Below are 121,896 nucleotides of genomic sequence, written 5' to 3' on the forward strand. Positions count from 1 at the left end.
ACTGCAGGCGTCATAAATACGGGTCAGTTGCTAAGCATCAGAATTTTGTTATGTGATTGTGGAGACGATGCAATGGTCGTAAGTGTGAAAAACGGTCCTTAGTCACTTCTTTCAGTGCCATTGTCACTTGGACCAGTCACTAATGATGATGGTACATCCAGGATTACCTGCACTTAATTTTCTAACTGGTCCCTGGTTTTGTGCTTCCATAAGGAACGTGGTGATGGACAATCCTTTCCGTATGGCTTTTATCCTTTTATCAAACCAGGATTCACATCCATGGGTACCAGAGGTGGTATTCAAATGGATCGGACGGGTTCTGGAGGACCTGTAGTGAAAATTTTGGCTGCGAAGTGAGCACTCTGAACCAGTAGGAAATTTTTTTTAAAAAAACCCACCACTGGTGGGTACGTGGAAGAGAATCTAGAACAGGGGGTTTAGAGAAAACTGTAGCATCGAGAGATTCTATCCAGATCAGCGTGGAATGGTCTTTTACCTCGGGTTCAGGAATTCTGGGGATAGAAGTCCAGAAGTCATAAAAGGGCCGTGGCTTTCCACATCTCTGCCTTTACATCATGCCCAGATAGAGACATTTTTTTGCTTGAGAAAGCACAGGTATTCCTCAACTTACAACAGTTCCTTTACTCAGGGGGGTCTCCTACCTTGGCAACTTTATGACTTGTGGTCTTCAACACCCAACACTCTTTGGCAAAGAAAAACCAAAAGGACACATATAGACTGGGTGAAACCAGACTCAATAGCAGTAGCTGTGAGAGGGATCTTGGAGTCTTAGTGGACAACCAGCTAAATAGGAGCCAGCACTGTGTAGTAGCAGCCAAAAAAGCCAATGCAATGCTAAGTTGCATTAACAGAGGGATACAATCGAGATCAAGTGAGGTACTGATACCACTCTACAAAGCCTTAGTAAGACCACACCTAGAGTTCTGCAACCAGTTTTGGTCACCACATTATAAAAAAGATGTTGAGACTCTAGAAAAAGTGCAGAGAAGAGCAATCAGGATGATTAGGGGACCGGAGGCTAAAACATATGAAGAATGGTTACAGGCTTGGCTAGTCTAGTAAAGAGAAGGACCATGGGAGACATGATAGCGGTCTTCCAATATTTGAGGGGTTGCCACAGAGAGGAGGAAGGGGTCAAGCGGTTTTCCAAGGCACCTGAAGGCCAGACAAGGAATAATGGATGGAAGGTGAACAAGGAGAGATTCAACCTGGAAATAAGGAGAAACTTTCTGACAGAACAATCAACCCATGGAATAGAAGTTGCCCTCGGAAGTTGTGGGAGCATCATCACTTGAGACTGTCAAGAAGAGATTGGACTGTCATCTGTCAGAAATGGTGTAAGGTCTCCTGCTTGGGCAGGGGGTTGGACCAGATGACCTGTAAGGTCCCTTCCAACTCTGATTATCTGTTATCTGTTAAAGGTTGGAGACCCCTGCCTTAACCGACCAGTCGACGTTCCAACGGCACTGTAAAAAGTGGCTTATGACCATTTTTCACACTTACAATCATTGCGGCATCCCCGTGGTCACCTGATCAGAATTCAGGCACTTGGCAACTGACTCATATTTATGACGGTTTCAGTGTCTTGCAATTGTGTGATTTTCCCCCTTTGGCGACCAGCAAAGTCAAAAGGGTCAAACTCAATTTCATTGAGGGCTGCATCAGGGTTGTTTCTGACCTTGAAGGGGCTGGTGTGTGTGTGTGTGTGTGTGTGTGTGGCCGAGGGCAAGGCCAGATTGGGCCATCTCGACGTCACTCGTGTCGGGAGCATCTGTGGTGGCCAAGGGCTAAGGCGGGACTTCCCCCAGACCCTCCTTCAGTCTCAATAGAATCTCCTTCCTTCCTTTTCTTCTTTTTCCTTCCCTCTTCATTCTTTCAGGATGGGCGTGGCCCTCTCAACATCATTTGTGTTGGGGGGAGGCATCTGTGGTGGCCAAGGGCTAAGGCGGGACTTCCCTGTGACTCTCCCTCACTCTCATTATAACCTTTATTATAATCCTTTCTCATTCTCTCCCTCCCTCCTCCTTTCCTTCCTTCCTTTCTTTCCTCCCTTCCTTCCTCTCTCCCTCCCCTCTCCTTCCCTCCCTGCCTCCTCCTCTTTCCTTTCCTTCCTCCCTTCCTTCCTTCCTCCCTTTCTCTCCCTCCCTGCCTCCTCCCCTTTCCTTTCCTTCCTTCCTTCCTTCCTCCCTTCCTTTCTCTCCCTCCCTGCCTCCTCCCCTTTCCTTTCCTTCCTTCCTTCCTTCCTCCCTTCCTTCCTCTCCCTCCCTTCTCCCTCCCTCGTCCCTGCCTGCCTCCTTCCCTTTCCTTCCTTGCTCTCTCCCTTCCCTCCCTCCCTCCCTGCCTGCCTCCTTCCCCTTCTTTCCTCTCTTTTCTTCTTTTCCCTTCCTGCTTCCTTCTCCTTTCTTCTCCCTTCCCCTCTTTCCTTATTTTTCCTCCCTTGCTCTCTTCCCATCTTCTCTTCCTTCTCTTTGTCTTTCCTCTTTCCCTTTCTCCTTTCCTGTCCCTTCTTGCAGGCTCAAATGCAGATGGGGAAACACCTGTTTTGTTCCTAGTTTATTTTGCAAGCCCTCTGCCAGCAAAAACGGAGTTCGGAGGGGGGCCCTCCCGAGCTCCATTTTCGCTGGCAGAGGCACCGCGGGTCGATGTTTCGTTGTTCCCAGGACGTCTCCATGGGCCAGATCTAAACACCCCTGAGCAAAGTCAAGCCAGATTCACTTTAGCCACCAGGTGAATGACTTAACATCTGCCGTGCCATAATATGGGACCAAATTCACCTCACGACGGTTTTGCTCAGCAACAGAAATTTGCGGTCGTAAGTCAAAGACTACCTGTGTTCACAAACTCTGGGGTCAGTAGAACACAAGGAGGACAACCGGTTCATCCTCTCTCCCAAATTAACAGCCAAGTCCTGGAACTGAACGCATCCTCAATGAGAGATGAATTATGGAGACCTCAGATTATTTAATGGCGTGATGTGATACGGACGCTCTGGGACCTCCCTTAGATGGCTTTGGAAGCCAGACCAGAGGACGACCCACGACAAACCATTTGAGCAACCCCATCTCGTGAACCCAGCAGATTTTAGACTTTAGTAGACCACCGAAAATATACTTTTTGAGGCACTAAAGACCAAAGATTTTTTTTACCTGGGTGAACATTAATCTCTGGGACCAGATTTGGAGACGGTTGCGTGATGGTGCCGTGAAACCCTTACAAAACGGGGTGGCAGAGAGGGGGAAACAGCTGCTGTGGGGTTATATGTTTTCTTTGGCCAGGATCTGGGATCTAATCGGTCTGGGCCGAGTGGCTTGCTTTATAGTTTTATCGGTTCCCCCCCTCAAGAGAGAATGGGAGGAGGAGACAAACAGGGGAGGTGGGAGAATGAGGAAAGGAAGAGGAAAAATAAATTAAGACACCTTGTCAAAAGATGACCGGATCTGCCTCCGTTCCCAGGCAGAGGCCTGCATGTTCTCTTTCGCCCACTACATGCAAGCTGACATGTGTGACGATAACTATTTGGTGTGGGCCGAGATCTAAGCCATGGGGGTTTTTTTTTTGACGAGGGCAGCAGAGAGAAATGGCAAGCAGAAAGTTCATTCAAGAAGGGAGGGAGGAAGGACAGCTCGGTGTCTTGGGTACGGCCGAACAAGTAAAATTGCGATCCCCAGATCAGATCCATGGAAAAAGTGCTCAAGGAGGGCAGTGGTCCCTGACATAGAAGACCTTGGCCAGGATTCCCCCAGAAGGCGCTTAATTTATGCAGCTGGCTTTTAAAGACTGACCTAAATTTAACCATGTTTGTGCCTGCCTCCCCCTGACTCACCGGAATTCTCTCCCCGAAGGAGGGCAGTCAATCAAAGCAGAACATTTGAGCAGATGCTAATGTGAATGTTGCTTCTTGATCCCACTTGTATGGAAGTGGGGAGAGAGACAGAGAGAGAGAGAGAGAGAGAGAGAGGCAGAGAGACAGAGGGAAAGAGAGAGAGACAGAAGGAAAGAGAGAGAGACGGAAGGAAAGAGAGAGAGACAGAAGGAAAGAGAGAGAGATAGAGGGAAAGAGAGAGAAGGGAAAAGAGGGAAAGAGAAAGAGAGAGACAGAGTGAGAGGAGAGGGAACGAGAGAAGGAAAAAAAGGGAAAGAAAAAGAGACGAGGTGGTTGGAGGCAGAGAGACAAAAGGAAAGAGAGATAGAGATACATAAACAGAGAGACAGAGGAAAAGAGAGAGAAGGGAAGAGAGGGAAAGAGAAAGAGAGAGACAGATAGAGTGAGAGGAGAGGGAAAGAGAGCGAAAGAGAGAAGGAAAGAAAGGGAAAGAAAAAGAGAAGAGGTGGTTGAGGTGGAAAGGAATCCCCGACAGCTTTTACATGTAGCCCTTGACTTACAACGATTCATTTAGTTCCCAAAGTTACAACGGCATGCTCTTCCCATGGACACGTGATCCAAATTCAGACGCTTGGCAACTGACTCATAACTTAGGATGGTTGCAATTTTCCCTGGGTCCTGCGATCCCCTTTTGTGACCTGCTGACAAAGCACTGGGGAAGCCCAGTTTGTTTAACAACCGGGTTCCTAAATTTTAACAACGGCCTCCATTCCTTTCACAGATATGGCGAGAAAAGTCATAGATTGGGGGCACAACCTCGCTTCACCAATTTCTCACTGAGCAACCTAAACGTTGGGCTCCATTGTGTGGCTGTTAAGTCAAGGACTACTGTATATATATATATACACATTTCTCCATATCTATATTTTTGTTTTGGAAAATGAGCCCTTTAAAAAAAGGGGGGAGGAGCATCCGGAGGTTCCTTTGGCCCCTGAGGGACCTATCTTGAGGACCCTTCTTCTATAGCCGCTGCCTGTGTTTTGAGAGACCAGCCGCACGGAGAAACACCAAAATTCACTTCCAAAGGAATCGGCGTTATCGGTTCTGCCGTAGGCTTTGGAGAACGAGTCCAAAGCTGCACTTATTTCTTTCCCCAGCAACCTGTGTCTGTCCGTCTTTATGCACATTTAGTGTGCATGCACACATCCGTGGTGCGATTCAAATGGTTTTACCACCAGTTCGGTGGCCGTGGCTTGGTGGGCGTGCTTTGCCTAACGCCGGCACGCAGCGTTTCCCCTCAGCGCCGATCAGCTGAGGGGATAATGAAGAGAAAAGCTCGGGGGTGGGGTGGCAGGGCCGATCCTGCGCTTTATTCTTCATTTTCCTCTCAGCTGATTGTTCGCAGGATTTTTTTTTTCCCCCGCTCCTCTCTGCTGATTGTCAGCTTTTTTTTACTACCAGTTCGGCCGAACCGGGGTGAACCGATAGCACACCACCACTGGTACACATGCCCCACTGGTGGGAATTCAGATAATGGGACAACCGGTTCTCTGCTCTCATGATTTTCTTCCCACAACCAGTTCACCCAACTGCTCAGAAAGTTAACCACCAGTTTTACCCAAACCGGTGTGAACTGGCTGAATCCCATCACTGACATGCTTCGCCGCCCACACCACCACTTCCAAGTGCAGGGGGAAGATTGGCTTCGTAGGACTGTCCTTCCCCCCACTTTTAAACTATACAGGAAATCTCAGGGACGCAGGAGAAAAACCAAGCCCCCCCCCCGCCCGTTCCATACAGGGAATCCTCGGCTTAACAACCATTCTGTCAGCTTTGGAAGCCATATTGAGATCCGATGCTCCCACGCTGCCACAACGGAGCCTGAGAAAGTGGGATTTGGGGGGAAATTCGTTGGAGTAGATCTAGTTAAGACAAAATAACATTCTTTCGCTGGTTCAAAGTCATGGAGTGGGGCACATAATGAAATGGGAAATTTACTTTGGGACGGATGAAGATTGGACCATGTGATGTGATGATGGCTAAGGGGTGGGGGTGGGGATGGATTTGTAGTTTTGACTTTTGCAAGGAAGCCCGAAACGTTTAGATTCGGAATTCCACAGATGTGCCAGTTCCTATCCAAATAAAAGGAAACTCGGAGAGATGTCTGTCTTGGAATTATCGGTTGGAATGGAGGGTTGCTGGAACGCTGGCACATTCGTTTTAGCAACCGTTCAAAGTTTCAACGGCACTGAGGGGGAAAAAAATGACATATGACCGTTTCCCCCCACTTACAGCGGCAGCCTCCACGTAATCAAAATTTGGACACTGGTTCATATTTACGATGGTTGCAATGTCCCGGGGAGGGGATGTGTGTCACGTTTTGCACCCTTTTGCAACCTTCTGATAAGCAAAGTGGATGGAGAAGCCAGATTCACGTCACGACCGTGTTGCTAACTTAGCAACTGCGGTGACTCACTTAGCGACTGGGGGGACTAGCCTCTACAGCGATTCATTCGAATCACGGGCAGGAAAGATTGTTAAAACGAGGCAAAGCTCACTTCACCATTGTCCTGCTTTTAGCGATGGAAATTTGGGGCTCATTTACAGTCGTTAAGTCTTTCAGACTAACAGAAGGGGCCTCGTAGGTTATCTAGTCCAACCCCACACCCACCCAAGCAGGAGGCCCTACGCCATTGCTGATGGGGAAGCCAGATTCGCATAACTAGCGTGTTACTTAATAACTGTGGTCATTCGCTTAAACAGCAGCGGACAGAAAGGTCGTAAAATGGAGCATAATTTGCTCGACACGGTCTCGCTGAACAGAAACCTTGGGCTCGATAAGTCGAGGCCTATCTTGCATGTCACAGATTCCTTTCCTGATCTCTTTGGTAACCGCTTCCCTTGGTAACCCCACCTTGGTGTGATGATCAATAAAATATGGAAACCTTTAAACAGGGATGCCAACTCCTGCTTTCCCCCAAAGAGGCATTGACGTGTTGTGTTTTATATGTTCGTTTTATGTGCAGAAATAGAAAAATCCGTGGTTCAGCCCGGATACGGTCACCTCTGTGCAGAGAGAGAAAAACCACCCCCCCACCCATCATAATATAGGATGTGTATTGAGAAAGCTGATAAGGTCACAGGCATGGGATAGAGAACGTTAACACCCCTCAAAAAAAGGAAAAATGTCTTTTTCATTCACTCAAATGGGAGAGGAAGTAAGGCTAAAATGGGAAAGCGAGGGGGGGGGAATAAAATAATCTAAAACAGCAGGAATACAACGATAAATGAGGGAAAACAGCAATAGAAAAAGCACACTAGGGTTAATATAGGAAAACTAGTTCTTTATTGAGAGATTGTATATTAGTATTAGTGGAACTGTGTCGTAACAATGTTGTCATGCACACAATACAAAAGGCAACGGGGCCCCAACCATGCCGTGTGAAGAGGCAACAAAACAGAAGCAGCATAAAAATGAGTAGATGTATAAGGCTACGGCACAAATTACATTTCAGCAAAGTATGTCTCTACAAAAGAGATTTACAATCAGGAAAAAACTAGGTAATGTAAAAAAATACAGACCATGCTTCAAGTTTTAGTACAAGAAAAAAAGGAAGAGATACACAACCAAAGGATATCTGGATACAGAAAAAAATTTACCCACAAAATAAGAACAGGAAGTAAAAAATCCAGCACAGCAGAAAAGAAATGTTATCCCTGTTGAATGGAGAATCATTTTGCTCAAGCGTTATAGCCACTTTCTCTTAGCCTCTTTAGGCCGGGGGGGTGGGGTGGGCTTCCCTGCCCTGCATCACCCTTCCCAACACCCTCAATGCAGCCCCCCGAAGACCCCAATTATCGCCGCTTGGATTAGAGCGCCCAAGTCAAAGAGTTGGTGCTGAATTTTGGGTGGGTGGGCTGGAAAGCAAAGGGACCAAACGGGCAGGAGGTTTCCCCGGGGACCAACTTTCTAAGAAAACAAAATATATATTGCAAGTCCAATTTGTTGGAAAAAAAACATTGGTTTGCCCCCCCCCCCTCAAGAAGGGTGCATGTTTCTGTGTGTCTGTGCGGCATTTGTATGTCACATGCGGTGTGCAAAAGATGTGGCATCCTTTTGTGTGCAACGGGGGGAGCTTGCTTTCCTGTTATCAGCAGGGAAATGAATTTAAATAAAGCTTGGCGTAAGTCACAGGGCATGCTTTCCTCTTAATGGCCAGGTTGTAAATCCAATTCTTTTCTCTTTTTTTTTGGGGGGGGGTGTCTTTTTTCTTTTTTTTTTAAAGAGCCAGGATTTCTTTAAGCGGGAAGCTATTGTCTATCCTCGGAAGAGGAAAACCCAGATGGCAAAAACAAGCACAGGGGAGGATTTGTGGAGTGTTGATCAAGGCAAGCACCACAATGAAAGCAAAATGAATCCACTGAACAGGAATTTACAGTGCAAATGTATTTCTCTAAACAGGATGATGGTACAAAAAATGGCGTTATAAAACTACGGCTATATTGAAAATGGCCTGTTTTTTTTTTTTTTCTTTTCTCCTAATCTACAACAACGACAGCTAAAAAGAGAAACATGATTGAACAATCAGGTCTGTCCGCTTTTTTTTTTTTTTTCCCTTTCTCTTTTCTTTTCACAAGAAGCTTGGTGATTTAAGGCTTCAGTTTTTTAAGTGTCAGTATCCTCTCTCCAAAAGACTTAGCCAATGGCCACATGCCTTGGATGGCTCCTCAGTGGGTGTGTTCTTGTACTTAACAAAACCCAAAGAGCGGAGATCGCTCATTTCTTCCGAAGCAAAATCAATTTTTGTTTTTTTAAAAAAGGAAGAAAGCAGAACACAACAGAATTTTTACCCCCCTCTTTAACAATTACCCATTCTGAAATTACATTTTTTTTTTTTAAGAAAAAAAGAGAAAGTCACATCTTTTACCGATATATCTCACAGAGACCCTCATTTTTATTTTTATTTTTTATTTTGGACCAAACCAATAGTTGGAAGTGGCTTTGGGTTTAATCTTTAGCCTCTGTTCTCCCACATCTAAGCCACACCAGGAAGATCAGGAAACGGGGGAGGCAAAAATTGACTCTCCCGTTTAAAAGCTTTTATCAATTCAAGGTTGCTTTCCTGCCCTTTCCCTTCCTCCCACCCCACCTGCTCATTCCACCCTCTTGCCGGTTAAGGTCTGCGGAAGATAAGAAAGAGGATACTTCGACTTAAAATGCCAGTACGTTCCTCAGATGGGTACAGGAAATGGTTAAAGGAGAGGTGTCAACATTAGAGCTAAAATGCAGAGCCAGAGAACTACAAGGCACATGGCAGAAGGTGGATCATTCACGGATCTACACAATGAAGGGGAAAAAAAAAACTCAATAAATAAACCAAAACAATAAAGGAACCAAAACAAAAAAAAACCAAGTTGGATCAATGCAGAAAATGCCCACAACCGTCCCATCATCACACTAAAAGAAGGCTGCAGGTTCAAGAAAGCTTAAATGCCACGATGTGCAAAATTAAGCGGTTATGTTACACATGTACAGTGGAGGAGAGGGGAGAAGAAGGGGAGGGAAAATTGCAGAGGCTGAGTGACGTTGGGGCAGGGGTCTTTAGTTCCAGCGGACACAGGGGTGTCTTAAAAAGACCCCCTTTTGACCAGATTGGGGGCCTTAAAAAAAGGAAAAGAGGTTTGTCAAAAGGGTGAGTTAAAAACCCAGGTGAGTTAAACCCAGGTGAGGAGCAGGGGCAGGATTCTGCTCCTGGGTTTAAAGCTTTCTCCTTCTAGGGTTGAGCCGTGACACCCGCTACCTCCACCTGGGTGGAAATGAGCCTCCAAGGCTGGGCGCAGTAGAAACAACCTCTACCACGGGCTTCTTAAATTCAAAAGGTTAAAAGGTCTCTTGGGGAGGGAAGAAGTAGATCCACTGGAGAAGGGCCTGATTATCTCAAGGATGGGGAGGAGGGAAAAAGGAAAGGAGGATGAAGAGCCAGATGCATTGTGGATTGGGACGGCAAGGGAGCTCAAAGGAGAGGGAGGGGAGAAATCAATAATAATAATAATAATAATAATAATAATAATAGTAATGAGCAAAAATGGGAGGTGGAATTAAATTCTCCAGTCCTTATGGGAAATGGGTGGAACTGAAAAATATATGCGCGGGGGAAGAGGGTGGGGGCGAAATATGCACAGATACACATCCCATATTAAAAGTCACTTGGAATAATAATAATTAATAATATATTTTTTAAAAAGAAAAAAGAAAAAGAGAGAGAGAAAGAGAGACCCATGTCGGTAGGGTCCCTCTCTAAACCCAGAGGTTTAGGATTTCTCTGAGCCAAACTGTGGTGCATCTCGGATTAAAAAGGCGCAGCAGCGCAAAAGGAGTGTGTGGTTGGCCAGGCGGAAATCCCACAGGGAGGGAGGGAGGGGGGCAGCGATCAGAGGGAGTGGGGGGCAAGGATGGGGAAGTGGTGTGGGGGGAAGAAGAGAAGGCACCTCGGTAGCAAGCTATCACCGGAGCGAAAAGAGGAGGGGCAGAGCCTGGATACCCCCCCACACCTCCCACCTCCCCCCCCCCTACCTTCACACACACACCCCCACCGACCCCAAAAGGAATCCAATTCTCTGGAGAAGCCAATATAAAAATAGATTCCCGGGGAGGGAGGGGAAGTGGGGTGGCGTTAAGCAAGAGTTCACAAGGAGGCAGAGGGGTGGGGGGGAGGAAATTGGGGTGGGGGGGGGAGATAGGTAGGAGAGGCGCTGCAAAGCTTCCGAGGGAGGGAAACGGGGGTGTGGGGGTGTGTGGAGGAAGGAATCCGGATCCAGTGCCGGGACCCCCGCGCACCCACCCACCCACCCCCCTTTATTCCTGGCAAAGAACCACCCCCTCCCACCCAGCCCCCGTTCGAGGGTGCGGGAGGTAGACACGCCCGCTCGACCCTCCCCAAAACAACTTCTTTCTCCCCCACCCCCCCCCAAAAGAAGCTGGTTACGATCTGGGTTCGGAGAGAAAGGATCGAGCCCGTCGTCTTCCCGGCCAAGGCAGGGAGCGATTATTGTTAGGCAGAGGGGTTGAAAGGGGGAGGAGGGGGGCAGAGAGAGAGAGAGAGAGAGAGAGAGAGAGAGAAAGGGGGGAGGGGCTCACCGGGAGAGAGAAAATGGAGCTTAACCCGAGAGGGAGGAGGGAGCGGGGGGGGCTACCCATTCTTCTCGTCCCAGAAGGAGCCCCCATCCCCAAGCATCCTTCCCCCCATACACACACACACACACACCCCAACCCCCCAGGATTGTTTAAGATCCCCCTTCCTCGATCCGCCTTCCTCTGCCCCCCCGCCTCGATCGCCTCCAAAGCCCGGCAGCATTAGGATCCTTTCCTCGGGAATCGCCCTTCTGGTGGGCGATCGCCCTATGTCCTCCTCCTCCCCCCCAACGACCCTCCCCATCCCCATCATCATCGTCCCCTCTTTCCTCCCCCAACCCAACCCAGCCCGTCCCCCCCTTTTCGCACCTTTTGTCCCGTTTTCCAAAGCCGCCTCCTTCCCCTCCCGCTCGCACTGATGGGGAGGTTGGGGTGGGGTGGGGGAGAGAAGAAGAAGAAGGGGGGGGGTGTTCAGGCACCGTGGGGAGGGGGGCGTATTGTTCCTTCCGCGGGACCCTCCCCACGCCTTGCCCGAGAAAGACACGCGTCCGCTGCCTCCCCTCCTTCCCTCTCTCTCTCTCTCTCTCTCTCTCTCTCCCCCCTCTCGACGACTCTCTCTCTCTCTCTCTCTTTCTGTGTCCCCGCGACCCGCAAGGAAGGCGTTCACACGACCCCTGCTGCCCACCGAGCCAGCTTGCCAGGCTCGCCGAGAAAAGACGCGATAAAGCGAGAGAGATACCTCTGTTTCGCACAGAGAACACTGGAAGAACAAGATAGCCGACGTGAACCAAAACCATCCTGCGAAGGCGGCGGTAGCAGCAGCGGCGAGGCGAGGCGAGGCGATGCGGTGCCCGGGGGGCCGATCGCCCCGCTCGGTTCTTCTCCTCCGCGGCGCTGAGCTCTTAGCCCCGGCTGGAGGAGGAGGAGGAGGAGGAGGCGGCGGCGGCGGCGGCGGCCGTCTCCCGCGACGGGGGCTGGGTCGCGCTCGGCTGCTCCTCAGGCGGAGGCGGCTGGGTTGGCGGCGGCGGAGACGGAGGCGGTGGTGGTGGCGGCGATGGAGGCGGCGGTGGCGACGACGGCGGCGGCGGCGGGAGCAGCAGCGGCGGCGGGCTCCGGGAAGACAGCTGGCCCATGGAAATGGTTCCTCGCCGCTCCCCTCGAAACATTCAAATGTGGAGCTGAGCCCGGCAGCTGCTCGCCTCACAAAGGGGACGGCAGCCAATGACAGCCGGGGCTCGGCGTCGGGGCGAGGAGGCTGCCGCGTCGCCGCGCGCCTTCCCCGCCCGCCAGGGTCGCGGGGAGGCGGGGGGAGGGGAACGGAGGGGAGAGACCCAATCAGGGAGGCGCTGGGGGGGGGCGCCGCCCACTCGGGAGGGGAGGGAGGGGGCGCTCCGGCGCTGCTGGTGGAAAAAAAAAAGAGGCCGTCAGTTTGCGGTGGAGGCGGCTGAGGCGAGAGACTCTCACTCAGCTCTCTCCGCCGCACCAGCTGCTCCCCTTCCCGGCGCGCGCCAGGACGCAGCGGCCGCGCGGGAGAAGGGCGAGCCGAGCGCTGGCGCGGACTCCCGCCAACCGGCCCTCCGGGAGAAGCCTGAGGGTTGTGGGCGGAGGAACGGGGAGGGGCGGGAGGGCGGCGGCAGCTCCGTCCGTCCGTCCGTCCGTCCGTCCCCTCGTCCCGGGGCGAGGCGCAAGGTGCGGCTCCGGGGGTGCCCTGGACGTGAGGAGGGGCGAAGCAGCCGCGCCGTGGGGAGAACGAGCGAGCGAGGCGAGGGGAGGCCCGCCGGACGTCGCTTGGGGATGAGGGGAGAGCGCGGTTGGGGGTGAGGGTTGGGGTCTCGCGTGGAGATGGCAAAAAAATCTCCGCGGGATTCTGGAAGAAAAGCGAATTAGACCCCCGAGCGGAGACGAAAAGGCGTGGAAAAAAGGAGTGACTCCCTCAGAGAATGCCAAGCCTGGGAAGGGGCTTAGGCAGAACAATGGGGGTGCAAAAAATGGGGGGGCTAAAGTTACGGGTAGTCCTTGACTTACCACAGGGCGCTTAGGGACCGTTCAAAGTGACAACAGCCCTGAAACGTGTCACTTAGGATGGTGGCTCACACTTAGGACCGTTTTTTTCACACTTAGGACCATTTTCTTCCCGTTTCAGCATCCCCCATGGTCACCTGACTAAAATTCGGACACTCCTCCACCAACTCATCATTTTGCATTTTGCAGAAATTTTACACACACACACATCCCCGGGGTCGCCTGAGCCCCTTTTGCGACCACTTGACAGGCAAAGTCGAGGGGGGGGGCGGATTCCCTTCACGGCTGTGTTACTGAGTTAAGAGCGGCGGCGATTCGCTTAACCCGCCGCAGCAAGAAAGGTCGTAAAACGGGGGCAAAACGTCGCTTGACCGATGTCTCGCTGAACCACAGAAACGGCTGGGCTCAAATGTGGTCGTAAGTCAAGGAGTAGGTGTTTTCCAACCTCTGAGGGCCAGATCTTGGTTGTCTGTATTGGGGTGGGGGACTATTTGTCCCTGTTACTAAAACTTTTGTTCTTTCCACCCCTCCAAAATTATAAAGTTTCAAACTTGGAACAGCTGACAAAGTCCTCGATCCTTGTTTTCACTTGGTTGCACCAAAAGGTGTGAGACCAAGAAAGGAAAGGATGCGCCTAAACTTTCTGAAGTTTTTTGGAGTTTTACAGAGAAGTTCATGGCCTTCAACACAAACTGCCCTCTCGCAACATACCACTTACGTCCTCGACTTACGACCACGACTGTACCCAAAACTTCTGTTGCTAAGTGAGATGCTGTGTTTCCCCCCAAATAAGACCCTGACTTACATTTTCTTTTTGCCACCAAAAAAAGGCACCAGGTCTTATATTTGGGGGATGTCCTCCACTGACTAACCTCACTGGCGTGCGTCGCCCCGGCCTCTTTTTTTGCTGTCAGAGGCCTTCAGGAACTTCTTCTGCAGCCGGCAAGGCTTTCCTGAAGGCCTCTGCAGCCCATAACAGAGCTCTGGATCGATCCAGAGCTTCTTTGTTATCAGCTGCAGAGGCCTTCAGGAAAGCCTTGCCAGCCTTGCCGGCTGCAGAAGAAATGGACCAGCAACGCAGGTGTCGGGGTGTGTGAGGCCTGGCTACAGCTGTCCACAGGTAAGTAGTATGGCAGTTGCACCCCACCATCCCCACCCTAGCTTAATTTTTACCTGTCTACTCTAGAGTGGGTGGGATCTTAATTAAGGCTTATTTTGTGGGGGGGAGGTAGGGCTTATATTGCAAAAATCAAGCTAGGACTGACTTTGGGGATAGTTCGTATTTTCAGGGAAATGGTAGTTGTGAAATGAGTTTTGTTGCATTTTCCAATCTTTCCTATTTTTCCTGCCACCGTTCTGTTAAGTTAGTAACGTGGTCGTTAAGTGAATCTGGCTTCCCCTTTGACTTTGCTTGTCAGAAGGTCACCAGAGGGGATCATGTGACCCCGGGACACTGCAACCGTTGAATAGGAGTCAGCTGAATTTTGATCACGTGACCATGGGGATGTTGCAATAGTTTTAAAGTGTGAAAAAATGGTCCTAAATCACTTTTTTCAGTGCCATGGTAACTTTGGTCACTAAATGAACTGTTGTAAGTGGAGGACTATCTGTGCAGAGAAGTTATGGCCTTATTAAGGGCTCTTCCACACAAACTGCCCTCATACAACACACAGGATCCAACTGTCCCATCACTAGGATGGTATCAGATATGACACAAACAGTTAACTCTCGCCATTCTTATCTGTTGCTGCAAAGAAGGCTGTGAGATTAATAATAATCTGTTTTTTAAAAAAAGTATAATTGGGAATAGAAGTTAGACATACTCTTTTATGCATTTTTAAATCCCACTTGGTGTCTGGGGTTGGTTTAGTATTTATTAAATTTTTATGCTGCCCATCTCCCCTACAAGGAAATGCTGGGCAACCTTTATTAATAAATATGGAAATTATTGCCTTTATTACTAAACTTATTACTAGATTTATATCCTGCATTTCTTTTGTGCAACTCTAAAATAAAATGAAAAGCGTAGCATGTGTACCAAATGCTTCTGCCTTCTATTTTTCTCCTATTTTTCTCCCTTTGAGTTGAGCTGAGTGAGGGTGACCAGCCCAGTCACCCAGTTGGGTTTGCATGCCTAAGGTGGGACTAGAACTCACCATCACCTGGTGATTGGCCCAAAGTCATCCAGCCAGCTTTCATGCCTAAAGTGGGACTAGGACTCACCATCTCCTAGTGATTCACTCAAAGTCACCCAACCAGCTTTCATGCCTAAGGTGGGACTAGAACTCACAGTCTCCTAGTTTATAGTCCATTACCTTTACCACTACACCAAGTTGGGTTTCATCCCTGACTGAAGTAAAACTACCAAGGAGAGAAAGAGTAACCAGAGAGGGCCCATGAAAACGAAACCACTCTAGGCCTTTGCATCAATCTCCTTAGTGAGAAGATTTACTACTGTAAATCCATAGTGTTGAATGGGGTGAAGAGACATTTATTCATAAAGAAAACCAGGTCTATTTGAAGCTAAATGTAACCCACTGTGGGATTGTTAAGTGGGTCTTTGTGTGAGTTCACAAAATACACATTTATGACCTAGTTAAGTATGTTGTGTATATAAAGTCAGAATCGCAGAATTTTGAACAAGGATCCATGGCTGGTTTTTGAAGAAATTATTGTTATTACTATAAATTGTTATTTCTTCATTTGCACTTGTGTTATTTTTGTTTATTTAGCCTTTTCATTATTGACTTTCCTTTCTATACATATACTGCTTTACATGCTTTTATAGATTTACATAATTACAATATCAATATGGGTGTAGAATGTAATAAGATAATGATGGTATATTTCATGTTAACTATTCTTAACTATTTCAATTATTTCACATAATTTCATACATTAATATCCAAATTATATAAATCTATATTGCACTGTGTTCACTCTTGTTTTCATAATTTTACAAATTTAACAATACTGGGATCATGTTTTGAAAATCCGTGCTATTATCTTCAATCTTTAACATTTCTGATAACGGGTGAAAAAAAGGATAGGGAAGGAGACTCCGCAAGTAATATGTTGTGAGATATAAGAATAAGTATTGAAAATAGATAAGAATGTAACAGGGTTTTTTTAGCTCTCTATTAAACGATTATCGCTATATTGGATATGGAATTTAATAAAATAAATACGGAAATTGGAATTTATAATAAGAATATTATATAATAATTGATTTAGCAATGTATAAGAAAAAAATGAATGAACTATTATTGAACGATTAATATCAGTTGCTATAATTAATTGATTAGATTAATATTTTTGTAATATATAGATGATTTATAAGGTGATTGAGAAAATATAATGTGGAATCTGACAAAAATAGGGGTATGTATAATATATAGTAAATAGGAAGATTGTTACTAAGGTAGAATGAAGGTGGCTAGCTCGAATTATTAACCAAAGGGGACAATTTTGAATTAATAGAATAAGGACTGATAAAATTGCAAATGTGACAGAAGAAGGTAATATGGGAAATGAACGCAGAAATGAGACAAGAATTTATCTCAGTATGTAGATTAGAAGATTATTATCAAATCAACCAGCTGTTATTTTATTAATGAATGCTCTTATGTCCTGGAGAGTGAGTAAAATAAAAACGCTACTATTCCAATTAGTAGTTACTTTATTTTATGCAACAAGCATTGTATTTGTGTAAATGGCTTTCTTCTTACCCTGAATGTTTTGGCTGCTCTCAAAGTTCAGTTGTCTTTACTGAATCAGTGGCAAGTTGCAATAAATAGGGTAGGGCAAGTATTATTACTTTTTAACTCCATATATACAACACTTAAGCTGCTTCGTGAATTAACCCATGTTCTGGGTTCACACAATGCACTGAACAATAAACAAATCAAACAGCCTCAGTCCATACAATACAGGAAACGAATCAAGGTTAATTCTAACCAAGTATGCAAGTGTAGCTTGAAAACAAACCTTTTTATCATAAAGGAAATAAAGATATTCATTTAGTGACTGTTTGAAGCTACAATGGCACCAGAAATTACTTACGACCTTTCTTCACATTTATGACCGTTGCACCTTCCCCAATAATCATGTGATTTGCATCCGAATGTAAATTGACAACTTACTCAGATAAATGACAATTGTGGTGCCCCGGGATCACATGGTTCCCTTTTGCGACCTTCTAACAAGCAAAGTCAATGGGGAAGCCAGATTCACTTAACAACCATGTCACTAACTTAGCAACTGCAGTGATTCACTTAACAAATGCAGTAGGAAAAGTCGTAAAATGGAGCAAAACTCACTTAAGAAATTTCTCACTTAGCAACTTGAATGAGGGTCTTAATGTTGGTTGTAACTCGAGGACCACCTCTACCCAGAATGGCTCTGAAACTTACGTTGTCCAATCTTGTGTTTGCATCACCATAATTAACTCAGTCAATTATGAGTGCAGCAACACCCTTATCCTGCCCACCCAGGTAATTAATTAATAACTCAGACGGTTTGGGTTGAAATGATTTCCTATGGTATCTTCCCATCATAGCAATAGCACTTAGACTTATATACTGCTTCACGGTGCTTTACATCCCTCTATAAGTGGTTTACAGTCTCTTGCCCCCAACAATCTGGGTCCTCATTTTATCCACCTCGGAAGGACAGAAGGCTGAGTCAACCTTGAGCCGGTCAGAATCAAACTCCTGGTAGTGAGCAGCGAGCTAGCTTGCAGTACTGCATCCTGACCACTATGCCACTCCGGCTCCTTTCCTTTCCTTCCTTCCTTCCTTCTTTCCTTCCATCCTTTGCAATAGCACTTAGACTTATATACCGCTTCACGGTGCTTTACATCCCTCTATAAGCGGTTTACAGAGTCAGCCTCTTGCCCCCAACAATCTGGGTCCTCATTTTACCCACCTCGGAAGGATGGAAGGCTGAGTCAACCTTGGTGGAACCTGGTGGGATTCGAACTGCCAAATTGCAGGCAGCCGGCAGTCAGCAGAGGCAGCCTGCAGTATTGCACTCTGACCACTGCACCACTGAGGCTCTCTATATAAAACTCTATATATCATGGAGTTTTCTTCCTTTTTACAGATGGTCCTCGCCTTACAATAGTTTACTGACCGTTCAAAATTACAACGGCACTGAAGAAAATGACTTATGACCATTTTTCACACTTAAAACCTTTGCGGCATTCCATTGGTCACATGATCAACATCCGGACATTTGGCAACTGGTTCATTTTTATGACGCAGTGTCCTGGGGTCATAGGATCCCATTTTACCATCTTTCCAGCCAGCTTCCTATGTGTAAAGTCAATGTGGGAAGCCAGATTCGCCTAACAACTTCAGTGATTCGCTTAACAACTAACAGATTAACAGATAATCAGAGCTGGAAGGGACCTTGTAGGTCATCTAGTCCAACCCCCCACCCACCCACCTAAGCAGACTCTACACCATTTCTGACAGGTGGCAGTCCAGTCTCTTCTTGAAAACTTCTAGTGATGAAGCTCCCAAAACGTCTGAAGGCAACTTCTGTTCCATTGGTTGGTTGTTCTCACTGTCAGAAGATTTCTCCTTATTTCCAGGTTGAATCTCTCCCTGTTCAGTTTCCATCCATTATTCCTTGTTTGGCCTTCGGGTGCTTTGGAAAATAGCTTGACCCCTTTCCTCCTCTCTGTGGCAGCCCCTCAAATATTGGAAGACTGCTCTCCTGTCTCCCCTGGTCCTTCTCTTCCCTAGACTAGCCAGGCCCAGTTCCTGTATCCGTTCTTCATATGTTTTAGTCTCCAGTCCCCTAATCCTCCTGGTTGCTCTTCTCTGTACTTTTTCTAGAGTCTCAACATCTTTTTTATAGTGTGGTGACCAAAACTGGATGCAGGACTCTAGATGTGGTCTTACTAAGGCTTTGTAGAGGGATATGAGTACCTCCTTTGGTCTTGATTGTATCCCTGTGTTAACTATGACAAAAAATGTTGTGAAACAGGGCAAAATGCACTTACAATTGCCTTGTTTAGAAATAGACTAGAAATTTGAGGCTCAATTGTGGTTGTAAGTCGGGGACTACTTATATTTCATTTTTGAACAGTTCCTACAGTGGATTCTTTTAAAATTATTTTAATGCCTGTTAGCATATAGATGCTTTAAAAAACAACAACAAGATTTTGATGCCCCAAAGCCAAAGCAAATGAATCAGGGGAATTTTTATTTTGTTACTTGACCTCCCGTGCTTTGTGATCACTTCCCATCATATAATTTCAGTAAAATACTCCAAATGCTTCACCCCACACCACCACTCTCTCTCTCTCTCTCTGTGTCCACTAAGGCTGCCCAGCAGGTTCAATAATTGGGAAGGTAAATCCATGAAAAGGATTTAAATTCCTTCTCATTTACAAGCTGGCCATTGTGGATTCTTTGCCCAGAAAGTTCTCAAAAGTCTTTTAGCCTTCGCCCTTCTCCTTCCTCGGCGTGACTTATTGACCTCCTAGAAATGCCCTGTCCTCAAAAGTCTCGTTTTATTGCCTGCAAAAGCAGGTGGCTCTTTGTGAAGTTGCCAAGCGGATCGCCTGTACCGTCTTCCGTATGGCTATTGTTATTCCAAGGGAAAGGGGAGGTCACCTCAAACTTTCCTTGTGCCTACTTCTGTCTGTGTTTTTGGGTGGTGGGGGTGGTGGAGAGGGATCTGGTGGCTGGAAAGAGGAATGAAACTTGATGTCTGATTTGCAAATTCTTAAGAAAGTTGGAAGGAACAACGACAACAACAACAACAAAAAGGACAATGCAAAAACTCAGCCGGTCTGGGAGGAGAGATAGTTTACCAGCCACCAAGAAAAGTAACATCCGTATCAGGCCCAATAATATTCAACTTCAGTCGTATTGATTTTTTTCCCCTGCTCTAAACTAAAAACAAAAAAATTAAACCTGTGCTGGATCATTTGTTTCACTATACACCGTGATTGCACAAAGACCAGTGTGTTTGTGAGTGCGAATAATTCATACTAGAGGTAGTACACTTCATGGCGTTTTTAAAGTGTGGAATGTGAAATGTTTACAGGCTGTGCAGCTGAGCGTTTTCTCCTCTACCTGCAACCACGCGTCCACACGGGAAACACAACCCTGGGTGTTCAGTCAGAAGGACACAGCATGCTTGCCATCCTTGCCTATAGCATCTCTGCATAAGGCCCATGCTTTTGTTAGATAGTGGGTGGGTAGGAGAGTGGATGGAAGGACAGAAGGAGGGAAGGAAGGAAGGAAGGAAGGAAGGAAGGAAGGAAGGAAGGAAGGAAGGAAGGAGAAAGTGAGGGAGGAAGGAGAAATAAAGCAGGCAGACAGGAAGGAAGGAAGGAAGGAAGGAAGGAAGGAAGGAAGGAAGGAAGGAAGGAAGGGGGAAGGAGAAGAAAGGAAAAATGGGGAAGAGGGATAGGAAGAGGAAAAATAGGGAGGGAGGAAAGGAAGGAAGGAGGGAAGTAGGAAAGGGGAGAGGAAGAAAGAGGAAATATGGCAGGCAGATAGGAAGGAAAGGGGAAGGAGAAGGAAAGAGAAATAGGGAAGGAGGGAGGAAGGAAGGGAAATAAGGAAGGAAGGGGAAGGAGAAGGAAGGAGAAATAGAGAAGGAGGGAGGAAGGGGAAAGGAGGGGAAGGGGGAAGGAGAAGGAGAGGAAGGAAGGGGGAAGAAGGAGAAGGAAGGAAGGGGGAAGGAGAAAAGCGGAGGGAGGGAGGGAGGGAGGAAGGAAGGAAGGAAGGAAGGAAGGAAGGAAGGAAGGAGAAAGAGGGAAGGAGGGACGGAGGGAGGAAGAAGGTTTCCCGTTGACAGTAGAGGCCATGGGTGTTGGTTCAATGAATGGGGCCCCATTCAACACCATGCGGTCCTTTGGGGATACACCTACTTTTCAAAGTCGGCTTTCCGAGTTTTTCTTGGGCTTCCCTCCTGTTCTCTTGCCCAGTTTCAATGGCGCTTATGCAAAGGTCTCCATTGTCTCCCTTGCTCACATCTTCCCTCTGACACGGGCGAAGCGGAAGAGCAGCCATCCTGTTTTCCCTGAAGAGCTGAGGGTATCCATGAAACCAACTGACTCAAGGTTGACTTGAAGGAGACTCTGCTTTTTTAAACACAAGGTGGAAACAAGTACACCTACTCTCCACTAAGCAAACACCTGGGCGACGGTGCCAAAGTTCTCCCCATCTTCTCCGCAGATCGTTCAGCAGTTAGTTCTCTTTCACAGCAAACCAATGGCGGCCTAGTCGGCCTTCTTGAAGAGAAGTGTCTCTAACATTCCCTCCAGCAACGACTGAACTCTGGCCACCGTTAAGACTGCTGTGCTTTGGGCCAGAGCAGAACAGAACAGAACAGAACAACACACTGGGAAGGGACCTTGGAGGTCTTCTAGTCCAGCCCCTTGCTCAAGAAGGAAACCCTCTACGATTTCAGACAAATGACTCCCCAGTCTCTTCTTAAAGACCTCCAGTGATGGAGCATTCACCACCTCTGGAGCCAAGCCATTCCACGGATTAATTGTTGTCACCGTTAGGCTGTTTCTCCTTCATTCCAAGTTGCTTCTCTCATCGGTGAATTTCCATCCATTGCTTCTTGTCCTGCCTTGAGGTGCTCTTTGTGGTGTGTTAGGGATACACCCTAGCAGAATCTGCACGGCAGGCAGGCAGGCAGGCAAAATATGTGAGATAAATGTTTTTGTAGCTTACACTCAGTAAAACAGATACATTGTGCTAGTTAAATAGTTTATTCCAGTAAGAGTTATAGCATAGTAAAAACAGTCCATATATCATTCACTAATCCAGTCCGTCCGGGAATTATTCAGTTGCAAAGTCCAGTGTCGAAAAAGAGGTCAGTAAACTTACAAATATCAGTCCAGTAATATATCTCCTCGCCGTAGAGATATGAAGAAGTCAAACCTCCTTTCTTCCTTCAACGTTCAGCAACTCAGCAGTAGGGAACACACAGTTAGCAAACCATCAATCCAGTATAGTCAGCAATCCAGCAGGTTCTCTTGCTCCCTCTTATGGCGGTTTCACACCGCACCCAAAATTACATGCTTTGCAATTTAAAGTGACACACACTTAAACTTACTATCATAGTTTATATATATTATTTTACCCAAACTACATTAGGTAACCTTGTTATTCCTAACATGGTGGCCACTCAAGTATTGGAAGCCTGCTATCATGTCAACCCCTAGTCCTACTTCTTACTAGACTAAACTTACCCAATTCCAGCAACCGTTCTTCATATGTTTTAGCCTCCAGTCCCCCTAATCATCTTTGTTGCTCTTCTCTGCACTCTTTCTAGAGTCTCAACATCTTTCTCGATATATCATGGCGACCCAAACAGGATGCAGTATTCCAAGTGTGGTCTAACCCAAAAGCAATAAAAGTTTGGAATAAGGTAAAGATCTGGTTACAGGAAATAACAGGCTTAAAGATAGTATCCAAACCTGAAACATTCTTACTAGAGATTTGCAAAAGATATCGAATGCTGAATAATACATATATTAACAGCGGCCAGGATATTATATGCTCAAAATTGGAAACTAGATAATAGCCCCACAGAGGATATGATTATAAAGAAAGTAATGGATTGAGCTGAAATGAATAAGCTCACAATGAAATTGCAGGAGAGGGAAGAAAAAGAATTTGGGAAAAATTGTATGTCTGGTTAGACAATAGAAAGAAAAAATAAAAGTAAAAGGGTAAAAGTATAATTGTAAATAACATATGTGTGTGTGTGTGTGTGTGTGTGTATGTATGTATGTATGTATGTATGTATGTATGTATCAGAGGTGGTATTCAGCAGGTTCTGACCAGTTCTGGAGAACCAATAGCAGAAATTTTGAGTAGTTCAGAGAACTGGCAAATCCCACCTCTGACTGGCTCTGCCCCCATCTAATCTCCTCCTCCTGAGTCCCAGCTGATTGGCTGGGTCTTCTTTGGTTGCCCTGCACAGGAGAACGGAGCTGGAAAGCAGGTTAGTGGGGTGGGGAGGGAAGTGGATTTTGCAGTAACCTTCCCCCAGGAGGGTGGAAGGAATGGGGATTTTTCAGTATCCTTCCCCTGCCACGCCCAACAAGCCATGCCCACAGAACCGGTAGTAAAAAAGTTTGAATCCCACCACTGATATGTATGCACAGGAAAATGGAATAACTGATGCTACAAACGACTACAAAAATGTATATATATATTTTTAAGGTGAAAATTCAATTTAAAAAAATATTTTTTTAAAAAAAGTTGTATTAACCGCTTAGAGAGGGCTGTAAAGCACTGTAAAGCGGTATATAAATCTAAATGCAATTGCTAATAGTAACACTTCACACGAACTTCCTTCCCTCTACTAACTTCTCTGCCTTCTTCGCAGCTGCTTCCTAAGGCAGTTAGACGTGTGCTTCTCTGATGCTTCGTGACACATGCTGGTTTGACCGGAGCAATTGCCAAAACCGAAGCCTCTTGGCAAGTCCGATGCCCACTTGTGACAGCGTCAGTTGTCTTGGATTTGTCTCTCAAGACACGCGTCCGCCTGTGTCTTCCTCCCTTCCTTCCCAGCTGTGCTTCATTCTTCCTGTGCAATAAGATCACTTGACGTTGCTTGCAGCTGCAGTTAGATGCCAAAGGAACAAAGATGGGTTAAAATTAGACCCCGTCCCACCCATCTTGTCTTCTGTAGCCCTTGCATACTCACGGATTAAATTGCTGTATTGCAACAATAATTTGTTAAGTAGGATTTGGCCCGGACATGGCAATGACTTCCCCTTACTTGTGGTGTTCAACGCTGCCTGTACAATTTGGGAGAAGTCACTGTTACGCACTGCTTGTGATGCTGTCTTTATCTCATCCTCAACCATGATTTAAGTGGCCTTATCCCACTGTTTTGTCTTCCACAAATCAATTTTATTTAATCACATTTCCTCCTTAAACCATGCTAAGCTAATTTTACAAGGAACATTATAGCTTTCTTGTCTGGTTTTAAGCATGCGCAGGCAGAGAAGCTGAGTTGAAATGCGTTGAATTGAGCTGAATTAGCTGACCTGACCTGCCTTAAGTTGAGTTGAGTTGAATTGAATTGAATTGAATTGAGCTGAACTGAGCTGAGTTGAGTTGAGCTGTCTTGTGTTGAGTTGAGCTGAGCTGAGCTGACTTGGCTTGAACTAAAGATAGATAGAAATTTTTATTGGCCAAGTGTGACTGGACACACAAGGAATTTGTCTTGGTGCAAATGCTCTCAGTGTACATAAAAGAAAAGATACATTCATCAAGAGTCAAGAATCATCAGGTACCACACTTACTAATAGTCATAGGGTACAATAAGCAATCAAATCATACTAGGAAACAGTCAATATAAATTGTAAGACTACAAGTGACAAACTGTCTCTAATTGAGCTGATCTGAGCTAAGTTGGCTTGAGATAAGTTGTCTTGAGCTGAGTTGAGCTACTGTAAGCTGACTTGATTTGATCTCCTTGAATTGAGTTCAGTTGAGTTGAATTGAATTGAGTTGAACTGAGTTGACTTGGCTTCAACAGAGCTCTCTTGAGTTGAGTTGAGTTGAGCTGAGTTGATCTGACTGTTGAGCTGAGAATTATCCTGAGTTGAGGTGAGGTGAGTTGAATTGAATTGAATTGACTTAAGCTGAGCTGAGTTGAGCTGAGTTGACTTGACTTGACTTGACTTGACGAGCTGAGCTGAGTTGAGTTGAGTTGAGTTGAGTTGAGTTGAGTTGAGCTGAACTGAGTTGACCTGGCTTGAGCTGAGCTCTTGAGTTGAGTTGAGCTGAGCTGAGCTTAGCTGATTTGGCTTGAGGTGAGCTGAGTTGAGCTGAACTTTTTTTTTTTTAATTTTGTCAAGCAATTATAAGATAACAGGTATAAGTATAAACATAGTTATGGATACATGAAATGGATACATATAAGAAAAATAAAAAGAGACAATATGACAGGGATGGTAGGCATGTTGGTGCACTTATGCATGCCCCCTACAGACCTCTTAGGAAAGGGGTGAGATCAATAGTAGACAGTCTAAAGTTAAAGTTTTTTGGGGTTTGGGGAAGAAACCACAGAGTTGGGTAGAGTATTCCAGACATTGACCACTCTGTTGCTGAAGTCATATTTCCTGCAATCAAGTTTGGTGCGTTTAACCTTGAGTTTGTATCTATTGTGTGCTCTTGTATTGTTATGGTTGAAGCTGAAGTATTCATTGACAGGTAGGACATTGCAATGTATGATTTTATATACTATACTTAGATCATACCGAAGGTGGCGTAGTTCTAGGTTTTCTAGGTCTAGAATTTCAAGTCTGGTGGCATAAGGTATTCTGCATTGAGTAGAGGAGTGGAGAACTCTTCTTGTGAAATATTTCTGGACTTTCTCAACTATGTGAATATCAGATACGTAATGCGGGTTCCAGACTGATGATTTGATGATGATGAATTGAGCTGACTTGGTTTGAGTGGAACTTGTCTTCAGATTACCTGAACTGAGGTAAACTGACTTGACTTGACTTGAGTTAAGCTGAGCTGAGTGACTCTAGATTTACGATTGCCTATTTCTGTTTCAAACTATGGTTGGGAATATCCCTATCGTATACCCATGTTCCCCTTGCATCCTTGCTGTTTCAAAATACTCTCCTTTTATCCTTCCCATAGTTCTCTTAAGTCCACTCTTTACAATACAATAATTGAACAGGCCTTCCTATCCAAAGCATTTTATAAAATAAAGCCATGTTGGTATCCTACGTTTTGCCCAAAGGTTATGATGAAAAGCTACCATCAACGTGAATCCCAAAAGGTCTCTTCTTTTTCCAGAGCAATAGTTTGCGAGAAAAACAGAACTGAGAGCCAATGGGAATCAGGTAAAGACTGAATAACTTTTGGATTGCCTAAGAAGCAGAAAGGCGGGGTGAGGGGAACCACAGATAACATGGCCTAGGTAAGTCTTTGACTTACAACCTTTTGTTTAATGGCCATTCCAAGTTATAACAGCACTGAAAAAAGTGATTTATGATCACTTTTCACACTTCCAATCTTTGCAGCATCCCATGGTTGTTGTTTTTGTTCTTCTTCTTCTTGCCCCACATATCCTTGCTGGGTGGAATCTGGGCAACTGAATGGAGCTAGCAGAGTGTTTACTGGCCGGATGCCTTTCCTGTCACCAATGCGGAGTTTTTTTCAGCGGATATATTACCATTGTGCCCAGAGAGAGAAATGTTTGCCTCTACCTAGGATCGAACTCATAGCCTACTGATTGTGAGGCAAGGGCTCCTCCTCTGGGCCACGGCACCACTCCAGCATCCCCATGGTTACGTGATCAAAATTCAGAGGCTTGGCAACTGACTCATATTTATGACGGTTGCAGTGTCCCAGGATCACATGATCCCCTTTGGCAACCTTCTTCTTTTTTAAAAAATAAATTTTATTCAGAGTTTCCAAAAACATTTTTTGAAAAAGGAGAAACATGTTCTCATATTTTGCATCGTTGTCGTAACAGCGTACATATCTATTAGTGTCCATTAAATTCATTTACTCCAAATATATCTATAACTTGTTTGCTAAGTCCTTACTTATTTGTATTGTTGTTAAGTTACAATAATTATTTATTTACATTACTTTACATATATACATATCTATATCCGTATTCATCCTTTTTCCTATTTCTTTAATCATTTTTGCTAAACATCTTTACTTCCGTTTTACTCAGCCATTTGCACCATATATTCCGTATTATAAAGCAATCTCCTTCTTCCTTGTTTTTTAATGTCATGGTTAATCTACTAATTTCTCCGCATTGGTGGGTTTTATTGATTGCTGCCAAGTCTGTGGGTACCGTTGTCGATTTCCAGTTTTGAGCAAAAGTTATCCTTGCTGCTATAATAATGTGCAGTATTAAGTGCTGATGCTTCTTGTCCCATGTCGGGTCTGAGATTCCCAATAAAAGGTCTCTGGGTTAAACTTAATCTTCCGTTTTGTCAATTCTCCTAACCATGCCTGAATCTTAAGCCAAAACTTTTGCGCTTGGGGACACCTCCACCACATGTGAAAATTCGTTCCCTGGCTGTGGTGATTGCATTTCCAACATTTGGGTGATAGGTTGGGGAACATTTTAGTTCATCTTGCTGGTGGCAAGTGCCCTTTGGCAGCCTTCTGATGACTCAAGTTCAGTGGAGAAACCAGATTCACTTCACAAACTGTGTTACCAACAACTGAAGCGATTCAGTTAACAACTGTGCCAAAAAAAGGTCATTCAATGGGGCAAAATTCACTTAACGGTCGTCTCGCTCAGCAACAGAAATGTTGGGGTCCATTGTGGTCATAAGCTGAGGTGGTGTGGTGGCCTAGAGGTGGAGCTCTCACCTTACAATCAGGAGGCTGTGAGTTCGATCCTAGGTAAAGGCAGATATTTCTCTCTCTGGGTACAATGAGAATTTATCTGCTGAATAAAATTCTGCACTGGTGACAGGAAGGGCATCTAGCCAGTAAAAACTCTCTGGTCCATTCAGTTGCCCCGACTCCACCCCACTAAGGATTATGGGGTCATTAAAAGGAGATGATGATTGCAGTCATAAGCTGAAGTCTACCTGTACGTCCATGAAAAGTTTTGCAGTTGTATTTTCACCTCGTGCTAAAAATTGGTATTAACTTTGATTAACTTTTGAATTCAACCTAGTTAGTTCAAGATTCAGGGGAAAGTATTGTGCGGACTCAGAAAATGAATTAATTCAGTAACCACGTAGACTGTTTCTATGCTGATGAAGCCAGAGGCAACATTTTAGGGCAGCTTTTCCCCACAAGATGAAATTGATCCTCCTCAAAGTTGTCAAAGCTTAGAAAAAGCAGCAATTATTTAACCTTGCTCCAAATTACATTTATCTAATTACCGTTTATATGTACGGAAGATCTGATTAACACCTACATATTTACTCACATTTCCTCACTTCTAAAAAAATACAACACAGTGTGAGCTAAAGGCCTGCATAAGTGCCATACAGATAGTCCTTGATTTACAACACTTCGTTTAGTGCCCATTCAAAGTTACAGCGACCATGAAAAAAAAGTAACGTGTGGCCATTTTTCAGAGCTCACAACTATTCACTTAACAACTGGGGCAAGAAAGGGCATAAAATGGCTCAAAACTCATTTAACGAATAGCTCACTTAGTGTTGTGGTTCACCGGCAGCCGGGACAGATGGCAACAGAGTCAGACATTGAGGAAGAACAGGGACCAGTCGGGGAATCTGGAGATGACTCAGATGAGGGTCCTACATCCGATGCAGATATGGGGCCAGGACCATCTGTGAGTGGGGTGCTTGTTAGGAATATAAGTCACCTAACAGGTATTTGGGTTAGAAATATATAAACCAGGATAGACATTTTAAAACTGTAACTTTCAGAAAATGCAAAACTGTAATTAGGTGTAGTTTCTCAAACGGCCATAAGATGGAACCAGAAACCTGGTTTGTTTAGTCTGGGTCTCAGAAGAGAGTGTGAGTAAGTCTCTGTTTCCTTCTGTTGGAAAGTATTGCCGTTCCTCCATTTCTTCTAATTGACTGATATTACTGGATTTAATGTAAGTCTGTTACTGAATTGTTTTTTGACACTGGACTTTGATATTTGGATTATCCCTGGATTGAAAAACTGACTGATTTACTTGTGAATGACTTTGGATTGCTTATTTTGGACTTTGCTTAAACCTTTCTGGAAGTAAAAACCTACATTTACTGTACAGTGTATCTGTGTGCTCTTGTGTGTATTATTCCAACACTACTCTCTATACGTCTCCCTGTATGCGCTCATTCTCCTAACGGGGAATTACCTCAACAGTGCTGACTCTGGCGCCTTTGGAGTCTGGCAGCAGCGAGGCTGAGGATCCAGGGGAGCCTGTTCCCAGTGCGTGTGTGCACAGAGCTGCTAGAAGGCGGGAGCATTTGAAGCAGAAGGGGTGACTTGGGAGTAAGGCTGGGAGGTGATTGCCCCTCCCATAAGGGATAAAAGTCAGACCTCAGTGACAAACTCTTTGCAGGAAGCAAAGTAGTTAGATAGATTCCAAGTCCTCCTTGAAGCTCTGTGTCCTCTGGTTGATTTTTTTTTCTGGTACTTTGGTTGGTTTCTGTTTTAATTAAATGGGATACTTCTGTTTTTGGCAGCATTCCACAGTACTGAAAGGCGTGTGGTTATCTTGGGGAACTGTTTTAAGATTAGTTCTGGCTGGGAATGAAAGTAATTCCCAGGGTTACATTAAAATAGTTTTTTGCTTTTAAAACAAGCTTGTGTTTCATTAAGTTTGACGAAGCCTGGGTCAGAACACTTAGCAACATAAAAGTTGGGCTCACTTGTGGTCGTAACTTCGAGAGCCACCTGGACTTCGGTCATTAGAATTGGCACAATTATCAACCCGAAAGGGGTTCATTTAGCACCAAAGTCAAAGGCAAAGCCAACGTGGTTGGGACTTGTCAAAAATGTATTAGAGGTAGTCCTTGAGTTACGACCGTCCGGGAGCTTCTCTATTGTGGTCGTAACTCATGTCAATCGTACGTCAGGTCGGCCACACGACCGACCCGATTTTACAACGTTTTTGGCAAGTGGTTCTTAAGCGAACACTGCGGTGTTGATAAAGTGATCCCAACAGTCATTAAGCAAATACCGGGGTCATTAAGAGAACCAATGGCTTGCTTGTGGGACTAGTTTTGCTGAAAACCGATAGCTGGATTAGAAGACCACGTTCCCTCCCAGCTGTATTCTGTATTCTAGATGTTAGTTCTTGACAAATCTGTGATAAAACACGGTCATGTGCTACAAATGGATATAGATCAATCGATCAATCAGAATAGAGCTGGAAGGGACTTTTGAGGTCTTCTAGTCCAACCCCCTGCTCAAGCAGACGGCCCTATTACCATTCTAGATAAAGGGTTGTCCAATCTCTTCTTAAAAACCTCCCGTGATGGAGCACCCAGAACTTCTGGAAGCAAGCTGTTCCACTGGTTAATTGTTCTCAATGTGAGAAGATTCCTCCTCAATTCCAGGTTGCTTCTCTCCTTGATTCGTTTCCACCCGTTGTTTCTTGTCCTGCCCTCAGGTGCTTTGGAGAATAGCTTGACTCCCTCTTCTTTGTGGCAGCCCCTGAGATACTGGAACACTGCTGTCATGTCACCTCTAGTCCTTCTTTTCATTAAACTAAGACATACTCAACTCCTGAAAGCGTTTCTTTTGTATGTTTTAGCCTCCGGTCCCCTAATCATCTTAGTTGCTCTCTCCTTGATGAGTTTCCATCCAATGTTTCTTCTCCTGCCTTGAGATGCTTTGGAAAATAGACCCACCCCCTCTTCTTTGTGGCAGTCCCACAAATAGTGGAATATTTCTATCAGGTCCCCCCCACAAGTCCTTCTTTTTTCTAGACTGGCCAAACCCAAATCCTGCGACTGTTAACAGATAACAGATAATCAGAGTTGGAAGGGACCTTGTAGGTCATCTAGTCCAACCCCTCGCCCAAGTGGGAGACCCTACACCATTTCTGACAAATGGCAGTCCAACCTCTTCTTGAAAGTCTCAAGTGATGGCCTCCCACAACTTCTGAGGGCAACTTCTGTTCCATGGGTTGTTCTCACTGTCAGAAAGTTTCTCCTTATTTCCAAACTAAATCTCTCCTTGTTCAGTTTCCATCCATTATTTCTTGTCTGGCCTACAGGTGCCTTAGAAAATAGCTCGACCCCTTTCTCCTCTCTGTGGCAGCCCCTCAAATATTGGAGCACTTCTATTATGTCTCCCCTGGTCCTTCTCTTCCCTAGACTAGCCAGGCCCAGTTCCTGCAACCGTTCATTGTATCTTTTAGCCTCCAGTCCCTTCATCATCCTGGTTGCTCTTCTCTGGACCTTTTCTAGAGTCTCAACATATTTTTTGTAGTGTGGTGACCAAAACTGGATGCAGTACTCTAGGTGTGGTCTTACTATGGCTTTATAGAGGGGTATTAAGTACCTCACTCGATCTTGGTTGTATGCCTCTGTTATAATGGAATTTAGGATTGCACTGGCTTTTTTGGCTGCTGCTGCACACTGCTGGCTCATATTTACTGGTTTTCCACTAAGACTCCAAGACGCTCACAGTTACTGCTGTTGAGCCTGGTTTCACCAGCTCTTTATGTGTCCTTTTGGTTTTTCTTGCCTAAGCGTAGGACTTGACTTTTCTCTACATTGAATTTCATTTTGTTAGAAATTGTTATTCTTCATGTTTTTGTCTTCAGGCCTTTAATCATCGTAGTTTCCTTTGCACTTTTTCCAAAGTCTGATTGGCCCGCTCCCAAAAATGCCATGGAGAACCATCCAAACTTCAAATCTAACTGCAAAATAGCTTCAGGGAGGCCTGTCATAATTTCAAACAGTTGTTAAGTGACCAGACATAAGTTGAGAACTACTGGTAATATTGTCCTCTGGCTCTAACTCTAGGCCTTGCACTGAGATTCGTTCAGAATTTCTTCCCTTCCTCATTCTCCCCCTCTTCAAACCCAAAGAGTAGCTTTGCTTTCTGCAGTGCATCTAAATTCTCAATGTCTAAACTGCACATAATTAAAAAATCTCCCATAACATTTCTCCAAGGTTAAAAGGGACTCTATTAATGTCTGGACAGCTTCCAGGACCAGTAATTATAATTTTGACTCCTTGGAATTCCAAAAAGAGTTTTAATTAGAAATGGATTTTCCCCGCCTTCCTTCTCTGCTTTTTCTCTGGTTCTTCGTACCATTTCAATTATTTTTTTTTTCCATCTCCAAATTTGTCAGTTATTAATAACAGGTGAAAAATTCCTCCTGTAGCTGCAGAAATAAAAAATAATCTGCTTGGCTTTTTTGAGAATCATCTTTATAAAAGAAAAGAAAAAAAGAAAGAAAAGCATTGCGACAGGTTTTTTTTCCATGCTTTGTGTGATGTGGCACGGGGTGTGGCACAAAGGCAACACAGTCAGACAATCAATAAGAGTCTCTTTATTAGCTCCAACTTTGCCCCCAATATCCTGGTTATCTTCTGGCTGGAGGAAAACTCTACCAGGAACAGCCCTGGGCTGCAGAGAATCAAGTCCAAAACGTGGTCAACAAAAACTGTAACTATAAGTCCAATCAAGGCAAAATGAGATAATTAGTCCAGCAGGGCAAGAGAAGGAATTCCGGACGTGAAGGAATGGCTGTAATTCAACCCAGTTGGGAGGATGCCAGGAACACAGATAACCAAAGTCAACACAAGATAAACTCACGTTTGTTCCCAGCAGATGCCACTCTCTTCCCAGCTGTGGCTAATGAAGGGAATCAGGACCCTTTCCTCCCCTGTAAGCCATGCAATCCGCATTGCTCCCAACTCTGTTCCTCCCTGCATGCCCTAGGATGAAGAGGGGGTGGGACTGGGTCTTCCTCTGAACTCCCTCTCCCTTGTTCTACCCCCTCTTCTGCTCTCCCCCAGTTGGATTTTGCCCTTCCCCAGTTTCCTCCACAGCCAACGGAGACACACTCCCGCTCCCTGTCAGCGGTTCGCTTTCCTCCTCGGATTCAGACTCCGACTCTGGTTGCTGTTAATACATGTATAATTAAATATGTTTTTTCTTTGCTGTAACCTTCAGGAACCATTCCTAATAAAAATATTTCAGGTTTCAAATCTATGTGTTGTTTTATCATTTTTTTCCAACCTTGTGTGTATTTTTGTCCAATATCTCTTAGCTTCTATACAAGACCACCACATATAGTAATATGTTCCCAGTGTCTGGTGGCACTTCCAGCATTTAGCGGATTAATCTTTGAACTTCTTAGCTAATTTTGCTGGTGCCAAGTGCAATCTATAAAACACCTTATACAAGTTTTCTTTGTATGCTGGGCACCTGACCACGTTTGACCGTGGTTTTTCTGAAAACCAGCTGTCACTTCTGGGTTTTGACAAAACCGCACCCTTAGCGAATCCATTGGTTCGCTTAACGACCATGGCATTTGCTTAAGAGTCACTGCAAAAGAGATCATAGCATCGGGTGGGTGGAAATAGCTTTAGAAAGCTTATAGCGCTATTTACATTTAAGTTTGACTGATCCTTGGCATGTCTCGTGTGTGTGTGTGAGAGAGAGAGAGACAGAGAAAGAAAGAGAGAGAGAGAAGGCAGAGAATGAGAGAGGATGAGACGGAGAGAACAAGACAGAGAAAAAGAGAATGAGAAAGGAAGGAAGAGGACAAAGGAGGAGAGGAAGGAGGAGGAGGAGGAGGAAAAGAATTGATGAAGAGGAGGGGGAGAAGAGGGAGGGAGGGACAGAGAGAGAGAGAGAGAGAGAGAGAGAGAGTCAAAAGCTTCCCATATATCAAAAGGAGCAGCCTCTGTAGACGTAACACAAAGAGCAAATAGAAAGTTTCCACAGAGCGGCCTTTCTGCCGCTGAAAGTGGATCTCTGGCTGGAACAGATTTCCAAGAGACTCCTTGCAATTCGGAATCAAATTTCTCTCTGGGGCTGCTGAGACCTTGGAATAGACGCTCCTAAAGCTGCAGCTGTTGCGAAAGGAGAATTATTCAGCCCTGCCAGGCTGGGACGGGGGCGGCGGGGGGGGGCAGGTTGAGACACCCTGATGGGCTGAAGTCTCTCCCCTCCCACCTCCACATTACCCCCCAAAAAAGTATGACTTTTTATTTTCTTTTATTTCTGTATTTATTTGTCATAAATATTTATACAAAAATACCATTTTTATTTATTTATTTGTAGCCCAGCTGTTGGGTTGTCCTCAAGAACATTAGGGGTTCTTGAGGAAACAGAAATGAACCAAAGGGAGGGGAAGGGAAAGTTTTTTCCTTAAATATTTATTCATTAGAGTTTTATCCTGCCTTTCTCTTTCTTTTCTTCTTTCTTTCTTTCTCTCTTTCTTTCTTTCCTTCTTTCTTCTCTCTCTTTTTTTTTTTCTTTTTCTTTCTCTTTTCCTTTTTTACTTCTTCCCTTCCTCTCTGTTTTCTTTTTCTTTCTTTCTCTTTCTTGTTCTCTTTTTCTTTCTTTCTTCTATTTTCTTTCTTTTTCTTTCTTTCTTTCTCATTCTTTTTCTTTCTCTCTCTTTCTTTCTTTCCTTCTTTCTTCACTCTTTTTCTTTTTTCTTTCTCTTTTCCTTTTTACTTCTTTCCTTCCTCTCTGTTTTCTTTTTCTTTCTTTCTCTTTCTGTTCTCTTTTTCTTTCTTTCTTTTCTTTCTTTCTTTCTTTCTTTCTTTCTTTCTTTCTTTCTTTCTCTTCTTTCTTTCTTTTCTTTCTTTCTTCTATTTTCTTTCTTTTTCTCTTTCTTTCTCATTCTTTTTCTTTCTTCCCTTCTTCGCGTTCTCTTCTTCTTTCTTTCTCTTTCTTCTCTTTTCTTTCTTTCTCTTTCTTTCTCTTTCTTTCTTTCCTTCTTCTTTCTTCTCTCTCTTTTTCTTTTTCTTTTTTCTCTTTCTCTTTTCCTTTTTACTTCTTTCCTTGTTCTCTTTTTCTTTTTCTTTCTTTCTCTTTCTTGTTCTCTTTTTCTTTCTTTCTTCTATTTTCTTTCTTTTTTCTCTTTCTTTCTTTCTCATTCTTTTTCTTTCTTTCCTTCTCGTTCTTTTTCTTTCTTTCTCTTTCTTCTCCTTTCTTTCTCTCTTTCTTTCTTTCCTTCTTTCTTCACTCTTTTTTCTTTTTTTCTCTTTCTCTTTTCCTTTTTTACTTCTTTCCTTCCTCTCTGTTTTCTTTTTCTTTCTTTCTCTTTCTGGTTCTCTTTTCTTTCTTTCTTTCTTTCTTGCTTTCTTTCTTTCTTTCTTTCTTTCTTTCTTTCTTTCTTTCTTTCCTTCTTTCTTCACTCTTTTTCTTTTTCTCTTTTCTTTCCTTTTTACTTCTTTCCTTCCTCTCTGTTTTCTTTTCTTTCTTTCTTTCTTTCTTTCTTTCTTTCTTTCTTTCTTTCTTTCTTTCTTTCTTTCTTTTTCTTTCTTTTTCTTTCTTTCTTCTATTTTCTTTCTTTTTTCTCTTTCTTTCTCATTCTTTTTCTTTCTTCCCTTCTTTCGCGTTCTCTTCTTCTTTCTTTCTCTTTCTTCTCTTTTCTTTCTTTTCTTTCTTTCTCTCTTTCTCTTTCTTCTTTCTTTCCTGCTTTTATTTTTATAAATAACTTCCAAATTGGCGCACATATGTAATGCTCTTTCTTCTTTCTAATTTTTCACCCAACCATAAATCTGTGAGATGGGTTGGGCTGAGAAAAAGGGACTGGTGCAAAGTCACCCAGCTGGCTTTTATATCCAAGGTGGGATTAGAACTCACGCTCTCCTGGTCTTTGGTCCAATGTCACCCAGCTGGCTTTTGTGTCTAAGACAGGACTTACCCACACTTCTGGAAGGAACCTGATAGCGTTTGATGGGGAAGGCTCAGGCCAGGGACTCTTGGTGGAATCCCAATTTATGGGGTCAGGGGCCCAACCCTTGCTTAAAATTTGATAGTGTAGAAAGGTAGCACCCACCCCTCTCCTAGAAGAATGAAATATTTTGAGAAATATTTTTAAAAAGGCCAAATATTATATTTTTCCCTGGATGAGAAATGGAGAAACATGCTCTTGGAAAGCACCCCACCCTTCCTTAATAGCCAACAGCAAAGCTCAGCACTTAAGAGTCAAAGAGATAGCTAGCTCTATTCATAAGCAAATACTCTCACCCAAGATCCAACAAAGGGAGGATTAACTCTCAGCCACAATAGGAATTGCCCAACAGCCCTTCACTGCATCACCCTCACAAACTTCAACCAAACATAGCTCAGACAAACTCCTAAGATCTGTATTTTGCCTATAGAGCCAGCTATGACCGCCACATAACCCCTACATGGCCCCTTGGGAGTCTGACAACAGCCAATAGAATACATATTCTTGCACAGGAACAGGAAGCTCAAGCGCAAAGCTCAGAGAAGGTATAAATGACCCTCACTCTCAACTCCATGTGTTCAGCTGCGCCAGGGAACCATGGGCTTGGTGGTTCTGCTTCATTAGACCATCTTTCCAACCAGCCTCCATGTTTCCAGGGTCTTCCTCCCGGCCTGGAACTGAGCCAGATGGATATGTCTTCCAACAATAGGAAGACCCTGTCTAATATACGGAGACTTTATGATGGCCCTGCATTGTTTGGGTTAGAGAGGGTTAAGAGTTTATTCCTAATCAGGACAGAATCAATCCATTTACCTTCTTAATGATTGGATTTAGGCTCTCTTCCAGGTGAACCGTTAATCCTAAAATGACACAGCCAAAAGCATTAGCTGATTTCTGTGTGACAACTGTTTTCTGAGAAATTCTCCCTCGTTGTCAGGTCCAGTGCTAATTAGCTTTCCTTTCAATCAGCCATAATTGGCCAGGTTTAAAGACATCTCCTAAATCCTACTCATCATGACACCAAAGCTGAGTGGGAAACTTGGGAAATTCAGAGGTTCTATGTTATTTCTTATATATATTTTTGGCACCAAAACATCAGAAAAGAGATCTGTTAAGCCCTGGCTAGATTTATAATGTCTACTTTCTTTTCCCACCCCAGAGAGCTAAAAAGTTCAGCCCTACCCTTGCGCTGAACTATTCGGGGGGTGGGGGGGAGAGATGGCTAAGGAAGGAGAAAGAGGGGAGGAGGAGGAGAGGAAAAGGAAGAAGAAGAGGAAGGAGGAGGAAGGTGGGAAGGAGAGAGAGAGATGGCTAAGGAAGGAGAAAGAGGGGAGAAGGAGGAGGAGGAAGAAGGAGGAGGAGGAGAAGAGGAGGAAGGAGGGAGGGAGGGAAGGAGAGAGAGAGAGATGGCAAAGGGAGGAGAAAGAGTGAAGGAGGAAGAGGAAGAAGGAGGAGGAGGAGGAGAAGAGGAGGAGGAAGGAGGGAGGGAGGGAGGGAAGGAGAGAGAGAGATGGCAAAGGGAGGAGGAAGAGAGGAGGAAGAGGAAGAAGAAGAGGAATAAGAAGAGGAGGAGGAGGAAGGTGGGAAGGAGAGAGAGAGATGGCAAAGGAAGGAGAAAGAGTGGAGGAGGAGGAGGAGGAGGAGGAGGAGGAAGGAGGAGGAGAAGAAGAGGAGGAGGAAGGAGGGAGGGAGGGAGGAGAGAGAGAGAGATGGCAAGGGAGGAGGAAGAGAGGAGGAAGAGGAAGAAGAAGAGGAATAAGAAGAGGAGGAGGAGGAAGGTGGGAAGGAGAGAGAGAGATGGCAAAGGAAGGAGAAAGAGTGGAGGAGGAGGAGGAGGAGGAGGAGGAAGGAGGAGGAGAAGAAGAGGAGGAGGAAGGAGGGAGGGAGGGAGGGAAGAGAGAGAGATGGCAAAGGGAGGAGGAAGAGAGGAGGAAGAGGAAGAAGAAGAGGAATAAGAAGAGGAGGAGGAGGAAGGTGGGAAGGAGAGAGAGAGATGGCAAAGGAAGGAGAAAGAGTGGAGGAGGAGGAGGAGGAGGAGGAGGAGGAAGGAGGAGGAGAAGAAGAGGAGGAGGAAGGAGGGAGGGAGGGAGGGAAGAGAGAGAGATGGCAAAGGGAGGAGGAAGAGAGGAGGAAGAGGAAGAAGAAGAGGAATAAGAAGAGGAGGAGGAGGAAGGTGGGAAGGAGAGAGAGAGATGGCAAAGGAAGGAGAAAGAGTGGAGGAGGAGGAGGAGGAGGAGGAGGAAGGAGGAGAAGAAGAAGAGGAGGAGGAAGGAGGGAGGGAGGGAGGGAAGAGAGAGAGAGATGGCAAAGGGAGGAGGAAGAGAGGAGGAAGAGGAAGAAGAAGAGGAATAAGAAGAGGAGGAGGAGGAAGGAGGAGGAGAAGAAGAGGAGGAGGAAGGAGGGAGGGAGGGAGGGAAGGAAGGAGAGAGAGAGATGGCAAAGGGAGGAGGAAGAGAGGAGGAAGAGGAAGAAGAAGAGGAATAAGAAGAGGAGGAGGAGGAAGGTGGGAAGGAGAGAGAGAGATGGCAAAGGAAGGAGAAAGAATGAAGGAGGAGGAGGAAGAAGGGAGGAGGAGGAGAGGAGGAGGAAGGGGGAGGGAGGGAAGAGAGAGAGAGATGGCAAAGGGAGGAGAAAGAGTGAAGGAGGAAGAGGAGAAGAGGAGGAGGAGGAAGGAGGAAGGTGGGAAGGAGAGAGAGATAGCAAAGGAAGGAGAAAGAGTGGAGGAGGAGGAGGAAGAAGGAGGAGGAGGAGGAGAGGAGGAGGAAGGGGGAGGGAGGGAAGAGAGAGAGAGATGGCAAAGGGAGGAGAAAGAGTGAAGGAGGAAGAGGAGAAGAGGAGGAGGAGGAAGGAGGAAGGTGGGAAGGAGAGAGAGATAGCAAAGGAAGGAGAAAGAGTGGAGGAGGAGGAGGAAGAAGGAGGAGGAGGAGAGGAGGAGGAAGGGGGAGGGAGGGAAGAGAGAGAGAGATAGCAAAGGAAGGAGAAAGAGTGGAGGAGGAGGAAGAAGAAGGAGGAGAGGAGGAGAGGAGGAGGAAGGGGGAGGGAGGGAGAGAGAGAGAGATGGCAAAGGGAGGAGAAAGAGTGAAGGAGGAAGAGGAGAAGAGAGGAGGAGGAGGAAGGAGGAAGGTGGGAAGGAGAGAGAGATAGCAAAGGAAGGAGAAAGAGTGGAGGAGGAGGAGGAAGAAGGAGGAGGAGGAGGAGAGGAGGAGGAGGAAGGAGGAAGGTGGGAAGGAGAGAGAGATAGCAAAGGAAGGAGAAAGAGTGGAGGAGGAGGAGGAAGAAGGAGGAGGAGGAGGAGAAGAGGAGGAGGAAGAGGAAGGGGAGGGAAGGAGAGAGAGAGATGGCAAAGGAAGGAGAAAGAGTGAAGAAGAGGAGGAGGAGGAAGAGAAATAAGGACAGAGGGAAGGAGACAGAGAGAAAGGGACAAGGGAAGGGAGAAGAGAAGGGAGGGAGAGAGAGAAAACTAGAGAGAAAGTGAGTGAGAAAGAGAGGCAGACTGACTGACTGGCTGACTTTTAAAAGTCAGGACTGTTTATTCTGTTCTATCAAAGGTAGATAACTTAAAACTCCAGGGCTTGCAGGTAGGTTAAGTAGCCTACGCCAACTTCCCAGCATCATATGAAGCATTGCATGTTGCATTCAGACAACATGCTTCCCCTAAGGACCAAATTAAATTACTTCCTGAGTATGCAGAGCACATGGATGTAAACAAATGGTACTATAGGAGCATCCAACACTGACGTTAACCCTAAGGTAGCTTAGCATTGGATGTGAATGCACCGGCTAGGTGTTTCAGCAAACTTGATCAAGGAAATTGCCAGAACCTACAAATAGTGCTAATTCATACTTAGACAGAAATATTAAATTACACCTTTAGTTCTCCGATAGCCAGCCAAGATACATCTTTCAAAGTCTAATAGGTCACGATGCATTGACATATTTTCTTTTCCCCCACCGATTTTCATATCATTTTTTTCCACAATCAAAATTCAAGGGAAAAAAAATCAGAATGAAAAATATTGTATTTGGCCAGGGCTGGATTGCTATTAATGGGGAGCTAACGAAAACTCAATCCAACCCAGAATAAGCAGCTTTCACTTCTCTTGTCATAAGTGGTGAAATTATGCATGCTCTGTTAAAACGTATTCTACTCATCCTAGTAAGTCTTACTCAATGGAAAGAAACCAGGCTGTTCTCTGAATCTCAGATATTGGGATTGCAATCTTGCCGTTGAGGCCCGGTCCTCATCATACCCATATTTTTTTTTATTTAACTTCAACAAAAAACTGAAATGCATATTGTATGTGGAACAAGTCCACAAGCCTTAAAGTTTCAACGCTTGGAGAACCATGCTCTAGAACACTGTTTAATGATGCCTGGACTTCAACTCCCAGAATTCCCCCAGCCCCATGGAATTCTGGGACTCGAAGTCCATAAGTCTTAAAGGTGCCATGTTTGGAGGAAGATGATGTACAGCAGTATTTTATGCAGGGACTTCCACTCCCAGAATTCCCCCAGCCCCATGGAATTCTGGGACTCGAAGTCCATAAGTCTTAAAGGTGCCATGTTTGGAGGAAGATGATGTACAGCAGTATTTTATGCATGGACTTCCACTCCCAGAATTCCCCCAGCCCCATGGAATTCTGGGACTCGAAGTCCACAAGTCTTAAAGGTGCCATGTTTGGAGGAAGATGATGTACAGCAGTATTTTATGCAGGGACTTCAACTCCCAGAATTCCCCCAGCCCCGTGGAGTTCTGGGACTCGAAGTCCATAAGTCTTAAAGGTGCCATGTTTGGAGGAAGATGATGTACAGCAGTATTTTATGCAGGGACTTCAACTCCCAGAATTCCCCAGCCCCGTGGAGTTCTGGGACTCGAAGTCCATAAGTCTTAAAGGTGCCATGTTTGGAGGAAGATGATGTACAGCAGTATTTTATGCAGGGACTTCAACTCCCAGAATTCCCCCAGCTCCATGGTGTTCTGGGAGTTGACGTCCACGGATCTTTAAATCACTGAAGTTGAGAAACACTGTTCTATCTCCATCTCTCTTGCGGCATTCAACACCCTGGAGCTTGCCTCCCTCCATCTATTGGTTTAATCTCCCGGTTCTTCTTGCTTTTCTACAAATATACGGTATTATTCATTTGATAATAATGGATCTCAAAGTATTAGTCAGCATTAAGACTAGGGGAAAGCTAAGTAAGATGACAACAAACGAAAGCATTGAGGTGTGTGAAGGGACCAATTGGTGCCATGAAATATCTCAGGATTCACATCAAGAGGCAACAGATGTTCTCTGGGGTGGAGGTTATTGAACTTGAAGGCTGTTTAACGCCCCCCCCCCCGCCCCCCATAAAACCACAGATGGCTTGCCTTGAAGATCAGCTGCTAGGGAATAGCTACAGAAGAGGCCAATTGTCCATTTGTCCACGGTTGTCGCTTTTCTGGATGCATCTGTTTGACCACCGCATGACACATGAGTTCCAGATTAGATGTGGCCTCAAGACTGTTCCAACTTCAAGATCTTCTGGTGTCCTTTGCCCAACCACATCCACCTGACCCACCAGAGCAGGGAGGCAGGAGATGTTATAGGTCTCCTCTCGGAAGGAAGTCCATCTGGTGAGACCGAGAAGAAGGGCCTTCTCCATGGTGGATCCCTTCCTGTGGAACACCATCCCTGTGGAGATAAGACTGGTTCTTCACCTTGACACTCCTCCAAAAAATGTCCTGAAGAACATGGTTCAGCCAGCAGACCTGGAGATTCCAGGGTGGTAACAGAACCCATCAAATCTTCGGTTGGTCTTGTCATCAAGGGGTTGAGGAATTATTGGGTTTTGTACTGGGGTTTTATCTTTGCAAGGGAGTAGTGCAGTGGCCCAGAGGTGTGGAGCTCTCACCTCACAATCAGAAGGCCGTGAGTTCAATCCTAGGTACGAGGCAGATATTTCTCTCTGTGTGCACAAAGAGAATATATCTGCTGAACAAAACTCTGCATTCGTGACAGGAAAGGCATCCGGCCAGTAAATACTCTGCTAACTCCCTTCTGTTGCCCAGACTCCAACCCACAAGGGATTATGGGGTCATTAAAAAGATGATGATGATTTTATTTTTTCAAGCTGCCCTGAGTTGCTGTGACTGAGTTGGGCAGCCATATAAATATTCTTCAAAATAAATATATTCTTAGGAAGGTTTTTTTTTCCTTAGCAGTTCTGACTCGCAGTGCCTCTCCTCAGATCTGCTTCATTGCATTCAACTACACCAAACAGAGTCTTTTCCATCACTGAAAACAATTCGTCTCCTCTTTCCTACCTCAAATTGCTGCCTTCTATTTTCATCTTTTCTTTCCTTTATTAATGCCTTCATTTTTCATTCCTCTTTGTGGCTACTACAGCTGCAAAGAATACCAAGAGGATTGGCTATTTGTGTCGCATGGAGATGCAACCAAAAATACCAGCACTTGTTTCAACATATGAGTAATTCTTGACTTACAACCCCAAATTTGTTGTTGTTAAATAAGTTTGATGACCTTTCTTGCTACAATTAAGTGGATCACTGAAGATGTTAAGTTAGTAACATGCTTATTAAGCGAATCTGGCTTCCCCATTGAGTTTGCTTGTCAGAAAGTCTCAAAAGGGGAGTCATATGAGCGGGACATTGCAACCGTCATAAATATGAGTCAGTTGCCAAGCATCTGAACTTTATTCATGTGGCCATGGGGAGGCTGCAACGGTCATACGTCTGAAAAAGTGGTCATAACCCACTTTTTCAGTGCCATCGTAATGAATGATTATAAATTGAGAACTACCTTGTACTGCTCGTGGTCTCCTCAGGAATTTATGGCGGTTCTACCCAGAAGTAAACCTCCCATAATCCTTCACAGAGGATTATTCTTAAGTAAGAATTCGTTTTTACTGACTCAGGGGATAAGGTGGGCTGAGATTTTGAGCAAATAAAAGGAAAAGAATGTATACAGATATGCAGATATGTAAAATAGATATAGACAGATATTAATAACAAGCACAAGTAAGGATAATAATTATTGGTGATGTATATGAATAGACAATAAAAATATAATATTGTATGTCGATGCTAAAATGCTGTTGAAAATGTAAATATGTACTGGTGGAAAAACAAAAGTCATTTGGAAAAAAAAAGAAAGGAAAAGAATGTAACGAATTATTAATATAATTAATTTGATATGAAACAAAACATGAACAAAATCATTCTCAACATACCAAAAAAAAAATAATAACCCACAAATTCACTTAGAAACTATTCTGTGTTGATGTTTGAATCTGTATTTATTTCCTTCCATTTTATAACCAAGGTTTTAAGGCTGAGATTGTGACTTGTATGGTTTAGTGTTAATGAATTCTTTGCTTTTTGAAAATACAGTTAAACCAGATATAATTAAAATTTAGGCTTAGCCTCAGCAGGGAATTGCTTGTTTCTGCAGAACGGCTACCTCTGATCGCAACGGCAGTGCTTGGAATTTTGAGGCCCAGCATTTAAAACAAATTGATCTTATTTGCCTGCTTGCTTTTGCCCCAACCTCTCTTTTTCAGACAGTTCTTGAAATCAAAACTTTTATAATGGGAGATGGACCTTTTCTGTTGTTTTTGGTCCTTTCTGTGATGGAATTTTACAATTAAATCCCTTATTTTGAACCGAGCACCTTTGCTTCCCTCTAATGAGCAGACCAAGGCAAATAGCTTAGAACATAGCGCATCATCAGAATTGGAAGGGACCTCGGAGGTCTTCTAGTCCAACCCCTTCCACAAGCAGGAAACCCTGTACCATTTCAGACAGTAGGTGGTCCAGACTCTTCTTAAAAGCCTCCACTGATGAAGCACCCACAACTTCTGGAGGCAAGTTGTTCCACTGATTAATTGTTCTAACTGACTGGAAATTTCTCTTTACTTCTAGTTTGCTTCTCTCCATATCGATTTCCTGCAATCGTTCTTCATATATTTCTCCTTTGTTCTAAATCGCTTCTCGCCTTGGCTTCTTCTTGTCTTGCCTTCTGGTGCTTTGGAAAATGTGTTGACTTCCTCTTCTTTGAAGCTTACCTCACCCCTAAAACCATCGTATTTCCTGCACCCTAAAGGAGTTTTAAAACTCTCCACGGCCTTCACTTTTGGACCTGCCTTTCTGGTGTGCAACCAAGAGCTTTCGGGGTCTTCAAGGCTTTGAACGAAGGTAGGAGTTTATCGCTTTTTCGTATTTCCCTTTTCTAAGTGAGACAGAGAACAAAGCGTACAGCTGGAGTCTGGAATTAAAAGGGTAAAAGAAGAGTTGGTCACCTATTTACGCAGTTTTAAAAGATCTGGATGCATTCGCTAGAGATTAAGCTATTTTGATCGCTTTTGATTATCTCTGAGTCATGAACAGCAGCATTGTTACTCTGTCTGTGCTTGTGTGTTCCCCAAAGACAGTTGCTTATCCCTAGGGTGAGTCAGGATGCTAGATTACAAGGGCTTTTTTTTTTACAAGCTCGTAGACTGCTTAAAAAGTCAGTTGAGAGCAGCAAGGCTATTGTATGAGCAAAAATGGAAGACCACTTCGATTCCCACCATGGACGAACGGTTGCAGAAGTTGATGGAAATGGCAAAATTGACCACGTTGATTAAAGGAAAGAACACAAGTGCTTCTGTTTCCACTTGGAAACCGCTTCTGAGCTTTGTGCTTGATGTGGAAAAGAATGAAACTCTTGACTTTGGGTTTTACCGATTAGACTGTGATAGATCTTTATAGAAATGACTTGTTCGCACTATTATGGAAAAGCAGAAAGCTGAGATTTGATGCTAATGCCTTTGATGCTACCGCAACAGAGGGTTGGAAGTCAATGTGTCAACTCATAAAACATTCCTATGCCTGTTTTAGTAGTTGCCATAAAAAAAGGGGGCAGGAAGGAAGGAAATCTGGAGGAACAATGCAGCAAGCGAAAGTACATTCCAACTCTTATCTTTAAAAGATTATAACTAAACTACCAGAGTTTTTGCTGGCAAATATATTTAATTGGAGAATGTGAATGATGACACCCAGAGTGTGAACATGCTCAATGGGAGAATCTGGTTTATGAGACACCCAGCGGGGAGGGGGGAAAAACAGGGTCACAGGTGACTGTCAATTACGTATGCCAGAGTTGGCTTCATACAGGGCAGTGCCAGTATGTCGCCTTTAATAAATCCTTTGAAGCTTTTTGAAGTTTGGCTCTAGAATCATGATTTAATTAAAGCAATTGCTGGAATCCTGGCATTTTACTTCTTTTCCTTTTCTTTTCCTACCTTTCCTCATTTTTCTTTACCCTTTCCCTTCCTCCCCTCACGGCTTTTATTTACTTTTGCATGTTATACTTTATCACTTAATAAAAAAAAATGTTTTAAAAAAACAAAAGTCTGTGGGGGAACAACTCCAGAAGGGGATGTAGAACAACTCGCCATGGCCAACTCACTGTAGGACGATGCATTGCAGGACAAGAGTTTCACTAATAGAGAAGAAATACTCGAACAGAATCATTAAAGAAAGGAGGCCAAAATACAATGTGAATGATGAAAATTAAAATAATTTTTAAATTATTTTTAAATTATTTTTAAATTAAATTAAAATAATTTTTAAATTATTTTAAATCATTAAATCGGATTGTTGAATTGTCCTGCAGCGAGTTGGCTATGGCACACAGTGATGGGATTCAAAAAATTTTTACTACTGGTTCTGTGGGCGTGGCTTGGTGGGCATTGTTTGGTGGCTTTTTCTGTAAAATCTCCATCCCCACTGCAGTCCAGGGGAAGGTTACTGCAAAATCCCCTTCCCTTCCCTCCCCACCCCACTAACCTGCTTTCCAGCTCTGTTCTCCTGTGCAGGGCAACCAAAGAAGACCCAGCCAATTAGCTGGGACTCAGGAGGCAGAGAATAGAGAGGGTTGGCGAGGCCAGTCAGAGATGAGATTTGCCGGTTCTCCAAACTACTCAAAATGTCCACTACCACCTCTCCAGAACTGGTCAGAACCTGCTGAATACCACCACTGGTCCCACAGTGAGTTGGCGGTACCAAATTCCAAGTTGGCCGTGGCAGATTGGCCATGGCATGTTGACTGCGGTGATTTGGCTGTGGAGAGTTGGCTACATCGAGTTGTCCCATTCTCTCCAAAAGTAAGGAGGATCACAGATGGATAGATTCATTCCATGGGGACAGATGCAAAATCCTATAATAGGATGGCGGGGGGCGGAATGATCCCTGGGAAAAAGATTTGCTTGTCTTGGTAGATCACAAGCTGAGCAAAAAAACCCCAACTCAACAGTGTCATGCAGCTGTGAAAAGAGCAAATGCAACCTTGGGATGTACGTATGCATGTCTTTACTATGTGTGTATCATGCATGTGTGTGTGTGTGTGTGTATTTGTTTTCTTAAGTTTTCGCGGGTATTTATATGTATGGTATTTAGGTTTCTTCGAGTATTTTCCCACGTTTTAATATTTGTGCTTTTATTATAGCGACATTTCGGCAGAATCTCATCTGCCATCCTCAGGCTAGTGTATTGGGTTCTTTTTAATCTTGTGTGTCAGGCTTGGCAGCCATTTTTTTGTTTGAATTTGGTGCTGGTTTTCTGCTTTATTTGAATGGTTTTTTCCTCATCCTGATTGGCTGGGAGTCTAGGTCTGTTTTTATTGGTCTTTGAGTTGCTGTGTTCTTGATTGATTGGCAGTGTTGTGTTTTGTGCATTGGGGTTTCTTAGTGCAGCTTGGTTTCTTGTGATAATTATATTTTTATATAATGTATATATAATTTGTTTGTTTTCTTAAGTTTTCACGGGTACTTACATGTATGGTATTCAGCTTTGTACGGGTATTTTCCCACGTCATTATTCCACGAAAGTACCCGAACAAAGCTGAATACCATATGTATAAATACCCGCGAAAATTAAGAAAACATAGAGAGAGAGAGAGAGAGAGAGAGAGAGATATCATCTTTTAATGACCCTATAATGTGTAAGTATGTTTGTGTGTGTGTGTATAAGTATGTATGTGTGTATGTTTATATGTATATACCGTTTCACAAAAATAAGACCCAGCAGGAAAATAAGCCCTAGCATGATATTTCAGCAGGCTTGTAATATAAGCCCTACCCCAGAAATAAGCCCCAGTTAAGATCATCACCAGACTTCCCTGAAAATAAGCTCTAATCTGAAAATAAGCCCTAATGTACCTTTTGGAGCAAAAATTAATACAAGATCCAGGCTTATTTTGGGGGAAACACAGGTATATGTATGTATGTATGTATTTATATCCCTTTATACATTTTTACAATAATTCAAGGTGGCGAACATATTCAACACACCTTCCTCCTCGAATTATCAGAAGTGTGGAGGTAGTCCATGACTTACGACGAGAGTTGAGGCTCAAATTTCTGTTGCTAAATGAATCATTTGTTCGTCATGAATACATGCCATTTGCCAAGCGTCTGAATGTTGATCACGTGACTATGGAGATGTTGCAACGGTCATAAGAGTGAAAATAAGTCATTTTTTTCAGTGCCGTTGTAACTTTGGATGGTCACTAAAACAAAAGGTTGTAAGTTGAGGATTCCCTGTATTTAGAAATACAGGAATGCTGATATTCACTGATGTGTTTTCCATTTGTTTCCTGTTATTAAATAACAATTCAGTTGCGTGCATAACCTGTGAGGGATAGAACGGAACAGAATAGAATATTGGAATGAAGAATAAAAATAGGAAGAATAGAATAAGAATGGAAGAGAATAGAATGACAGAGTTGGAAGAGACCTTGGAGGTCTTCTAGTCCAACCCCCTGCTTAGGCAGGAAACCACATACCATTTCAGACAAAGGGTTCTCCAATATATAGCTTTGATCTGCAGGTGAGCTGTTAATTCTTACAGTTGTCTTTTTGTATGGGGGGAAAAAAGCGATGCGAGTGTTTCTGGAGTTAAAAAGAGTTTAGGTCTAACTCTTCCAAGCGCTGTGGGAAGCAGAGTCATGCCTTCTCTGGCCCGTTCCCATGGGGTCCGCCTCTCTCAGCAGGGGGCCCAAGCTGAGTCAGCTGAGGAGCAGAGGTGGAAAGGAGGAAACGGCTGAAGGGTGGAAAAGCATTCACCACTTCAGCGCCAAGCTCGGAGAGATAAACCAAGCGGCAGGGATGCTTCGGAAGTGCTAAAAATGTTCAGCCCAGCTGCCACATAAAAACCCACAGAGGGACAAAAGGTGCAAGATTGTGCTTTTCTTTGAGGAATCAAAGTGGGAAGCAGGGAAGGAGAGAAATGCACACAGGCAAACGCAGCAAAAAAAGCAGATATCCAAAGGAGCAGCCAAGTCTGCCTGCAGAATTTTAACTTTAACCTTAGACTGTCTGCTATTGACCTCACCCCTTTCCTAAGAGGCCTGTAGGGGGCGTGCATAAGCGCACCAATCGTGCCTACCGCCCCTGTCCTATGGTTCCTTTTTATTTTTCTTATATATATCCATTTCATGTATTCATAACCATGCTTATGCTTATATCTGTTATCCTATAATCGCTTGACAAAATAACAACAACAACAACAAAGAATAACATGGACAAAGAGACATTCCTGCATCTGTCTAATATTTAGAATAAAATAGAATAGAATAAAAAATATGGAATGGAATGGAATAGAAAATATGGAATGGAATGGAATAGAAAATATGGAATGAAATGGAATAGAATAAGAATAGAATAAAATAGAATAGAATAGAAAATATGGAATGGAATGGAATGGAATGGAATAGAAAATATGGAATGGAATGGAATAGAAAATATGGAATGAAATGGAATAGAATAAGAATAGAACAGAATAGAATAGAATAGAATAGAATAGAATAGAATAGAATAGAATAGAATAGAATAGAATAGAATAGAATAGAATAGCAGAATTGGAAGGGAAGTTGGAGGTCTTCTAGTCCAACCCACTGCTTAGGCAGGAAACCAACTTGAATTAAGGAGTAATGTCCTCCAACCCAGCATCCTAACAACGTGAGCCACATTGTTCCTCTTATTTTTATGAATTTATTTGTAGTCCACCTTTATTATTATTATTATTACTACAAAAAATTCAAGGCAGCAGAACATTTCCAGCACACGTTATTCCTATTTTCCCTACAACAACCTTGTGAGGGGGCTTGGGCAGAGAAAAAACGACAAGCCCAAAGTCACCCAGCTGGCTCTCATACTCAGCCGGGACTAGAACACACAATTTCCTGGTGATTGGTCTAAAGTCACCCAGCTGGCTTTCATGGTTAAGTAGGAACTAGAACTCACCATCTCCTGGTGATTGGTCTAAAGTCATTAATTGGCTTTCATGGCTACGGAGATACTAGAACTTACCATTGCCTGGCGATTGGCCAAAAGTCACCCAGCTGGTTTTTATGGCTAAGGAAGGATTTGAACTCACGATCTCATATTTTCTAGCCTGGTTCCACATGATACAGTTCTACAGAGGAATTACTGAGTCTGTCATCTGCACCTCTATAACTGTCTGGTTTGGTTCTGCAACTCAACAGGACACAGACAGATTTCAGAGAGTAATTAGGACTGCAGAAAAATCAATTACTACCCACCTGCCTTCAATCAAGGACCTATATACTGTACGGGTCAAAAAGAGGGCTGTGAAAATACTTACAGACCCCTCACATCTCGGACATAAACTGTTTCAACTCCTTCCCTCAAAATGACACTATAGAGCACTGCACACCAGAACAACTAGAGACAAGGACAGTTTTTTTTTCCCACAAACGCCATCACTCTGCTAAACAAATAATTCCCTCAACACTGTCCAACTATTTACAATGTCTGCATTACTATTAATCCTCCCTTCCTTTCACCCATACCCTCCCATTTGTGACTGTATGACTGTAGCTTTGTTGCTTGTATCCTTACAATTTATATTGTTTCTAAGTACGATTTTATTGCTTATTGTATCCTATGACTATCACTAAGTGTCGTACTTTATGATTCTTGACTCTTGACGAATGTATATTTTCTTTTGTGTACACTGAGAGTATTTGCACCAAGACAAATTCCTTGTGTGTCCAATCATACTTGGCCAATAAAGAATTCTATTTATATGTTATATTATGATAGTTTTAATAAAATTCTTAATCATAAAGAAGTAGATTGTCATCTGCACTCAGAAGTTCGCGTACATTTCCATTTCCAGTTAACACAACCCTAATTCATCCCAAGCTTGCCTTAATATACTTTTCCATTAATATACTAAAAAAAAACAAGCAAATATCACAGTGATGTATTATATTTTATTCTATTTACTATTATTCACTTATTTAACTACAAGTTTTACTTTCATCATACTGCAGTCACTTTCGCTATATTCTTATTATATCCAGCAAATAGTTCCTCATATTTGTGCATAACCTTCCATAACCTATGTTTATTTACTTTATTGTACCTATGCTCTAAATTAACAAATTATATTAACCTTTCCTTCTTGTGTTCATACATTTTTCAACAAAATTGCTGAAAAACAAACATCTCATCTTTGTTCTCCCTTGTCTGGCATAAAGTATATTTATGGATTTTGCTGGGTTTCACCTCTTTTACCTTTTCAGTCAGGATTCTGCCAAACACCTGCTCATGCGTAGCTAACAAATTAATCCTCTGGAGTCTTGCAAATTTGGTTATTTTTTCTGAAATCTACTGAAAGGACAACATTTGCAGCCTTCCCATATGCATTGTCCCCCCCTTTTTTTGTTACATAACTATTTTTTTTAAATGATAGTTATATAAATGGATCAGCAATAGGTATCTTCATGAATAATAGTTACATTAAATAACTATATATAGAATGGTAGCTATTTACAGCTCAAATGATATATACCTTTTTCTCTTATATTGTATTTTTTTCAATTGAGAAAATATTTTTGGGTTTTGTTGTTTTCTGGCAATGCATGTATTTTTATGTTTGTTTTGTTTTTCTGTTTCTCTGTCATTGCTTTAAAACAGATTTTTTTTTAAAAAAAAAGTCACACTTGTTTACAGGTTTTCAAGTCAGTGTTCTGACTCTTAGTGATTACATAGACTTTCTCCTGGAATTAGCTGTCTCCAACACTTTCTAAACAAAGACACTGATATTTTAACATTTCTCCAGGCATATCGTCTACATCTCAGTCCAACCCACATCACATCTTATTTTTGAAACAAACATATTGCCTCTTTTTCTAAGCAGATGCTTCTCACGGTCACCATCCTCATTTATTCTTGTATTGTGAAATGCCCCAAACTTCCTCTTTTGGGGGGGGGGGATTGTTACCATTTTCCCAAGCATCCATTCATGTCATCTAAAATGACTGGCCGCAAGGTCACCCACCTAGCTTTCATGGCTAAGGCGGGACTAGAACTCACTGTCTCCTGGTGGTTGGGTGACTGGGCCAATCACAAGGAGACAAGTGAGTTCTAATGATTGGCCTAGTCACCCGAAGTGCGTGTGGCACACGCAAAGCGCGTCCACCAAGCCACGCCTACTAAACCGGTGGTAGTGTCAGGGTTCCAGCAATTGCCCTCATTAAATCATGATTCTCGAGCCAAACTTCAGAAAACTTCAAAGGATTTATTAGAGGCAACCTACTGGCACTACCCTGTATGAAGCCAACTCTGGCACACATGATTTACATTCACCTCTGACCCTGTTTCCCCCCCCCTCCCCACCGGGTGTCTCATAAACAAGATTCTCCAATTGAGCACGTTCACAGACAGGGTGTCATCATTCACGTTCTCCAATTCAATACATTTGCTGGGGAAAGCCCTGGTATTTTAGTTACAATCTTTTAAAGATAGGAGTTGGAATGTACTTTCACTTCCAAACTGCTGCACTGCTCTTCTCTTCTTGGCAAAAAAAATTCTTACTTTTTTTTTTTTCAAAATAAAATCATCTTTCCATTGTACAGTGTGTTGGTTGGTACATATCTCTTGTGCACAACATTAAGTCTTTCCCTCCTAAATTAAAATTAAAATTCATATTATGTAAACCAGCTATCCATATCATATTATATTGCTATCCAACCATTATTAGACTTTGATTATAAGTTCATGTCATCCTTTCCGAGCAAATCTCAACTTTTACGTCTATTTCATTTCACAATAATCAAATATAACATATCATTACAATGTATCATCTTTACTATTATATTTTATTTCTCTGTTTTCTTATCTAGCCATTGATAAAATAAATCCCATATTTTATAATATTCTTTTTTCTTCTTGCTCTCTGATTTTGGCCAAAATTTGCAGGAGTGGTTTGCCATTGCCTCCTGCTTAGAGCTGAGGGCGAAGGACTGGCCAAAGGTCACCCGGCTGTCTTGGTGACTAAAGTGCAGAACTAGAACTCACCGTCTCCAGAGTTTTAATTTGATGCTTTAACCACTACCCTAAACTGGCTGTGGCAGATCCCATATACTGGTTATTGAATAAATGGAGATTTTTGTATCTCTATCACCGTCTAGTGGTTGGATTTTTGTGCTCCATTTAAGGCTGGAGTGGGAAATGGTGGATATTTTATGTCTTGTGGACTTCTGCTGGAAGAAATGTGCATCTGGGTTCAGGCCCAAGTGGGGGAGAAACACACTGGAACCATGGAGGCTGCTTGGAAGGATGGTTTCAGTGGTGGGATTCATATTTTTGTTTTTACTACCGGTTCTGTGGGCGTAGCGTGGCTTGGTGGGCGTGGAAGGGGAAGGATACTGCAAAATCCCCATTCCCTCCCCACCCCACTAACCTGCTTTCCAGCTCCATTCTCCTGTGCAGGGCAACCAAAGAAGACCCAGCCAATCAGCTGGGACTCAATGGGAGGCAGAGAATAGATGGGGGGTTGGGCCAGTCAGAGGTGGTATCCTTAGCTACTGGTTGTGCGAAATGCCGCCAAGCATGAGAATGGAATAGAAACGGTTAAGACCGATTTCTCTCTCGTTTCCCTGGAGATGTCCTGATAGAACCAAGTTTTACTTAGGAAAGGCTGTTTTTGCTCTCCAAAATGAGATAGGTCAGGGGTGAGGAATTATGGCCCCCTTCGTGACCTGTGGACTTCAACCCCCAGAATTCCTCAGCCAGTATAGTATGGCTGTTTCAGGAATTCTGGGAGTTGAAGTCCACAAGTCATAAAGGGGCCATAGTTCCCCAGGGGTGGGATTAAAATTTCTTAACCACCGGTTCTGTGGGCGTAGCCTAATTTGTGGGTGTAGCTTGGTGATCATGTGACTGGTTGGGCATGGCTTGTATGTAAATATTGTAAATATTTATGTAAATATTATTATTTTTTAAATTTAAAAAAAGAGCAACTTTTACCCAAAATCAGGCAAAGCAGGCAGGCAGATGGAGTTGCTTGCAGAGCCACAGATTCACTCACAAATTCTGCAATCTGCTGCCTGAGTCTGCACTGAAGAATAGGAGCTTCAGTCCTAAGGAAGGTTCAGCTCTGCTCTCAGGCGGCTTCTCCCCCACAACTCCAATCCCCTGAATACCACCTGACTGGGCCTCAGGGAAGCCTCCTGGGCAAAGGCGAAGCAGAACAACAGCAATTTAGATTCACTAGAAAGCAAGAAATCCGACGATTTCCTGCTTTCTAGCCAATCTAAATCGCGTGTCACAGCTGATAGTCAGAACAGCTGATCGTCAGGGGAAAAAAATAGCAACTTACCAAAAATTAATCGAAGGCACAACACAAGCAAATTGGATGGTGCGCTTGCGAGCTGAGGAGTGACTGGGCTGGGCGGGGCAGCCGGGCAGGAGCCAGCCAGTGGCATGATTTGCCAGTTCTTCGAACTGCGCAGAATAGTAACAACTAGTTCTATAGAACTGGTCCGAACAGGTAAAATCCTGTAGTTTCCCCCATGCGGGCTCAGGAATTCTGGGAGCTCAAGTCCACATATCATAAAGGGGCCATAGTTCCTCACCTTTGATAGGTGATTCTGTCCCCCCTGAGATGCATTCACAATTCAGCTTGACCCCTGCCCCGCAAGCTTTACAAGATCGTTTACTACAGCTAGTTCTCGACTTACAAGTATTCATTTAGTGACCGAAGTTACAATGGCACTGAAAAAAGTGACTTTATGGCCACTGTTCACACTGACAGCATTCCCCAAGGTCTCGTGACCAACATTCAGATGGCAACTGACCTGCATTTATGGGGGTCATGGGATCCCCTTTTGCGACTTTCTGACCAGCAGAATCGATGGGGGAAGCAGGGTTCACTTCATAGCTTCACAACTGCACTGGTTCACTTAATAGACACTTGCAAGAAAAGTCGTAAAATAAGGCAACGCTCACTTAGGCACTGTCTCGCTCAGCAACTAGAAAAGTTGCGGCCGTAAGCCTAGGACTACCTGTATTAAGTTATGAGGAATGTAATTTGCATAGCGCAGGACCACAGGGAAGGTTCCTGCTGGGTTTTCACTCATACCCTTTTCCAGGAGACTCCATTTGTTTTCCATCATCCAGTTCTCTCTGACCACGAGGGTGTCATTTCTGTCGGAATCGGATTCAGAGGGGGAGGCCCAACAGCTGACACGGAGTGGGAGTGTGGCTCCGTTGGCGGTGGAAGAAACTGGGGAGGGGCAAAATCCAGCTGGGGAGAGCAAGGGAGAGGTAGAGCAAGGCAGAGGGAATTCAGAGGAAGACCCAGGCCCAGCCGCTCTTCATCCTAGGGCACGCAGGGAGGAACGGAGAAGGGAGCAACATGAGTTGCGTGGCTTGCGGGGGAGGAAAGGGCCCTGATTACCTTCAATAGCTGCAGCTGGGAACACAGTGTTTGAAAAGGGAAGCTGCGCACAGCAAACGGGAGCAAATCGTGACTTTATCTGGTCTTGTCATGGCTTATCTGTGTTCCTGGCATCTTCCCAACTGTGTGAGTTTTGCCGTGCTTTCAAGTCTGAAATTCCTTCTCCTGCCCTGTTAATTACTGCAGCTTGGTTTGTTTGGAGTTTGAGTTACAATTTGTATGTCTCTTGTCTTGGACTAAATTTTCTCCAGCTAAAGACTGTTCTTGGGAGTCTTTTTCCAGCTGAAGGTAACCTAGACAATGGGACTCTTCTTGCTTATTTGACTCTGTTGCCTTTGTGCCACGCCCCGGGTCATTACAGAGGGTTTTGCCACCTCTGGAAGCATCAGGTCTAATTAGAAGGTTTTACATTCTTTTATCGTTCTCCCCTCAAGAATGTGTTCGATTGAACTGAGATTCCATGCGCCTCATTTGGGATCGAAAAACTGTTTTGATTCCATTCCCGGGTCACAGCTGGGATTTCAAAAGGCAATTTTTAGAAAGGCCTTTACAAAGCATTTTCACCACACAGCCATTAGCAAGAGAGCACAGTGGGGTAAGGCTTGAATGGTGTGTCCAGTCTCTTCTGCCAGGAGGCCTCTCTAGATGATTGAAGGAGGTACTTTTCCTCTGATTCCACCATTAATACAGGCAGAATATTGATCTGGAGGCGACTTGACTGTAATACAGCTGAGATGATGTACGAGAAATGCTTTGGAGCCCTTTCTTCAGTCACAACAACAGGTAATGGGATGCATTCTGTCCATTAAGGGAAGCCAAACTCAGGAAGCACCCTGGTTGTGACTGAACCACAAATTAACAGCAAGGGATTGATCAAATGGATTCCGTTTTACACTGACGGGGTTATCCGTAAACTTGGAAGCTACCTATTAGCAATGTAATAGACTAGCTCGATACCCGTGCTTCGCTACGAAACTATATGGTCAGGCTTAGTTTTTGGGTAGGGGAAATACTGCCTCTGCCTACCAGCATCCATCGGTATTCATCTGGCTAGTGTCCGATCAGTGTGTGAGAGAGTTGAGGGTTGCTTGGAAACAGAAACAGTATTTGCTAAGTGAGCAAGGAGACAGCAAGGAGCCTGGGCATGGCTTAACTCAACTGTTCTGTACTAAAGCTGCTTGGTTCTGTGAAACTAAAATTGAAACTCCTCTCCTCTGCTTGTGTTTTGCATTTGGAACAGAATTCTTTTCAGGTGGGGAGGTGGAGTAGAACTCCTTAGCATCAGGGCGTGTTAATAATAATAATATAGGAAATACTAATGCTCTGATGGTCATTTCAAAAAATCCTTTCTTAGTGAGCACCTAGAAGCCAAGAGGAACATACGTGCCAAATTTCAAATTTGTAGGCTTTATAGTCCTGGAAGTTTTGTGATGATGCGTGAGTGGTCTTTCGCTTTTATACATATAAAGATTATCTGTACCTCAGGGTTGAACTATGGGGTTCTTGGTGCTGAGCTTGGTTGTTTTCTTACAGATGTTTCATTACCCAAATAGGTAACATCATCAGTGCATGGATGTTACCCAGCTGGGATAATGAAACATCTGCAAGAAAAGAACCAAGCGCGGAGAGCACCAAAGACCCCACAGCTACCTCTTTGTGGTACAGTTCCCTGTTCGGCAAAAAGAGCTGGAGAAATGTTATGAACAGGTTTGCCAAAAGAGAGTGGATCCCAAGGCAAATCTGACCTGTAGGGTTTCATCGACGGAGCTCCAGTTCCATTGGATGGCCAAGGGAAGCAGGCAGATCTGGGATCTTCTCCGAAGCAGAATGTGTTGGCGACCGTTTGGAAATAAAAGGGAAATGTCTGTGGACAGTAACTTTTATGGCAGAGGTGGGGAACAATGGCCCTTTTATGGCTTGTGGACTTCAACTCCCAGAATTCTGAGAGCTGGCTCAGGAATTCTGGGAGTTGAAATCCGTAAGTCATGAAAGGGCCATCATTCTTCTCCCCCCCCCCACCTACTTTTTATGAAAACCATCTCAGGAAGATTTTCCCTTAAAAAAAAAACGTGGTCACAAAAACCCTCACAGGCTACAAAGTAAGGTATTGTTTAAATAATTCACTCTATTTTATTATTTTCCTTTAAAATAGTTTAAACTTTATGCTACAGACTTGTTTCAAAAAAAGCAAAACAAAAAATCCAGAAAGTCTCATCTTGCTGCGCATATATATATATATATATATATATATATATATACACATCACATAATATATGCATATACTACGTATACACATATATCCACAATTGATTTTTTTTCCTCCAGATCATTAAATATTACATGAAGAGAAGAATGTGTGTTAAAAAGAACCATTTTGTGTGTGTTTTTGACTTTTTAAACTCAGCAGTTACACAAACAAATTCTAACTCTCCCTCTTCCTCCCACCCGAAATAAAATAAAATAAAATAAAAATGAACCCTCTTCCTTGTGGAAGATATGAACAGAGCTGTTAAAACCAGGCCTGTCAAGAAAATTAGAAGCCCGACTGCCTGGTGCTGCAGCTTGCCAAATGCTTATAACAAAATGAGGGTTGGTTGCAGCCAACAATGCCAACTTTACTGAAGGTTCAGATGACAGCTGACCCGAAGGGCACGCTTGGCAAGCCTGTGCTAAAAAAATTATCAAGTGCATTGATCCTTAACCATACAATGGCTAAACTCTCACTTTTCAATAGAGCAAAAGACAAACTGAGACAGGTTGTCGCTCTGCCAAAATAAAATACAACAAAAATAGCAAAAAATTTTAAAAAAACCTCCAAATCCTTTAAACTATCCAGTGATTGTATTTTCTTTCTTTCTTCCTCATCCTTTTTTTAAGATTCCTTTTTAAAATCGAGAGAGGGAGAGGGAGAGAGAGGGAGAGAGAGAGAGAGAGAGAAAATGTAGTGTTTTTAACTTAAAAAGAGAGAGAGAGAGGAGGAAAAAAAAAAACTGGTTACCAAGCTAAAAACCTCATGATTCCTTTAGAACAAACAACAGTGCACAATTGGAAGAAGTTTGGTTAGAATGCAGTCAGTTTTTTTATATATATACATGGAAGTCACAGCAAATACAAACTAAAAAATAGCTTTTTGTGTGTTTTTTTCTGCCCCTCTTCATTTTAAAAAGGTAATCCACCAGTATGCCTCCCCAGATGCTTCTGATACTGGCCAACAACATGAAGAGACTAAATACTGGATTTATTCAATCAGTAGATCAATTAGAGCTATAGCTTTCCTTACTAAAAAAACAACAACAAAAACCAAAGAAAATCCCCCACTTTTTCTGGATTTTGGGGGGATGGGGGAGAAGGGAACTCAAGTTAAAAGTAGCACAAAGCAGCTGCTCTAAGCCAGATTTTCCCCGATCCGGGTCTTCAGACACCCCGACCAGATCTGCGTTTCCTAGTATTGCTCCGTGGGGTTAGCGTTGGCGTGGGAAAATTGAAAGACACAGCTGCGATGATTTTATGGATCTCCCTACTCTTCGGCTATGGTGACACTCAACTGGGGAAGAACCAAGCGCTCCTAGGGCCTTGTTACGCTCAATGCTACTTTATGCATGCCTCCCCGCGCATGTATGGGGTAGCGGCGCGCAAGCTAGGGAGGGTGTTCCCAGGTGGAAATTATGAGATTGCCTCCTGGTGAGAGGCAGGGCCAACCCTTAGAGAGGGAAAGAGGCGATTCTGGACACATACCGCCGGTTGCCTTAAGAACCACAAGAGGAAGGATGGGGATGAGCAACGGTGGGTCTTTCGGATGTTGCGCTAATCCATGTGGGTTAGGAAGAGCTGCATTTGGGCACCGTCTGGACAGCTGCGTGCTACCCATCCCTAGTGAAGGCCGGTCTCTCTCTTGACTGGGCAAGGAGGGGAGAAGCGTAAACAGCTCCCTGCTCTGTATGAAACAAGACTCCCGTTTCACAAGATGTCAATGCTCAGTTTTAAGCGGGGAAAAAAGAGAGTTTTCCTTACGTCAAGAAATGCAGGACTGCAATTCTTCCCGAATCGTTGAGGTCTTATTTCACATCCTTGAAATCAACTTTAGGGGAGCGGGGGTTCTAGTGTAAGGAAGGCTTTCTCGAGTGTGCATGGGTGTGCTCGGGTGTGGTTAGCACACCACTCCCATCTGATATAATGGCCTCGCCACGCTAAGGGTTGTTGAGGCACAAAGGTGCCAACTCAAGCAACCAAGACTTGCAACCTCTTTCTTCCCTGGTTAAGAGATCCCTGGCTGTTTTACACCCCACAATTCTGTAAAGGGGGTGGTTGGGTTCATTTGTCCTTTTTAAGGATGGATGAATCCCCTTTGAATTTCTACACCCGACAGCTTTCACCCACCTGTTTGGCTCCACTACCGCAGCCTCACCCAAGCAACAGAATTTCCCTTTTTTTCTAAAAAAAACAACTGAACAGGCTTCGTGACATTCAAAGGACTGGATCTACCTCGTGTTTTAGCTCCTGCTTCTGAACGGAGCGAAGGACAGAATGTTCCAGGATCTTTCTTTCTTTTTTTAAACCTGAGCAATAATGTAGGGTTGTGTCTCTTAACATTTTTTTTTTTTCAAAAAAACCCCAACTTGCAGGGAAATTCTTCCTGATTTGTGAGCCTGGCCTTTCTTAAAGGGGTGGATGCAGGAAGAGAGAAAATTTCCTTTAAAGCACAGGTCTCCAACCTCAGCAACTTTAAGACTTGTGAAGTTCCCTTGGGAGCTGAAATCCACAAGTCTTAAAGTTGCCAAGGCGGGAGACCCCTGCTTTAAACGACTATGTTCAGAATACGCAAAGGTTTGGTCCGCTGACCACCATTTGCTGCCGAGAAGGCCGGTTTCTGAGGACACGTCACATAAAGCAGGATCGTGCCACCAATCTCTTGGTCATTACATGCAAAATGACCAGGAGATTCAAGGGATTGTTGGGGCCAAGGATACGATACGCCTGTACTACTGTTTTCCTGATGGGAATTATTTGAGGCCAGCTTGCCCAATGACACCGGCCCTTGGGCACAGAATAAATGCCTCCATTATTCCGCCTCCCCTTGAGGGAATAAGGTTGATCTCAGCAGGCAGCAAAAGAAGGCAACTGGGCCTAAGGCCCCAAGAGAGGTTCTACAAGCAAGCGTCACCGTCGTAATTCTTAATTGGGGGGTGAAATCCAGCTCAGTTTAAACAAGATCTGAGAAGAAGAGCCGAGAGCGGAAGAGACTTCTGTCAAATTAAAGCGCCGGTTTTCGTGTTAATGCTTTAAAAAAGCAATGAGCTGCAGGTCATTTCTGAAAAAGTATTGAAATGAAGATCCACGATCTTCCTCTGGTTATCTATTTGGAGAACTTTTCTGAGAAAACATTCAAGTGATTACAGAGTAACTATATTATTAAAGCAGTGCTGCCTGTTCCTTTATGGGTGCCACACCAACGCACACCTTAATTTTATTCCGATGTGTTTGGCGTGCAGAGATCGGAGTCTTCCCTGTTTTATCCCTCGGTTCCAATTTACAAAGAGCTACCCTGGGAAAGAACCGTGCTGAGCCTCTTCGATCACGGGAGAGAAAAATTTCGGAGTTTGTGCTCAGCCATCCTCAAATCCCACTACAGTTTCTCAGCGAGAGCGGAACTTGAAGTGGGCTGACTTTTTAATGGCCTTTTGCATGAAGATAGCTCATCGTTCTCACCCCCCTACAATCGTGTACCTATCACCCCCCAGATATGGGATTACGGCTGCAACCCTGTCCGTTCAAGCCACCTCTGTAAAATACGGCGGCGATCAGAAAGAAAAAACGGCTTTGTTCCTTGTGCTTTTCAAAAAGACAACCCCCCCCCAGAGGTTGTAAGCCAAGCCAAGTGACCAAAAGGAATAAAGTAGCATAGGCAGAAGTGGGCAGATATCGGTTCGCCCCGGTTCGAATGAACCGGTTGCTAATGTTATCATTTTTAATGGCTGGTTCGGCAAACTGGCAAATCCCATCCCTGGCTGGCCCTGCCCACCCCGGCCCTCCCAGGAGTCTCCATGTCACCCATTTTGGATCCCAGGTAAGTACAGGGATTGTGCGGCAGCTCGGGGAGGGTGAAAAAGCTCCCGGGCTCAGGCCTCCCGGAGGCTCGGAGAAAAGCCTCCTGAGCCCGGGGAGAGCAAAAACACCCCCCCCCAGCCATGGTGCAGGAGGCCGAGTAGGCCACGCCCACCCAGCAACCAGGCAGAGAACTGGCTGCCAAAATTTTTGAAGCCCACCCCTCAGTATAGGGAGGGGGAAAATACTAAGAAAACTCAAATCGGGAGTGCAGCTGAAAATTCACTCCTGAATTTGAAACCAAATTGGGAGGCAAACTGGGTCTTTTCGGACCGAGCCTTGGTCCGTCTACGACTGAATCTGTTGGCCCCCTGGAGGTCCCTGGTCCTGACTCGCTGCTTGTTAAACTTCCCCCCATCCCCCTATTAAGGTACAATGAGGATACTCAGGAACCAGTTGGGCCAGCGGTGTCTTTTAATGCTTACACGCTGCCGGAGAGGAAAGCAAAGCAAAGTGGCAACGTTCTGCTTTGGTGGTGAATTTAAAGCAACCGGCGTAGCACTCTCTCTCTCTCTACAGGGTGGGACCGAGAAGGGATTGTGGCTCCCGTCCACTCTGACCGAAAGACATAAAGAGTTAAAAACAACAACAACAAAAAAACCCAAACCAAAACAAAACGTGGAAGCTTGTCTCTGAAGTTCAGTGGGCTGTGCTTTCCGCCGACGGGAATCTCCCTTTCTTTTAGCGAAGTGTTGCCTCTTCAAAGAAATGTCTGAAGTGACTTTGCAGTTTTAAAGGCAGGAGGGAGGGAATGAAAGGGGGTGGGATAGGGGGGCAGAAGAAGAGGAAGAAACTCTCCCAAAGGAGTCTAAAGACTTCCAAAACAAAAACGCCCGGAGTGGATGCTTGGATACCAAGGTGATATCCAGAAACTTCTGTGCCACAAAAAAAAAAAAAAAAAAAAAGGGAAAGGACTAAATAACTAAAAAAAAAAAAAAACCGGAAGAAAAAGGAAAAAAAGAAAAAAACCACAGTGAAAAATTAACTGCTTTACAGTAAGTATTTCCGTCGGCTGTCCTCGTCCAGCGTCAGATCTACCACTTCGGGGGGCGAAGACCAATTCTGCGGAGGAGGGGCCACACCTGTCCATGTCTCTGATTGCCGGGGGCACTGCAGACCTGAGCCGTGTTTCCGGGAAGACACCGTCTGAATGACGCCTCCACGAGGATGGACGTATCTGGGATCAAAGCAGAGGGAGACATGTTCTTGAATATGCCTGATGGGCTTCTTCGGGTGAATGCCGGAGATGCCTCAATCACACGTATGCTGCCCCGAGTCCCGCTGGGAGGGGAGACCGGTGGTTTTAAAACCTCCTAAATAAATCTATTTTATTTGTTGGTTTGAAAAGCTCCTAAATAAATGCAAAATAAATCTATTTTCTTTGGTGGTTTTAAAACCTCCTAACTAAATCTATTGTATTTGTTGGTTTTAAAACCTACTAAATAAATAGAATAGAATACTTTATTGGCCAGGTGTGATTGGACACACGAGGAAATTGTTTTGGTGCAGTGTACATAAAAGTGTACATAAAAGAAAAGATACATTCATCAAGAGTCAGGAATCATCAGGTACAACACTTAATTATAGTCATAGGTTAAAATAAGCAATCAAATCATACTAGGAAACGGTCCATATAAATTGTAAGGATACAAGCAACAAAGTTACAGCCATACAGTCACAAGTGGGAGGGGATGGGTGATAAGGAGTGATGAGAAGATTAATAGTAATAGTAATGCAGACCTAGTAAATAGGTGAATAGTGTTGAGGGAATTGAGGAAATACTAAATAAATCTATTTTCTTTGGTGGTTTTAAAACCTACTAAATAAATGCGAAACAAATCTGTTTTATTTGGTGCTTTTAAAATCTACTAAACCTACTAAACTGATCCTCGACTTACAACTGTTTATTTAGTTCAAAGGTACTGAAAAAAAGTAACTTAGGGCCATTTTTCACAGTGACCACCTTTGCAGCATCCCCAGGGACACGTGATCAAAATTCAGGTGCTCAGTAACCGGTTCATACTTGTGACCATTGCTGTGTGAGTCCCGAGGTCGTCTGATCGCCCTTTTTACAACCTTTGGACAAGCAAAGTCAAGGGGGAAGCCAGAGTCACTTAACAACCGGGTTACTAACTTAGCAACTGTGTGACTCGTTTAGCAAATTGTGGCAAGGTTGTAAAATGGGGCAAAACCCGCCTAACAAGTATCTCATTTAGTAACTTTTGGCCTCAATTGTGCTCATAAGTTGAGGACTACCCGTAATAGGAACGGGAAGTAGGTGGCCAATGGTTTAAGTTGGCTAAGTTGAGAAAAATCAATGGCTTGTTTTGGTTAAACCGGTCAACCTGATGTCAACCTCCATTATGTTCTGGGGTGAAATTTGTCATTTCCTAAAGTTTTGCTGCTGGCAGACAACAGGAAGAACACTTAGACTTATATAATGCTTCCCAGTACTTTACAGCCCCCTCTCAGCGGTTTACAGAGTCAGCCTCTTGCCCCCAACAATCTGGGTCCTCATTTTACCCACCTCAGAAGGACGGGAGGCTGAGTCAACCTTGAGCCAGTCAGGATCGAACTCAGTGGGCAGAGTTGGCCTGCAGTACTTCATTCTAATCACTGAGCCACCATTGGCAAGGAAGGAAGGGAAGGGGAGAGGGACAGAGGAAGAAAGGGAGAGAGGGTGGAAGGGAGGGAGGGAGGAAGAAAGGGAGAAAGAGAGGGAGGGAAGGAGGAAGGGCAATAGCCTTTAGACTTATATACCGCTTCCCAGTGCTTTACAGCCCCCTCTAAGCGCTTTACAGAGACAGTCTCTTGCCCCCAACAATCTGGGTCCTCATTTTACCCACCTCGGAAGGAGGGAAGGCTGAGTCAACCTTGTGCCTGGTGAGATTCGAACTGCCAAATTGCAGTCAGCTGGCACAATACTGCACTGTAACCGCTGAGCCGTGGCTCATAACAAGAATGGAAGGAGCAAGTGGGAAGGGTAAATCAAACAATATGGGAGGCAAATAGGAAAACAATATGAGCGAATAGCAGTGGCGGGCAACTATGCCCCTTTCCAGCTGTGGACTTCAACTCCCAGAATTCCTGGATGGCTTAGGAATTCTGGGAGTTGAAGTCCATAGCTTGTAAAAGGGCCATTGTTTCCCATCTGCGGCCAATAGTCAACCCAGAGCAATTGATTGCATGATCCTCAGAATTTATTGACTTTTACTTGTATTTTTGCATGAACTGATGCAACATCGAAGCCAACGTTTATAATATCTACATTATTGGGGAAGGGGTGGGTGGGTGGGCTTTGGGAAGGAAAAAAAAAGTGGCTAGTCCACAAGTTAATGGGTTTCAACCCCCAAATCTCAGGAATTGAACAATACAAGGGATCACGGTGAGATATTTACAGAAAGGGTGCTTGGCGATTTGCCAAAAGTACTGGCAATAAGGAAGATGCAATTCTATCAATGTTTTCCAAATTTTAAGCGTGACATTAACAGGATAAGGTAGATGACATGAGTGCGCGGATTTCTCGTGTCAGGCAATGCTTCCCCAAGTTCATTAAATTAGAAATAGACTTAGCAATAACAAGTTGAGTCCAACGGGACCACTCCCGAATCAGTTAACTCAAGCCAATAATAAATATAAATACACACACAGACACACAAAGATATGACTTGACCTTCTCTGAGACTCTTCATTTTTTTTTTATAACGGCACTGCAGCATGGGTTATCCTCACCTTACAACCATTCATTTCGTGTCCATTTAATTAATTGCTGAATTAAATATATACGCTGCCCTTCTCACGGTAACAGTGACCCTTGTTTACAACAGGGCTGGAAAAAAAGTGACCGATGCATTTTTCAACATCAGAGTGTCCCCGGGGACGGTGTATGTGTGTATGTGTGTATGTGTGTGTGTATATGTGAGTGTGTGTGAGATGTGATCAAAATACAGGTGCTTGGCAGCTTCCCACTTGCGCCCTGAGATCAGGTGATCATCATTTGTGATCTTATTAAAGGAGACTTCAGACAGAATCAATAGGAATGGGGGCGGGGGAGCGCCAGATTTGTCAGAGTATTTTCATGAACTGGAATAGAGTATGGTAACAAAGTCAGCCAATGAATAGGCATAGCAACTAAGTCGGCCAATGAGGACTGTTTGGAAACTGAAACTAGAAATAGCCTAGGCGTGGCTCTGTATTAAGCTCTGCAGTTCTGCAGCTATGTTGAGCTCTGAGTCTGTCTATTGAAAATGAAATGGTTTCTCTCCTCTGCTGTGTGTCTGGCTTGCCTGCTGAACAAAAGGAAAACTGAAGTCCGTTTCTCTGCTGAAGTTGAGTTGATTGTCACATGTCTACTCCTGTCTGAGTTTGCTCCACGTTGGAGAAATCCACAACTGGTATTGTAACACTTACTTAATATGTTTATAAAGATGTTAAATGAAGCAACAGCGATCTGTGTTTATTTTTCTGGCTCTGAATTTACGCTGCAAAATTCTGAACAAGATTAACTTAACAAGCTTGTGAATCGATTCACACCCGCAAGGGGGGAAAAAAAGGTGATAAAATCGATCCCTCAACAACCACATCGCTTAGTGACGGAAGGTTTGGTTCTGATTGTGGTTGTAAGTCGAGGACTTCCTGGATTTTCAATTACCTGCCTTAATCCCTTTCTGTTAGGTTTGGAGGCTTGTTTCAACAACTGAGAGAAAAAGTTTCTATTTTCTCATTCCCCAGGAACCCTTTGGTTTAAATCTTAATATTATTGGCCGGGAGGCTCAACTAGAATTCACTGCACCCTATAAAAAGCTGGAATAACCTTCAGGATAAGTGAAGGGCTGCCCTTTTAGGCTGGACATCTGCATATGATTCAGATCTCTCCTCTCAAGGAAGGAAACACTGAAGGGGAAAGATACTTTTGGGTTAACCTTTAATGGTTAATAACTATGGAGATTCTCAGTCATCCAGGCCATGGTTTTTTCTTTCAAGAGGCAACTGGACTTTCTAGTTTTTCTTTGAAGCCGTTTCACTTCTCTTTTTTTAATATATATTGATACATTTTTTTCAATTAACATACATAACAGTGTATTTATTGTCTGGGTCAATTGCTTACGTAATGTTTTCCCAGTCTCCTAATTTCTACTTCTATTACCCAACCATTTATGAAACCAATCCCATATTTGAAAATATTCTGTATCTTCACTCTCTTTTATCTTTAACGTCAAAGTCCATTTCTGTGCAATCTAATATTTTTTTAAAATTACACCTTCTTCTCTCGGTGTTTTCTTAATTTTTCCTAGACGTTTCGCTTCTAGAAGCGGAGAGCTGAAGAAGCTTCTTGGATGAGAAGCGAAAGGCCTTCAAAGAATAACCAGAAAGTCCAAGTTGCCTCTTGAAAAAAATAAATAAATCACTTTTTGGGGGGGAAAAGCCTTCTGCAGGCAACAGAAACGTAACCCCAAAAATCTTAACCTTAATTCCTTAGTTAACCTTACTAAAGCTTAACCTTTAACGATTAAGACCTGCTAGGGCAGGGGATCTCCAAAGCTGGCAACTTGGAAGACTTCAACTCCCAGAATTCACCAGCCAGCCAGGGAATTCTGGGAGTTGAAGTCCACAAGTCTTCAGGTTGCCAAATTTGGAGACTCCTGTGCTATTGGGAGGAGGGGAGGGGACGAACACGGTTCTGCAAATTGGGCTTTAACCGAAAAACGAGGGAAGAGCTTCGTTTTGGCACCTGTGCTCATAGAGTTCTTCACTCTTGCTGCTCGCCTTTCCTTTTGGCAGCTCATGGGTTTTCTCTGCCTTCATCTCACTTCTGCCTACGCCTGGGATGCTCTGTCCCCTTCCTGCTTGACAGACTTCGTTCCTGTTTCAAAGAAAGATCTCTTTACTTCTTGCGCTTCTCTCCTTGTAGGGTGACTCTCTGCTCTGACTTGGCTGGTTTAAGCAGCTTTTGTCACAACTACCACGTGTTTTTTACGGACTCTCTGAAGCCCAGCATTCCATGTTTTTTTTTTTTTTAAATGCTGCTTCTACATCTGAAATTAACCTGAAAAGAAACCAAGCCACCTGGCGTGTCTATGGAGATTCTCAATCATCCCGTTGATGGTTGTCCCAAAGGTGCCTTTTTTTTTTCAGGCTTTTCTTTTGGGGTAGTTTTTCTTTTGGGGATTTTCTTTTGGGGTGGTGCAGTGGCCTAGAGGTGGGGCTCTCGCCTCACCATCAGGAGGCTGTGAGTTCCATCCCAGGCAGAGGCAGATATTTTCTCTCTCTGGGCACAATGAGAATATATCTGCTGAACCAAACTCCACATTGGCAACAAGAAGGGGATCCGGCCATTAAAACACTCTGCTGGCTCCATTCAGTTGCTCAGACTCCACCCCACAAGGGATTATGGGATTGTTAAATTGAAGACGATGAACTGGGTTTTCTTTGTTTTTTTCCTTGAAGACGTTTCGCTTCTCACCCAAGAAGCTGCTTCAGTTCTGACTCTTCAGAACTGAAGAAACTTCCTGGATGAGAAGCTTCTTCCGTTCTGGATTTTTCAAGAGGCAGCTGGGCTTCCTTTATTTTTTCCTAGAAGACGTTTCGCTTCTCATCCAAGAAGCTTCTTCAGCTCTGACTCTTCAGAACCGAAGAAGCTTCTTGGATGAGAAGCAAACACGTCTTCTAGGAGAAACAAAGGAAGTCCAGCTGCCTCTTGAAAAAGCACCTTTGGGAAAAAGCCATTTTGCAGGCAACAAAAGCATCACCCCCAAAGCCTAACGTCCGTCATTTTGAAAACTTATTCCAGCTTTTTAATTATAGTCAGAATTTAAAAAAAAAAGAACCAGAAGCAAATGGGAAAAACCTAATAAGCACCTTGCATGTTCTTGAACACCCACAATCTCCACTTCGCTATCGGAGGAGGCAACGTTGATTTCTTCATTGACCTGGGCATGGCTGGTGGGAAGTTTGCTGCTTGCCAGGAACTCAGCATCCAGATGATCTACGGGAAAGAAACCAACAGACATCAGCCAACCAAAAGATTCGGGGGGTCTGGAACAGCTTCACTGCTCAGGTAAATCAAAGATCCTTCTCAATACAAGCACAGCTGCAAACCTCAGGGCTAGTTTTAAAACAGCGCAAAACAAATTCTGCAAAGAATGGAATGGGTTAAAAAATAGAATAGGATAGAACTCTGGAAAGGACCTTGGAAGGTCTTCTAGTCCAGCCCTCTGCTCAAGCAGGAGAACCTATACCATTTCAGACAAGTGACTGTCTAGTCTGAAAAACCTCCAGTGATGGAGTGCCCACGATTTCTGGAGGCAAGCTCTTCCACTGGTTAATTGTCCTCATTGTGAGGAAATTTCTCCTTAATTCCAGGTTGCTTCTCTCCTTGATTAGTTTCCAACCACTGTTTCTTATTCCTGCGCTCTGGTGCTTTGGAGAATAATTTGCCCCTCTCTTCTTTGCGGCATCCCCTCAAAATACTGGTGGAACACTGCTATCATGTCATCCCTTATTCTTCTTTTCTTTAGACTAGCCCAGAGGTCTCATTCTCGCGGCCCAATTGCGGCCCGCAGGACGATAACATGTGGCCCCCACCGTGATATGAAAGTATAATATCCCTTATGCGGCCCAGCCTCACCCAGACTCTGCCTCCAGCGGCCCCCAGGCAAATTGAGTTTGAGACCCCTGCACTAGGCAGACCCAAAACCTGCAGTCATTCCTCATATTGTATCTTCGTACTCAACGGAGTGTCCCAACTTTGTATTATACACATTGTTGCATCCACGCTGCCACGACAGGTTGCCCTAGGTATTACAACCATACGTTTGAAGTTACAATAGCCAATAGCAACACCAATAGCATTGAGGCTTACATATCGCCCCACGGTGCTTTACAGCATTCTCTGGGCTGTTTACAATGCAGAAGCATTATTTTGAATATTGCTCCCAACAACCTGGGCCCTCATTTTACCGACCTTGGAAGGATGGAAGGCCGAGTCCATCCTGAACCCTGTCAGGATGGATCTCCAGGCTGTGAGCAGAGTTTTGTCTGCAATAATTTTGTATGTATGTATGTATGTATGTATGTATGTATGTATGTATGTATGTATCCATCCATCCATCCATCCATCCATCCAACCATCCATCCATCCATCCATCTACATACCACCTACCTACCTACCTACTTATTTAATTTGTCATGTTTATGTAGCGTATATTGGAGAAGTGATGCAGTGGCCTATAGGTGGAGCTCTCGTCTGAGTTTGATCCTAGGTAGAGGCAGATATTTCCTTCTCTGGGCACACTGAGAATATATCTGCTGAACAAAACTCTGCACTGGCGACAGGAAGTGTCATGTCCCAGTTGGAATCTTATTCCGAGGGAGAGGTGGAACAGCTGACAGGGAGTGGGAGTGTGGCTCTGGTGGCTGTGGAGGAAACTGGGGAAGGGCACAGTCCGTCTGGGCATTCAGAGGAAGACCCGGGCCCACACCCTCTGCATCTTAGGGCACGCAGGGAGCAACGTGAGTTGCGTGGTTTACGGAGGAGGAAAGGGCCCTGATCCCCTTCATGGGCTGCAGCTGGGAAGACTGTTTGAAAGGGCAAAGTGCGCATGGCAAAGTTGCTGGAAGCAAAGCGTGAAATTATGTTGGTTTGTCAAGTCTTATCGGAGTTCTGGCGTCTTCCCAAGTGTGTGTATTTCGTTATCTTTTGACATCTGCAATCCTTTATCCTGCCCTGTCTCGTTAATTGCTGCAGTTCGGTTTGTGTTGGTTTTTCTTTATAATTTATATGTACTTTGAGTGTTTCTTTTAAAAAGTGTTCTTGGGAGAGTTTTTCTTCAGCCGATGATAATTGGACATTGGAGGCCAAGTTGGAGGAATTAAAGGGACTTTACTTATTTTTGTGACTTTGTTGCTTTTGTGCCACGCCCCTTTGGGTCATCACAGGAAGGGCATCCGGCCCTTAAAACACTCTGCTAGCTCCATTCAGTTGCCCAGACTCCACCCCACAAGGGATTATGGGGTCATTGAAAGGAGACGATGATGTAAGTGTATATTGGAGGTGGTGACTCTTTGAGAGCTGTATGCAATGAAATTTCATTTTAATGTATGCCGATTAGTGTATATTCAAAGTGACAATAAAGCGATTCTAAGTCTCTATGCTTAATAGTGAGTGCACTTTAACCGCGGTGCCAGTAGAGCTCTTGAAAACGACACTGAAAAAAATTACTTATGACCGATGTTCACACTTACCACTGTGGCAGTATTCCCATGGTCAGAATTCGAGCACTTGGCCACCGGCATTGTATATATGATTGTCACAGCGTCCTGGGATCATGTGATCGCTATTTGTGACCTTCCTATCCAGCTTCCGACAAGCAAAGTCAATGATTGTTGGATTTGCTTAACGACCTCATGATTCACTTAACTATAAGGATTTGATCAATCGTCGTGACCAAAAAAAAAAAAAAATTGCAATAAAGGGGACAAAACTCACTTAACATTTGCCGTGATTAGCAATGGAACTTTGGGGCTCAATTCTGGTTGTAAGACAAGGACTGTCTATTATATTCTTATCCTGCCTTTTGTAAATGTATTTTTCATGGCAGCCAACATACTGAATACAGCTAGTCCCTCAGGTTACGATGGCAACTGGGACCAGAACTGCCACAAAGTGTGACATTCCGCAATTGTATCCTTTAGCAAGACAATCCCAGTTGCCATCACAAACCCAAGGCGCATCGGTCATTAAGTGAAAAGTGGAAGGGGAGTACCCAGGGAACTCCTATTTGAGAAAGCGATCAATGCAAGCTTCAAGCCCGTGTTTCTTCTTGGTATATCTCAGTCTCCAAACAATAGAGAAGAGCAGATAGATGAGGCTGCCTGAAAAATATAGCAGCGGACCAATATCAGCTGGTAAGTACACTTATGTACCACAAGCAATTCTTAAAAAGAATTTGTTACAAAGGAGAACAGCGTTTTAACCGCATTTCTGCACCCAGTGCAAATTGAACACTGTCGGATTGTATTAGATGTTGAGAGGCAGAGATATTTATTGCACTTCTCTTCCACTGATGGGGAAGTCATAATCCAAAAATACAGCTCAGAGCAGCGGTAGCCTCAGCATTAATTTAAATAAATTCCCAGCCTGTCTTTCCACCTCCTCCCCTACTTCGTACATATTGTGGCTTACAAATATAAAATTCAATCGAGCCACTGAAATATCAGTTTAAAGCAAAACTGTCTCCTGAAGCTACAGTTTTCTTCTCATTAGCTACACTAACGAGCCTCCTTCACGAGAAACTTCCGAAGCCGTAGAAACAAAGCAGGATGATATGTGGCAGAAATAAGAAATGAGCTTCAATGCCGGATCTCGACATAGTTAAGATACAGCAAAATTCTTAGAAAAGAATTAAGGGGTCCTTGGTCCTCTCTGAGCTTGGTTGTTTTCTTGCAGATGTTTCATTACCAAGCTAGGTAACATCATCAGTGCTGAAAGGAAGGAACTACCAGCTGAGTCAAACAAGCTAACAATAAACAACAGCCTAATCGAGGAACCACCGAGACCACTCCCACCAACAGGGTGTAGAAAGGTAGCACCCATCCCTCTCCTAGAAGAATGAAATATTTTGAGAAATATGTTTAAAAAGCCAAATATTGTATTTCCCTGGATGAGAAATGGGAGAAACACGCTATAGGAAAGCAGCCCCCACCTTTCTTAATAGCCCACAGCAGATGCCAGCACTTAAGAGATAAGGAGATAGATAGCTCTATTCATAGGCAAAAATTCCCTGCAGCAAGGTCTGAACAAAAAGTAGGATTAGCCCTCAGCCACAATAGGAATTGCACAACAAGCCCCTTCATTGCCTCAGCCAAACTTCAACCAAACTTAGCTCAGACTCCTAGGATTTGAACATGGCCCCATGGGAGTATGACAACAGCCAATAGAATACGTGTTCTTGCACAGGAACAGGAAGCTCAAGTGCAAAGCCCAAGAGAAGGTATAAATACCCCCCACTCTCAACTCCATGTGTTCAGCTGCACTAGGGAACTATGGGCTTGGTGGTTCTGCTTCATCATTAAAGCACCTTTCCAATCGGCCTCCATGTTTCCAGTATCTTTCTTCCCACTTGGAAGTAAACCACATGGTTATTTCTCCCAACAAGGGCAAATGACGGGTATATAAAAATAAGAGCAAACACCGCTCCCTTCTACCACTGATGATGTTTCCTAGCTGGATAATGAAATGTCTGCAAGAAAACCAACAAGCTCAGAGAGCAGCAAGGACCCCACAGTTCAACCCTGAGCTACAGATACTCTCCACTATCTAAGAGTCAGAGCTGTCACAAGCTCACATGCAGCAAAAGTTGGGATTAACTGAAACTTCCAAAAAAATCCTCCTGGGTAGGCCCCACAAAGAACTGGTTCGAACGTTGTGCTACGTGTTCAATTGTAGTTTGTGCCCTAATAGGTTGTCTTCATAGAACATGCTAAGACTAAATCACAGTTTACAAGCAGTCGTGACCAAAGAAAGCCAGCATATCATGTTATGGCATCTGTTTGAACCTGGTCACAATAACGCCCTACAAAAAGTCAGCTCAATAAATTGCAAGAACCTGGATGACAATGGTCAGGGGCCTCTATTGTGGTCCTACTCAATGAGCCAGATATATCTCATAAAATTGCACTGAGGAGAGGGGTTTTTTACCATCAAAACACTCTGGAACAATGCTGCATTTGAAGTACAATCTTGTATATCAGTGTAAAGACTCTTTATCTATCTGTAAAATTTATTGGCTTGTTACCCAGCATTTTACCACACGACAACTCTGTGCAGCTTACAATATTAAAAGATAAAGCTATAAAGAAAATCTGAAAGACAAGTAAAATACTGTAAGAATTCAAGTACTGAGCCCCAATTAAAAGATAGGGGAGCAGAATAAGAAGAGGAGGAGGTGGAATCTGTTATTAATCTATCAATCAATCACCTTCCATACATGTTTGAAACCTAGTCTCTCTCTCTCTCTCTCTCTCTCACACACACACACACACACACGAGCACCACCTTATAAAATTACTTTGGGTTTGGGTTTGTGCGCATGATATGGATTCCCCATTCGAGAGACGTGGTGGCGCAGTGATTAGAATGCAGTATTGAAGGCTGACTGCCCATTGCCAGCAGTTCGAGCCTGACGGGCTCAAAATTGACTCAGCCTTCCATCCTTCCGAGGGAGGTGAACTAAGGATCCAGATGGTTGGAGGCGATATGCTGACTTTGTAAACTGCTTAGAGTGGGCTTTGAAGTGGTATATAAGTCTAAATGCCCGTTGCTAGTTATGCCTCTAATCTGCAGCAGGGAAAGACCCAAATGGGCCATTGGTTAAGAAAGCAATAGGAACTGCCTAATTTGACGCAAGGACATTCCTGGCATTTCCTGTTATTGCAAGGGCTAGTCAAGTGGATAATAAGTACCCTGCGCAAACTTATTGACAAAAGTACACGTCCAGATAAGCCCAGGGGAGCTTGCTGCCCTGAAGGTGAGGGAAGAAACAGACAAGTCCTCCCTCACAAACACTTCAGCTAAGGGTCTGAAGGAAACCTATACAACGTTTGGACTAAAACATACAGACTGAGGCCTAAGAGCTGCCCATGATCTCTTTTGGAGCCCCTGGAGGTCCTCCAAATGTTTCTGCCACGATGGTAATTTTTTTAACGTGAGCAAAAGGATGATGAAGTGCATTGTATTGATTATATTTTGTCAATTGAATTATATGATTGAGATCCAAGTTTGCTTTCGGTAGGGACCTTTGAATTTCTTCCTCTTTTGGGAGGGTGACTACAGACATCATTCTGAGGTCATGGCCTTCAGCCCTGAAGGAGTTGAATGCATTCAAACAATGCTGTATGACTCACACCTTCTGGGGCCTGGTTTGAAATCCAGAAGAGGTCAGGGAGTCACTCTGAAAGACATGCCAGTTTACAAGATAGCCCTCGACTTACAACAGATCCCTTAGTGACTGTTTGAAGTTATAATGGCACTGAAAAAAGGGACTTAAAAGGGAATAAAAGTGAAAGAATAGGAAGGAATGAAAATACTTTAATTGGTTTTAATGATTTATAAAGCACAATTGAAAAGAAATGTGAAAGGTTTATAATGACATCAACATCAGTTGTCAGGATGAATTTCAATAGAGGAACCATTTTATTCACTATTTTTATATATATTTTTTCTTTTTTTAGAATTTAGTGTGTATTTTTAAGGGAAAGTACCAAGCCGAATTCGGTTGATAAGAGTTATATAATATAAAACAGATATTAGAAGCTGAATGTTATAATTGTATAATGTATAAATTAAATGTTTAATGAGATTTAAAAGGATTAACAATTATAAGATATAAAAGTGACACACTCTACTTGGTAATCACAGGGGAAACCTTGCTTTTTAATGCTTGGAAGGGGAGGGAATTTTTAATTTTCTTTTCCCTTTTGGGATGATGGTGGAAAAAGAATGTATGAAATTGTAAACAGGACAGACAAAAGTACAAGTATAATGACTAGAAAGGTATAGAAATTTAGAAAAAAGATACGTAATTGAATTAGAAGGGAATGAGATAATTATAAAATAAGATTGAGGAAAGTAAGGGAAGGGGAAAATTATTGAGAAATTAATAAAATGGTGACAACATATGAAATTGAATACAAAGATGAATATGTAACTGAGTTTATATCTGTATGGAGATGTGATAATCTGGAATCATGCTGTTCTCTAAAAAAAGATGTTCTATTTTTATTATGTTTTGTGAAAACCCAAATAAAACTTTTACAAAAAAAGGGGGGGTGACTTATGACCATTTTTCATCCTTATGACCATTGCAACATCCCCGTGGTCACATGATCAAAAATCTTGCTTCGCAACTGGTTCATATTTATGACGGTTGCAGTGTCCCGGGGTCATGTGATCCCCTTCTGCGACCGTCTGACACAGATTCACTTAACCATGTGACTAACTTCACTGTGGGAGATGACCAGGCCTAGACCGAGGGAGGGGTCAAATATGTCATCAGTCACGAGTCCCTACGTCCGCAAAAGATCTAAGTTCAGCCCATCTTGAGTGCCTTTCTTATCTCCCATTCTGTCATGCCCCTGTGGGAGTCTGAATCTGAGGAGGAAGACAAACAGCTGACAGGGAGCGGGAGTGTGGCTTCGTTGGCTGTGGAGGAAACTGGGGAAGGGCAAAGTCCAGCTGGGCAGAGCAGGGGGAGAGACAGAACAAGAGAGAGGGAGTTCAGAGGAAGACCCCAGGCCTACCTCCTCTTCATCCTAGGGCATGCAGGGAGGAATGGAGAAGAGAGCAACGTGGGTTGTGTGGCTTACGGGGGAGGAAAGGGCCCTGATTCCCTTCATTAGCCACACCTGGGAAGAGAGTTTAAAAGAAATACATGCTGACTGTGGCAGCTGCTGGGAGCAAATGGAACCCAAAGTTTATGTTCCTGAGACATTTGTTAAGTGAATTTTGCCCCCAGTTTACAACCTTTCGTGCCACAGTTGTTCAGAGAATCACTGCAGTTGTTAAATTAGTAAAACGGTTGGTAAGTGAATCTGGCTTCCTTGTTGACTTTGCTTGTCAAAGAGGTTGCAAAACGGGATAACGTAACCTCGGGACACTGCAATGGTCATAAGTAGGAGTCAGTTGCCAAGCATCTGAATTTGGATCATGTGACCCTGGGGGATGTGGCAACCCTGCTCAGTGCGAAAAACGGTCACAAGTCACTTTTTTCAGGACTGTTGTCACTCTGCACGGTCACTACATGAACTGTTGTTCACTACCTGTACTCATTTGAGCTATCTGAAACTCCCGATTTCCGTGGCGCTTGACATTAAGAACGGCGGGAATTCGCTAAGCAACTCTGGCAAAACAAGTCATCAAAATGGGTCAAATTCACTTAACAACGGTCTCGTTTCACAACAGAAATTAGGGGCTCAATTGAGGTCCAGGATCGCCTGTACTGCAAGTAGGCAGATATCTTTTTGCGCAGGTATTACTACTGCAGGACCTAGGTTGGGATCATGTGATTCCACATGGAAAGAGAAGTAAACCTTGAGGGGAAGCACCAGAAGCAGTGGTGGGATTCAAATTTTTTTTTTTACTACCAGTTCTGTGGGCGTGGCTTGGTGGGTGTGGCTTGTTGGGCATGGCAGGGGAAGGATATTGTACAATCTCCATTCCCACCCCACTCCTGGGGAATGGTTGCCACCGGTTCTCCGAACTACTCAAAATTTCTGCTACCGGTTCTCCAGAAATGGTCAGAACTTGCTGAAGACCATCTTTGACCAGAAGGCTGCTATGATCCCAGCAAGACCCATGAAATACATTCTACCCACTTGTCTCTGCATTCAGCTCTTCCAGCAAACCTCTCGTCCTCCAAGTAGGCTCAGCGTCCTGGTTAGCGACGGAACTGTTGTGCTCTTGAACGGCTGCGGCTGCCAAAAGATTGTCCACGTTCACCACTTCGGGGTCAGAGTTTGTGTCCGAGATATCGTAATGGGGCACGACGGGAGGTCCATCTGGAAAGGAAAGGAAACCTACAGAGATCAGTGATGATTGACTGCCTTTGGCTGTAAAAACCCAACATGTGAGCATTTCAAAATAAACGGCATGTAAAACATATGAGCTGTTGCAATAATACACCTGAATAAAATGCTTAACATAAAAACTCAGGAAATGAATATGTGAAACAGACAGCTGTCCTTCCCATTAAAACATAGACCCCTAATTCTGTCACAGGAATTAAATGATTTCTATTTAAAAAGAAAGAAGGATGGTGTAGTTTTTTTTGTTTGGAAAATGGCTGCTTAAATCTAATAAATTTCAAATACATGTCTATACTGGTTTTATTTTGGTTTTAGAGTGTTACGTTTAGAAAAAAAAAATATAACCCTGATATTAAAATATAAAATACAACCCTGATATTCATACGGTCGATCTGATATTATACAGAGTCTTAAAAGACAAATAATGGGCAAATCATCATTTTTCAGGTTATTCATCTATCCACCCTTACAAAAGAATTTGATCCCAACTTTTTCAAGTTGCAGTATTTGTTGTTTAGTATGGAAGGACTATAAAACAAAATTCCAGATGGAAATTTGAAGTAGAACGTAACAGGCCTATTCCCAAACTAACCACGCTAGTAACAATTACCTATTAATACAGAAGAGGAGGAGAAATTAAATAAAAAAAGGCACTGGTTTTGTGACACAAAGTCAATGGACCAATTCAGATATGGCCAAATTCGCCGTCAGAAATACGTTCTAAGATCGTGTATTCCTCTCTTCTGCATTTTAGTTTCTGGGAATTTGCCCAGAAAATTGCCTTCCTGTCCAAATGAGCCATGTTTTGTGTTCCCATTTGTCATAGTTTACTTCAAAATTGGAACTGGAAATTTCAGTTTGAAATGGGCTTAAAACTATAGTTTGCACGCACACATACAAAATCAGAGTTTGCTCATTTGTAAGCTGCTGTTGTTGGCTCACCAGGGCTACCTCAGGAAGTGAAGGAAGGAAGTGAGCATTATTGCAAGCACGTCTGGGTTGCCAAATTATATAATCAGTCATATCTGAACCAAATCCAAAATTTCACTATGTCTACTTGGATGCACATTATTCCCCAGGTGTTCCCAAAGGAACGCAGAACGTTTTTTTTCCCCTCCAGTTTTATTTTCAGAACAATCCTATAAAGGAAATTAGGCTGAGGGATGATTTTTAATCTCAAGGGTTGCAACGGCTCAGCGGTTGAAGACGCTGAACTTGTCAGCTAGAAAGCTGACAGACCAAGTTTGAGACCTGAGCACAAGGCAACGGGGTGAGCTCCCATTCCTATCTCAGCTCCGGCCAGCCTAGCAGTTCGAAAGCATGCAAATGCAAGTAGATAAATAGGTACCACTTCGGTGGGAAGGGAACAACGTTCTGTGCAGCTTGGCGTATAGTCATGCTGTCCACATGACCATAGAAGTGTCTTCGGACAACGCCGGTTCCCTGAGCTAAGAAATGGAGACAAGCAACATCCCCAGAGTTGGACACGACTGGACGGGGGAAACTTTTACCATTTTTATTCCCAATGTCACTTAAGGTGAACTTGAGACTTCCTAACCATCACATCCGTAGAGGCCATCAATCATTTTGTGATTGAAACCCATTTGGGGATTCAGTGCTCAGCTTAGGATAGTCCTCAAAAAGAATGTGGACATTTCCTGTTTATTTCATTTACTCCCAGGTCCTATTATCACAAGTTTTCCTCGATCTGAAGCATACAGCATTTATGTGATGGGAATGTGTGTAATTGTTAAGAAGTCTGAAACATTTAAATCAGGGATGGCCAACCTTGGCGACTTGATGATTTGTGGACTTCAACTCCCAGAATTCCCCAGCCAGCCATGGCTGGCTGGGGAATTCTGGGAGTTGAAGTCCACAAATCTTAAAATCCACAAATCTTAAAATCGCTAAAACTGGTTACTCCTGATTTATGGGCTTACCAGTTAATCAAATTGATCACTTGACTAAGAAAGGGATCAGAAAGTCCAGCATTCTTGCTTTCCGCCACGATCAAATTCATTTTTGGAAGCCCATATGCAGGGTAAGAGCCGGAGAAAGGGGGGGCCCCTCCTTCGCGGTTGCTCTCCAGCAACGGGCAGTGAATCATCATCCTTAACAATGGTTTATAATCACTTCCATAAATTCATCTCCTGCCTCTTTAAATGCTTCTTTGAAACCAGCAGCTGTCTCCACCATAAATCCCTTACGCTCCTGAGGACATCCTAAGGATGTTTTGCAGATAATGGAAGAGGAAGCCTCTTGCTGTCGAGAGAACCCGCCCTCATTTAAGTTGTCACTTAAAAGGAATTTGGAGATGGTAGTAGTAACGTTTGCTCAATAGTTCCCTTGGACTCCTAGCCCAAGGCTGGGAATTGCCTCTGCCAAACATTTTAGGGAATTCGCTACATGTTGAGACGCACAGTGTTGGGCTCATGATTGATCCAGAACAGGTAGTCCTCCATTTACAATCACCATTTCCGTTGCTAAGCGAGACAGTCGTTAAGTGAATTTTGCCCCATTTGATGGCCCTTCTTGCCACCGTTGTTAAGTGGATCACTGTGACTGAGCGAGCAATATGGTTCTTAAGTGAATCCAGCTCCCCAGGTGTTTTTGCTTGACCGAAAATCGTAAGAGGGGACGACACCACCGTCATAAATTGAGTCAGTTGCCAAGCATCTGAATTCTGATTACATGAACAGGGGGATGCTGCAAAGGTTATAAATGTGAAAAACGGTCGTAAGCTCCTTTTTTCAGTGCCGTGGTAACTTTGAACGGTCAGTAAACGAATTGTTGTAAGTTGGAGACTGCCTGTTTAAAAACAACTTTTAACATTAGAAAGGCTGTTGTATTGCATGCAAGGTAAGCTTCAGCCCGATATAACTAGAGATGATAGTTCGAATAAACTGTATTATAGGGAAAGAGCTTGAAGGCTGAAGATCTACAGTTCAAACTAAAGACATTTCTCTGTTATCAGTAGAGAATAGCAATAGCAATTGCACTTACAGTGCTTTTACAGCCCCCTCTAAGTGGTTTACAGAGTCAGCCTCTTGCCCCCAACAATCTGGGTCCTCATTTTACCCACCTCGGAAGGATGGAAGGCTGAGTGAACCTTGAGCCTGGTGAGATTTGAACTGCCAAACTGCAGGCAGCCGGCAGTCAGTAGAAGAAGCCTGCAGTAATGCGCTCTAACCACTGCGCCACCATGGCTCATAGCATAATCCCCATAGCAATAGCAATAAGACTTATTTATCACTTCATGTTGATTTACAGCCCTCTCTTAAGTGGTTTACAGAGTCAGCCTCTTGCCCCCCCAGCAATCTGGATCCTCATTTTACCGACCTCAGATGAATGGAAGGCTGAGTCAACCTTGAGCTGGTCAGGATTGAACTGCTGGCAGTGGGCAGAGTTGGCCTGCAATATACTGCATTCTAACAAATTGCATCACCAGGGCTCTTATATAGGTAGTCCTGGACCAACAATTGAGCCCAGATTTTCTGTTGTTAAGTGAGACAATTGTTAAGTGAATTTCACCTCAATTTTTTTGACCTTCCTTGGCCTCAGTTGTTCAGTGAATCACTGCAGTTGATGAGTTAGTAATCCAGTGAAGTGGATCTGGCTCCCCCGTTGAGTCTGCTTGTCAGAAGGTCGCAAAAGGGGATCGCACGATCCCGGGACACTGCAACCGTCATAAATATGAGTCAGTTGCCAAGGGTCTGGATTTTGGTCACCTGACCGTGGGGAAGCTGACAAAGGTCCTAACTGCGAACAACAGCCCTAAATCACTTTTTTCAATGCTGTGGCAACTTCGAATGGTCACTAAATGAACTGTTGCAAGTCGAGGACTACCATAAAGGACCTTCCCTCAAGAAAAGAGATATTTGGACATGGAACTTTTAAACATTGACGTTCCATCTAGCTGACAAATTTTTTTAAAAAAAGAATCGACATTTTAATCCGCAGTTTTCCCTTTTAAAATGTTTGGCAGGTTAAGATTCTGAGACAAGTTATACATGGAACACCTGAAATCAGTTTTGCAGTTTATACTAAAGGAAGGTACAGTCAAATCTAGTTTCTTTTTGAAAACACGCAGTTCCAAAAATGACAGCACTTTACTTAAAAAGGGGTAAACGAATGGTTAAATATGAGAAGGCACGAGGTTGGTGATGATGGAAAACGATGATTTTTTGCAATAAACACTGATGACTGCAAAGTGTTGGAGAAGCCTTAACAAATCGGCATTTCAATATTCACTGTCTAAAATGTTGCATGCAGCTGTATCGAAGGAAAATACTTGAGGTTGAAGAGGGGTTGGCAGGTTTGAGTAATGTGAAAAAGGATAGCTATTTCTCCCCGTGATGAGTCATCAGAGTTCAGTGCAACCGGGCTTCAATGGACATTGCATGACCGATTAAAAAAAAAAAAGTTTTAAGTGCAGAAGATACGAGGGTTAAGTACAATATTGACTGTTTATTACCTAACCAATGGTGGTGCTGTTTGTAATTAATTCCTTTTATCAATTTCTCAACGGATTGCCTTTAATTACCAGCACTGGTTTGTCCAAAGTAGAATCAAACAGATTTATGGAGGTCAAATTATGCTTAGTTAACAATAAGAACCAAGTCAAAATTGTACCACTCCAACATGTATAATCATGCAAAAATGTAGAATAAAATGCATATACATGCAGAGTGATATTCTGATCACCTACCCAGAGAATAACTTGGGTGAAAGTCTTCATCAGTAGGGAATAAAAGCATAAACTTGCTATCTGTAGCGCCAACTCTGGTATCTTCCACACTTCCAAACAGCAAACCTTATAGCTTAGCTTAAATTTAGCATACATGAGAGAGTGACAATTTACATGCTGAACAATAAGATTTATCAGTTAAGAAAAAAAAAATCAACTTCTTTTTGTTTTTCAAGTTTTCATTAAATCAAGGAAAGAAACCAAAATATATGCCTTCACTCTGTGAATGGAACAAAAATGTTGCTTTTTAAAATTCTGACTCTCAAGTTAGATGAAAATATGAGCAAATCTTAGGAGGCAAATAAGCTGAAAACAGGCAAGCAGAGAGGAACACAAGGTTGGAATATTTGGCACAAGATTTTTCTGTACAAACATTCCTACAGTTAAAAAAAAAACCAGGGTTCAATGAAACTTAGGCAGGAAACTTACCAATAACCCTTTGTTTACAGGGAATAGCGTATACATGTGAATGGTTTCTTTGGGACATTCAATTTCAAGGCTACCATGCTATGCATACTTACTTAGAATAATTCTACTGTGGTCAAAAGGGATTATTCCTATTTTGAATGAACAAGCAGGGGATTGGATCCTGTGATCCTGAAATGCATCGGGTGAAAAACTGGTATCCTTCAGCCATTCCACAAACCAACTTTTTTTTTCAGATTTGCTGTTTTGCTCGTTTTGAAACTAGGTAATATGATGTCTCTTTTAATATGTGTTCATTACTGCGAACTGCAAAGAATAAATGCTCTCGCCAGACAGAAAGCTGAAATGGATGTACTGAAATGTGCCAAAGAAGCTTTTTGAAAGAGAAGCTAAATCTTTTCAAGGAAAACAAACAAACAAACAAACAAACAAACAAGTCCCCCTGAAAAGCTGTCAGAGAGTTGGGGAGGGGGAATTAGAAATCCATGATGATGAAGGAAGCTGATTAGTCTTCCACATGTTTATGTCTTGCGCTTTTATACTGAACTGGTGCCCAGAAAATTATTCAGGAAGCCTTTCCCCAACCCTCTTCCTCATGCCCTACAGTCCTCGTGTCTGCATTTCCAATAAAAGCACCATGCCAGGAAAATTCCCCAGTCATTTCACTGGAGGAAACCATTCCTCCTGAGAAAATAAAAGGAAACTAACTATCGCTTCATCAAAAAGAGAAAATTATTGGGTCTCCGAAACTTAAAACTTATCAATACAAAATGCAAAGGGAGAATACATATGAAAACCATGTGAAGAAAGGTTGCAGGAATTGGGTTTGACTAGAGAAAAGAAGGACCAGGGGGAACATGATAGCAGGATTCCAGTATTTGAGGGGCTGCCACAAAGAGGAGGGGGTCCATTTATTTTCCAAGGTCCCAGAGGGCAGGACAAGGAATGATGGTTGGAAACTAATCAAAGAGAGAAGCAACCTGGGATTAAGGAGACGCTTCCTAACCGTGAAGACAATAAACCAGTGGAACAGCTTGACTGCAGAAGTTGTGGCTGCTCCATCACTGGAGGTTTTTAAAGAAGAGACTGGACAACCATTTGTCTGAAATGGGGCAGGGTTTCCTGCTTGACCAGGGGGTTGGACTAGAAGACCTCCAAGGTCCCTTCCAGCTCTTCACTCATTGATTTGATGCTGATTCAAGAGCGAGATTAGAGCTCAATATAAACACAGTAAGGAAGAGGAGGGGCGGGTAAAATAAAAGCAGATTTACGGGAGGAAAATAAGTGTAACATCCCCAAACCATCTAGGCTAGCTTCCTGGAGATACTTATAAACAAGGCATAAAAGCAGTAACTTTCCACAGCTGCTGATTTCCACTGAGTAAAAATGCTGTGGGGTACATTCGCCACTGAAAACGGAGGTCCTCAACTTTTGACCACAACGGAGCCCAAAGTATCCACTGCTAACAAGACAGCTGTTAAGAGAGTAAGACAGCCATTAAGTGAATGTGGCTTCCCCACTGACTCCAAAAGTGATCACGTGACCTGGGAAACGACAACCGTCATAAATACACGCCGGTTGCCAAGCTTCTGAATTTTGTTCGCGTGACCACGGGAATGCCGTAACGGTCCTTAAGTGTGGAAAAACGGTCACAAGTCACTTTTTTTGTTCAGTTCGAAAGGTCACTAAACGAATGCTTCGAAGTTGAGGACTATCTGTATAACTTCCACGCCTGACAGCCAAATGATTTCCTTTCAAAGGTGTCTAATCTCCTTTCAAAGGAAGACCGAATCTTTGATTTTTTATTTCTTCTGATGATTGGAAGTGCTCACTTCTTCCCAGGCAACAAAAGAATAGATCAATAAGAGATCCAATGGGAGAATCACACAGCCCCATGATTTCTTCATCAGAAGAAATAAAGATTCAGTCTTCCTTTTAAAGGAGATTAGACACCTTTGAAGGAAATCTGTCAGGCGTGGAAGTTTTATGAAAGAACTGGACAACCACTTGTCCGAAATGGTACAGGGCAGAGGTATCAAACCTCCGGGGGGGGCGGGGGGGGGCGGGCATGGGGTGTTGTTGGGGTGGGCCTGGCCAGGGTGGGCGTGACATGGTGTCAACTCATGAAATCTTTCTATGGTCTTTTTAGAGATGCCTACAGAAGAAATGGAGGGGGGAGCAGTGTGGCAGTTTGCAAACCGAAACCACATTCCATAAATGCTTTCAAAGATACTATCTAGGTGTACTAGAAGTTTCTGCCAGCAAAATTCTAACTGGAGAGCATAATTGATGATTCTTGGCTATGGAGGTGTCCCATTGGAGGATAGGAATTAAGATACACCCAGGGGGTAAGGGGAAACCAGGGCCAAGGTGACAATGAATGATAAGTCTCAGAGTCGGCTACACCCAGGCACTGCTGCATCTTCTAACTCCCAATAAATCCTTTTTAAGTTTTGGAAGTTTGGTTCGAGACTCATGATTTAAATGGGGATAACTGCGGAATCCTGACACATGGGACTCCTGTGGTGGCCAAGTGCTAAGGCAGGACTTCCCTGAGACCCTCCTTCACTCTCATTATAATCTTCCTTTCCTTTCCTTTCCTTTCCTTTCCTTTCCTTTCCTTTCCTTTCCTTTCCTTTCCTTTCCTTCTTCTCTAACTTTTCTTCCTTTCCTTTCCTTCCTTACTTCCCTTCCCTTCCCTTTCTTCCCTTCCCTTCCTTACCCTTTCCTTCTTTCCTTTCCTTTCCTTTCCTTTCTTCCCTTCCTTACCCTTTCCTTCTTTCCTTTCCTTTCCTTTCCTTTCCTTTCCTTTCCTTTCCTTTCCTTTCCTTTCCTTTCCTTTCCTTTCCTTTCCTTTCCTTTCCTTCTTCATTCCCTTTTGTGGTCTGTTTTTGCTAGCAGAGGCACTACGGGCTGGTCCTTTGCTGTTTCGAAGCCAGCTCTGTGGGCCAGATCTGAGCACACCACAGGGCAGATCCAAGCCTTGAGTTTGATACCCAAATTCTTGATTGGGCGGGGGGGGGGGTTGGACTAGAAGACCTCGAAGGTCCCTTCTAACTCTGTTACTTCGTTACCTTTACAGACCATAAGCTGTTCAGAGGACAGGAAAAATCTGCAGGGGATGGACTGCCCCCCACCTTGTCCTGTGGGTCCATGCAACTAAATTAGGGCACCTCTATTTAATCACCAGCTATTCATTGGGAACGGTCTCAAATAATTAAATGTGCCAGGAGGGAAGGGGAAGGAAAACTAAAATGGAAGCCTATCTCTCATCAAGGGGAATGGGGTGATGATAACAGGTAGTCCTCAACTTACAACAGCTTGCTCAGTGACCATTCAAAGTTACAACGGCACTGAAAACAGTGCCTTATGGCCGTTTTACACACTTATGACCACTGCAGCATCCCCATGGTCATGTGATTTACATTCAAATGCTTGGCAACTGACTCATATTTATGATGGATGCCCTGTCCCATGGTCATATGATGCCCTTTTGCAACTTTTTAACAGTCAGTGGGGAATTCACTTAACAATTGTAATACTAATTTAATAACTGCAGGGATTCGCTTTAAGAAATGTGGCAAGGAAAGTTGTACAATGGGGCAAAACTCACTGAGCAAATGTCTCACTTAGCAACATATATCTTCTCAATTGTGGTCATAAAGGGAAGGGAAAGGGAAAGGGAAAGGAAATTGTGAGCAAGGCTTGGGTAAGCCACCCAGAGTCATTTGCTGAGATAGGCAGCTATGGGAAGGGAAGGAAAAGGAAAGGAAAAGGAAAGGAAAGGAAAGGAAAAGGAAAGGGAAAGGAAATGAAATTGTGAGTGAGTGAGCCATCCAGTCATTTGCTGAGATGGGCGGCTATATGGATGGATGGAAGATGTGAGCAAGACCCAGAGTTACTCTGACATAAGATGGGCGGCCTATAAATTTTATAAATAAATTATTTATTATTTATAAATTTATTTTTTAATAAATTTTTAAAAACTCGGAGGTTTATTTCACCCCCAATCATAAGAGGGAACAATCAAGGGATATATTGTGACTATGACAAATAATCAGAGAAGAGGGGAAACCAACACAGGGAACAACAAAAGGGAAAACCAAAGGGGGTGTTTGCTGGCAGTCAAATCACTTATGATCACCCCCAAGGAGACCTGGTTTTCTACCTGGCTGAGGGCTGTAATATCATTCCTGTTTAAGAGGTGAGGCAATTTTACAGCTTGGGGATTGCAGATTCCACTTGATATTATTTCCCTCAATCTAAAGAGAAAACCATTCACGAACCAAACAGATGCTTTTGTTTCTTTGCTGAAATCTCTAGTCAGGTGAAAAATAGCGACCCCTAAATACAGGTAGTCTTCAACTCACAACAGTTCGTTTAGTGACCGTTCAAAGTTACAATGGCACCGAAAAAATGTGACTTATGACCGTTTTTCCCAGTTACTCCCCATGGTCGTATGATTTACGTTCAGTGGCTTGGCAACCGATTCTTATTTATGATGGTTGCAGTGTCCCAAGGTCACGCAAACCCTTTGGCGACCTTCTTGACAAGCAAAGTCGATAGGGAAACCGAATTCAGTTAACAACCGGGTTACTGACTTATCAACGGCAATGGTTCGCTTAGCAATGGAGACAAGGAAGGTCGTATAGTGGGGCAAAACTCACTCAACGAATGTTTCACTTAACCACAGAAATGTTGTGGGCTTAATTGTGATGGCAAGTCGAGGACTACCTGTCCCATAAAGAAACTGCTGTCATGGATACTGTTATTTTTTACTAATTTGTTTTACAGATTATCCCCGACTTACAACATATTCACTTGGTGATGGTTTGAAATCACAATGGCCCTGAAAAAAGTGACTTACGACCGTTTTTCACACTTACAACTCTTGCGGCATCCCCGTGGTCACATGATCGAAACTCAGTAATAGTACATTAGGTTGCGTTGCCTCAGCTGCTGTCGTTAATAAGCCGTGATTTATGGCTTACTGTATCCTATTACTCCAACAAAGCATGCTTTAAATAATCAAGCAACATTAAAATAAACCATAGTTAAGCTTCTTTTGAGGACCACAGCAATCTGTTCATCCCAGTTGCTGCAGTTTATAAGTAATTTTATGACTCAGTGTGATGTATGAACTCAACCACTGGCTTAGTACATAAATTGTATGATAGTTTCCTGAGTAGGACAGTTGGATTCCTTCATACACAGTCTTAAGCCATAGCTTACAAATTATGTCAAGATTCATGCAATGATACAAAACCAAAAGTATTCTGAATTGCAGCTTTGTGGGATTGTAACTCACTAGCAAATCACAGTTAAAGCAATTAATAGTTTTAAGTATGGGAGCCAAGACGACAGGAAAAAACACTTCTCAATATGATAAGACCTGTGTTCCAATTCTTTTTTGGGATCGCATTTCTTACTGGGTTACTGACACTTCCAATTAATCATCCTAAACTGTACTCACTTCCCAGAAAAGTCGTACCTCTGACAGGATCAGGCAACTGGTAATGGAATGAACCATACAGGATGCTCTCTTCCAGTTACTTAAGTCCCTCTGGCTGGATTCACACAAAACAATAATGACAAAGACAATACACCATGTATGAACTCAACTCAGTGAAATAAATCTTCCCTGAGTTACTACAAACCGAGTAGGATCTGCAACCTCCATGTTGTTCTTGACTTGTGGCTCACAGGACAACCTTATACTTACTCAGAAGTAAGCCGCTACTGAATTCAATTTCATTGTAAAAAGTTGGGTATGGCTATTGGTAATGTCAAGAAAAATCCTGAAAAATCCTTCCAAACATTTTACCATTTGGGGAAGGGGGTGGTTTCAGAAGGATTTGCTTCCAGGAGATCTTCTGATCTCTTCTTTCATGATCTTGATCTTCTGAGGCTGCTCGAGGGAAAGACACAAACAGCTCCCTCAAAAAAGCACAAAGAGGAATTTGCAGGAGGAGATAAAGGGGAAAGAGTAAATTTAAGGGCTGAGTAAACTGGCACTGCAATACTGAAGTAATACTGCGGTGACAGCAAATAGTATTAGTAGTAACTTCAATACTATTTGGATATTATCGGATATGAAGGCAAAATCTTTGCCACCTCATCGTTCGCAATTTGACATTTTCCGCATTTAGTCAGAACAAGAGTCTGAGCATGCAACGCATCAGATGCACCAACAATTGGTAAAAATAAGCAAGAGTTCTGAAGTAGGCAAAAAAATGACTGTATAGAAAATATACACTCCTTTAGAAATAAGATTTCAAGTTATTTGGAACCAAACTTGCAAGCTACTTGTTTTTTTCTAATTCATCACCTGGGCAGGTTCCTCCTTCTGCACCCTGTTAACTATTGTATTTGTCATCTTCACAAAATCTCAAGAGACAAACAGAGGAAGGGACCAATAAAAAGGATGACTTGCTGATCGCGAATGGCAGTTTCACGTACTACGCTGCATCTGGCAGAGAAGACCCTCATGAGTCAAAATTTAGATTGCTAATGGGATTAGCTGAAATCAAGATATAGTTTTTGATGTCTTCAGTTTCTCTGTCTTCCCCAGAGCACTTTGCTTGAAATATGGTTGGTTATAACCATGGTTGTTATGATCTCAAATACAGTTAGCTGTAATCATGACTCTTATTGTATTGAAACTTGAAATCATTACCTATAACTGAGATTAATGGAAGTGACACGTCCACTTTTCATAGCTGACCTTTCCTAAACCATGATTTAAACAGTTACTCTTGACTGCCTGGCTACAGGTAGTCCTCAACTTACAACCAATTGAGCCCAAAATTTATGTTGCTAAGCAAAGACATTTGTTAAGTGAGTTTTTCCCCATTTTACGATCTTTCTTGCCACAGTCGTTAAGTGAATCATCACTATTGTTAAGTTAGTAATATGGTTGTTAAGTGAGTCTTGTTTCCCCATTTACTTTGTCAGGAGGTCACAAAAGATGATCACATGACCCCAGGACACTGCAACCATCGTACATATGAGTCAGTTATCCAGCATCTGAATTTTGATTCCGTGACCATGGGGATGTTCCATAACTATGAACAAATTGTTATAAGTCACTTTTTTCAGTGATTTGTAACTTTGAACGGTCAGTAAATGAACTGTTGTATATCGGGGGCTACCGGTATCTTTCCAGAGCAGCATTTTAACAAAATCCAGTTCACTGGCACCAACAGAAATGCTACACAGCTTTTGTGGAAAACAAATATGAGCTTTAAATCACCTTTACATTCTAAGTTTGGTTTTTGCAATGATTTTTAGAGGGCGAGAGTTGGAAAAGTATGTCAAGAGCTGTTTCATATGTTAGTTTAGAATCCAATGAGAAATAATATATTGTAAAAATCTACCAATAAACCATACCTAATTTCTTATACTCCTGTAATGTTTCAGAACATGACTAAGGCAAGAAAATGGTGTTAAGCCAAGGTGTGTTTGGGAAAACCAATATAGCTGGCAGCCTCCTCGGAACATAATCCTAAATTCTTACCTGTATCTCAAGAGCAAAACAAAGAAACTACAATACAATAAACACTACACATTCTTAATTTGTAAAAGAATGGCAACTTTATGCTTTATTCAAGGCAAAACCAAAACCAAAACCAACTTGTCAAGATACTAAAGAGATTCCCTACTGTTTAAAACCAGTTAAATGTACACATTTTTAAGGTTAGGAAGGTATCAAATTCACATCCATATCAATATGATACATGGAAAACTATTAACACCAAACTTATTTTTAGAAACCATTCACGTTTGCTTTACATATTATTTCCTGCATAGCCTTTTGAACAAATATACCCTGAACAACGCAGCTTTTAAAAAGCTGCTTTATTTCTCCTAAGATAAATTATGTAGAGGAGAGGGTAAGAAACCGGTTTACATATTTTTAATTTTTTTTTTAAAAAAAACATCATGTTCTTTAAATACATTCAGATAAAATTAACATGGATCAATGAGCAATAACTGAAGATATCTATAAAGTACAGGCATCCAAGATATTGCTTTAAATATCACGATCTAAAGAGATCTTTTTGAATTTTCGAATGCTTATATCATTTCACTGCATGCCTTTTCACAAACTGCATTCAAAGATCTTTTCGCTTTCATAGACTGCTTTCCATGTGATAGGAGCAGCCTTGAGAAAAAAGACACAGCATCCTCATACCGAGGTACTCAAACAATTTGTTAATTCCCCCGCCCCTCAACTTTTACAATTGAAACTTTAGGCTGCAATCCTAAACCAAGAAAAAGCTGCAATGACCTGTGTGGGATTTACTTCTGAGTAAACATGTTTAGGATCTCATTAACTGTGGAGTCTTGGGCATAAATTTTACCCGATTGGGTTACCCACATTTTAAAAATTTTAGCATAATGAAAAAGTGTTTTTGTATTTTTAAAAAATAAATTATTTTCACATGAAAGGCGAAATAGGAACCATCAGAACTGTTGGATTTCTAACTTGTAAGGGATGTTTACTCAATAATAGCCTCTCCCAGGAATGAAGAAAATTTTAAACTGAAAAGAATAACTACATACTGAATGGGTAGTCCCAACCAACACCGCTAAGAAGAATGTTCAGTGAACAAGAGCTTAGAAAATGTTTCTAAAAAAATAAAAGACATGGAAAAAAAAGAGCAGCAACCCAGAAAGCCATGCAGCAAAACCCATTTATTCAAGATCTTATTATGTGTCCATATACACCATTTCCACATTTACTTGTAACGTTCAGGAAAACGTGGAATTTTTTTTAGATCAAGGAGATGGGATAAGAAAGAAAGAATACTCTGAAAACAAACTCTGAATAAATATTTGGAAAACAAAACAAAATCTTACCATATACTGCTTCCAGAGGTATATCTTCTGGAAGCAAGCACAGATTTTTTCATCCCTTAAATCACAGGTATCCAAACTTGGCAACTTGGGGCCTTCAACTTCTAGAATTCTTCACTCAGCCATGCTGGCTGGGGAATTCTGGGAGTTGAAATCATAAGTCTTAAAGTTGCCAACTTAAATGTATGGATAAAAGTGTCCCTGATAACTTAGCCTGAGTCCATGTTTTTTCCATTATCTGAACCAGCAGAGAACCCAATGGAAATCAGGAAAACAAGGATGTCAATCATAAAGCACACAACAGAAGGAAAAGGGTAATATTTGTTACTGCTTGAATCTTTCAAACTGTTATTTGGCATCAAGATTAGAAAATGAGGGAAGGAACTTGTTATGCAGCACAAGAGATACTGACTAAAAGAGCAATCAAAATGATCATGCTATGAATTCTTTTATAGGCTGCAAATGACAACATCTTTCAAGCTGAAATTTACAACTGGCCAAATTTCAAGACTTAACCCCACTATTATTTCACAATATAGTCCAGAATTGATAGCATAACATTACAATTTGATTGTATAAAACACACCCACACCGACAATTATTCTGTTTTGACAGGTGGTATAAGTTCTTATGCATGCTTTTATAGTAAATGTTCACTTAATCTCGTTCAATGTCCCCAAATTAATTTAACCCTTGGAGAGATAGATCTATTATTTTTCTCTCTCAAATTCTTCTGGCCATTGGGATTAGCATGTTTTTACAAAATGAAAGATTCCTCTAAATATAAATACTGTGAATGCATAAACTTGCGTGAAAGCGAATGAGAATATTGAATGGTTTATCAAAAACTTTCCAATTCATAAATCAGCCAATTTCTGCCCTAAGTGATGGACGAACCAAACATGGCAAGCAGTATTATAATTCTGTTTAAAATGCACAATATAGATGCTAGCATTTATTTTAAGAAAATATTTACAGGGCATACTGATTTGGTATGAGTCTTTCAATTTCAAATCTTTTATGTATATAATATATACAAATAAACAATTCTGGCATGCAAAAGGAGCAGATAAGGAATACATTGACTGGTCCTATAAGTAAAATATACACAAAAAAAGCTCACTAACGTAAGCTCTGCGGATGAAAAGCCAGGAAGAGCATCTCAATGGCAAAACCAAATGACATTTCTTCTCTCAAGAAGGTGACAAGAAAAATAAACACTGTTAAAAAGCCTAAAGAAGGAACCAAATTGTGTTATTTGTTTTACAACGGCCAGCTTTTCCAGTCAAGATCTGGGTTAACCGTTGCCGCTTGAGGATCTTGTTAAGTTTGTGATGGGTTCAAGCTGGATTCCATGATATTTCCGTTTTCAGGGAAGAGAGCTGGGAAATTGTTATTCAAAGTCTCTGGAGCCTCTAAAGCCATATCGGTATTTTGACAGCTGGCGTAAGAGTTAAAGGACGGCTGCTGTGGAAGTGCCTGGCTATCCGGCGGCACATGCATAAAAATCCCTGCCTGAGGAGTTGAGGAGATTCTTTGGCCATCTAAGGGTACTTTAGGTTCCCTGGACTCCAGTTGCTGCTTGCTTTCTTCATCGGTGTCCAGGCGAGTGAGTTTTTCTATCCACATGCGGAACTTCTCCTCTGTCTGCCTCTGCATCTCGGCAAAGCAGTTCATGGCCTCTTCCAGGACGCTGCCTATGCAGTTCCTATCCCACACGGTGCCCCTGTCAAGCAATCCTGGAATTTCCCTGGTCGCTCCTCCAGATCCCCCAGCACGACTGAAGCCAGCTTGAAAGACATTGAGGCCATGGCATCAGATATCATTAAAGGAAGATAATCACATCCACACATTTAAGGCATGCGAGTATGGTATGAACGAGCTACACGCTTGCTCTAACTGACCAAGAGACACCGTCCCGGAGGAGTACTGTGTCTGTGTTCATAAACCACCGCACATTAAGGAAAACCTTTTTGACTTTTCGAAATTATTTTCAGAAAGTGAAATTAACACAATTCCCCTATGCAGTTTAAACCTTCATTGCAGAAAGCAAAAATTAAAAATTTTTTAAAAAAACAACCTCAAATCTAGGCTGTATGCATATCTTTCTTAACATAAGTAGCCCTCCCAAAGCAGATCAGGAATATTAAGTCCAGAATTCCACTTCCATTAATCCATTGGTAAGTATCTTTGGGAGTTAAGTAAGCCTTGAAGGTGACAGGCTGGTTGTACCTCAACATTATTACCCATAAACATGACAGTTCTGTTCATCTTATGGTTACTGTCATTCTCTAGGCCTCTAAGATTTAAAAGAAGCTTAGCTATCCACCGGGGAAGTGGTACACAACTAATTATGTCAAACCAACTTTAATTACACTGCTTTAAAAAAAAAAAGACAATCGGGCCAAAAACCCATCCAGTCCTGCATTCTGTTCCCAACAGCGCCCCTCAGATATCCCTTTGTAGCTTATGATGAAGACATGAAATTATCCTTCCAATTATATATCCCAACAAGTATGTCATTATGACTAGTCGTAGCCTTTGATATCTTCTGTTAAATTATTTAGTTACCTTTTAAAAACTTCTAATTTAGTAGTTATCACCACTCTGCTGGGGCAGGGGAGGGGGGAATCCCAAACCTTGGAGACCTGCTCTGTGGACTTTATTGGGAAAAAAAAAACTGCTCCTGCGGGCAGTTATTATTAAGTCACACAAATTAACAATTACACAATTCTAGATATTCCCAAAGAAACACTTTGGAAAAGTCCAGACTTAAGGCACAATTAGAATATGCCCACTGAAATCAAGATTTAAAATAAGACTAAGTCTTATATAGTCTAGTCTTTCTAATATCTTACCCATAGAAATGTAAACAAATTTAATTTTCAATTTGTATTCAGGTAACATTTAGAGCTTTGCCAAAATTCGTCAGGGAATAAAATGACTAAGGGAAGAGTAGATAAACATGGGCACAGAGAAAAATTAGGAGGAACACAGACAGTGAACAATGAAGAAAAAATGGAAATACACTAATTATTTCCAGTGGTTATAAATTATTTTCCAGGATTCTTTTGGTGTGGGCTTCTTATGCATGCCACCTGCATATGTTATCTGAGATGCTAACATTTTTGTTTTAGAGACATTAAAAATCTAATCTTCCCTACTATAAATAAAGCAACGATAGTGAAGGCAGAGGAATATGTTTTTCCACATAAATCTACAACTGAGTTTGCTATAGCCTTCTGCAGATGTTAAAGCAAATATAGTACACTGGTCCATTAAACTGATGCCTATGGGAATGTACAAGAAAATCATGGAGACTGAAGAATTGAGTTGTTTAGGTGAACTTTTTGGGTTTTTTTTTCTCCAAATAGCAATATATCATTTAATATGAAGGGAACTTTATCAAATAAATGGGCAAGATGCAGGCATACAGATTAGCTCCCAGGTAATCAGCAAATAACAGTATTTGGCTGAGTTGTCTGGATCAGAAAGTAATCACGGCCTGACCCGGACTTGGATGGAAAGCAATCTGAAAATATAGGATAGTAGGCAAAAGGAGGAGTCAAAAAAGCATAATGGAAGAAGGCAAGAATTAATGCAGTGTAGAGTTGTAGAGATATGTCTATCTTAAAGTCATACCAAATACAGCATCTAGTCAACTTTGGTCTTGTCAAACAAAAGCTAAAGATGGCTAGACTTCATTAAAAAATAATGAAAAATTAATAATAGGAGACTACGGAGAAATCCAGGGATGTAGAATAGACTGGAAAATAAAATAAAAAAATAGCTTGGTAAAAGGCAATGACAAACCATTTCTCTAATGTTACCAATAAAACTTCATCAAAGCAGCTAGGAAATCAGAAAAGGGTTGAAATGTTAAAGGAAATGTTATTTTTGTACAAATTCAGACTAATGTCCCCTACTCTAGGTTGGGGAGAACCAATCTAGAACTGAGAAAGTTCCTGACAGTTAGAACAATTAATCAGTGGAATAGCTTGCCTTCAGAAGGTGTGAATGCTCAAACAGTGGAGTTTTTAAGTCATTGGACAACCATTTGTCTGAAATGGTATGCCAGAAACCAGGCCGCACAAACAAAGCCCCATCCGGGGTGTGCAACACACAAAACCATGACCCATCTGGTCCACGGAAAAACCTCTCTCCACAGAACCGATCCTTGATGCCCAAAAGGTTGGGGTGGGGGCGCTAGTATAGGGTTTCTTGCCTGAGCAGAGGGTTGGACTAGAAGACCTTCAAGGTCCCTTCCAAATCTGTAACTCAGAATTCTGTAACCTATAGGCCTCCAAGGGTTTTTATATAACTCCCCAAAGACAAACTAGCAAACTATTATTCACTGTTAATGAAACCATTGTCCAACTATATCTAGAAAACTGCCCTTGAACCAGGATGCATTGTGAGCAAAAAATACCAGGAACATCTGGTACACTTTCCAGATGGCTCCTGAAACCATGATTCATATAAAAACTGTGAACAATCCAGATCATCATACAGCAACAGCATTTAGAGTTATATACCTCTTCACAGTGCTTTTACAGCCCTCTCTAAGCGCTTTACAGAGACAGTCTCTTGCCCCCAACAATCTGGGTCTTCATTTTACCCACCTCGGAAGGATGGAAAGCTGAGTCAACCTTGAGCCTGGTGGGATTCGAACTGCCAAATTGCAGGCAGCCGGCAGGCAGCAGAAGTAGCCTGCAGTACTGCACGCTAACTACTGCACCACCACGGCTCTTAATTCTGCCTTGCTGCTGTGAATATACAATACAAGCTATGAAAACATCAACACTGAATTTCTCTGCAGAGACACAAGGGAGGAAATTCTACATTAATCCCAACCACAAGACTTCAGTCTGCTTAAGGAACACTTCTTAAAAACATAGCATAAGCACAAAATTTGTATGAGTTAGCTCATCAAGAAAAAATGTGTAGGAAACAAACCAATCCCTTACATTATGTGCTTATTTTATTCTTTTGAATTATCTTTTAGCATAAGGCACAGAATAAAAAGAACCACATATTGCTATTTGTCTTTCAATCCGTGAATCAAAACGCTTCTGAGAAAAAAACCCCAATATTCAGGGGTTTACAAATTTGGGGTACTCATGCTGGTCAACCAAACCTTGTTATAGCAACACAAAATCAGAGGCAAATGGTCTCTCAACCCTCTCTAACCCAAACCTGGTAACATATAACCTCTCTATCCCCACTGAAAAAGCTATGTTTTAACACCTGCCTCCAACTTTCCTTTCCTGTTGAGAGTTGTCAAAGGACAGCAAAGGCATGACTGATGTCTGTCAGTCATCAAAAGTTCCAACTGCCTCTCAGATATAAGCCTTTTGCCTCTACCTCCCCTCCACTCTTCAAACGATAATAGAAGTATGCAGAATTTCTTTGTTTCATTGTTTGCAATGGCACTTAATGCCTCAGTTCTGCTAGCATGTCCAAAAAAAGGCTCTCTGCTACCTCTTGTTATCTTCTCATCTTAAAGATGAAGACAGAAGCCTGAAGTCCATCTTCTGGTCAGGTTGTTATTACAGGTAGTCCTCAACTTGCAACCACAATTGAGTCCAAAATTTATATTGCAAAGCGAGACAATTAATCAAGTTTTGCCCCATCTTACAACCTTTTTGCCACAGTCATTAAGTGAATCATTGCAATTGTTAAGTTAGTAACACGGTAGGGTTAAGTGAATCTGGCTTCCCCATTGATTTCACTTGTCAGAGGTTGCAAAAGGGGATCACATGACCTGGGACACTGCAACCATCATAAATATGAACAGTTGTCAAACATCTGAAATTTTGATTACGTGACCATGGAGATGCTGCAACAGTCGTAAGTGTGAAAAACAGTCATAAGTCCCTTTTTTTCAGCGCTGTTGTAACTTCGAATGGTCGCTAAATAAATGTTGTAAGTCAAGGACTACCTGTATTCCAATTGACAGCAATGATGATGGAAGGTTTCTCCCTGCAACTTGGACCTAGAAGCGTAAACATTATGCAACTTGTCAATACTGTGTCCATCTTCCTTGCACTACAGACCAAGTCCAGGTCTATTAATCCTCCTGAGCTACGGCACAAATTGCGATGATGCCAAAATGATTATGTGAGTGCAATGAAGTCATCACCCAAATGCCACGATCGGTACTGGCATCGGATGAAAAACATCGTGGCATTTATACAACGGTAACAAGAAGCATATGTTGTCATTATGCACACACACCTAGCATCCTCTTGGCAGATGTCCATGTTTCTGAGCAAGGCTGTGGCACTTCCAAATGACAGCATTGAATTCTGGCCATTTCTTGTTGCTAAATGCTTCCATCATTTAAAATGGAATTTCATATAAAACTGAATTGTCGAAGACTCATTTCTCTATTTGTACCAATGGCAGTATAAACTATCAATCCTAATTTCTACCAACTGATTAACACTACACAACGAAAGCAATTCATGCTAATTCATGACAGTTGTTCATGTTTTAGCTACTGTCAAAAGTCAAACTTAGTTATCCTTAAAAATATGTGTTATTATTATATATACGGTACATACCTCAGATGATAAAATATTAGCATCAAAAACTACACATGCATGTTTTATAATTTTTTTTTTCAAATGTAATCTAATCAGGATTACTTTAGGAGGGGAAATTTTTCCTATTTATAGGCAAAATATTAAAATGTAAACGAATAGAAATAGATTATGTACTTTTGCGCTTTATTTTTCCAACTTCATTTCCCTCACTGGCAGTAGCCTGCTCAATCAACTGAAGTGAATTTCTTCATATGCTAAAAAATATAGCATGTAAAATATAGAATTAAGATGCAGTGACATGTTTCTTTGAATTGCCTGCTCACTAACATTTGTTTAGATTTACGATCAATTTCAACCGAATCCTATTTGTTGTACAGCAAAACGATTTTCCATTTAATAAGACTTACACTTCTAAAAATATCACAGCTGCACCCGTAATTTTTATGTATAAGAATTTTTTTTTTAAATCCCATGGAGACTATTTCTGGATCTGCCAATGAGGAAAATCTACACTAAGTAGGTTTGCTAAGATTCAATCAACAAATAGTACAGAATTATATGTAGTTTTATGTATCAGAATATTACTCTGAAAGTTTTGATGTCTGTTTCATAGACTTATTAGAAATGAACAAATGTATTTTGTTTTATAAACCAGTTTGAATAGAATCCCTTATTCAGTGGCAAAAAAATTACCTGTTTCTATTCATAATTTTCTGATGCACATAATTTATTTCCCCATAGCCAACATTTGCACATAGCCAAAAAGAAAATTAGCTAGCCTGACCTACATTTTGAATGAAGGCTGCACTGAATTATGTTCAAACAAAACCAATTCAGGAAAAGCCACACTGAATTTTATTTGTGATGGGGCTATAACATCTGAGACTGTAGCCCACTGGTTGCATTAACAACAGTTTATGTGGAGAAGCACATAACTTACAATCTGCAATGGTAAAGCCCAGCAAGAGATACACGGTGTAGCTTTTGCTAGTCTGTTCTAATCAAGACAACAGTAAATACGTGTATAGTCTGTCATCAAATAAATAACTATTTCAAAAGAAACCTGCAGGATTAACTATTGCTTTTAAAATAAATGTGATGTCCAGAGCATCCATCTCACACAGCTGTGACAACTTTCATTAATTTCAAATGCTTTGGCCAGAGCCTTCATGAGATCTAAATTAAAATGGAGATTGGAGGGCCACAGTGTCTGCAATACGCAACCCGAGCACAAATGCAAACCTCCATGTATTGTGCAAAGGCAGAATCCATCACACGTGCTAGAAAGAACACTGAAGGGCCATGCTATGAGCTCCACATTGTAGCCTTCCAAGCCATCCTACACAGCATAGAAGCAGATTTACTTAGAACACCGATTGTAGTTACAAAACTCACTTCCTTTTGTGTAAAAGAGATAAATGTGTGTTCACCCATAAAAGATTAGCAAACCAAAGGATTTTTAAACAGTATTTTATTTTAAGGTTGCTATAAATGCAATTATTTTGAATACCATATGCCGAGTAGTTTGATACATATTCCTGATCATGCTATTTCAGCTAGAGGAATAATGTAGGCCTTAACAGTCTTTTTTATTATTTAAATAACACACCTTCTGTTATTTTATAAGAGCAGCCAAAATATTTTTCTTCTCAATTTAGATGCAGGGGGGTGGTGGGGGAACAGTATTGATAATTGTGCAATCCACACAGCAGAGCATGTTACCTCTTCCGAAACTGTGGGATAGCATGGGGGACACTCATTTGCAACCTGTGCGCAAAATGTTCCTTACACAGGCTCTGAAATAACCAAGTTGCCTGTTATTAGAAAACTTTCAGCAAAGCTGAACCAGCTTATCATGCATTGAAATGGAGCTAGAAAGTGCAACATCAACAAGGGAGGAGGAGGGCTTATCGCAGAAGCAGTTAAGATGCCTCCTGAAATTTCAGATGCAGACAGCTGCAGCACTTTAAAACAACCCATTCAGAATGAGATAGCAGCAAAGTAGACTGTTTTGAAAGATTACAATCTAAGGTGCACTAATGCCAACCGGCAGGAGAAGGTGGAATACTGGGGGAGGGGGGAATAATGGACATCTCAACATTATCACGATTTGTCTGGGTTTTTTTTTTTTTTTTTAAGGTGAACTATCGTGCAAATAAGAGCACTGAGAAACCCTCCTTACCGCCTTGGAAACATGTCACATTTTAAAAATACGTTGCAGCCCCGTAAGAGACAGAGCTCTGGTTCTCCTAGCAAGTTATTTATTTACTTTTTTTTTTTTTTTTTGTGCTCCTTCCTTTCTAAATTTAGCCCGACAGCTGAGAAACGATGGCAGGAGCTTTTTTTTTTGGCCAGTTCAGTTTAAAAACATCCTCTACCTGGTATCTCCGCAGTGATTGTCTTGCTGCTCCCTGAAACTTCGTCGTCGTCGTCCGACGAGCTTGTGCTCGAGTCACAGGTTAGGTCACTATCGCTGGTACTGCTGTCCTGCAGCAGGTTATACTTCTTGCGGGCCGCGGCCTCCCGCTTCTGCCTCAGTAGCCGGATGCGCTCTTTGTGCTTTTGGCTCCGGTGACCTTTGACCTTAGTGACGCGGCCGTTCTGCTTGTCACTCGATTGCCGGTTTTTCTTTGCAGCCATTGTCGAGGTTTCGCTTTCCGATCTGGACCGCCTCGATTTCCTCCCGACAGTCGATACAGACATGGAGGAAGAGTCTCCCTCAACCACCGTCTCAGGTTTCCCGGGAGCGTTCTCTTCTGCGGAGGACAGCGTGTCAGAATCAGCCAAATGGCCGCTGGATGAAGGGGACAGCATGCAATGGTTGGAGGAGTCACTCTCATAAATGCGACCGGCCATCGGCTTGTCGCTTTCCGTCGAAGCCAGCTGAGATTCGGAGGAGTCCCGTCTCAGTTCCATCAACAAGCAGGGCATTGAGGTGAGGACTGCTGAATCCTCCCCCGGCGCTCGGTTCTCTTTCTGAGCAGGCATATCCAGTTCTATAGATCCCTCTTCGCCCAGAGCTGGCTCCTGTTTCTCTGAGAGTTTGGGTGGGACTTCTGGGTCAATGAGTTCTTCTGTTCTGTCTGCTGCCTCCATCTTCATTTCAGAATTTGAAGTCTCTCCTGGTCTCAGAGGATGGACCCAGAGCTTTGTGGAAGTGCAAACTCACCTAGGGCTTCAGCAGGAGAGCAACCTAAGGAGAAAACACATACAGCACGTGAAGTGAGCTGGTAATGAGGACATCTTTGGATGATATTTTGTGAAGAGCTTTGTAAAATACAGAAGAAGCATGCTGATTATGCCACAGAGCAGGGCAATTCTATGGGGGTGTACAGTGCATTCACAAAGTATTCAGACTCCCTTCACTTTTGTCCATATTGTTATGCTGCAGCCTAATTCTACAGCTGTTGAAATTCATTTTTTCCTCATTAATCTACACTCAATAGCCCATAATGATAAAGTGAAAACAGAATTTTAGAAATGTCTATAAATTTATCAAAAAGGAAAAAAAACCTCCCAGTTCTCTTGATTGTTGCTGACATGTTTATACACTTTACAATTTGAATACTGACTCTCCCCACTTACCTCTATTTTTACAATGGGGTGGAGTGGTGCTTAAAAGTCAAGAAATATATTGGTTTTGTAATTTCATTGGATGACTCTATTCCATATTCATGTTAACTGTTAAAAAGTTCTACAGTACTATCAGCTATTCCATTCAATTTCCCTGGGAGCTAATTGCATAACCACTGGAAACCTACAACCAGAACAAAAAGTTGTTCCCTCCTGGACTCTAATAGCTATGAGTTTGTCAGATATTCATTTGAAGAAATTCTAATTTGTCATTATCCCTTTTTTCATAGCTTCCCATTTGTGAGCAGAAATTAATTTTAGCCTAGATTCTCTTGCCAGGAGCATTAGGGAAGCAGGATAGGGGAAAACCTTGGTCTTTTAGAAGAAAAGTGAACAATGGACACTACAACCACCCGTTAAATAATTTGGATTGATACACAACTCTCATCTGATATAAAAACTGGAAATTGATCCAAATACATTTATTTATTTTTATTTATTTTTTAATTACATTTTTAAACCACCTATCTGCTTCACAGAGTGTCTCTTCTTTCCAAGTTATGGCATAACAAATCAATAAATACTTCACCCAATCCCACCCCATCTTCAATCTGTCAGTAACAAAATTATTCTATATACCTGTTGAAAAGAGAGTTACAGAATGGTTCAAAACCACACAGAAGCCTCAAATCTTACAACTGAGCATGCTGTCATTTCAAAGTGTGATCAATCAATGCAATAAAATTCGCACATCTGTCTACAATAGTGTAGATTGGGCATGAAAATTATGAATGCCACCAGGGCTCAAGTGGATATAAGATAGCTGTCATATAAATAAGGTTGCTACTGTTTTAAAGGTTTGCTAGGATTTTAGTATCACTAAAATACTGAAGGGGGGGGGGGGTAGAGAGAGGGAGAAAACTACAGAACAAACTATATGCATTACATAAATACTAATAATATTATTAAGGTTTTTAGATTTTTTTATTTTAACTGTCCACAGTTTGTTAATTACTAGTGTAAGAATTATTGGTTTATTTAACTTCACTCTATAGTTGATGTTATAAATTATCATAGTACATCCTAAAAATGTAAAGACAATCTTGTTTTGTTGTGTGGCAAACGATGTGACATTCTATGTTCATTGCTGGCAATGCCAGCATGTTGTATTGAGAAGAAAAGTTTCATTTACATAGACAAGAGCATAGACATTTGGGTTTTTTTTTTTCTTCAGTGCAACTTGTTCCTGTCTAAGCTATTCCTGGATTATATTGTCATACTAATCACCACAAACTTTATTTAGGAACTTTACTGTCACTGGCAAATGCAGTCCAAACTTCAGGCGGAGTTGTTTTTTTATCTTTGCTTTAAAATGCCATGATTTGAATCTGGGAATATTTGCATACCATTTTGCCCAACACAAAAAAGGGACATAAAAATATAAAGTGGATGTAGTTGAAGACCCTGCTCTATATTCAGTCAAGTCTTCTGAAGCACCTTCAAAAGAAAAAAGAGCTGTAAAAGCCACAACTCAGTTGTATGACGAAAGTGGAACAGAAGAATTAAAGTTAATAATAAAGCTACAACTGCAACTTGAATTGAGTTAGTAAATACCTTAGTCTCAAAATCTAACTTCAGGTACCTGGTCACAGTGGTAGTATAGTTAAAATGGAGCTACAGACGAACAACGGAGAGATATTTTTAAGCTGAGAGAACCCAAGATTTATAACTATAGAAGAATCTTATGATGATATCATGAACAAGGGAGTTCAACGTAAATGCTCTGTGGATGCAGAAAACCATGTGTTGGGAGAATGAAAAGCCACAGTTAAATTGGAATATTTTGATCGCTCAGTAGCTTTTGATACTATTGATCATGATATCTTGCTGGACCAGCTCCAGGAACTGGAAGCAGGGGGAGGGGGCACTATTTTATACTGGTCCTCCTTTCACTGAGGCCATTACCAGTCAGTGCTGGTAGGGAAGGCAAGGTCAAGACCCCAAACCCTTATTATGTGGGGTGTGCCTTAGGGCTTGAATATTTCTCCTCTCCTATTTAACATCTACAAGAAGCCGCTGGGAGAGGTCATCTGGTGGCATGGGGTTTGGTGTCATCCATATGCTGATGATACTCAATTACACATCTCTACCCCACGTTGGGCCAATTGATGCCATTTGGGTGCTGGCTCAGTGCTTAAGAGGCTGTAAGGATGGAGAGAAACCAGCTGAAACTCAACCCTAACAAGATGGAGTGGTTCTAGTTTTGGGGTGCTTGAGGTCAAGAGAATTAACATACTTGGACTCTGGGCAGGATAACACTCCACCATACAGGTCTTGGTGCACAATTCGGGATTCCTCTTAGGACTCACAGCTCCTGCTACAAGAGCAAGTGGCCAAGGGAGCCTTTGTCTTCTTTGCCAATTGCAACCATTTGTTTGTTCATCAATTACAATTATTTTCAAGCAACATACCCAGAAACAATTGTTATAATATCACATGCAGAAAAAGTTTTGAGAAGAAATGTGTAGATGTAAGGCAACCAAATAAATAATTATGAGTAGGCTTTTCCTCCACTTGCCAAAAGAATCTAAAAGAAAACATTGTTCTTCCAATTAACTACCCACTCATCAAAAATATTAAATTAATAAAAATTTCTACACTTGTTTTGACTAATATTGCTAATCAGGATTCTTTGGTGACATTTAGAAAAGCTCAATGTGTAGTATTCTCTGAATACCAACAGCAGGTTTAAGTTTAATTTCAAAGTTCCTCTGCAACAGATTAGATTTCTGGAAAGGGGTAATAGATCTCTTCACTGTTTGGCAGAAAGAAGGAAAATAATATCCTAGTTGGATACAGGTAGTCCTTGACCTATAACCATCCATTTAGTGACTAGAGTTATAATGGCACTGAAAAGAGTGACCTATGATAATTTTTCGTGCTTGCGACTGCTGGAGCATCCCCAAAGTTACATGACCCAAATTCGGACACTTGGCAACTGGTATGTATTTGTGATGGTCATGTGATCCCCTTTTGAGACCTTCTGACAAGCAAAGTCAATGGGGAAGCCAGATTCACTTAACATCTGTGTTACTATCTTAACCGTGTTACTATCTTAACTTCACTTAACTTTGGCCAGAAAAGTCGTAAAATAGGGCAAAACACACTTCACTGTTGTGTTGCTTAGCAATGGAAATTTTGATGCTCAATTGTGGTCATAAATCAAGAATTGCCTTGTTCTCGTTCACTAGTCTCTCTTCACGTTTGCCTCTCAACCTCATTAACCATGTGGCCTCCCTTAGATTAACAAATGTCTCACTTGGTAACATAAATTTTGGATTCAATTGTGATCATAAGTTTAGGACTACCTGTATGCATATAGGTACTTTGTTTCTCTGTAAGACAGGGAACGGCTGGCGCATACAGACAGGGGAACAACTGGCTAACAGAATCATTGGCTCTGCCAACTCATGCGGAGTTCACAGAGTGGCATGTGACACTTGAAGGTGCCCCTCTGCCCTTTTAAACTTTTAACTTATTCAATGTTTTTTTTTACCCAAGCTCCCACTTTACTTATTATTATTAATAAAATTATAAAATTTTAGTTTTATCCGAGTTTTATGCTTTTAACTATAAACTGCCCAGAGTAACTCTGAGAATGAGACGGGCAGTACCTAAGTTTGATAAGTAATTACTTAATTAGTGATTCCTAATTGCAAGTGCATGATGCATATATGCACATCCAATAATTGCCTTAAATTAACTGTGAACCAATAACAATTTTTGCAAGTACAATTTTGCATGTATTTAAATATGAATATATTGTTGAATTAATTCCTTACCTTTCAGCCTCTGCTGTCACTGCTCTGCAGACAAAAGACCTGAGAATCCAAAGCTGTCATTCTGGCTGTTTCCCACCAAATTCTCTAAACAAACAAACACACACATAAATCAACTTAGAAAAATGTTTTAAAAATAAATACACATGGAAGACTTAGCTAATGCTTATGAGTGTTGTTCACATTTTTTCCTATTTTATATTGGGGAAATAAAATTTGCAAAAAAGATATAGGTAGTTCTAAATGTTCTATCCTTTCTATTGCTTATATGCAGAATTCAGCACAAATTAATTTCTCTTCCTTGTAAGTCAACTCTGTACTATAGTGTTGTTCAAAGTTACAATAAATTCAATTTAAATAAAGCTATTATAAGGTAAGAATAAACAGTGTTGCAACCTACAAAAGATTTCATGCATTTCAGCCCAATTCCCTCTTACATAAGCAGACATGCACAGTAGTTCTTTTTAATAATGAAAGCAGTAGTAAATGCTGTGTTTCACAAAAACGCTGTAAATAATGCTTATCTATAATAATTTTGTTAAATTACAATAAAAAATAGTACACAAAAAAGAACCACAAATAAAAGGTACAAAGAAAAAAAATAGAACAAAAGAAAAGAAAAAAGAATATAGTAAAGAAAATGTATAAGTGATACATACACACAGTCACACAAACATACGGGGATGGCAACATGGAAAGAATATTACAGTACCGATACACAATAACAGGGTAAATATTTATATAATCTGAAAAAAAAAGCAGAGTATAGGGGTAAGGAAGATCTGAACTGGAGAGAAGGAAAGTGAATTCATGCTTGCTCATTCATCCATTTATTCGTTCATTCATTCATAAAATTTATTGGCTGCTCCTCTTGCCTCAGGGTAACTCTGGGTGGCTTGCAGCCATAAAAATATATTTATACAGTACATTAAAACATAAATAAATTAAAACTAAACATTAAAATCTGATGATATGTGGGAAGAGCAGGGATGGGGTGGAGGGGAGATGGGATCTGTTGTTACTAGATCATGTTACTATTGTGATTAATGGACTGAAAATATTATTTTAAAATCTAAGCATGTATATACTGCACTCAAAATCTGTTCTTAAAACCTATATCCTTTTCAGGGTGCGTTATAAAACTATAAAGTACATATAATGGTGTATAGAATAATAGTGATCTTTGGAAACAGCTTTGCTGTTTTTGATGTTCAAGTCCTTCTATAGCTTCCAATTCTTTGTGATCCAAAGGAAAACTTTTTGGGTCAATAACTGCTTCTTTGAATTCATATTTATGTCATTCATGATGGTATCTGCTTGCCTCTTTTCTACTTGCTTTTGATTATTTCCAATTATTAGGGTCTTTTCCAATGATTTTTGCCTTCACATTAGGTGTCCAAGTTATTTCAGCTTCAGTTTAATTTTAATTTAGTACTTCCAGTGAATACTCAAGTTTACTTCATCTTATATTGAATTATTTGTTCTTCACAGTCCAAAGTATTCTCAACTATTTTCTCCGGCATCTCAATTGAAAGGAATAAATTTTTCTTTGTTTAGGTGTTATGATGGTCCAACTTTGACAACCATATGGTAAAGTGGAAAACATTATGGTTGGAAATGTGTAAATTTTGTTGCAATTGTGATGTCTTTTGACTTCAATCTTTCATTCAGCTTCATCATAGCACTTCTCTCAAGTAATGGATTTCTCTTTACCGCCACAGTCACCATCCATGTGAATTTTGAAATTCAGGAAGGTTAGGTTTATTACTGCTTCAGTTTCCTCTCTGTCTTCCGTATTTTCACTGGGCTAGTTTTGCCTATTTACGTAATCTGATAGTTAAAAAAAAAAAAACTCTGAGCAACAGATTGGTTTTCATAATCTCTTCTTCCAATTTCAACGAAGGATTTTTTTGGTCTTTGCTTCCAATCATCAAATGGTATCACTCTATATCATAACTGGTTACCCCATCACTCAAAGTTTTGGATATCCTATTCCAAAAATGACAGCATGGAATTAGAAAATATGAAATAGGGATTTCAATACTTTTTAGGAAGAAGCATCAAAATATTCAGATCGTTTTGTTATTTCCAATCCAATAGATTGTTGGAAAAAATTAAGTAGAGGTGATCAGGTTTCTCTGTGTCTCTCTGCGTTTCTCTCTTTCTCCACCCCATGCTTCCCAGTGAAATATCACACAAAGGCAACACCCTATGATCCTCAAAATAACCATTAATAATTAGGTTACCAGCACTGGGGGGGGGGCATGATGGCTCAGCGGTTAAAGATGCTGAGTTTGCCTGGGTTCGAGACCCGAGCACCACACAACGGGTTAGCTCCCATTACTTTGTTCAGAGTTTTGCAGTGTAAATTTAGAGCCAAAAAAGTAAATATAGATGGCTAAGGCTTCATGTAACTTCTTTATAAACATATGAAGTAAATTTTACAAACCAGTTGTAGATTTCTCCAACATGGAGCAAACTCAAACAGAAGTAGACATGTTACAAGTGCAGAGCTTCAGCAGCAACTCAGAAGATCAGAAACAGACATCAGTTTCACTTTAGTTCAGCAGGCAAGCAGAGGAGATAAGCAGTTTCATTTCCAATAATACCCAGAGCTTAACATAGCTTCAGAGCTTAATATAGAGCCACACTTAGGCTACTTCTAGTTTCAGTTTCCAAACAGTTCTCATTGGCTGATTTAGTTGCTATGCCTACATTGGCTGACCTTGGTACAATGCTCTATTCCAGTTCGTGAATATACTCTGAAATACTTGCCCCAGGTCCTGCTCACCTAGCAGTTCGAAAGCATGCAAATGTGAGTAGATTAATAGGTACCACTTTGGTGGGAAAGGAACAGCACCTTATGGTGTACTGGTTACATGACCATGGAAAACATCTTCGGACAGTGCTGGCTCTCTCTCAGCCAAGAAACAGAGATGAGCACCATGTCCTGGAGTCAGACATGACTGGACAGGGGAAACCTTATATCGACATTGGCTGCCTAGAAGGATCTATTTGGGGATTGCTGGAAACAGAATGTTGCAATAATTGTTTGCCCACTTAAACTTTTCTATGCTATCAATTCCGATGCCCCTGGTTTATGTAGAACATTTTGACCACCATAAATATTGGTTGTAGCTTCTCGCAGTGTACAAGTGTAAAGGTCAGAAGGCAATGTGAGCAATTGCTATAGTTTTGCAAGAGAAAGCCCAGTGTAGCTTCATAAATTAGTGAAACTCCTGGATTTTAGGTGTCTGCCAAATTGATAACCAACTGTCCCGTTTTCTTTCCTTTCTTTGTAAATTTTATTTGAGTTTTCACAAAGAGAAAAAAAATACAAATAAAACATCTTTTTTGAAAGCAGCATAATCGCAGGTTACATTTCTTCATACAGACACAAATTCAGGTTCATGCTCATTTTTATATTCTATTCCATATCTTATTACTATTTTACATTTTCTACATAGCTTCTCCCCTCTTTTAATTTTCTCAATTTTATTTTAATTATCTCATCTCAATTCAAATCATTGTATTTATATTTTTTATCTGTCGTATTTCAATTATCTATTATCTTTTCTCATTAAACAAAATTTATCCTGTAGTTACTGATTGGAGTATGACACCTTTATATCTTTTCCCTAAAGTTGTAACATTCAATATAATACATAATTCAATATAATACATATTTTATATATATATAAAATATAATTAAAACAACATTCCAATTAAATTCTATCATTAATATTAATATTCATTAAAGTCTTAACATCTTTAACATTACTTTTCAATTAAATATCATTCTTCTATGGGAACAATTATAAGCTTTCCATAGTTAATCCCCCCCCTTCACTTATATTTTATAAAACATTAACTAATCAAAATGTTCTTGTTCCTTCCTAATTCAATTTTCTCGTTTATTTCAATTTTATTCACAAACATTTCACTAAATTACACTATTTTATCCCTCATTTTAATCATATGTTGTTTCCAATTTTCTAAAGTTATTTCTATTACTAATATAACAATACAATCTTATGTACCTTTACAGAATCCCCTTTTCAGTTAGATTTTTACCCACTATCTCTAAATAGGTCCCGTTTCTCTATATCTTGCCCCGGTCCTTTGTAACTTCTTTTCCTTTCCTTCTTCCCTCTCTTCTTCTCTCTCCCCTTTTTACCCCCTTGTATCTCTACCTCTATTTCTCTCTTCTGTATTCCCCTTTTCTGTTGCTTTCCAGTATTATACTTATTTTTCCCATTATTTTTCTTTTCTTTAGTTGTTTTTTTAAGTCTTAAATTCTCCATTCTCTTTCCCCCCTTTCCTTTTTCTTCCCCACATAGAATTGCTTGTTCATTAAAGATGGCTTCTTCTTTGTCCCAGTCTTCTTGTTTTGCAGTCTTTTCTTGTTGTTTCTCATAGTTCCAAATCTCAGTTTCTAAGAATTGAAAAACGAAGCCAAAAGAACCCTTCCTTCTTGTGGATCTTCTTTGTACTTTTTAAGTTCCATTTTCAATTCATCCAGAAGTGGTGCCATTGTATAAATTTTTAAACAACCACCCGATTGATTTTAGTCATTCAGATATAATAACCAAAAATCCAAAGATCACCAAATAGTCCAAATACACGCAAGCTGTTTCTTTTTTGCTCTTTTTTCCCCACTTTCTCTTCCTGGGGTTACTATTTAGTTGCAAAGTTTCAGTTAAAATGTATCTTTTAGAAGTCTTGTTGAAGTTTTACTTTAAATTCTTTTTAATTCCAGGCAGTTTCCTCCCTCTTCCAGATCCTGCCCTTATTCTTTTTCTCTCCCTTCCTGCTTATGAAAAAGCAAGTTTTTAATGTCCAGAAATCTTTATTATCCCTTTTGGCATTTTGTTTTATTTTCAGCTTAATTGCCTATTGATGTCAAAGTGGATTTTTTCGATTTCTTATTTAAATCTCTTAGTTGTCAGTATAGGGAAGGAGAGAGAAGAAAAAAAAAGGCAAACCTTTCCCTTTTCACTTTCCTTCGCTGCTTCCGACTCTTTGGGAGCGCTGTTATTTTTTGTAAGTTTAAATTCCAGGGTACCTTGGTTGTTGCTTTTACAATTTAACCCGGTCAGCCAAAACTTTCACTTCTTATCTTCCTCCTGCACATTCTTTTCCGGTCGAGTGGTGGCCATTTCTGACCACCGCTGCAACCGCCTTCGGGAAAGGGAGTAATGGCCAGCTGAGGAGGAGGAGATGCGGTTCTCCTCCACCCTGCTGGCAGTCTCCCCCCTCTTCAGCACCTCTACAGGGTGGCTTAGCCCCAAAACCAGCTGGCTCGGGGCGCTCCAACGGTGAGCTCAGACAGAAACTGTGCACGATCGCGGATTTCTGTATGTTGCCGAAGTCCTTCAAACCGGAAGTCCAACTGTCCCATTTTTCAATGTATTTTTTTAAGACAGCATTTCCAAAAGTGCTCCAATTGTGGCTGGCTGAGCTGATACAATGAACTACCTACTTTTGAATCAGCATCAACTATAAATCTTTATTTCATAACTTTGAAAGTATAAAATTAGGTAAGCTTAACTGTGTATAACCACCTATAATGATGAAAGCAGTTAATCTGAATAGTTTACACTCAGTATAGAATTGATCAAACTTTCTTATTTCAACTAATACACAGCACTCATCTGTAAGGCAGCCAATGAAAATAACAGCAGCTGAAAAAACAGGGAGATTCACACAAGTTGATTACTTTCTCTCAAAAAGGAAAATAATATAGCACTCTTAGAAAATACATCTGAGAACAAAAGTTGTGGAATATAAAACTTATTCAGAACTCTAATCCAGGTTAACTTCCTTTGCTATATGTTCTACAACTCACCAGGGCAAATGTTGAAATAATTTTGTACCTGAAGTCACCAAGAAAAAAAAATCTACACCTATAAATTATCTGTATTTTAAGGCTAGTAAAATGGTTTATTGTTTTGCTAGTACAGTATCACCTTACTAATTAATCTCAGATCAATTGCATACAAATACTTACCAGTTTTCTCAAGATACTGTGCACTATTTGTAATCCCATATAATTATTTCAGTGGTTTTGTAATTTTTACTAGAATAAATAAATAGCTATGTTGGGTAAACTTATTTCACCTGATTTGTTAGTCTATTTTTGAAAACATGCTATAAATACACAGAGGATTATATTTCGTAGCAATGAGACATATGGAAATCAGCAACTCTGCTCTTTAGTTGTATTAGTCTTATAAGGGCTGGAAAGCAACACTCAAACTGTTGTGTTCCATTAAAAGGCAAGATGAGAGATGTTATTTAAAACTTTTTAAAAAATCATATAACAAGAAGATGAACATTCAAATTTTGATGAAATGAACTATTTACAGGTAGTCATTTTTCATACTCATGACTGTTGCAGCATCCACGTTGTCACATGATTTACATTCAGACGCTTGGCAACTGGTTCATATTTATGATGGTTGCAGTGTCCCAGGTCACGTGATCACCTTTTGCAACCTTCTGACAAGTAAAGTCAATGAGGAGCCAGATTCACTTAACAACCAACCGCGTTACTAATTTAACAACTGCCGTAATTCACTTAATGTGGCAAGAAAAGTTGTAAAATGGGGCAAAACTCAACACATTTCTCACTTAGCAATATAAAGTCTGGGTTCAGTTGTGGTCTTAAGTCAAGAGCTATCATTATTATATAGCTGACCTTTTTTAAAAATGAATTTCTTATAGTGGAACCCAATGTGGCAATTACAAAACATCTAATTCTGACACAGAGAAACATTTACAAAAGAGATGACACAGCAGGAGTAGGAGTTATCTGCTCTTCCAGTATAATCCTTTCCCCTACTCCCAGACATTTCCAATTATCCTTGCTATGCATACTGCAATTAAAAACCGAAATCTTTCTCTGCTAGCAAAGTTCAAGTTCAGCATTAGTGTGAAGACAACCTGCAGTTCAGGCATGTCACACTCCTGGAAGTTAAATGGTCACCCCTTTTTAAAGTCTTGGTAATACAGGTAGCCCTCGACTTGCAACAGTTCATTTAGTGACCATTCAAAGTTACAATGGCACTAAAAAACGCTCGACAACTGACTTATGATGGCCGCAGTGTCCCCGGGGGTCATGTGATCACATTTTGCAACCTTCTGACAAGCGAAGTCAATGGGAAAGAGAGATTCATCTAATACCTATGTTACTGGTTTTTTCAACTGCACCGATTCACTTAACAACTGTGACAAGAAAGGTCGTAAAATGGGACAAAATTCATTTAACAAATGTCTCACTCAGCAACAGAAATTTTGGGCTCAATTGTGGTCATAAGTCAAGGATTACCTGTACAGACACTAAATACAGGTTACAATAATTCCATCTAGTTAAACTTTGGAAGACAATGGAAGAAAACAGGAGTCAGAATGTAATCTATGGGACTTAAAAAGGTGCATGAAGAATATAAAATTGGTTTATTTGATTATGATTAAATAATGAATTGCTATGTCTGAAATTTAATCGTCATCTTGACTGGATAGGGTTTTTTATTTTATGAAAATGTTTAATTGGCTTAATGAATTACTTTGTATTATTATCTACAGTACTTTTAGCATGTAAATAAGGGATTACTATTTCCTGTAATGTTTAATTAATTTTTTTCTGTTGTTCAATTATTAAATAAAATTAGACTTTATTATTAGAGAGAGGAATGAGAAGGGTTTATATTAAATTAAATGGAAAGGGGGATTATATGTTTATGTTGTTAGGTATTCCTGCTAATTTTTATTGGACATTTGATGATTAATGAGAGTTGAAGATTGAGAGATTAGTTTATACAAAATGGGGTGAGGTACAGAATGAAAATACATTGGGCAAATTCATGTAAGGAGTGGAAAAAGAGGCCCGCATTTTGTAGAGGATAATTGTGGCCAAAAGATGGCTTGCATGTATAATCCAGCCAACTGGAGGAAAGAGAGATCCTAAAATCAACCCCATGAATTCTAAACCGGGGGTCTCCAAATAGGGGTCTCCAAAGCTGTGGGGATTACAACTCTCAGAATTCTTCAGCCAGGTTTGGAGACCCCTGTTTTAAACAGCTAGAGAAGGGGAGAGGTCTGTGAATCCAGCAGAAACAGATTTTTGCAACTGCTTATATTCAGCTGGAAATCACAGGTTCCATCATGCTCTGGGCCATTAATATAGCCAAAGTTTGTCCTAGCCTCACTTTTTAAATGACCTTGGAGTTTAATCTTCTTTTTACTACCTCTTCAAGATTGAAAGGCTTTGAAAAATGGTCAGATAGGTATTTGCTGGGTGAGTTAATCTATTTAAAGAGAAAGAAAAATATGTGTCTCCAACATTGTAAGATTTTCCTTTTTGTAATATATAGCAAATGGAACTAGTGTTATTTTAGCTTGTAAATACTAAGAATATGGATGAAACTGATTTATAGAAAGATGTGCACGTTAACTAAAAATATCCTATCTTGTGGGAAAGAGTGTCTATGGTTATAAATTGCTAAGAAGGCTTTGAAGGCTGGCAACCCATCAGAAAACGCCAGATAGTCTTGTTAAAGAAAATTTACAACCAGTGGACTCAAGAACCGTGTGAATTAATTAACTCTATGTTGCAACCAAAAATGTTGAAGAGAATCAGGCTACTTTGAATACAATTTAAAAGGATATTATAAAGTGTTCTAAAATTATGATCCATAAGAAAGAGATGGAGATATTAGATCTACAAATTGAACGAGGACTATTTAAAAACAATAGAGATACACAAATAAGATACCAAAAGCATGATGGGGTTTATTAAAATACGAGAGATTTGTTGGAGAGGCTGCACTTGAAAATACAACTGGAATTTGATAAAGATGACACGGATTTTGAGAGGTAATGGTAATAAAACAGATGTTAACAATTTGATATATACATATATACACACACACACATATACATACATATACATATAAATGTGTGTAAGAGGTTATTATAATAATGGTTGCGATCTTTGGTGGTTAATGATTACTTTGCATAATTTTTGCTTTGGAATTATACTATTAGGGTAATGCTTGGTTAGCAATATCTATATTACTACTTTTCATATATAAATCAGTAATGTTTAAAAAAATTTAATCTTTGTGATGTTTAATTGCTAATTGAGATTTAATTCTTATTATTATGAGGTATTGGGGGATTAGGCTTTAAATAAAAATAGGATTATTTATATTTATGCTGTTAGATACTTTTGTCAACTTTTATTGGACATTTGCAAAATAATAAAGCGAGCTGAGGATTTAGATATGAGTTTACAGAAAATGGGATGAGATATAAAACGAAGATGTATTTGGGTATATTTTAAGAGATTTGATAAACTATTGTTGAATATACTTGATGGGGATGAAGAGGAAGTTTCTCTTTTGAGAAACCCTGATTTAGAAGATCCATTTTTGCCTGTCCCCAATAATTGTAGCCAGTTTCTGTTTTCCTTTGATCATTTTTATCATTGCTACTAGCAGAAGAAAACTAATGTTACTGCTGCCCACAGTGGATAATCAGTTGGAGAAATGCAGAGGGCTTCACAGATCATAAAGAGTACAACATGCAGTTATTTAACCTGTGAGCTGCCAATACAAGTAGTCCTTGACTTACAGTGACTGTTTGAAATTATGCCAAAATTTGGCCTCTTGGCAATTCACCCGCCCTACGACTGACTGGGATGTCAGAAAGGGAAGTATTTCTTAATACTGTGCAAATATTATTGGATTTGTATTAATATATCATGGTTTATAACCATAACAAAAGGAAAAAATAGAAAAAAGCGAAGCATTCAAAACTCACAGAAACAGCATTTTAGCCTTCCAAATTGCATCACAAAAGTTCAGATTACTGAATAACAACTTGGAAATTACTCAGTAACAACTCAGCTTTATGTTTATGCTTTAAACTATAAAGCTTTGCATTTTAATTACATTACCTATATTAACTATTTTACAGACTACCAGTATTTCCATTATCACCATAAACTCTTTTGGGAAATATAATCGTTTCACACTTAATCGAGAAAGTAAAAAAACACCCCGAAAGAAAGCACTCTTTTCTTGGCTGTGGGAATCTTTTTGAAAATAATGCAAACATAAGAAGGCTCTCTTCCTGACTATATTTTTTAGCACTTATGCTTAATAAATTAGACATGCATCTAATTTCATTAATTTCAGGCAGGATGTATACGTATGTTTCTTAATTAACTTAATAATAAAACTACCACTTCACATAATAATAAAACCACTAGAGCTGTGAAGCAGCAGTGGTTACAATGCAGTATTGCAAACTAATTCTGCTCACGTTGGCATGAGTCTGATTCTTTCAATCCTGACCAGCTCAAGGTTGACTCAGCTTTCCATCCTTCCACGGTCAATAAAATGAGGGCCCAGATTGTTGTGGGCAGTACACCAACTTTGTAAACCACTTAGAGAGGGTTGTAAAGCACTGTGAAGCGTGCTATTACTATTTCAAACACAACTCACCAAAGACGGACTATACAGTGGTGGCTAACCTTTTGGGTCTCCTCTGTCAAAAATTGTTCACACACTCTCGTGCCAGCACCCAGAAGGCAATGCACACCCCCCCGCCCCCTGTGCATGCATGTGCAATCCCCCCTCCCCCACCCGCTTTCCTGCACTGCGCTTCCCAGCTGATTTTCGGCCAGTTTGGGGCCTTTTTCAGCCTCCCAAAAGCTTGAGGAAGGCCTTTGGCAGCCTTTGCAGCCCCCCAACCCTCAAGGCCTGTTTGGTCACTTCCGGTATTACCAGAAGTGATGAAACGGGCCTATTTTTCAGCCTGCAAAGGCTGCCAAAGGCCTTCCTCAAGCCTCTTGGAGGCCAAAAAAAGCCTCAAACTGGCTGAAAATCAGCTGTGAGGCACACGCATGCGCAGTAAGATAGGTTTGTTTTATTTTATTTATTTGATTTGTCTATTGATTACAATAGGTATAAGTATAAACATGAGTAAGAATACAGAAAATAGGTACAAATAAATAGGGACAATAGGACAGGAGTGGTAGGCACGATGGTGCACTTATGCACGTCCCTTACAGACCTCTTAGGAATGGGGTGAGGTCAGTAATGGTTAGTTTGAGGTTAAAGGAATGGGGGTTAGAGGATGTAACAACAAAGTCAGGTAGTGCATTCCAGGCATTGATCACGGTTGCTGAAGTCATACTTTCTGCAATCAAGTTTGGAGTGGTTTATACTGAGTTTGTATATGTTGTGTGCTCTTGTATTATTGCGGTCGAAGCTGAAGTAGTCATTGACTGGTAGGACATTATAGCAGATAATTTTGTGTACTACGCTTAAGTCCAACTGTAGGCGGCGTAGTTCAGGGTTGTCCAAGGCCAAAATCTCAAGCCTGGTGATATAGGGTATTCTGTTGCGAGCAGAGGAGTGTAGTACTCTTCTCGTGAAATACTTCTGGACTCGCTCAATTGTATTAATGTCCGATATACACTGTGGATTCCAGACAGGTGAGCTGTATTCGAGTATTGGACTAGCAAAAGTTTTGTATGCCCTAGTTAGCAATTCCATATTTCCAGAGAAGCTTCATAAGATTAGACTTACAATTCTTAATGTCTTTTGGGCAATATTGTTGCGGTGAGCTCTGGCACTTAGATTGTTTGATATGAGTACTCCAAGGTCCTTGACAGAGTGAGGGTCATCAACGAGGTCATATCCACCTAGCAGTGCAGGAAAGCGGGCGGGGGGAGGGGGGATTGCACATGCATGCACAGGGGGCAGGTGGGGTGCATTGCCTTCTGGGTGCTGGCACGAGAGTGTGTGCACAATTTTTGGCAGAGGAGCCCCAAAAGGTTAGCCATCTTAAAGGTCTTTTCACAATTTGACACAATTTTGGTCTCCTAAATTTAACTTTTGAAATTATCTCCAACTACCTATGGTGTCTGCACCAAATGTCTACCTAGCACATACTGAAAATTGTAACATTCTAAATAATTCAGAAACAAATGAAAAAATGAGAATATAATGATGCACAGAGGCCAAGCTAGAACTGATGCTATCAAAATACTTGAGAAACGGTGCTTGAACAGTCAATCCATTGTTGATGATATACAGAGGAAACTATAGATTACTCCTTTCCCCAGAATCTATTACATCCACCTGACATCATTTAAACTTAATTTTATCGGCAGTACCCATTTTTTGTAATGCCACTTGGCACTGACAGGATTAACAGCTTGCTTTCCAGACAAGGAATGCATGTTGCTCTGTTTCTGCACAATGTTCTCAAGTGAGGATTGGCTTGAGATCTTGTGGGCAGGCAGACTTATTCCCAAACCACTCCCTTTCTGCGACATAGAAATGTTTTGAACCTTAAAACATGGATGGCTAAGATGGAAGCTAAGTATGGGGGCTGAATAAAAGAGTTATAATATAAAATATAAATATCTAAAAGACAGATAAAAATGCAAGAACGCTAGCAGGGAACATCAAATAGCACTTTATTCTAAGAAATAACAAAGAAGCCTAACTGGGAATTACGTGTTAAGTTTAATTTCAGTTTCTGAGTGTGCCTAAATCTATTATTTTGTCTCTGATAATCATTTATTTTCTCGGTACAAACCGATTAACTCCATGTTTTATCACTTGGAATTCCTTTACAGTAGAGGTTTCTCTAGGAACCATTAGCAAGTTTGTGGTTTAAACCAGAGTTTTATATTTTCCTATGGGAAATATTTTTAAATTACAATCTGTGATTTGAACAGTTCTTCTTATTCCTCCAGTGCTGAATATTTTCATATAACTACCTAGAGTTAAAATACATTATTTCATTTCCTTTGATTTTGTTTACCTCTTTGACCATTCTGTCTCCCAAAGGGGAAAAAAAAGAAGAGCTACCATCCCTAGCTGGGCACAACACTTCCAAACAACTACGGTGCACTGTAGAATTTCTATCATTTTCTTTGTCTTTTCTTTTTAGTCTGCCAGAAGAGCACCATTGGTTATTGGGGCGGGGGGGCATCATGCTGGGGCCATGGGGGACAATGTTAGGTGAAGTACCTATCTATAAAAGACAGGCAATTACTTCCAGCTGCTACATACAGGCAGGGAAATGGTAGGCAGACACAGAATTTCTGTGAACAGGTTTGTGACTTTCAACCTTTCTCCCTAAGGGCTCAGTCATGCTGCTGACTACTCCAAACTCACTTGAAAAAAGAACCTTCCATACAAAAAGTGTTGCTTGAACCGTGCTCAATGTTTTAAAACCTTGATCTTGGTCATATTCGTTAGCAGTAAGCAACTGAGCAAAAGCTTATATTTATTTGCTCTGAAATACAACAGAATCATTCTCCTCTGACTGCAGCCTATTTTGTGTGATTTTGTGTGAATGACATCGAATTAGGCCCTCATCCATGTTAAAAAGCATTTCAGGGCTTCAGATTAACATATTGAAATATTGTAGTTATACAATATAGATAGTCCTCAGCTTATGACCCACAATTGAGCCCCAAATTTCTGTTGCTAAGAGAGACATTTGCTAAGTGGATTTTATGACCTTCCTTGCCACAGTTGTTAAGTGAATCTGGCTTCCCCATTGACTTTGCTTGTCAGAAGTTTGCAAAAGGTGATCACATGACCCTGGGGGTGGTTAATGGCTTGAGAGAGCTCTTTCCACCTTTTTGTTTTTAGCTCTGTTTTTAATTCTATCTTTTTAACTGTGTCTCTTATATGGTTTTACGGTTCTAATCTGTAAATTGCCTAGAATCATTTAGAAAGATGGATAGTGTATTTGATAAACAAGCAGACAAAAAATCAGGATTAGAACAAAAAAGCAGGTGTTTAAGTTATTTAGATGGTGAAATAGTTAAATTTCAAAAAAAAAAACCCTATTAGTTGCTATCCACATATTAATAAGTTAAACTTTCCTTATTTGTGTTCTAAATTTTCCTTAATTTTAATATTTGTCCACTTTAATAGCTAAAGTATATATCTATTGTTCTATGGTATCCAAATTATACAATTTGTATAAAATGCCAAAATTATTACAATCCATTCTTATATTAAAAACACAATAATCATTAAGAAAGATCACAGATGCCAAATGAGCTCTGCATGTATCTATGTTTTTCACACAGATTTCATAGCTAGAGAGCTTTTACACATAGTCATCATCAAATGAACTCCACCCATGGAAACATTGCTCAAGTTTATTTCTCAGTTATTCTTGAAAATAATCTTTTGAGATCTTCTGAGAAATAAAACTATTAATACTGTGCCATGGACACTAAAAAGTATCACACAATTGAGGATATGAAACTGAAAATATCTGAATGTAGGCTAGAATATAACTGAAACAACTTAAGATAATCATAAATAAAACACCTTAACTAATTTTATTTGGTTTCTTATAGCTGCTCAACTCCAATAGACTCTGAGTCTCTGACTGTCCAGAATAGCAGTGTTTGTTCATACCGAACTATTACTAAAATTTAAGTTTTATAGAAATAATCTTAATTTCCTTTAATATTTCATGAATTCAAAAGTATGTCTCAAAAAATCCAGAGCAAAATTATAAGCATGAATAATCATTTAAACACTGAATAAGCAGCAAAATCTAGCAATAGAGAGGTTATTAAATTTAAATACCATCTTTTACTCTAGAATTTCAAGGCAAAACATTCTGTTCTATACAGTATGCAACCTTCTCCAGGTTTTATTCTGTGTAATGTTAGGCTGAGATAGTGATCACCCACTGAGTTTCTATAATCGCTAAACTTGAACCTAGGTTGTCCTAATCTAGTACTTTTACCACTTTAATATTCTGACTCTCATTAATGCAAATTGACAATTTATGGTTGTCAATCCTAAACAAGAAAAATGTAAAGTCCAGGGAGTTTCCTTTTGTTGTCTAAATTTCTGTAACTTTAACTGCAATTCTCTAACTTCCCCAAAACATCAATTTCTAAATCACTGATTTATTGCACTTGATGCAATAAAAAGAGCTGAGACTAGTAAACCAAGTCCACCCATATGTATCACAGTTATTTCTGTTCAAACACAGCCCTGTCCATATTCTCAAGGTTTTGTCCAGTGCCATAATTAAATTAACAATTGCTAGACCTTTTTCAGTTGAGTTTCAGGCTGAGTACCATACTCAGTACTGTACTGAGACAGCATTGGTTGCACATAGAATAATCAGAACATTGTTAATGACCCATATTGGAGCCAAGATGGAGCTGGCACATTCTCCTTGCCTTCCTTGACCTTTCAGCAGCTTCGTCACAGTATTATTCTGGACCAGCTCGGGGGAATAGGATTGATAGGAGTAACTGTGGCTGATTCAAGTTACTCTTGGGTCTGAAGTCCTTGCTTTGTCAAGGTCTACAGTGGTCAACATTCTCATCCCTCCTATTTAATACCTACATAAAGTCAATTGGAAAAGTATTTTTTCAGTTTGGAGACAAGTATTATTAGTACATGAATAACACACAGTTCTCTGCCTAGCGAAGGACTTGTCTCACTGTTTGAGGCCTGTTGAAATCTGGGTAGGGACACACAGATCAAAACTCAACCCAAGGAAGATTGAGAGGCTATGGCTACTTCAAATTCTTTGGTTTGGGATCTTCATCCTTAAATGGGCTGCATTTCTCCTTCAGGTCTAAAGTGTAATCTGGTGGTCTTCCTAACCTAAACTCTTAGCACCTGCTTGAGGAGAAGGCTTTTGTGAAACAGCTTGTGCCCAGGAAAACTGTTGCACAATCCCCACTTATGCACCAACCATGCCTGGACTGTGAGACCTTCCTTGCAGTTACTCATGCATTGGTCATCTTATGAGTGAACCACTGCAATGGGGTATCCACCACTCCTGAAGGCCATTCAAAAGCCATTACTGGCCCAGAATGAAGCAACACATGTAGCAACAGGCAAGCCTAGCTGTGCCCCTGAAACATGTTTTGTGCGCTGCACTGGTTGCTAATAAGCTTTCAGGAACAAGTGAAGAGACTAGCTGATACCTTATAAAGCCCTACATAGTGTATCTGACAGACTGTCTGACCTCTCATAATATTTACAATCAGAGTTGGCATACTTTAGATCCTATTAACAAAGCAATGTCCTCTCATGCAACCCAGGAAGCAGGGTGACTATGCCTTTTTAATATTATACTGGTCATTTTTTTGTTTTTAGTTATGTAAAGCTGCTTATGTTTGTGTAATTGAGAGGCCTAGATGAATAATAACAAAATTATTCCACTGAATCAACATTCCTATAAAAGAGAGAAAAAAATTCCAGCAGGCTTAAAATTGATAAAGCTAAAGATATATATATATATATAAAACAAACATTACTACTTGCATGACATGGAGTTAAAAATACAACACAAAAATAAAACATCTAGTATGTTTTCCATCCTTTTTTTGGGGGGGGGGGAGATCAGCACATAGCATTGTAGTGTAATTTTCAGCAAAAACAGGAAGGATAAGACACAGCAACCACAGCTGTTAGTCAGGTATGATTTAGGAAAAATGCTACTTCTCCCCAATCTTCAATCTTTACTGCTGGGTTGGACTGCAACAACCTTTTAAGGAGTCTATGGAGATTCTCAGACATCCAGGTCATGGTTGTCCCAAAGATGTTTTTTTTTTCCCCAAGAGGCAAAAAAAAAAAGTCCAGTTGCCTCTCGGGAAAAAAATCACTTTTGGGACAGCCTTGTAAGGACCATAATCTCCTGGAGATCCATAGAAAACACCTAGGGGAAGTTCATTTCAAAATTATAATTAAAAAAGAAAATACCAAGCCCGAGATGGAAAATATTCAAACAAAAGCCAGAATACATCCTTGCTTCTGGAATTAAGATGGCAGCCAGTTAGGTCTTTCCTTGTAAAAGGAAGAGGAAAGGAAGGAATTGTTTCCACAGGTTCAACATATTTTATATTGAAATGGTACAGGGTCTCCTGCATGAGCAGGGGGGGCTGGACTAAATGACCTCCAAGAGCCCTCTCCCAGCTCTATTCTGATTCATAACCAAAATACAGAGCGGCATATAACGAGATCTAATGCACCTTCGGTTTGATATGTTTAATCTCCATCCCCCTCATACTAACCTTAGTGCCTCATACTAACCTTAACTGGACCACAAGAAATCCTTTGCACGACACACTTAACCCTTCTTAAACTAACCACGGTTTAGGCCCTTATCCCCGTTTTCCGGTCGGCCCGATGGGCAGGCCGAGTTGCTCTTGTGGCCTAAGATGGTGCGGTGCGAATGAAGGGCTTCGAGGGAGGGAAAAGCAGCAAAGAAAAGTCCGGGGAGGATGACGGGTCTTTTTCAGCAGGCCCGCTCGGCCTGACTCGAGGTGGCCGAGCGAGGCGACCAAAGGGGAAGCGGCCCTTCAGTCCCCTCAGAATACCCGGAGAGCGGTTTGGGGGGGCTCGGCCTTCGTAGGTCGAGAGGCTCCGGGAGGCTGAAACGACCAAGAAGGGAAGTCACTCACCAGAGTTGTTGCCGCCGCCGCGGCCTCTTGAGGCTCTTCCCGGCCTGAGGCCCCGCGGGAAGGGCCAGCTCGAGCATGAGGGGCCGGGGCTCCCCCTCCCGCCCACCTCTCCGTTTCTCCTCTGGCGTGGCCGGTGCCGCTTCTTCGGCCCGGGGCAGGAGGGAGGAAAAAGAAGGAGCCGGAGGAAGGTGGTGGTGGGGGGAAAATGTCACTTCAGAAAGGAGGCCGCTGGGATCGCCTCAGCTCGAGCCTTCCGACGCCACTTCCGGCAGCAACAGCGGCGCTACCTGACACAGGAAGTACGCCAGGGAGGAAAGCGGTGCGCGGCCGGAAAGAACGGCTGAGGGCGTGACGCGGCGTCCTGGCCGCGCCACCTGGCGGCTCCCGGCCGCTCCTGCAAACGGCGGAAGGCAATTGGGCGGGAAAGAGAGGGGAAAAAGGGGCGGCACCTTTGCTATGCTTCCAACGGTCGCCGCGTTCGAAGGGCGGCGCGCGGACTATTCGGGCCTGAACCGACTGCGCATGTGCGCTAGGGAGGAAGGAAGGAAAGAAGGCAGCAGGATTAACCCCTTCTTTCCTTCCTAGACTGTTTTTTTTTTTTATACTTGATCCGGATTTAGGGGTTATGTGAACAAGGTT

At 41.9% G+C, this 121,896-nt stretch overlaps 2 protein-coding genes across 8 annotated transcripts in view; both read right to left on the reverse strand.

Moving 5' to 3' along the window:
- ARK2C (arkadia (RNF111) C-terminal like ring finger ubiquitin ligase 2C) overlaps positions 1-11,892 on the reverse strand; it is a 131,689-nt gene extending 119,797 nt beyond the window's left edge. Inside the window, exon 1 of the mRNA XM_087927543.1 lies at positions 11,716-11,892. Within this exon, the coding sequence (XP_087783669.1) occupies positions 11,716-11,773 (58 nt within the window). The 5' untranslated portion in view covers positions 11,774-11,892. The remainder of the gene's footprint in view (positions 1-11,715) is intronic.
- Positions 11,893-58,630: 46,738 nt separating this feature from the next.
- On the reverse strand, positions 58,631-121,546 carry ARK2N (arkadia (RNF111) N-terminal like PKA signaling regulator 2N). Of its 7 annotated transcripts, none has more exons than XM_026713893.2 (7): positions 121,258-121,546; positions 103,773-103,856; positions 98,736-99,550; positions 75,568-75,750; positions 67,054-67,180; positions 65,927-66,058; positions 60,592-61,372 (listed from the first exon to the last, which is right to left on the reverse strand). In XM_026713893.2, the coding sequence occupies exons 3-7, from the start codon at positions 99,457-99,459 to the stop codon at positions 61,186-61,188; spliced, it is 1,353 nt and encodes a 450-aa protein (XP_026569678.1). In that variant the 5' UTR covers positions 99,460-99,550; positions 103,773-103,856; positions 121,258-121,546; the 3' UTR covers positions 60,592-61,185. The 7 variants fall into 7 exon arrangements, with proteins under 7 accessions (XP_026569681.1, XP_026569679.1, XP_087783672.1 ...); XM_026713892.2 differs by having other exon boundaries at positions 75,568-75,768; positions 121,258-121,530; XM_087927544.1 differs by having other exon boundaries at positions 61,059-61,372; positions 75,598-75,768; positions 121,258-121,530.
- Between the last annotated feature and the right edge of the window lie 350 nt (positions 121,547-121,896).

Source organism: Pseudonaja textilis, chromosome 2, assembly GCF_049901715.1.
Source record: "Pseudonaja textilis isolate UNSWEBS1 chromosome 2, rPseTex1.2, whole genome shotgun sequence".
Taxonomy (NCBI): Eukaryota; Metazoa; Chordata; class Lepidosauria; order Squamata; family Elapidae; genus Pseudonaja; species Pseudonaja textilis.

Bases quoted from the DNA above. Each gene is read 5' to 3' on its own strand.
- ARK2N (XM_026713892.2), bottom strand. From the start codon at position 99,459: ATGAAGATGGAGGCAGCAGACAGAACAGAAGAACTCATTGACCCAGAA. The intron at 66,059-67,053 runs GTGCTTATTAGG...TCTTTGAAACAG, and splicing joins GGTGTTCAAGAACATGCAAG to GAACGAAGTCTGTCAAGCAG. The intron at 61,373-65,926 runs GTGCCAAAACGA...CTTTGATCCCAG, and splicing joins GAAGAACTCTATGAGCACAG to ATACGTCCATCCTCGTGGAG.